General features: G+C 48.7%; 34 protein-coding genes across 34 annotated transcripts; 24 read left to right on the forward strand and 10 right to left on the reverse strand.

Moving 5' to 3' along the window:
* Positions 1 to 3,364: 3,364 nt before the first annotated feature.
* On the forward strand, positions 3,365 to 3,746 carry FPOAC1_004517 (uncharacterized protein; the record flags this gene model as incomplete). Its single annotated transcript, XM_044849062.1, has 3 exons — positions 3,365 to 3,404; positions 3,462 to 3,521; positions 3,574 to 3,746. The coding sequence occupies 3 exons, from the start codon at positions 3,365 to 3,367 to the stop codon at positions 3,744 to 3,746; spliced, it is 273 nt and encodes a 90-aa protein (XP_044707772.1).
* A 1,506-nt stretch (positions 3,747 to 5,252) lies between these two features.
* FPOAC1_004518 (uncharacterized protein) lies at positions 5,253 to 6,412 on the forward strand (the record flags this gene model as incomplete). Its single annotated transcript, XM_044849063.1, has 3 exons — positions 5,253 to 5,483; positions 5,543 to 5,905; positions 5,960 to 6,412. 3 exons carry the CDS (start codon positions 5,253 to 5,255, stop codon positions 6,410 to 6,412), a joined length of 1,047 nt encoding a protein of 348 aa, XP_044707773.1.
* Positions 6,413 to 8,777: 2,365 nt separating this feature from the next.
* Positions 8,778 to 10,951, forward strand: FPOAC1_004519 (uncharacterized protein; the record flags this gene model as incomplete). Its single annotated transcript, XM_044849064.1, has 3 exons — positions 8,778 to 9,819; positions 9,872 to 10,736; positions 10,786 to 10,951. 3 exons carry the CDS (start codon positions 8,778 to 8,780, stop codon positions 10,949 to 10,951), a joined length of 2,073 nt encoding a protein of 690 aa, XP_044707774.1.
* A 1,054-nt stretch (positions 10,952 to 12,005) lies between these two features.
* FPOAC1_004520 (uncharacterized protein) lies at positions 12,006 to 13,947 on the forward strand (the record flags this gene model as incomplete). Its single annotated transcript, XM_044849065.1, has 2 exons — positions 12,006 to 13,179; positions 13,232 to 13,947. 2 exons carry the CDS (start codon positions 12,006 to 12,008, stop codon positions 13,945 to 13,947), a joined length of 1,890 nt encoding a protein of 629 aa, XP_044707775.1.
* A 1,477-nt stretch (positions 13,948 to 15,424) lies between these two features.
* FPOAC1_004521 (uncharacterized protein) lies at positions 15,425 to 18,235 on the forward strand (the record flags this gene model as incomplete). Its single annotated transcript, XM_044849066.1, has 5 exons — positions 15,425 to 16,035; positions 16,088 to 16,374; positions 16,429 to 16,876; positions 16,928 to 17,643; positions 18,090 to 18,235. 5 exons carry the CDS (start codon positions 15,425 to 15,427, stop codon positions 18,233 to 18,235), a joined length of 2,208 nt encoding a protein of 735 aa, XP_044707776.1.
* Positions 18,236 to 18,427: 192 nt separating this feature from the next.
* Positions 18,428 to 20,749, reverse strand: PAB1_2 (Protein phosphatase PP2A regulatory subunit B; the record flags this gene model as incomplete). Its single annotated transcript, XM_044849067.1, has 2 exons — positions 18,428 to 18,554; positions 18,609 to 20,749. The coding sequence occupies 2 exons, from the start codon at positions 20,747 to 20,749 to the stop codon at positions 18,428 to 18,430; spliced, it is 2,268 nt and encodes a 755-aa protein (XP_044707777.1).
* Positions 20,750 to 23,106: 2,357 nt separating this feature from the next.
* Positions 23,107 to 26,662, forward strand: FPOAC1_004523 (uncharacterized protein; the record flags this gene model as incomplete). The annotated part of the gene is made up of 3 exons (XM_044849068.1): positions 23,107 to 23,606; positions 23,666 to 23,865; positions 23,913 to 26,662. The coding sequence occupies 3 exons, from the start codon at positions 23,107 to 23,109 to the stop codon at positions 26,660 to 26,662; spliced, it is 3,450 nt and encodes a 1,149-aa protein (XP_044707778.1).
* Positions 26,663 to 27,119: 457 nt separating this feature from the next.
* On the reverse strand, positions 27,120 to 28,705 carry FPOAC1_004524 (uncharacterized protein; the record flags this gene model as incomplete). The annotated part of the gene is made up of 4 exons (XM_044849069.1): positions 27,120 to 27,170; positions 27,221 to 27,240; positions 27,306 to 28,341; positions 28,400 to 28,705. 4 exons carry the CDS (start codon positions 28,703 to 28,705, stop codon positions 27,120 to 27,122), a joined length of 1,413 nt encoding a protein of 470 aa, XP_044707779.1.
* A 697-nt stretch (positions 28,706 to 29,402) lies between these two features.
* On the forward strand, positions 29,403 to 29,711 carry FPOAC1_004525 (uncharacterized protein; the record flags this gene model as incomplete). Its single annotated transcript, XM_044849070.1, has 1 exon — positions 29,403 to 29,711. One exon carries the CDS (start codon positions 29,403 to 29,405, stop codon positions 29,709 to 29,711), a length of 309 nt encoding a protein of 102 aa, XP_044707780.1.
* A 1,256-nt stretch (positions 29,712 to 30,967) lies between these two features.
* Positions 30,968 to 32,936, forward strand: FPOAC1_004526 (uncharacterized protein; the record flags this gene model as incomplete). The annotated part of the gene is made up of 2 exons (XM_044849071.1): positions 30,968 to 32,772; positions 32,837 to 32,936. The coding sequence occupies 2 exons, from the start codon at positions 30,968 to 30,970 to the stop codon at positions 32,934 to 32,936; spliced, it is 1,905 nt and encodes a 634-aa protein (XP_044707781.1).
* Positions 32,937 to 37,159: 4,223 nt separating this feature from the next.
* Positions 37,160 to 38,087, forward strand: FPOAC1_004527 (uncharacterized protein; the record flags this gene model as incomplete). The annotated part of the gene is made up of 4 exons (XM_044849072.1): positions 37,160 to 37,401; positions 37,462 to 37,549; positions 37,604 to 38,018; positions 38,071 to 38,087. 4 exons carry the CDS (start codon positions 37,160 to 37,162, stop codon positions 38,085 to 38,087), a joined length of 762 nt encoding a protein of 253 aa, XP_044707782.1.
* Positions 38,088 to 39,092: 1,005 nt separating this feature from the next.
* Positions 39,093 to 40,514, forward strand: FPOAC1_004528 (uncharacterized protein; the record flags this gene model as incomplete). The annotated part of the gene is made up of 1 exon (XM_044849073.1): positions 39,093 to 40,514. The coding sequence occupies one exon, from the start codon at positions 39,093 to 39,095 to the stop codon at positions 40,512 to 40,514; it is 1,422 nt and encodes a 473-aa protein (XP_044707783.1).
* A 1,068-nt stretch (positions 40,515 to 41,582) lies between these two features.
* FPOAC1_004529 (uncharacterized protein) lies at positions 41,583 to 42,389 on the forward strand (the record flags this gene model as incomplete). The annotated part of the gene is made up of 3 exons (XM_044849074.1): positions 41,583 to 41,757; positions 41,823 to 42,057; positions 42,122 to 42,389. 3 exons carry the CDS (start codon positions 41,583 to 41,585, stop codon positions 42,387 to 42,389), a joined length of 678 nt encoding a protein of 225 aa, XP_044707784.1.
* A 372-nt stretch (positions 42,390 to 42,761) lies between these two features.
* On the forward strand, positions 42,762 to 45,131 carry FPOAC1_004530 (uncharacterized protein; the record flags this gene model as incomplete). The annotated part of the gene is made up of 1 exon (XM_044849075.1): positions 42,762 to 45,131. The coding sequence occupies one exon, from the start codon at positions 42,762 to 42,764 to the stop codon at positions 45,129 to 45,131; it is 2,370 nt and encodes a 789-aa protein (XP_044707785.1).
* A 1,968-nt stretch (positions 45,132 to 47,099) lies between these two features.
* Positions 47,100 to 48,551, forward strand: FPOAC1_004531 (uncharacterized protein; the record flags this gene model as incomplete). The annotated part of the gene is made up of 1 exon (XM_044849076.1): positions 47,100 to 48,551. The coding sequence occupies one exon, from the start codon at positions 47,100 to 47,102 to the stop codon at positions 48,549 to 48,551; it is 1,452 nt and encodes a 483-aa protein (XP_044707786.1).
* A 519-nt stretch (positions 48,552 to 49,070) lies between these two features.
* On the forward strand, positions 49,071 to 50,180 carry FPOAC1_004532 (uncharacterized protein; the record flags this gene model as incomplete). Its single annotated transcript, XM_044849077.1, has 1 exon — positions 49,071 to 50,180. The coding sequence occupies one exon, from the start codon at positions 49,071 to 49,073 to the stop codon at positions 50,178 to 50,180; it is 1,110 nt and encodes a 369-aa protein (XP_044707787.1).
* A 401-nt stretch (positions 50,181 to 50,581) lies between these two features.
* On the forward strand, positions 50,582 to 51,379 carry EFM7 (Protein N-terminal and lysine N-methyltransferase efm7; the record flags this gene model as incomplete). Its single annotated transcript, XM_044849078.1, has 1 exon — positions 50,582 to 51,379. The coding sequence occupies one exon, from the start codon at positions 50,582 to 50,584 to the stop codon at positions 51,377 to 51,379; it is 798 nt and encodes a 265-aa protein (XP_044707788.1).
* A 573-nt stretch (positions 51,380 to 51,952) lies between these two features.
* On the forward strand, positions 51,953 to 52,828 carry FPOAC1_004534 (uncharacterized protein; the record flags this gene model as incomplete). Its single annotated transcript, XM_044849079.1, has 1 exon — positions 51,953 to 52,828. The coding sequence occupies one exon, from the start codon at positions 51,953 to 51,955 to the stop codon at positions 52,826 to 52,828; it is 876 nt and encodes a 291-aa protein (XP_044707789.1).
* Positions 52,829 to 58,985: 6,157 nt separating this feature from the next.
* FPOAC1_004535 (uncharacterized protein) lies at positions 58,986 to 62,116 on the forward strand (the record flags this gene model as incomplete). Its single annotated transcript, XM_044849080.1, has 5 exons — positions 58,986 to 59,125; positions 59,189 to 59,284; positions 59,501 to 60,682; positions 60,736 to 61,682; positions 61,737 to 62,116. The coding sequence occupies 5 exons, from the start codon at positions 58,986 to 58,988 to the stop codon at positions 62,114 to 62,116; spliced, it is 2,745 nt and encodes a 914-aa protein (XP_044707790.1).
* Positions 62,117 to 62,919: 803 nt separating this feature from the next.
* On the forward strand, positions 62,920 to 64,024 carry FPOAC1_004536 (uncharacterized protein; the record flags this gene model as incomplete). Its single annotated transcript, XM_044849081.1, has 3 exons — positions 62,920 to 62,962; positions 63,019 to 63,830; positions 63,887 to 64,024. The coding sequence occupies 3 exons, from the start codon at positions 62,920 to 62,922 to the stop codon at positions 64,022 to 64,024; spliced, it is 993 nt and encodes a 330-aa protein (XP_044707791.1).
* Positions 64,025 to 64,163: 139 nt separating this feature from the next.
* Positions 64,164 to 66,055, reverse strand: FPOAC1_004537 (uncharacterized protein; the record flags this gene model as incomplete). The annotated part of the gene is made up of 2 exons (XM_044849082.1): positions 64,164 to 64,899; positions 64,950 to 66,055. The coding sequence occupies 2 exons, from the start codon at positions 66,053 to 66,055 to the stop codon at positions 64,164 to 64,166; spliced, it is 1,842 nt and encodes a 613-aa protein (XP_044707792.1).
* Positions 66,056 to 66,689: 634 nt separating this feature from the next.
* Positions 66,690 to 67,730, reverse strand: FPOAC1_004538 (uncharacterized protein; the record flags this gene model as incomplete). The annotated part of the gene is made up of 1 exon (XM_044849083.1): positions 66,690 to 67,730. One exon carries the CDS (start codon positions 67,728 to 67,730, stop codon positions 66,690 to 66,692), a length of 1,041 nt encoding a protein of 346 aa, XP_044707793.1.
* A 1,135-nt stretch (positions 67,731 to 68,865) lies between these two features.
* FPOAC1_004539 (uncharacterized protein) lies at positions 68,866 to 70,104 on the forward strand (the record flags this gene model as incomplete). The annotated part of the gene is made up of 3 exons (XM_044849084.1): positions 68,866 to 68,939; positions 69,315 to 69,506; positions 69,558 to 70,104. 3 exons carry the CDS (start codon positions 68,866 to 68,868, stop codon positions 70,102 to 70,104), a joined length of 813 nt encoding a protein of 270 aa, XP_044707794.1.
* Positions 70,105 to 70,976: 872 nt separating this feature from the next.
* On the reverse strand, positions 70,977 to 75,655 carry FPOAC1_004540 (uncharacterized protein; the record flags this gene model as incomplete). The annotated part of the gene is made up of 2 exons (XM_044849085.1): positions 70,977 to 75,563; positions 75,617 to 75,655. 2 exons carry the CDS (start codon positions 75,653 to 75,655, stop codon positions 70,977 to 70,979), a joined length of 4,626 nt encoding a protein of 1,541 aa, XP_044707795.1.
* An 809-nt stretch (positions 75,656 to 76,464) lies between these two features.
* ENP2 (Small ribosomal subunit biogenesis) lies at positions 76,465 to 78,423 on the forward strand (the record flags this gene model as incomplete). The annotated part of the gene is made up of 1 exon (XM_044849086.1): positions 76,465 to 78,423. The coding sequence occupies one exon, from the start codon at positions 76,465 to 76,467 to the stop codon at positions 78,421 to 78,423; it is 1,959 nt and encodes a 652-aa protein (XP_044707796.1).
* A 258-nt stretch (positions 78,424 to 78,681) lies between these two features.
* On the reverse strand, positions 78,682 to 79,184 carry FPOAC1_004542 (uncharacterized protein; the record flags this gene model as incomplete). The annotated part of the gene is made up of 2 exons (XM_044849087.1): positions 78,682 to 78,956; positions 79,007 to 79,184. 2 exons carry the CDS (start codon positions 79,182 to 79,184, stop codon positions 78,682 to 78,684), a joined length of 453 nt encoding a protein of 150 aa, XP_044707797.1.
* Positions 79,185 to 81,089: 1,905 nt separating this feature from the next.
* FPOAC1_004543 (uncharacterized protein) lies at positions 81,090 to 84,693 on the forward strand (the record flags this gene model as incomplete). The annotated part of the gene is made up of 5 exons (XM_044849088.1): positions 81,090 to 81,909; positions 81,965 to 82,819; positions 82,868 to 83,096; positions 83,146 to 83,250; positions 83,298 to 84,693. The coding sequence occupies 5 exons, from the start codon at positions 81,090 to 81,092 to the stop codon at positions 84,691 to 84,693; spliced, it is 3,405 nt and encodes a 1,134-aa protein (XP_044707798.1).
* Positions 84,694 to 85,459: 766 nt separating this feature from the next.
* Positions 85,460 to 85,764, reverse strand: FPOAC1_004544 (uncharacterized protein; the record flags this gene model as incomplete). The annotated part of the gene is made up of 3 exons (XM_044849089.1): positions 85,460 to 85,503; positions 85,561 to 85,677; positions 85,752 to 85,764. 3 exons carry the CDS (start codon positions 85,762 to 85,764, stop codon positions 85,460 to 85,462), a joined length of 174 nt encoding a protein of 57 aa, XP_044707799.1.
* Positions 85,765 to 88,689: 2,925 nt separating this feature from the next.
* Positions 88,690 to 90,182, forward strand: FPOAC1_004545 (uncharacterized protein; the record flags this gene model as incomplete). Its single annotated transcript, XM_044849090.1, has 2 exons — positions 88,690 to 89,080; positions 89,131 to 90,182. 2 exons carry the CDS (start codon positions 88,690 to 88,692, stop codon positions 90,180 to 90,182), a joined length of 1,443 nt encoding a protein of 480 aa, XP_044707800.1.
* A 696-nt stretch (positions 90,183 to 90,878) lies between these two features.
* FPOAC1_004546 (uncharacterized protein) lies at positions 90,879 to 92,470 on the reverse strand (the record flags this gene model as incomplete). The annotated part of the gene is made up of 3 exons (XM_044849091.1): positions 90,879 to 91,077; positions 91,135 to 91,940; positions 92,024 to 92,470. 3 exons carry the CDS (start codon positions 92,468 to 92,470, stop codon positions 90,879 to 90,881), a joined length of 1,452 nt encoding a protein of 483 aa, XP_044707801.1.
* Positions 92,471 to 93,339: 869 nt separating this feature from the next.
* ABD1 (mRNA cap guanine-N7 methyltransferase) lies at positions 93,340 to 94,770 on the forward strand (the record flags this gene model as incomplete). The annotated part of the gene is made up of 1 exon (XM_044849092.1): positions 93,340 to 94,770. One exon carries the CDS (start codon positions 93,340 to 93,342, stop codon positions 94,768 to 94,770), a length of 1,431 nt encoding a protein of 476 aa, XP_044707802.1.
* Positions 94,771 to 95,042: 272 nt separating this feature from the next.
* Positions 95,043 to 97,020, reverse strand: GEM1 (ERMES complex Ca(2+)-binding regulatory GTPase gem1; the record flags this gene model as incomplete). Its single annotated transcript, XM_044849093.1, has 2 exons — positions 95,043 to 96,916; positions 97,011 to 97,020. The coding sequence occupies 2 exons, from the start codon at positions 97,018 to 97,020 to the stop codon at positions 95,043 to 95,045; spliced, it is 1,884 nt and encodes a 627-aa protein (XP_044707803.1).
* An 849-nt stretch (positions 97,021 to 97,869) lies between these two features.
* FPOAC1_004549 (uncharacterized protein) lies at positions 97,870 to 98,229 on the reverse strand (the record flags this gene model as incomplete). Its single annotated transcript, XM_044849094.1, has 2 exons — positions 97,870 to 97,937; positions 97,986 to 98,229. The coding sequence occupies 2 exons, from the start codon at positions 98,227 to 98,229 to the stop codon at positions 97,870 to 97,872; spliced, it is 312 nt and encodes a 103-aa protein (XP_044707804.1).
* Positions 98,230 to 99,172: 943 nt separating this feature from the next.
* FPOAC1_004550 (uncharacterized protein) lies at positions 99,173 to 101,675 on the forward strand (the record flags this gene model as incomplete). Its single annotated transcript, XM_044849095.1, has 9 exons — positions 99,173 to 99,177; positions 99,259 to 99,392; positions 99,449 to 100,020; positions 100,075 to 100,242; positions 100,301 to 100,686; positions 100,745 to 101,030; positions 101,195 to 101,326; positions 101,405 to 101,480; positions 101,593 to 101,675. 9 exons carry the CDS (start codon positions 99,173 to 99,175, stop codon positions 101,673 to 101,675), a joined length of 1,842 nt encoding a protein of 613 aa, XP_044707805.1.
* Between the last annotated feature and the right edge of the window lie 1,857 nt (positions 101,676 to 103,532).

Consider the following 103,532-nt stretch of genomic DNA (forward strand, 5'->3'; position numbering starts at 1 on the left):
CCCAACATCAGTATTCCGAGAAAATGGACGTAGTATGCTCGGCAGTAGTTGAACCCGAAACACTTAGAATGTAGCGAACACTTGACTTCCTGGCATGTTGAGCAACGGTATCGGAGCATCTCCAAGTCAATGCTGAGGATTCAGAAGACATAAACCCATATCATTACTTCAGCTGCCTGCTCCTCTTTCAGAGATCCTTGATGCTGGCTTCGGGCAACAAGTCTGTTTCGCATTGATGGTGATATGCGTGGCCATCTGAATCTTCGGACATAACATGCATGCTAAGTAAAAGTCGCCGAGAATACTTGTAGAGAATTAGAACAAAGTCTCTTCAAGTGTCTCGGACCAGGGTGAAGTCGGCTCTCAGGTATGCGATCCAGGATATGATGGAATGATTCAAGGTCCTTCTGATATCAGTCGCATCACGCGGCTAATTAGTATACTGACCCTGAAGATGCGAAGATCCATCATCAAGTCACTGCACATACCGCACATGTTCTGACAAGTCCATACCGTATTTGGCAGGGTCCACATGGGCTCCCTTGACATGTCGCCGAGGGTATTCGAGATTGAAGTACGATGATCGCGACGATGACAGCAAGATTAAATCGGTACCGATACAGCATGGATCAAGAAGGTTTGGGTCATGCATAGAGGCTTGACCCTGTTGCTGGTTCTGATAAAGGGATGACGAGTCTGAGTCTGGTCTCAGCGAGAATAAAGGACTGACAATGGCCCGAATACTGTTGTTGCTTTGTTTGAAGCTGGGGCTCGTCACCGGTAGATGTTATTCTATAGCGTCCCAATGGCACTAAATTAGCCTAAGGAAAGCACTCTAGCTGTGACTGCCTGCCAAACTGCCTTCGGCATGCGGCGGATGGCACTTTCCCCCACATGCTCCATCCAGATCCGGACAGGCACCTCTTCCCGGGATGTTTTTTTGCCGGGTAGATAGGTGCTGGAAGCTGAGCTGGGCACGCTGGAATAGGCTACTAGGCCAGGATTATAGACTGCCCGCTAAAGCTCTAGCGCTAATGCCACGCTATGACGGTGATCTTGGTCAACTCCATCCACATCGTGGCCTGCAATATCAGAAAAAGAAAAGAAAAACAAAAAACGTCAAATTTTTCGAACGGTCAAGGAGATGAGACATGCGCGAAGTAGGGGAACACGAAAAAAGCAAAGAAAAAGAAAAGAGATCCAGGAAAGGTCCACGCATCCATACCCCTACAAGTTCCCATCCTTCAATGACCTTGTCTTGTCTCGTCTCCTAGTCGAGTGAAGAGTCTTTACCCCCTTTTGTTTACCATGCATCCATCATCTGTCGATTTCCATCACAAAGGAAAGTTTTCATCTACACATGGATCTGACTGACCCTTGAGGATTTCGAATCCCAGCATGTTTTATTGGCCAGTCACTTTCTGTCGTCTCGTTTATGGCTCCCCTGGACTAGCCTGCCTCAGCTGGCCTTGCCCACTAAAAGCTCAAACTTGGGCTAATGTTTAGGCTCGAATCTTGTCTGGTCGTCCGTCTGAAAGTTATCTCATCGGCGATAAATGCAAGTCTTGTTTCCTCACCACCTCAAAGTGTCACTCTCCTTGGCCTCCTTGGATGGATATTATACCAACCCAACACGCATATAGGCCTGATCCTGTGCCTGCGTTTCAATGCTTGTGTGCAACATCATCTAAAGCATGACACCTCATTCTGCACATCATCGTTGTCCGGAATCCGCTGCATCGAATTCAACTGCTACCATCTTTCTTTCTCTGTCTTGTCGTCTCTTCTCTCCGTCCACCTCTTGCTTCTTCTCTAATTTCGTCATGGTCAGCCTCACCTTGTTTTTTATTTCTTCTCTTTTCTCCTCAAACTTCTATTTTTCCACTGCCTCGTACCTTAGCAATATTGGTATGCATCCACTATTGACTGCCTTGCTTGTTCTCTGGACTATTCCATGACAAGTCAACTTTGCTTTTTCTATCTGACCCAACGTACGTGCCAGTAACTTTCAGCCTTTTCCAAATCAAGTGCTTGTCGCACGGATGTTTGCGCGCGTGTACATCCGCCTGCTCATCCATCCCCTTGCACGTTTACGCCTGAGAAAGCTCCACGGCCACGAGCTACGGAGAATCTACTCTAACTAACTACTGCACCCTTATCAACGCCCTCGAATATGTCTTACTATTCACGCCCCCTCCCTTACTTTCTTTTCTTTCTTATTCTTTCTTCATCTCAGATGGGCCCCCCTGCTTCTCCCGATCGCACATTGACAGGTTTTCGCTTGTCTTGATCAAGGTCAGCCTCGTTAGGCCTCACATCGACCGAATCAGCTTCTATGTCAGCACATAGTCTATTCTAGTCCTACAGTAAGTCGCCTCTCTACCCGCTTCCGCTCCCGTTGCCGTCCGTCTTAGACTGACGGGTTACGGCACGGCCCATTTTGAGGTCAAAGCAGCTTAGTCCACACCCGTCGTGAACTTTGATCAAGAGGAGTATCCGTACCTCGTGTGCCAGATTCCACCCCAATGCCCCCAAGGGGCTAAGAAAAAGCAAACCCAACTTGGAGCCCCATCTACCAAGTTACAGGGCCCTAGTAGTGTGTAGTTTACGGATACCGATGGACGGTACGCTTGTTGCGTAGTTTGCCTGTCAGCAAAAACTATAGTCTTTCTTTTTCTGAGTATCTCGCTTGTAAATCCGTTCGAATGTAGTAAGTAGTCTAGTGGCTCGGATCTTCATAACTATTTATATATGTATCTCCTCCTCAACCCTTCACTTGCGACGCTTCTTTCCCCAGCCCTTCTTTGTGATCGCCTTGAACGCCCATATTCTTTGCCGTACAACACATCACCAGTGGCTTTACATCATTGACCAGCTGCAACTTAAACCTCACACAAGCTTCTTGTCTGCGTACAGCCCGCATTGCCGTCTTGGTCATCCTTTCCGCTTAACGGCATCTAATCCTCTTCTGCCACATCATCGTCCCGGCATCCTGGACCCAACTCGCCTGCTCGCCTTCGTCCTACCTTTCAGGCCTCGCAGATACATCATCGGTTGGGTTACTGTTCAGCATACGTATTGTCGCCATCTTGTTTGAGACCTGACGCCGCGTGTCCTGGCAGTCCCTTGCGTACGGCTTGTCTTAATTGTATATATAAACCCGTCTTCACCTCTCACTACTCTGGTCAAATTCATCAGCTTGAACACCGTGCTTTAAACAAGAACTCTTTCGATTCTAGCCATTGAAACCTCTTCTATCAATTATCTTGCCTTATATATATCACTCTCAACCTCAGAATCAAGCGTGGTATCAAGACATCAAATCTCGACTACATTTCCTTTACAAAACTCATCAGCAATGACAATGGACACCCAATCCACCACATGGCAGAACCAGCTTAAGAGTAGGTAGCCTCATCTCGTTTTTCGGCTCGAAGCTTTGATACTGACTATCACTATAGATGTTTGTGAACTCAATTCGATTACACATCCAGTATTTCAGGATTTCTCAGATCGCCGTGGTATGCTGATCTCATATTGTGTCTTTGTGATTTACTAAATTTGACTTTCTAGGTGGAAGAACTGCTTGGTCAAGCACAGTGACTGTCCACGGCCAGAAAGTCCCGGCTCGATTCTGGTATGACGGTAAAAACATCAACAATGCCAGAGAAGATGCCGCTGAATGTGCAGTCAAGTGGCTGACTGGTTCGGAATCCGGCTCTCCCACTCGAAGTCAGGGTTACTAGACTTCTTGCGCGGGTGTCACGTTTCTCATACAGCAGGCCTTCACCAGATTGAACTAATATGGTCACTAAAAAGGGAGGATTCATGTTTTGTATATTTGCAGTTCACCTCTTGTCTTTCCTTCTTTCACTTCATACAGCCGGAGTTTGGTAACCTCACCCCAGAAAAACAGGGAGGTTTAAGGGTCACCACGCAACTAGCGCTGTAACAACAGAGACCTTGGTTTGGGTTTGGGTTGTATTATACGTGACAGATAACGAGGTGAAGTCGAATTTTATTTTTGTACGACGTGGGAAATGGGAGGATATGTCGGTTAGGGATGAACGTTTTGGTTTGGTGTTTGACGGAATAGTTACACGACGGATTTGGGCCAATGGGTTTTCATTCAGGGTTTTTTAAAAGTATGTCTGACAAGAGAAGCATGGGCTTAGAACTTTTACACGGTTTGGTTCGAACTTTCTTAGAAGCTCCAAAAAAGATTGTTTACTTTCCATGATATAGTATAGCATGTTCTTTGTAAGTGAGTGTTCGCCACAACCCCCCTCCAGGGGGTGTTGAAGGGAGTGGTTGTTACAGGTCAATCTGACTTGATTGGATGGTACTCTGTATTTTGGATGAACCAACAGATCATTGCAGCGTCATATGCTCATACACTGGCTGACTGCTTATTTCTTGAAATGGAAGTTCATGCTCAATCGACGCTGTACCCCCACGTCGGTGCAGCCACGGTCGATCCGGGTGTAAGTTGGTGCAGCGTATCACATGAAACTGCATGTCTATAACGGTCTGTGGCTTGTTCTACTGAAGCAGTCCGATCTCGGTGCTTTGAGATATGGTTGAGCTTCGAGAGTGGTCGATGGTTTGTCATTTACAACAAATGCTATTGGAGTAGCACTTTGTGAATCAAGTGCTCACAGTCTTTGCCATGAGATACAAATAACATAAAGAAAGCTATTGGAATAAATAATGTACCTAGTTAAAGTCATGTAAAGAATAGTGCGAACGCCGTGTTAGACCAGTCGTCTGATTCCCATCCTCAGGGTATCAGAAAAATTGGCCGCTGGAAGCAGAAGAGACGAAATTAGTGGGCCACTTTATGCTCCTCAGCCTGTAGCTCTTAGACTAGTTATTTTTGTAACCTAAGACTTGGGAGGTCATTTTTTCTGCTACCTACTAGCCCATTAAGACAAAGATGTGGATGATGGATCTCCACCAAAGGTTTCGACATCACTGTAAAAACCTTTATAGTAATTTCGGGCAACAATCTCATTTATTCCATGCTGAATGCATTTTAATTCTTTTACACCTTTCTCCGTGTTCTTGACATTCTACCTTGATTGTGATACCATCGTTGTAGGAAGTTAAAGCGGGACCGCAGTAGTCGGAACATTATTTCCCCGCGCTACCTGAGTTTTGCATCGCGAATTTGTCCATCCGTCGATCACAAGAGTTACGAGGCTGCTGTAGAACTCGCTCCACGAACGCTGTAAGCACCGCGGAGCTCAGTCATGTCTCCGAGAACGAGTATATGGGGCGCATGCAGAGCTCTCGCAATTCGGTCGAGACCTGTCGCCCCCAGACCAGCCCCATTCGTCAACGCTCTCCCACGGAATCGATGGTACTCGAACGAGGGAAACGACCAACCTCCAAAGGCAATTGACAACACTCAAAAGGCCCAGGACTCCCAGGTTGGCTCGGGTGACGCCCCCGCGGCTTCGACAGGAAATGGGGACGCTGAGGTAGGATTTGGTCGTTCGAAAAGCTCCCATGTCTAGCAGCTAATGGGGCTGCCATATAGGTGACGTCTTCGCCAGCCTCTTCCGAGCAGATTATCGACGATGCGACACTCGAGCAAATGTTCTACGGCGGCCGCCCACAGTCGAGCTCGGTCGAGGGTGGTTTGACACCAGCGCAGGAGGATATTCTTTACCGCGAGGGTACCATTCCTTCGGCTGAGAAGGCCGAGGCTCTCGTTGCACAAGCAGAGAAGGCCGAGTTGGACTCGCCCGATAGTACTGAGATGCAAAACCCTGGACACAAGTTTGGTCTACCAAAGCGACCTTGGCCGGAAGGCTTCAACATGAAGAAGCGTTACCATCCTGTGTTGGAGCAAATTACTCGACTCCTCATGAAGGATGGTAAGCTCAGTGTTGCTCAACGAGTAAGTCTGGTTCTCGAGAAGGATTTTGGGGACATTGGTTAACAAATGACTTAGAATATGGCTATTGTCATGAACTACCTCCGAACCGCGCCACCTCCGATCTACAGTCCGAAATTCCCCCTCCTGCCGGGTACTCCCCCGGCCACACATCTCCCTCTCAACCCGATTCTATACATTACTGTCGCCATTGACTCGGTGGCTCCTCTCCTCAAGATCCGCAACGTGTCGGGTGCCGGCGGTGGTGGTCGAGCGCTAGAACTTCCCGTCCCTCTGGGTGTGAGGCAGCGACGACGAGTTGCCTTCCAATGGATTCTGGACGTTATCAACAAGAAGCCCTCCAAGGGCAGTGGACGTAAGCAATTCGCCTACCGAATCGCTGAGGAGATTGTTGCTGTCGTGGAAGGACGTTCGGGTGTGTGGGAGAAGCGCAAGATGGTTCACAAGCTGGGTACGGCCGCCCGAGCAAACATTGGGTCCAACAAACTCAAGGTCAAGAAGAAAATGTAGATTTAGATGGGACAAGGCCGGAGCTCATGCTCCGTTTTAGGTTGTACAGTAGATGTGCCAAATATGTAACTATATCCAGCCATTTGATGAAAAGAGGCATTCAAAAGTCACCAACATATTGAGGTTACCCTGTGCTCTGATATAAACGTTGTAAGGTGATATTAAATGTTTCACTTTGTTACTCGGCGGGGTAGTGATTTGTTTCCCAGGCCCATGGCATCTAGCATCCTCAGCATCAAGTACTAAATTTGTTTTGCGTCTTATCCTGACAGTCAAGTTTTCTACTGCCCCAGGACAGACGCAAGAATCATTCTGGATGGAGTTTGATGCACTGATTGGACCCCGCGTAAACGAGTGGGAACGAAATCGATGATATCGGACACAGCCACGGATGGTACCGAGAATCCGGGCCCGATGCGGGGGCAGCAATGCCGACGGTCCAAATTAGAACATGCTGGGGTGTAAGATGGAGGCCACAAGTTACTCATGGTGAGAAGTCAAGTATTGCCGATCGAAACTAGCATTTTTGCAGTTCAATTAAATGCCTACAAACACTCATCGAGTGCCAAATGATTGTTCCGATCTCTCTCATAAGCTTAGTTGTGTTCTGAAGACACCTCAGGGTATCAGAAAATTTGGTCGCTGGGAGCATAAGAGACGAAATTAATAGAACACTTTATGCTCTTTAGACTATGTTTCTTAGGCTACTTATTTTTGTACCCTAAAGACTTAGGAGGTCATTTCTTCTGCTACTCACTAGAGACAGTCTGAGTTCAAAGCAAGGACAGATTCATAAATAATCTGAGAACACAATATAAACTGTTATGAACTAACCAACTGGTTTCGTTTATTGCTCTTGGTGGCTCACTTCTTAATATCCTGACGGCCGACATTGGAAGAAGCCTGTGTTGTGTTTCTTCGAATACCAGAAGCAAATGATGGACGCATAATCCTTTTGAAACTCTTCTCTTTGTTTCCTTTTTCTATGTCGGGAAGCACTACGTATACTGTTTCGTTTCTGCCACCTCCGTTCGTCTAACTTTGAAGGTTTCATACACTGCTTCTGTTGAGTCAGAAGTCTACAGCATTTACTTCCCACATACGTGAAACAATGAAAATAAAACTCCTGGCCGTTTAGATATTAATTAATTTATCTGTTAGAAAGTCAAATTATGCTTACCTGACGTTCAAGATCAAAAACAACGTCCATATTCAAACACGGTACAATATCCAGATTAGATCATCAATAGATGAACACAGTTTTCAGAGATTATGCATCTTGATAATAGGAAATCGTTATTCGCATTGCGATCCTAGTTTAGGACCCAAACCGGTGAAGTCTATCATCCAATGACGAAACTTCGATTCAGAGACAGCAGAATGATGCTTTCACATGACGACACACAAACAATCCACAGCCCAACCAAATAAATAGATCTAGCTGGAGTTTAATCATTTGGTAATACTTCAACTATAACAACTGATCTGAATACGACTTATTTCTCTGCCATAATATTTTCGGATCTACAGGTTCGGCTTACGAGGAAATTAACCTCGTGCAGTAGTAGTATTGACGGTGCACCACTTTAAAAAATACCTTAACCGATGGCTTGTGCTGTCCATGCACATCGTTACCACAATAAGTTATCTTAGTGCCCAACCTCCAGGGCATTCCTAGCTGTTTCTACCCCACCACTCGGTGATCTACCACACATCTGTGGCCCAAATCGGGGGGCTTGTCTGGGCTGCGCCGCTCTCTGTTCTAGGCTCAAACTCCTCTAACATTTAGACTCCACGCCTTTACCTGTTCCTTCCCCAGAGCCTAGACCTGAATTCCACTACCGACATCAAACCTTCTCCTCTCCCCTCTTCTTCTCCTCCTCTTCCTTCCCTTCTTCAATCTCAACTCGTTCCTCGTCACACGACGAAGCACATACGACTATTTATCTAGCATTGTTGTAACCCCCCAGCATTAGTCTTGTAACGAATTGCGATATTACGAACCAAACATTACTACGCCGCCATTCAGCGCCGGCCAGCTTCACCGAGTTCCCTCTGACGTATCGACTCGAATTCGACCACGATAGCTTTTACTTCGACTTGACAACCATCGTCGCCAAGTATATTCAGAGATCTGTTCACTATCGAATCGAAAGGTGATAGCACTTGTATAGTACAGTTTCAGGCTCGCGCAATGCTATTTCGGCCTACATACTACACATTGAGCTCTGTCTAAAAGATCCCCGCCAAACTTATTGATTCGCCTGGCACAACGACTGAGTCCGCTTTATCCAGCTCTCGCTACACTCTCACCTTCACTACAAATACCCATCTTTATCAGTGCCGATTGTATCTGTCCGCCATCATGTCGCACAACCAACCCATGAGCATAGAGGCCATGCTCGACATGGAGCGCAAGGAGGTTCTGGCATTGCTTGAAAACAGACCCAAACCCAAACCTTCCATGCAAGGCGCCATGCGATCTGCCTCGCCTTATGCCACTCCTCGATCTCCCGTTCGAAGCATGTTGGATGTCGGCAATCAACCAGCACCCAGCTCTCCTCGCCAAGGTCCGGTGCGGAGTATGCTCGACACCACTTCTCCTCCTCCACCCAGAGTCCGAAGCATGCTGGATACCGACACACCTCTACCCGCCGCAAAACCTTCTGGCACTAGCACAACTCCCAACTCCCCAGTTATGACCAAAGCATCCCTTGCACCTGCCACTTCTGGGCACACTAGAAGCTTTTCCGACGCTGCGTCAAATCCAGTCGAATTTGGACCTCGAGCAGCTTCTCGGAATGACCCTACCGCAGGCTATCAATTTTCAGATATTGTCACTCGTAACACAGGCCAGCAACTCCCCAAGAGAAACACACAGGGCGGTAGAAAGCCATCTGGAAATGCCTTGAGCGAAGCACTTAGAAATTCGGACCTCAGTGGCCTTCAAATCCCAGGTGAAAGTGATCGCAAGCGTTCCTGGTTTGGTGGTGGCGGCAGTAGGAAATCCAAGTCACCGCACAACCGTCTAGCATCACGGTCTAGATCGCCCCATGTACCGCAAACACTAAGTCCCGGTACAGCTATGCTGGATGATGGCACTATCGTGGATTTAAGCAGCGCTTATCGTCGACTTTCCGACGCAAACTTGGCATATTCAATGGGTAGTTTATCGACGCTGCCCAAGAGCCAAACCAGCCAGAGTGGTCGCATGGTAAAAGACTATCTGGGTCCTGACGGCGAAGCACTAGGTTCCAGTGAGGAAGACGAGCCATACTCATCTGACGATGAAGATCGTGGTCGTAAGAAAGATCCTAGGTCACTCAATCCCGACGCGGTGGGCCAATCTAGTGACGATAAAGAACGCCGAAAATCACTGAGTCTTATGGCTGCTGCAGAAGAAGAGCGTACGTGAACCCCCATCCTTAAATCCAGCAAATCGCTAAACTTCTTTTCTAGGGGTGACTGTATCAAAGCAACAAGGATACCGTTCTCTATTTGATGAGCCAGAGATCAAGGTCACAACCCCTCTAGGTGAAAACACACGACTCAACAAAGGAAGCGGTGTGCATCCCAAGACAGCTTATGACCAAATGTCAGCAGTGGCTTCGGCGAACGATTCTGATGAGGAGCAAGATATGGACGACATCAAGAGAGCTCAAAATTTGACCTGCTCCATGTCAAACATCATCTCGAACAACGATTCTCACCGGGCTATTCGCATGATCTACCGTGGCGACTACGCCAAGATTGCCCAGCAGGCTGAAGACGAGCAACACCGATTGCGAAAGTATTTGGTTGCATCGGATCTGAGCGATGAGTCAACACATGCCCTGGAATGGGCTATCGGTACGGTCTTGCGAGACGGTGATACGTTGATGTGCATATACTGTGTGGATGAAGAGACGGGAATTGGTGGAGTCGACAATTCAGTTCCTGACGATCCAAAAGCCATGAAAGAGCAAGCGGCTGCGATCAACACGGTTGCGAACTCCAGATCTGTCGCACCGTCCATGTCTGCAGTGCCAGATTTTGTGCGAAACACCATTCGAGGTGATTCAAAGAATAATACTCCAAACACCTCTCCGGCGCCATCAAGCCGAGTTGGAGGTGAAAGGGGAAGGGCAGAGGACGAGCGACGTCATGCCGTTAAGCAAATCACCGATAAAGTGCTCCGCCTTTTACGAAAAACAACTCTTCAAGTGAGGGTCATTGTGGAAGTATTGCACTGCAAGAACCCAAAACACTTGATAACAGAAGTGATTGACCTTGTCAACCCAACTCTAGTTGTTATAGGAAGTCGTGGAAGAAGCGCACTAAAGGGGTAAGTTGCATTATTGTTTTTGTAAAGTTAGATAACTAACATGTGACAGTGTCATTTTGGGATCTTTCTCCAACTACCTGGTCACCAAGAGTTCTGTCCCTGTTATGGTAGCGCGAAAACGCCTCCGGAAGCAGGGTAAGTACAAAGGTGTGAAGCCGGTGAACAATCTCAGCAACCCAACAGCTCGAAGTCTGGCCAGTGCGAAGATAGACTAATTGAGAATGGGCATCATGAACGAGAGCTCTGTCTAGATATGTGGGGATGTCTGTTGAGATGCTTTACGAAGCTTGATGATTTGTTTTACTGGGTAAGAGCGGCGTCAGGTATTTTGTTAAACACCCGTAGAGTGGAATTGGTCCACGGAGAAGGAGAAAGCGCGATATTTGGCGACTGGACAGAAGATGAAGGGCTCGTTGTGTTATGGGTAGAAGTCTTTCTCTAATGTGAATACCATATGCTACTAAGCGATTGGTAAAGTGTTTAAAGAGTGTTTTCAGGAGTTGGCTAATTAATGCTTTGTCCTATTATCCGTAATGTTACCTAGGTTAGTACCCAGTAACTAGTAGTTTAATCCTTGTACTACCTGTTGGTTAGTAGTTAATTGTCGTTGCATCAAGTTAGGTACCTGGGAGAAAGTGGTTTTGTCTCAGGTATGTCACGTGCATCATCTATGCGAAGTTTGATTGTTTTGAGTGCGGAGGTCTGAGGTCTGAGCAGTTGCGCTTAAGTTAAGAGAAATAAGCTTTGCGCTTTGTCGCCGGCGCGTAAATTGGGGACACAACTATCGAAATTCTGACAGTGTTTTTAAATAAATTAAGCAACCCACTTGTAATAACTCTTGATGTCGGCCAACTGATCTATTCACCAGCTGTCAGCGAGATTTGCCATTTGCCACAGGGGGTTTTGACTCTTCTCATTGGCTTCTCAACCCCAACCCTAGATAGGTAGGTATCCGTATCCTGACTCGCTTGTCATATTATATGGTCCGCGTCTGGTTTTGCCTTGCCTTACCTTGCCTTGCCTTGCCTTGCCTTGGTTTTGCCTGACCTTGTCTCGTCTCGTCCCCGGACGGACCAACAACGAGGCTGAAACCGACAACGGACAGCATGAAAGTGCTCCGCCACTACAAATTGCACTGCACCCCTTAAACGCTACTGGATCTGATCTCATGAATTGAAAGTGTTTGGTTTGGTTTGGTTTGGTTTCATTTCATTTCATTTCATTTTCCATGTTTTCCTCCCTCTCTTGTCTCTTTTCCCATTCGCAACTATGAGACTCGTCAATACCAAGACGCTGCAGCTTGAGACCCTAGAGGAGGGGTCCGAAAAATACGCCATCTTGTCGCATACGTGGGGCAATGATGAGGTTCTCTTTGATGACATTCAGAGTTCCGCGCGCATGGACGAGATTCGAAAGAAGAATGGACCTGGGTATCGCAAGATAGCTCAGTCGTGTGAGAGGGCGCAGAGTCGCGAGCTCAATTACATATGGATCGACACGTGCTGCATCGACAAAACCAGCAGCGCAGAGCTTTCAGAGGCCATCAACTCCATGTTCCGCTGGTACAGCAATTCCGAAGTATGCTACGCCTATCTATCAGATGTCTTTATCCACGAAGTCGGGGTCGAATTGGTCGATAGCTTAAAGGGCAGCCGCTGGTTTACTCGTGGCTGGACACTACAAGAGCTGCTCGCCCCCAATGAGGTGGAATTCTTCGATCACAATTGGTCGCCTCTGGGCGAACGACATGCTCTAGCTTCAACAATTAGCGAAATCACAGGCATTGATGAGACATTCTTGCACAAGCCCGATATGAAAAAGGACCGAAGGATATCGACAAAGCTCCAGCGTGAAAACGTGGCCACGAGGATGGGCTGGATGGCCCAGAGAGAAACGACCCGTGTTGAGGATATAGCATACGCTTTGATGGGTATTTTCGGCATCAACATGGCGATTCTGTACGGTGAAGGCAGCAGAGCTTTCCTGCGACTACAAGAGGAGATTCTCAAAAAGTCGCCAGATCAGTCCATTCTCGTATGGAGATGGCCCTTGGCCCGCAAGCCTGAAACGAAAACGCAACGGATGCACTTTTTAGCTGATAGCCCAGCCAACTTCAACTTACGCACATACGCCGGACAGGAGGATTCTGAGAAATTCGGGGTCAGGTTAACAGATCAAGGACTTGTTGTTCGTGTCTGGAAGTGTCCTTGCAAATTAACGCGCTGGAACCATGACAAGACGGAGCTTATAGACGCTGGGGACAGGTGGCTGGCTGTTCTCGACTGCAGTTTATCGCCAGATACACTATCGCGACCAGCAATAATTCTCGGCGAGAGTCCTTATGCTGAAGGCGTGTTTCGACGAGATCCTACGAGTGTCATTATGGTGATAGAGCACGATCGCATGAAGTCGGGTTACTTGGATACCGGCGGCGATCGACATGGTGAGTACAAACTCCGAGCACAAACACAAGCGTTCATAACTGACCATTTTAGCGATACACTCTATTGAGTATAAGCCCGAATTCAAGACGGAGACAATTCTGCTCGAGTCAGATACAGTTGAACCAGAAATTCGTTTACGAGGAAGCTTTCCCTTCAAGGTGAATATGACCCTCAAAGACCGTGAGCTTAAGCAGCGCGCGGCCTATACAGGGTCTCAACGATACGTTGTCGCTGGTCAGCTGGGCATCAAGCCAACTCAAAATCCCATATACGGAGTCATATTCTTAGGAGACGATGAAACCGAAACCGAGCTCGTCGTTTGGTGGGGTCTGATAGAAGAAGGCTCAGCCATGTACGACGTGCACAACCGACACAATGGTCCTCGAGTCTGGAGTAACAGCGTCCCCGTGTGCTTTGCCCAATCATGGAAGAATCTCACAGGGTCGGACAAATGGGATGCTTCGCTCGCCGAGTCCTTGGCTGTGAACATGCTGTGCGAGGAGTTTCCCCTTCCATGGAAAGGAACTGAAAGACCTTCAGTGGTGGAAGTCGAGGATGGGTTGAACCTGCAGAATGCGATTGGCGATAGCAAACCCATGGCGACGGAGACGGTGATTGAGTTATTCACGCAGTGTTCTCAACCTATAATCGAGTGCGTTGGTTGGGGTATGAGACTCAAGGCATCTATGAGAAGAGTTGAGTTCTTGGGACGGTTGTGCTGTGAGTTGGACATTGAGGAAAAGAACCCCAACGTCGAGATTCCCTGATGCTGGCATCTATCTGTGCATAGAGTTTGGGGTGTTTTGCATTGAATCGGACCAGGATGCATGGGTTGTTGCATGTATTGGCGATGCCTTTATGGGCATGAGATTTGTACCAACATTCTGAAAAAGAGATGAGTGGTAGATGGACTAGATATACAATAGATGATATATACTGGTTCTACAAATTAAAAAAGAATGATTTTTAATATTATGCATCATCTTGTCACTGTAGTTACTTTGTCTTTCGCCTGGTCCGTGAGGTGAGACTATCTTTGGCCTTGGTTGTTTTCCAGACCCAGATCCACAATTCTTGGATTCGTTAGTCTTAGGTAGTCTGGGCATCAACAACAGAGTCCCCGCCAGCGTATCAAGAACGTGATCATTCGAGTCATAGTAGCGGTATTATTGGCTATGCGAGCTAAGAAATCATAACATGGTCACTCTGTAGACTAACTAAATGCCTAATCCTGAAAAAAAGAAAGAAAAAAATAATAACAAAACTAACGCGATTAATAGTTCGTCAGTGGTATTTTCGCGTAGTTGATCACATCATAAGAGAGTATCGAATAAGGAAAGATAAGGGAGATCTGAGACAACAATAAACAAAAGAACACCATGTGACCTCTTTACTTTCGCGTTTCAAGGTAGATTCAACGCGTAGAGTGGATGACGGACGGTTCTCACTCAAAGTGGACTAACGCGGGGTTCAGGAGCGGTCCTAGTTCTGCAAGGTTTAGCGGGTCTTGATTGGACGTTTATGCGTTGTCCGGGAGCAAGGGCACGCCCAACCTCGTCGATTTTGGGGTCTTTGGAGGGGAACCTTGACCTGAATGAGAGAGAGAGCGAGGAGGGGGGGGGGGGGGGGAGAAGCACGAAGGCAAAGGTGAAGAAGGAAAGGTAAGGGAAGAAGATCTCAGCGTCTGTGTCTGTCTCTCGTCTACTTGCCGGTACCTGGCAAGTGATGTGCATATGTACCTTATCTTAGTCAAATAACCGAATCAATACCTCTCCAGGTTGTGTTTCATATGGTTCGTCTTCCTTTCTTCCATTCTTATTTCCTATCTTTTCCTATTCTTTCCTTATTCATCCTTTCCCTCTTCCATTCCTTGGTACCTAAACCACTGGTGGTCAGTGAACGACCTCCATTATTAGGTTCCTAGGTGTCTCTTCCACACATCATCCTTGCATAACTGTACAGCCTGTACAGCCTGTACTGCTGTGCTGTACCTGCGCACTTGCACTTACCTGCTCGGGCCTTTCAATAATAGTTGGACACTCAATCAAGTCTTTAAGGCTCTATTACCCTCTTCCATTTCCTCCTCTACCACCTACTTACTTATCATTCATCAATATCAACGTCTCAATAAACTTTAAACCGTTTTTCACTACAATAACCTTACTCAACGTCCGCCAAAGACAAGCCAGAAACAAAATCAAAAATCGCTCTTGTGACTCAGTCAACCCCCCCTAAGTCGTCTCTATGAATTCCTTCTTCACGGTAAACAACAACGTCTCGCTTATCAGCATTACAATTGCACCGAGCACTTACCTCATCACTGTTGTTCTCCTTGTCTTTGCAATCATCTACCTACCCCGTCTTATCGCCTGCCGATTCCCCAGCCTCGGCATACCATTGCCATCTCTGGCGTCAATATTAAGACCAATATTTGGAGATCCAGCAGATCATCGCCCGCCAGCCAGATTTGAAAAGCCCCTCCCAGCACCACCCTTTGCAGCATCTGGGCTTGTATTCGAAGATCAGCAACAATTGGTCGTCTCCGGACAAGATATTGTCCTTGCGCAACGTCGCCATTACCTTCAACAGCAATTGGCCCAAGAGCAACACCTACTGCTTGAGCAGCAAAAACAACTTCAATTCCAAGAAATAGAGCGCCGTGTTCGTCGAGACTCTCGCCACTCCTCATCCCCTTCAAAACATAGCCGTGACCATGGATCCTCACGACATGCTGGACGCGTCCCTACAGGACTTCGATCTCCCACCAAGTCCATCGCTGCCCCACCACTCAGCCCATCGCAGCGAAGCAGCCATGACAGAAGGGGATCTCGAGGACTCGGAGACCGCGTCCGCGGGTGGGTACTCCCCTCCAGCCTGGAGAAGACTCGGAAACGGAAACCGGAGTAGTGGTTTCTGGAGAGGTCCTGAAGATCTTCCTTCCAATTATCCATCCCATTTTCCATCCCGAGGCATGAGCACGTTAATGGAAAGCACACCCGATTTGGACGATAGTGAAGACGATGGGGTTTTAGAAAGGGCAATTCGCACAAGGTTGCCCAAGGGAAGCCAGAGTCCGGAAAAGAGGAGAAGCGCCAGCCCTGGAACCTTTGACGATACCACAATACAATTTCAACTTCAAGAAAGGGCAACTCCTATAAAAGACCTGAGCTTACACGAACCACCAGCCGATAATTGTAAGTGACGATAGTGTGGCATGGTTTGCTCAATCTGTATCTAACACAGGTCAGATATCCGCTTCGCTGTTCGGGCCGAAGTTCAGCAGCGCACTGAGCCTATCGAGACAGCCATTAACTTTATACGTGATCATTTCAAGGCCGTGACTCGGACGTGGTCAACAACACTAAGCACCATTGTTGTTGGCTTTTTTGCCGTCTCTCTCTTCAAGTCACTTTTACAGCCTGCTGCCCCGCGTCCCGTAGGTGACCTTGTAAAGGTCGCAGGACTCGCTCGCTCATTTGAGCCCCTCATTTACTACTCAGAGCATGCTGTCTCTCAAGTACATGACCTTCAGGCCACTAGTGTGGCTGTCTGGGATCTTGGCGAAAGTGTGCGTAGCAGCGACATGCGAGATGCAACTAGCATTGTGTCAGATCTAGACGCCCTTAGTGAAACCATGAAAACACTGGCTTTAGAGATGACCAAGTTCTTTGCCAGAGTCGATGGTGATATCGATGGGTAAGTTGTTCATCAGATAGGATCTTCCATATCTCTAACATTCTCTCATAGTATTCTAAATGTTATGGACTGGGCAAAAATGCATTTAAATCGACTCAACTCAGCTCCCTCCCCGTCAACCATATCATCAGCCTATGACAATATCCACAACCTCCTATCACAAGCCCACATCCTCGAAGATGCTACTGGCTCGCCTACGACTCTTGGCCGCTTGACAAGCCACGTCTTCGGTCTATCGAACCCACAAAGGGAACAGCGCATGGTGCAGCTCCTGTTTACTGAATTCCTCACCGTCCTTGAAGATTCAATTCAAGCAGAGCTACAACATAGCGTCACATTGTTCGCCCTCTTCGAAGCTGTCGATCATCACTTCCTCAACCTCGCCCGTACGGTTGTCCGCGAATCATCTGCGCAGGAAGAACTTCACGCCGATATGCTCTCCAGTCTTTGGACACGACTCCTCGGCACAAGGGCTGCCGAACTACGCAAATTTGAGCAGAACCGTCTATTATTGCGTGATGTGCGTGAAAAGACGGTTCGCAACAAGGGTATTCTCGTTGATCACAACGGCAAACTCTTGACCTTGAAGGCGTCCCTCGAGACACTCCGCAGTAAACTTGTTTCTCCTCTCGTCCGTGGTGTCAACTCCACAACACTTACTCTTGAGGACCAAATCCAGGGCATAAGCGATGTTAGTCATTACCTCGGCGATGTGAGGAAACAACAAAAAGGCAAAGTTATGGAAACACTATTCGGCACCGTTCCGAGTAAGAAATATACAATTGCAGAAAGAGCCGATACTGTTGTCGTGAATCCCCTTTGAGAAAGTTGCCCAAGCGAACAAAACATTGCACTTTGTTGGATATCATCAGCTGGCATAGAATCATGATTGTTTTTGCATTTCTTTTGTTTTAGGATATGGTTCTTGTTTTCTCTGTACTAAGCAGGTGTTTGGTCACCGGCGTTCATTACGGCTACACCAGCTTGCGTTGATGCATGTACATCACAAATTACTCTTGGTTTTAGTTTAGAAATACCACCCACATGAATACACTTCACAAAGACGAATTCTTATTGATCACAATTGCAACATTTCACAGATCAATCATGGACGAGTGAATACTTTAACATATCTTTCATTAAAAACCCTAACCGCATAAAACCTCTGCGTTGATCGTGCCTGCAAACGAGAAACATTGGTAGGGGGGTATAGGCCAACAGCCAGAGTGTCAGAAAACCGTCAACGCCGTCCTGGTGGGTTCTCTCGAAAGCGCCAACGCCGTTGCCGTGAGCAAGCGAAGGTTCGCAACGAGAGCCAGCCACCTTAATGTCCCCAAACTTTTGAATCTCCCTTCCTGAGAAGAAATAGCAACCAAGTCTATCTGTACATAATGCGCCCCCTCAGATGGGTAACACAAGGTCGTAAAGCATGTTTCGTTGCTGATTGTTCCGTAAATTGCCTTGTAAAGGCGTCGTCATTCCAGTTGAGGGGGTTGCCCAGTCAGATAACCATAATAGAAAAAAGGAAATGATAGTCGAGTCGGAGCAGGCTTAAGCCTTGGTCTCCTCCTCCTTCTTGGCCTCACCACCCTCGGAGCTGCCCTGAGCCTTGACGTACTCGTCGTAGACAGCAAGAGCCTCATCGACCTTGGCCTTGAGAGCGGAGTCGTCCTCAATACTATAACACATGTTAGTTGCTGATTGTGAAATGATTCAAGTCGGGGAAACTTACAGGTTGACAAGCTCGGTGTTGTCCATCTCCAGAAGCATACCGGTGATCTTGCCGGCAAGCTCGGAGTTGATGGCCTGGATCTTGGGGAAGATCAGCTCACCCAGAATCTGCTTCTGCTGAGGAGGAGGGGCGGCAGCAAGCTGTTGCTGGAGGACGGAAGCTCCGGCAGCTTCGGCGCCACGGCCACCTTGAGGTCCGTTGCCGTTGCGGCCAGGACCACCTCGGCCACCCTGGCGGTTGTTGTTAGGAGGGAAGCCGGGCATGTTACCGCCAGCCATGGGAGGCATGCCCTGCATACCCTGAGGACCACCACGGCCGCCTTGAGGAGCGCCACGGCCACCGAGAGCAGCCTGCTGCTGAGCCATAGCAGCCATGAACTGAGGAGTGCCAGGCTGGCCGTATCCAGGAGGGAACTGACCAGGCATTCCGTACATGTTGGGGGGCATCTGCTGGGGAACACCACCACGTCCACCCTGCTGAGGGTAGGGGAATTGTCCAGGACGACCCTGAGGCATTCCCATGGCACCCTGAGGGAAAGGAACACCACGTCCACCCTGGGGCATGAAGCCGGGCTGCTGGCCAGGAGCGAAGTAGACAGGGGGCTGCATGTACTGCTGGGGCATACCGGCGGCAGCGGCGGCCTGCTGCATGCGGAGCTGATTGCGAGCCTGGATACTAGCCTCAAGCTGGCTCTTTCGGACATCCTTGCGCTGGGCCAGGGCGACGTACAGAGGCTTGCCGTTGAACATACGTTGGTTCATCTCAGCGACAGCCTTGGTAGCATCATCAGGGTTGCTGAAGCAGACGAAGCCGAAGCCCTTGCTCTTACCGAGCTTCTTGTCTGACTTCTTCTCGGCCTTCTTGTCCTCCTCGCCCTCCTTGGACTCCTCCTTGGACTCCTCCTTGGATTCCTCCTTAGCCTCCTCCTTGACCTCTTCCTTTGCTTCCTCTTGGTTCTCCTTGTCGCTCTCGTCCTTCTCCTTCTTGTCCTCGTCACCCTCAGTGGGGGTCTCACGCATCACCTTGGCGGAGGTGATGGAACCAAAGTCCTTGAACATCTCACGGAGCTTATCATCGTCGACGTCGTCGTCAAGGTTCTTGATGTACAGGTTAACGCCCTGGTACTTGTTGGCCTTCTCCAGGCGAGCAGCTTCATAAGACTTGCGGAGCTCCTCCTCACGCTCGTGCTTCTTCTGGGCCCGGCCAACATAGAGGTCCTGACCGTGGAAATCCTTGTTGTTGAGCTCATCAACAGCCTTGGAGGCACTCTCGTGAGTGGTGAAGTTGACGAAGCCGAAACCACGGCTCTTACCCTCCTGGTCACGAGCCAGAGAGGAAGAGGTGACATCGCCGTACCTCTCGAAGAGCTGGCGGAAATCATCCTCGGTAACGTCAGGGGCAATGTTCTTGACGTAGACGTTGGTGAAGTTGGCCTTCATCTCCTCGAACTTGCTCTGGCGGTCCTTCTTGGGAATGTGGTGACCGACGTAAACCTTCTTCTCGTTGAGAAGCATACCGTTAACGTGCTTGATGGCCTGGGAAGCGGCCTCATCGGTCTCGTAGTGAACGAAACCATAGCCCTTGGAAGCACCAGTCTCGTCCTGGGCGACCTTGCAGCTCAGGATGTTACCGAAAGCAGCAAAGGTGTCGTGGAGAGCCTTGTTGTCGATGGCGACATCGAGGTTCTTGATGAAAACGTTGCCCTGGCCAGTCTTGCGAAGAGCGGGATCACGCTGAGACCACATGATACGGCAGGGACGGCCCTTGATGATAGTGTAGTTGAGCTCCTCGAGAGCCTTCTCGCCATCAGGAGTGGCGTTGTAGTTGACGTAGGCATAGCCGAGAGAACGACGGGTGACGGCATCACGGCAGACACGGATAGAAGCAACAGCACCAATCTGAGAGAAAAGCTCGAAAAGCATAGCCTCGGTGACGGAGGGGTCAAGCTCGCCAACGTAGAGAGAGGCCGAGTTCTGGGGGTGAGGAGCAGCGGTGGTGGGGGTAGGAGCGGCAGCATCGTCAGCGGCAGCAGTGACACCAGTGTCGACAGCAGGGGCCTTGGCCTCAGAGCCGTTGAGAGAGGTGTTGTTGAGGTCGTTGGCGAGCTGGTCAACAGCGCCGGGAGCAGCGTTGGCGGCCATTGTGAATATCGGTTTCTAGGTTTGTATAAGAACCTACAAAGAAGAATTGTATCAGTAAACAGATCAAGAGGGACTGCTTGTATATAGGTCAAGAATAAAAGTGGGATTTTGAAGAAAAAATTGAGAGAGAAAAAAGTTGGATAACATGAGGGGGTCAATCAAAGCATACCTTTTTATGAAGCCGACAGCAGATCAAAGTTCGCGTGGTACTGGACCTTGAGCGAACAAAGAGAAGGGAGCAACGAACAAAGCGAAGCTACCAGAAGGATTTCAAAAGTCTTCGAGTATGGGAGGACTCAAAGACGTTTATGAAAGAATTCGTGAGAGGAAGAAAAGTCACTCGGGCGGTGTCGCGAGAGAGACAAAGAGGAAAGGATGGGAGGGTCGTGAGATGAGGGGGTGGTGGGTTGTGTATTTTGGGGTTTTTTCAAGTTTTTTTTGTGTTTTTCTTTCCGAGTGGAAATGAAGTGAGCAGAAACAGAGAACTAGTACGAATACTGTTCCTCCGGACTGACTCGACTTTATGGTTTTTTGGGTTGTTTGATAAGGTTGGTTTTGCGGTTGGAGAGGGAAGAAAGAGAAATTCAATGCCCGTGATGGAAATTATTTTTTTTGCTTGGCCGCACTTCCTGGCAGAACCTAGGTAACAATGGGGAGGCTAATAAAGGTACGTACTGGGTTTGGTCATGCCCGGTCATGGTCATGGTGGAGGGGGGAGGATTGGTGGAGTGAACCTGCCACTTACTTGTCTGGGTACCTTCCGTCACTGTCGACCAGAACTCGAGTAAGTGGGGTACTTGCCAGCTGGCTGTGATAAACAATCGGGTAGTGCAAATGTTGCTCACTAACAGATTTATGCCTGTGAACCACCTATTACTGCTAAGAGGCGGGGGCACGTGCCCTACTTGGACCATCTCGGCAGTGGCTAAGGTACTTGCGGCGCCGCCGTCTAAAAGATGGCAAACGTTGAAATTTTTGTCAATCTCCGAAAGAAGCTAGCAAATCCTACATAGAACACTAGTATGTGATGGTTGTTCTAGAGGAAACTGGACAAACTGTGCGAGAAAACTGTTTCTTTTTTTTTTTTTTGCCATTTAAGAATGAATTTGTAAGACGAGACTATGACGACTTTTCTACAACGGTACAGAGCAGAAACATTGTCCGTCATGCTCTAACTGGGGTGGTGAAAAAAAGCAATACCAAGCACTACAAACCCAGTCACCTTTTAAAGTCAAAATGCAATGCCACCATAATGCTTGAACTATCCATCTACACCGCCAAAGATGAACATATGTACATTGTGTTGCCGCGCATGAACGCAACAAGTGGCCTTTTGGTTCCAGATACACCTTGTGTCTGGCGTGGTGTCAACAAAGTCACAGGAAACTATTGGTACGTGGTGAGACGACTTTCAGTACGAGATCGAATTCTGAAAGGCACGGTTAATATAACTTATCCCCAATCAAGTCATTTTGGTGCTTACACGGTGACAATGAGAAATAGCTTCTGACGTGTCCTGGGCGTATTATGTTAGATATTTATTTCGTATATGTTTTTAATTCTAAACCTCAGCCTGCGCCTCCTCAGAATACTCAAAGTTACCCATGAGGTGTAAAGTGATCTGACCACACAGATCGAATGTTCAATTTATCATCACAGTAAAGCTCCTCCCACTATACAGGTTTCCCAACACATTGTCATTTCTTAATTTCGAATAATTTTCCGGTAACGGCGTATGTTAATCGAAGTACTGGCACTCTAAGACTACAGCCCAAGACGTCTGAAAAAGGTAAAGAATGCAAACCATGTTCGTATCTATAGGCATTCTATTGGAAAGCCATAGACTTTAAGAGATTCCGATGGAGAGTATATGTGTTATTAACCCTTAATGCAGGTTTCAAAGCAAATTTTTACATCACCTCATAAAGCGTATTCTCTAATAGAGATTTAAAAACAAAAAGATAGAAGCAATCCCGGAAATCCTGTCGTATTTTGCAGTGATCTTCAACCCGCATTCGCGTGTTGCGCAAATGCCCGCTTCTGCTCAAGGCTCAAGTTGACCCGCTCTTATCTTATCATCATCCCAGCTCGACAGTGACGTTCACCTCTCTCTACATCCCCACCATTACATATATCTCCAAACTCCGAGCGCGGCACCAGCAAAATATAATCTAGAACAGGCCCGTTCGTCGCTGACTGAGCTTCAGGCTGAATCTTCTAGAAGCTGAAGAAGTCACGCAACAAACTCGACACTACACGGTCTGCACCGTCATGACATTATCACGTCGTTAAAACCCAACGTTATCGTTTGATTTAATCCCAATCTCCCACCTCCGTCGCTCCCGCACACCGCAGCGATGTTCTCGACATTTACGGGCAACTCGCGGCGCCCTCGAAACGTCAACCTCAGTGGTTCTGTCGGGAACCCTTTTGCCAACACCTCGTGGTCGCCGTCTGCCGTTTCGAATGCCACAAAAACCGTGTCGAATGCCCAAGCCGAGCGTGAAAAGCGACAAATTGAACGAACGAAACTAAAGGCTGTTGGCAAGATACAACGAACATGGAGGGGCTACAAAACAAGAGAAGAATTGAGGGCATCCCAGAGACATGCTTTCGACGCTCTATACAAGCCCGGATCCAGTCAAACGCCATCCGAAAGACTTCCTGAAGCATTTCCCTTGCTTCTGTCTTTCTTCGCCTTGCGACGAGATGACGACATTCAAAGAGCTATCTGTTATGCGCACGATACCGAGTCTGTAGATCTCCGACAAATTGTACCACCGAACGTTCACCCTTCACGAATAGGACAACTTATTCGATTGCTTCTATCTGCAGTGGACAAATCGGCTTCAGCAAGGTACACGAAATACTGTTTGAGACGTTTGTATCTGGCTATTGTCTAACTGGTTTATACAGAAATCTTTCTGATGATACACTTCACATTTTTAAGCTTCTTATCCGCCTCGTAACGAGTTATCCCGACTTGGGCCTCCTTGTAATCGACAGTTACTACAAGGTGGTTGGCAAAGTGTGTCAAGCTCGAAGTCTTGGTGGGCAGTGGCAAGATATTGTGCTCCAGGCCATCACTAGCCCCTTCGAGGTTACTTCTTCAGAAGGTCAGTCTCAAATCCAGTGTCCTAGAATTCTGCTAACACTTCTCTAGCGATTGAACAAGTGTATCACGCCTTCGCGTTCTCGTTCTTGGTCACAGACAACCAATATTACTTCGAAGAGAACATTTCAGATGTATCCCTTACAATCCGCTTCTCTCATCTGACGAGGGCGATAGTGGCCGGTTTATCACCAACCGCGAACCCCCAATATTCACACGATGGTCAGCTCTGGCAGCTTGCTCATTTCATTGATCTGGCTCGCTTCAGCACCGATTCTAGCTCCGACACAGGGATCTTAGAAACACTCTACACTCAATTGTCAGCCCTCTCTTCTTCTATCAGCACTCGGCTATCAGCTTCGATTAGGGCAAATGAGGACGACGAGAATGATTCTGAAGAGCCACTCGCACCACCACTTGATCCATATGTTACTTCTCAATTGATGTCTCTGGTGGACAGCAAAGGAGTCGCACAGACCTTGAAAGACTTCTCTATTAATCTAGCGAGATCTTCGCGACAAGAGTACCAAAGTACAAGCTTTCTGGCAGGGTACATCTTAACCCTGCTTCGATGCTTTCCTTCAAAGGGTGACGATATCCGAATGCGCCTCTTCCTCGAAGAAATCCCTACATTAGCGGGCGATGTCCCAACCATAAAGTTTCTCTGGCAAATGATGGTAAAGACAACTGTCTTTAACAAGTTGAGGACAGAGTCGGAGCAGCCTCTCGATGTCTTACGCAGATATCTTGGTGCTACGGCTAGAAATGCGGATTCTTCTGAAGAGGAGCAAGACTGGCGAATCATCCTTTTGTTCCTTGAACTATACGTCTTCATCCTTCGTTTGAGCGATGACGAGGACTTCTTTTATGGCATTTACCCACCAGTCATACAGCAAGCCCCGTCCACTTCCCGCATTCGGTCCTGCAGTCTTTCACTGGAGCATGTTGAAATGCTAACATGCTTTCTTAAGAACACTGCTTTTACACTCCACTACAACACACAAGAACTTACCAAATCACTTCATGATCTGGAGGCAGCTTCCCAACATCGTGTGGGTGCTTATTTCAGTACCGGAGGACCAGCCGCGACGAACCAAAGGCAGGACGCACGATTGCACCAAAGTCCGACAAGTTTGGATATTGACAGCTTGCGGAACATAGTAACATCAGCAATGAAAATGCTGTACGAGCGAGACTCGAGAAAACAGTTCCTGCCTACAAACCACTGGCTCATGACATCAAGGCTTGATCAGGGAGATTTCATCGCTGCTGTTATTGCAGAAGAACGGCGGCAGATCGAGGAGGATTCTGATGATAGTGATGACGATATGGAAAACGAATATGCCAGTGTTCCAGGGTTCTATTCGACTATAGCTGGTCAGCGATTGTCACGACATGCAAGACTTGAGCGATTGAAGGCTCAGCAAGTACGAACTCAAAAAGAGCGTCGTCTAGCAGAGATGGGGCCGAAGCTGGAGATATTGAAACATATGCCCTATGCTGTCCCCTTCGAAACCCGTGTCATGATCTTCCGCCATTTCATTACTCTCGATCGGGCTCAGAGAGACGGTAATAACATGATGTCCTTTACGAGCCCTTTTGCCAAACACCATGCACAAATCTCACGGAAGCAACTCTTTGAAGATGCATACAAGCAATTCTACGAAATAGGGGAGGGTCTCAAGGACCCTATTCAAATCACATTCGTCGATCGGTTCGGTGCTCAGGAGGCTGGAATTGATGGCGGCGGCGTTACAAAGGAGTTCCTCATCAGCGTGACGACGGAAGCATTTGGTTCTGACCATGGCAAGGGCATGTTTACATCGAACGAGAAGGGGCTGCTCTTCCCTGATCCTATAGCGCTTGATGTTGTTCGTGAAAAACTCAAGATGAGCGGGTATTCGGAAACTGACAAGGAGTACCGAGATTGCATTGCAAATTTACTCAAGCGCATGGAATTCCTTGGCAGAATCGTGGGCAAATGCATGTACGAAGGTATCCTTGTCGACCTGGCATTTGCTGGCTTCTTCCTTCTCAAATGGGCGTCAACAGGTCCCAACGACGAGAAGAATTACAAAGGCAGCGTCAACGATCTTCGTGACATGGATGAGGAGCTTTACAATGGAATGCTGCGACTCAAGAATTATTCAGGAGACGTTTCAGAGCTAGGCATTGACTTTACGATTGCAGACCAGATCTCACCGCCAGGTGATCCAGTCAAGACCGTTACCAAGAAGCTCATAGCTAATGGCGATCAAACATACGTTACGAACGACAACCGACTACTGTACATCTCGTACGTTGCTCGCCATCGCTTGATCGTCCAGCCATCTCTACAGACCACAGCCTTTTTGCATGGCCTGCGCTCCATCATCCGACCCAACTGGCTATCCATGTTCAACCAGTCAGAGCTACAGCGTCTGGTGGGTGGTGACTCGTCTGAGATTGACATTGAAGATCTCCGTCAGAACACGGTTTACAGCGGTTTATACGAGGTTGGCGATGATGGAGAAGAGCACGACACTATCAAGATATTCTGGAAGGTTATGCGCAGCTTCACAGATGCTCAACGTCGGGATGTGCTCAAGTATGTCAGCTCTACACCACGAGCGCCTTTGCTAGGCTTCTCGCAATTGAAGCCAAAGTTTAGCATTCGTGATGGGGGTACAGATGAGGAGAGGCTGCCCAGCACGAGCACATGCGTGAATCTTCTCAAGCTGCCGAAATACACTTCGGAAGCAACGCTTCGGGAGAAGTTGCTCTACGCCGTACAGTCGGGAGCGGGTTTCGATTTGAGTTAAGCACTCATGGATGACTTTTTTTTTTTTTTTGGTGGAATATGATATAGGGAGTAGGACTTTGCATGTATAGGCGTCGGACATGGTAGTTTGGAACATAGCATTGTTGTTGTCGGCATATACGTCGTACACCACCAACACATGATAGATTAGGCATTTAGTAAACGTATCATGATAACCAAGCACTTTTCATTCAATGTTATTCTTCGCAGTGGTTGGTATGCCTGGTGGCTAATATAAAGGCCGGCTTTCAGGTTTTAGGATATAAAAATAAACAGCTTAACTCTGGTCCAAAAAGCATAAACCGACCTATTAGTTTCGTCTCCTATGCTTCCAGGGGCTATTTTTTTCTGATACCTTTAGGCAAGGCAACCAAGTTTTGCAGTACTCCAACATAAATGTATTCGTTCAAACATTTCCGACGTCCTGGTAGCTCCTGGCTATCAACGTTGGTTTTCTTTTATACAAATCCAAGATCATTTGTCCAAACAAGCCATTCGCCCATGAGAACCTACTTCCTGTCAGCACATTTCACTCATGACTTGAGTAAACATAACTTACCATGATCTTGTCCAATGCTTCTCATTGAAGCTGTTAACTGTCTCGTGTATGAGACCAAGCCCGCTCGTTGAACTCATCAACTGACGAATCCCATCAACAATCTCGTCGTCGTCATCGCTTGTCAGGAGCTGGACGATAAGTCCCATAGGCCATGCCATCCCAGGGCCGAGATGCGGTCCACCTGTGGCGTTGAGGACTGGCCCTCGTGCGTAGTAGGGGTTGGATGGACTAAGAACAAAAGCGCGGGTGTTATCGTAGACGTGCTGCGAAGCTGGCTTGTAACCCATGTGCGGAATACTAAGCAGAGAAGGCAGATTCGCGTCATCCATGAGACTGTGGGAACCAAATCCGTCAATCTCGTAGGCGTACATCTCTCCGTATACGGGATGCTGGATGATAGCATGCTGATTGATACCGTACTCAATACCACTCGCCATAGCTTCCATCTTCTTGGCCAATTCCTCATCCAGAGGCCGCATTATCTTGACGCATGAGGCGAGATACCTCGAAAACATCATGTTTGCGGGTATAAGGTACTGATAGATGCAGGAATCGTCAGATGGCCGGAAGAAGCTGCGAACAAGGCCAATGTGGCCTTTTATAGGAGCTCCGTGGCCATGGTTGGAGACTGTTTCTGAAGCACTATCCGCATTACGCAACCATGTGTAGGCTGGCTTCTGTACCATGCCTTGCTCGTCATATGTTCCCTCCTGCATGTGCTCAGCGACCTTAAGGATCTTCCTTACGGCCTCTACCCAGCCAAACTTTCCAAAGAAGTCACCGTCTTCCGTCTCTTCGTAGTAGTCCCATGATAGTTGGAGAAAGGCGGCGAGGGAGTCGAGCTCGTACTTGCACTCGAAGACGAATTCGGGGTCGTATTTCGGACTCACAGTATCTCGAGACTGAATGGATCGCTTTGCTCGAGGTAGCTTGGCTTCGGGTGGAGGGTGAAAGGCGTTGCAGAAGGGCGACTTTGTGAGGTATCGAGCTTGTAAATTGATTGCGCCTCTGAAAAGAGAGGCGATATCGTCAGAGGACAGAACTGATTTATATGACTGCAGCTGATTTGAGCTATCGCGAATCCATTGCGCATTTATGTCACCTGTGGTGATAAATGCTAACTGAAGTGTGTATGTCAGTCAATGGTATGATCTCAACTTCATGATGGTATCGCCAAACCTCTTCATCAGCGTTATCCGCTGACACACCCCTCCACTTCACAGTCGTGTCCAAAGTGTTGGGCCATGTATTCAAAAACAAACGATAAAGATCTGGATCACCAATCGCTTGATCCATTTCCTCGTAAATCACATGCTCAACCGCTGGCACTGAATAGGTGCGACAATCTTTGCTGGGGCGCTGAAGCGGGAACTCATAGCGCCCAGATGAGAGGGGCTCGTGCCGTTCACGGGCGAATTGCTCGTAATTGGGACAATTAGCAGATACAGCTGCTACGCCCAAAAAGAATGAAACAAGACGGTACATGTTGGATGTGTTTCCGTCATTTGACGTTGTTCAGCGTTGAAGAAGAAACATGTTGGTCAGTTGTTTTGTATGGTCTGAAACGAGGACCTCAGCTACCTGTCTCACTTTAGGGGGAGGATTCAGGGTCTGGACTAGAGGTGTTGGTGGAGATGAATGGTTAATCCTTGACCCCTGACTAGGACCAAGATGGGTTGAAGCTGGGGAAGTGGTGCAGATTGATGTGATGGGTGGTATCCGTACCTAGATCGGCTTCAAGGCTAAAATCCATGCTTAAGAGAACTGTATTTGTCTGTCATTTGATAGGTGACCTTTGTTGCATCACAGGTGTAGTTAAATAGGTAGTCTCATATATCTCTGTCCGTCCTTGATTAAGCCAACATAACGAGCTTAACATATGTCTCAGGACGCAGCCAGAGTGTTTCACATACGCCATCATTTCCTTTTTCCTAATCAGACTCATGAATACATAGGTACCTTCACCACTGCCATGGTAAGTTCGTGACAAAATGCATCGTTAATACTGTGATGCACAGAGTGGTCAGTTCTCTTACCTATGGTTGTATATGTGTATCCTGAAACATAAATACAATGCTCGTTCAGCCTGGACGACAATGGTCTCATCACCAGCTGAAACAAGATCATATGTATCACTACATCAAATCAGGCATCTCACTGAGCCTTGTTTCGTATAAACATCATGTCTGCATTCAACGGTCTCCCCACCAACTATCTCATGAGAGAAGACTGCATCAGGCTGGTAAATGATCACTACGATCTGTTCTTCGAGTTCCTGCCTTTTATAGAGGTGGGACCGAAGCCTACAGCTATCTTGACCGATCCGCAGGGTACTGTCGTCCTTTGGGCTCAGAACACTTTACCAAGGACGGAATGGGTTGACATGACTCACTTTGGTGTTCGTCGCACATTGTTTGAGCTGGCGGACAGTGGTGCATTCTGTGATGAATACCAAATGATCAGGTATCAGTTCATGCCACCATTCGTCTAAGTAGGACAAATTTCCAATGACTTGGGAATGGGTCCTGCCTCAGGATTGATAACAAATGTTTCCTTGAATATGGTACAGTCTGGAGAGTAATCAATCATTAATTGGTACTTCCTTTTGGTTTGCAATAAGCTGCTCTTCCAATAATTGGCGTTGGTAGAATCGATCTAGAATAATAACACAAAATTCTCTTCATTCGGCCACTATGCAAAGAAAACAATGTCATTTATAACATTGAAAAACTTTAACTGATTTAATAGCACTTGAACTATAGTTCTGAGTTATTGCGCCATCAAGTTGTCAAAATTATTCTCTGTGTACAGGGTAACTGAACTGTCAAAAAATCATGAGTGATACACGGTGAAATAAGCCACTATACCGAAGGAATCCGCTTATACCCCAGGACCCAATACCGCGGCAAAAGAGTGCATTAAGCCGAATAAAAGCATCGGGAACAAGCAACAGAATACCGAACGCTTGGGGCATCGAATTGACGTAATTGATCATGGACCCTTGCAAAACGGGCATTCATGAGAGTCTATCAATAGCCATAATTAATAAAGTCAAGTAAGTCACAGTGACGGATGGTGTTGAATATCGATTCCATAGGTAAGCATAACAAAGTCATCTTGCAGAACAGGAAGCGCATGTGACCTGTATGATGGCATTAGCTTGGACTTGCACATGCTAACCTTGGCCACGGCTACCCCAGGTTATCTGAGAACCAAATGCGATGCTGATCAGCCGAGTTTAAGACATTATGACTATGGATTGTGGCCTCGGTTATATAGAGCCGATTGCCGGTGACAGCCTCGAGTCGTTATAGAGAAGTTGGATGATTTTCGAGTAGATATGCTATAACAAAGCATAATATGTCTAATCTATAAGATAAATGATCTCAATCTATAGCTATATACTCAATTGAAAAGAACCTGGGTACCTATGTATGGATAGATCCGAGGATAATATAAAAGTGAAGCCGGAAAACAAAGCCCCAGGATCTATAACGACACCCACCAAAGAGCCAATAAGTGACGAGATAATTGTCAAAAAACGGCATCGCACACCCCCACTACCATCCTAAATAGGTAGACCATCGCACCAGGAAAGAAAGAAAGTCATCGGCGGAAAGTTGCTTTAGTCGCCGTTGGCCCCATGACATTTCTCTCCTACCTCGAGCTCTCTCTTTTTTCCTACTTCTTTCTTATAGTCATCTCCTTTTCTGGTGGTTGAACAACTCAATCAATCCTCTCGTCATAATGCCCGCCCCACGACCAGTTTCGCGATGCGTCCAGCGCAGCTCGCAAGTGCTTTCTCGAACTCAGTTGCGTCCCGCCAGATCAACCTTCTCACCCGCCACAATCGCTGCTAGATCCTCTCTCCCGAGGAGGACGAGTACGGCACTATGGTCAGCTGTAAAAGTGCCATTGGCCTCTCGTGCCTTTAGTACCACTTCGAGACTTGGAGACGACGACACAGATTTTGACCCCGCCACCGTCGAACGCGAGTCTGACGAGGTTGATGTCTGCATTGTAGGAGCCGGTCCTGCTGGTCTCAGTGCTGCCATTCGTCTTAAGCAGCTTGCCAATGAGGCTGGAAACGAGGACTTCCGTGTGCTTGTCCTGGAAAAGGCTGGCGATATCGGTGCTCACATCCTCTCTGGAGCCGTCATTCAGCCTACTGCCATTAACGAATTGTTCCCCGACTGGCTCGACGAGAACAACCCTAACCGATTCGAACATGCCACTCCCGCCGGCACCGATCGTATGCGATTCCTTACCAAGAACTCTGCTATTCCTATCCCCGCACCTCCTCAGATGACCAACCACGGAAACTATATTGTTAGCTTGAACCAATTCGTCAAGTGGCTCGGCGAGCGTGCTGAAGAGGCCGGTGTTGAGGTTTACCCCGGCTTCGCTGCGTCTGAGGTTGTTTACCATGCAGATGGCTCTGTCAAGGGTGTCGCCACCAACGATCTTGGTGTTGGTCGTGATGGTAAGCCCAAGGAAACATTCGAGCGAGGTATGGAGTTCCACGCCCGAGTCACCATGTTTGGAGAGGGTTGCCACGGAAGTTTGAGTAAGCAGGTTATCAACAAGTTCGACTTGCGAAGGGACAGCCAGCACCAGACTTACGGTCTTGGTGTTAAGGAGGTTTGGGAGATTGACCCCGCCAAGTTCGAAAAGGGTCTGGTTGTGCACTCCATGGGTTATCCATTGCCCAAGGACGTGTACGGTGGTTCGTTCATGTACCACTTTGGTGAAAACCTTGTTCAGATCGGTCTCGTTACCTCTCTTGACTACTCAAACCCTTGGATGTCGCCATACCAGGAGTTCCAGAAGCTCAAGAAGCACCCTCTTTTCCGCGATGTTCTTGAGGGTGGAAAGTGTATCTCATACGGTGCCCGTGCTCTGATCGAAGGTGGTTTCCAGTCCATCCCCAAGGTCGCTTTCCCTGGTGGTGCTCTCATTGGCGACTCTGCTGGTTTTGTCAACGTTCCTAAGGTCAAGGGCACACATAATGCTATGAAGTCAGGTATGCTGGCCGCTGAGGCAGCATGGACTGCTCTTAGCGAGAAGACCGACGAAGGCACAATCTTCCTGTACGACTACGAGAACAAGCTTCGGGAGTCTTCCATCTGGAAGGAGCTTCACGAGGTCCGTAACATGCGACCATCTTTCCATACCCCTCTCGGCCTTTACGGCGGTATCATGTACTCTGGCCTTGAAGCTTATGTCTTCAAGGGCCGAGTTCCTTGGACACTCAAGCACAAGACCCCTGACCACGAGGCTATTCTTCCCGCCGACAAGGTCCCCAAGATTGAGTACGAGAAGCCTGATGGCAAGCTCACCTTTGATATCTTGACAAGCGTTTCCCGCACTGGAACCAACCACGAGGAGGACCAGCCTGTTCACCTTCAAGTCAAGGATTGGGACGCTCACACTGAGTCAACGTACCCTCCCTACAAGGGTTTGGAGAACCGCTTCTGCCCAGCTGGCGTTTACGAATATGTTGAGGATGAGTCAAAGCCCCATGGCGTTCGATTCCAAATCAACGCACAAAAGTAAGTTGATTTATACTCATGCTTCGATTTTGAGTTGGAATCTTGATAACTAACATTTCGATAGCTGTATTCACTGCAAGACATGTGATATCAAGGCGCCTCACCAAGATATCAACTGGCAAGTGCCACAGGGAGGTGAGGGCCCCAAGTACTACATGACCTAAGAAAAGCATACACATGCCCTATCAAGAACACTCTTTTTTTATTGTTTATTATGTATGATACCTGATTTATATACCTGGATGCATACTCGGCGTGTTGGGGAAAGCAAATTCGGCAAAAGGCCACATGTAAAAGAAGGAAAGGATTTGTCATTGGGAGCACATTGGAGTAGAGGTCAAGCTGCCAACAAATATTACTTTGATTATATCAAATCCAAGACCTTCCAGCTCGGAAGTCAACCAAAAATGTGATAGGTAACGGAGATTTACCCTTTTTAGCCACCAGCAAGCGTAACACCTACTCTTGAGCCGCATGAAAGTGATGGGTCTTGGCCTTATCAGTGAGCGAGCCAACGGTCAAGCCCAAATCTAGAACCTCCGATCTGTGGAGAGCACTTGACTTGGCCCTTGCGGTTTCCGCGGGTATGAAAAAGGTTGATACCAAAGTTATCTGGCTAACTCAACAATATACTGCAGGCATAGTTTGACTTAAACATTAGGTCAAAGGTGAATCTGGGTCATTTTGAAAGGTAAAGACGAAAGATAAATGATGTTGATATAGCAATTAGAAAGTAAATATGATAATAATACTGCCACAGGCAAAAGTCGACTTTCATTTACATGTGAGCATGAAAAGCATAATCCTCGACAAAGGATAGAAAGCCATTCATGCATGGGTCAGTATTGCAATATAGAGTCAGTGAATCCAGCCAGATTGCCATGAGGCTTGCAACACATGATAGATCCTGGTAGAAGCCTAGAGAATCACAAATGAGGCTGGAGATGGTTAGGACCTTTGGAATAGAATGCTTTTGAGCACAGCGAAAGTGGAGTCAGCAATCCAGACCAAATCTTGAACCAGATTGGGAGAGTGTTGCGAAACAAGGAAATTGTTAGTGAGGTACTTCTCAAAGCAGCCCCCCAGCTCTTGGGCGCCTGCTCGTAAAAGGTAACAGTACTCGGCGATCCTTGACAATCAAAATTTTCGTGTCACCATTTGACTTCAAATTGCCCGCAGCATCCTGGAACGTGTCCTTAATGCGGACTGGGGTCTTCACGAACCACAAACTCAACTTTGATAGTCCTGGAGATTTGAGTCCACAAACAGTCGTCACCCATATAAAAGTTTGGATATCAAACCAAGAATTGAAGCAGAAGCCTACGCATGATGATGGGGAATGAATCAAGATCAACATCTGAACCATCATGACGATTGCAAATTTGGAGGCGACTGCCAGAAGGTCCATGTACTGAGTACATGATGCAAAATGCCAGCTAGTGGACGCACAGAGCCAGCCTCCCTAGCACTGCGAGGGGGGCAGATTGGGGTGTGGACTGATTCATGGTTGGCCAGAGTGGAATGACTCACTAAGTCAGCGGGCGGCTGGGGCTACAAAGAGAAAGGACACACCAAGGACGAGAAAAATGGAAAAACCCACAGCCTACCTTACCTGCTGGTTGCCGCCGTCTGGGCGAAAAATCTGCTTTGCGGTGTGTCCGGAAACCAGGCTTTGTGCGTCTGTAGAGCAGGTTGAATCATGCCGCGAGTGGTTTTCTGTAGCAGCTTCTGACCATGGCATAATGTTTCTGAAAAGATGAGACGCTTGCGAGACAACCATCGCTATCAGCGACATTCGACCACACAGGCCTCTGAGGCTGCCAGGGTGACGACGCGTCGCGATGGAGGGCGCGTGGGCTGAGGAAATTATTAGTGAAGGGGGCAGAGCGTGTTTCAGGGTCCCGTCATGTTGCTGGTGGTTGGCAAGAGTTGGTGGTTAGGTTAGGATAAGAGTCCCACGGGGCGACAAGAGGGTTTGACAGGACCGAGCATGGCTGGAACTTGAAGGAAGTGGGTGTCCGCTCCGACACCGACGGGGGTATACGGTTGTGATTGGATAAACGGGAGTGATCTTGGTTGCGCTAACGAGCGAGTGCAATCAGACTGAAGGTGAGAGGAGTCGCATCTGAAATGAGTGAGTGAAAAAGCCGAAAGGTAACCAACCACGCCGCGTCGGACTAGCCCCCCCGGTCCATAATTTCAACCCGTATCCGAGGTCCACAGGCATCTGAGGGCTCCATGGATAGGCGCTGTGACGCTTTTATCGCCTCCGGATTGCGTGCTGCTATCGTCGTAAATTCCGGCTTGAGTCAAGCCAGTCCAGGTCAAGTCAGGCTCTGCTCGCTGGGTCTCGGTGCCCGCCTTTTCCCACCTGAAGTGGTCGTTCCCGTCGCTGTTGGGCTTCGTTTTCGTCCATGGTCATTCGCTCGGTGCTGGTTCTCGTCGTTCGCTTTTACTATTGTGATAGTTTAATCTGATCCTGGCCGTGCAGTTGTCCTTGTGTAGTGCGTTGTCGCTTCTCAAATCGATCATCATACTCGAATGTCGGTGGCTGCTCCTTCAACCTGCAGATTGATGTGAGGTTTGTGGGTTGTTTGGGAGGAAGAGGAGGTGAGAGGCAAGGTGAGGTGACGGAGGGACAGAAAAGAAAGTCCAGGGGGAAGATGACGACAGGAAAAGAAACGAGAGGAGGCAGGCAGGTGGGCTGACCGCGCCAAACATCCTCGGTCGCGCTAGGGGCTACAGGAGGCATGCGTCCTCTGATTAATCAGGATAGAAACAGAAAAAAACAAGACAAGACAAAGAAAGAACTCGTAAGCATAGTCCAATACTTTCTCTGTCTGTACTTTTCTCTTTTTTTCTTCTCTCCCTTTCTCTTCCTGTTTACATCGGTAGCCAAGTTTTCTGTTGACGGACACATGCCGAATAGGCTATCACGCTTGGGCACGAACGATTTCTTCCTCATGATCTCTTGTTTCTCATTTAGAACAGGACATTACAGGCTGAGAGTGAGCCGCGGCCAAAGTCGGGCAGCAGGGCACATTGCCTACTTATTTGTAGTGGCGATCCAAAAGAGATTTTTTTTTTTCAGTGCAGGGCTACTCAGTGCATTGCAGGTGCTAAACCATGCACTGAAGAAGGCAACCTAAATCCGAGGTTCGTGTGGAAAAGTCACTTGTACATAGACTTTGAGTCTGTTATAGCGACACTTCAGGGGCTTAAGCCTTGGACTGGGGTGCGTGGGTGGGAAAAAAGGAGATAAAGTCAGCGTCGCAAGAGTGTTTGATTGGACCGACAGAGTTTAGTGCACAAACTAACGCACGCCAAGCCTGCCAGCGTCGCCGCCACAGGTTGTGTTGTTGCCTGGGGTGTCCTGCCTGAACAGCCTTTGCCCAAAATTATAAGTAGCCAGCCCTCCCCTCGCCCGCCTGTTTCGAAGGACCTGCGCGGAAGTCTCGACTGACGGCCCTACGTACCAACCACTTACGTCCGGCCTCTCTTTTTATTCTTGCTCCCCCCACGACGTCACACCCCACATCACACCTCCATTACCTAACCAACTTTCCTCACCTTTGACAATATTCACAGCCTCATATCTCTTTGGGATAAAAGGTCATTGTCACTTCTCTTTGTCTCTACGTCACGCTCTTGCTCTACTGCAAACGTGATCCCACTCTCTAGCACAGCAAGAAAAGACCTTGGTGCAGACACCCTAATCAACCAGGTCACAAGAAAGAACTGAAACACGTTTCTTTCCCTCTTCGCTCCTTGCGCGCAATCGATATCAACGACGACCGGAACGAAGCGATCACCGCCGACAACCGTCATCGTCACATTCGAATCGTTGCGCTGTTGTAGACAACAATAAAAGAAAACCAAAAAAAAAAAAAACAAGAAGCTGCTGTGAAGTGAAAGAAGCTCGTGGTCTTCCCATACCTAATTACTTGGCCGATATCTTGAGTATCGCCTACCAAAAAAAGAATCCGACCGCCTTCATTTCGTTTTCATACCGTTCTGCATCGAATCTATTCATTCGACGCTTTCCACGAACACTCTATTCAATTGCTGGGTCAGTTTCTTTGTAGGGGACACATTCACTTGTTTCTCTCCCGCTATTGGTATGTGCCCCATGAATCACTGCACTGCCCCACTCCGCCTATAAAAGGCCAGCTTCTTCTCCCTTTCCTTAACTTCCCTTTTGCATCATAACAACGGCGCTGCATTTTCTGTATCCCGTTGCATCAACCACATCGCGATCGCATCTCCCTCATAGGGTAGGATGCATGGTTTTTTTTTTTACTCGATACGCGATGCTAACCTAGTCTGCTCATAGATCTGTTCAGCGATTCTTCATAACCGTTGACACTTCTCGATACCGACTCCAATCATGGAAGGCATCCAGACTCACCCATCCAACGCGGCGCAAGCCAAGGCCTTTACTGCGCCTGGATCGCTGTCGTTCCCAGGAGCTACCAACGAGCTCACACCGCCGCCCGTCGGCAACGGCGATGCTCAGCAGCCCGCTACAAATGGCCAGCAGGCGGCAAATGGTAACGGGGTGGCACCCGCAACGCCTGTCGCGACGCCTGCTGCTACCCAAGGACCTAGTGGAATCACTCCCACTCTACAGTATGTATCCTCCTGAGTGACTTTTTTCTGCTCAGTGAGGCTTATCTCGCAAATTTAAAGGAACATCGTGGCTACAGTGAACCTTGACTGCCGCTTGGACCTCAAGACTATCGCTCTGCACGCGCGTAACGCAGAGTACAACCCCAAGGTACATCAGACTCTATGAGTATACTGAGCATAAACACGTTGCTAACATACCAAGCGTTTCGCTGCCGTCATCATGCGAATTCGTGAGCCCAAGACTACCGCCCTTATCTTCGCTTCCGGCAAGATGGTTGTCACCGGTGCCAAGTCTGAGGATGATTCGAAGCTCGCTTCCAGAAAGTATGCCCGTATCATCCAGAAGCTTGGCTTCAACGCCAAGTTCACCGACTTCAAGATTCAGAACATTGTCGGCTCTTGTGACATCAAGTTCCCTATCAGACTGGAGGGTTTGGCATCTCGCCATCACAATTTCAGTTCTTACGAACCTGAGTTGTTCCCTGGTCTTATCTACCGCATGATTAAGCCGAAGATCGTGCTACTCATCTTCGTCAGTGGAAAGATCGTCTTGACCGGTGCCAAAGTCCGTGAGGAAATCTACCAGGCGTTCGAGATGATATACCCTGTGTTGCAAGGTTTGTTTACTCGTGTCATTTTCTTGGAGTACATCATGCTAACTGTTCAAAGATTTCCGAAAGGTCTAAGGTGGCATATCATCTCTTACCCGACACATCACACTACTACTATCTTATCGACGTGTATGATTAGACAAACCGTCACGATACCACGATTGCTTTTTAATTCTCTGGTTTCCTTCTGGTCTTGATGTCCAGGCTGGAAACCAGGAATTTGCGTTTGTACCATTTTGAATCTTTTCTGCATTGCACTGGCGTTGGAAGGGCGGTTAGGCGGGGGATTATCACGAGGGATTTCGGTTCAGGGGGAAAAAGATAAGATACTCATCCCGCGACACATCTCATAGATTGCTCGCGCCGGTACTGCGGCGCACGCGCTCAGTTGATTTGAGCGCCTTAATATTTCAGGGATTCGTTGAGTTGAGAGGGGCTGATGAAACAAAGTCGAGGAGGGGTCGGTTGACATGAGCCCTTTTGATGGTTCAATGAAAGAAACACAAAGCTCGATGACGGGTTTGTGAGCGAGCACAATGGAGAGCAAGCCTCTGGCGACTGTTGTGGCAAGGCGACAAGCATATGATGGTGTCACCATAATGGCTTGAACCCAACACCTGCGAGAAATGTCTCCAGGTGAACAGTTTTTCTCAGTAGTGAGATAGAAACAAAGTTCAAGTTCTCTCCCAAATCTGTAGCCTTTTTGACGGTTTTTTCGAGTTCGTGAAATGTGCATGCTCGTGCGATAACGATAAGAACGCGGTTGTGCTCACCGCACATAGATCCACTCGCGTGCCGTCCAATAATAGCTTTCTTCAAGGTCAACCAGGAGACTAACCCCGATCGTCGGCAACCCCAACGCTAATCAGCCCATTCTTTAGTTCTGTTTAGTCTTTTTGACGACGCCTCCCCGGCCGGCCAGCGCCGGGATCGGTGTGGGAACGGGGAAAAAGTCTTTCGAATTCATCGGCTCATCTAGACTTGCTTTTGTTGATAGTCTCGTAGATAAGTGACTGTTCTCTCGCAGGTGTTCGTGATCTTCTTTCCATCCTGCAACTCCTTTCACATCTGTTTGTCGCAATGGCTGCCGCTCCCTCCTCCATCCTCATCGTTGGCTCTGGCGTCTTCGGCCTCGGTACTGCCTGGGCTTTGACCAAGCGACCCCATTACTCCAACACCAAGATCACCATCGTCGAAGAATGCGCTGGTCAGTTCCCTCCTGAGGATGGTGCCAGTGTAGACTCATCCCGAATCGTGCGAGCCGATTACTCAGACCCATACTACGCTGCGCTCGCCGCTGAGGCGCAGAAGGAATGGCGAAAGCAAGGTGACGAAGATGTCGGCGGTCAAGGACGGTACTCCGAGTCCGGCTTTGTCCTTTGCGCAAGCGAAACACCCAAGGACTTCAAGATGAAGAAGTCTGGCATGGACTATACCAAGGAGAGTGCGAAGAACGTCGAATTGATTGCTGCGCAAACCGGTCTACCCATGGACAAGATCCAGAAGCTTGAGAGCACCAAAGCACTACAAGAATTCCTCGGTACGGACGGATATCCTGGAGACTGGGGCTACCTTAACGGTAACTCTGGTTGGGCCGATGCTGGGGAGGGTATGAAGTGGCTCTACAAGCAGGCCAGTGCCACAGGACGTATCGAGTTCGTCAACGGCAAGGTCACAGAGCTCGTGACAGATGGTGATCGAGTTGTTGGCGCAAAGCTGAGTGATTCCAAGGTTCTCAAGGCCGAAGTGGTCATGGTTGCTGCGGGTGCTTGGTCGGGTTCGCTTGTTGACCTCCGAGGTAGAACAGAGGCTACTGGCCATGCCGTCACCTACATGGACATTACACCAGAGGAGCAGAAGCGTCTGGATAACTTCCCTGTGGTACTGAACCTAAGCACTGGCTTGTTCCTCATCCCCCCACGAAACAACGTCCTCAAGGTTGCCCGCCACACATTCGGATACATCAACCCTGTTAAGATTACCAACGCTCTTCCTCCATCGCCCAACGACAAGAGGGAGCCTTTCATCGCATCTCAACCCTACACCTCCCGCAACGATTCGGCAAATCCTCTCTCCGTTGAAGCCGATAAAGATCTCCGCCGTGCCCTCAAGGACTTGTGTCCTATCCGTGGCCTAGAAACCCGGCCATGGAAGGAGGCTCGAATTTGCTGGTACTCTGACACAAGAGACGGCGAGTGGCTCATCGATTACCACCCAGGATGGAAGGGACTCTTTGTCGCGACCGGAGACAGCGGACACGGATACAAGTTCCTCCCCAACCTCGGTGAGAAGATCGCCGATGTCTTGCAAGGTCAGGGCGGCGAGCTTGGTGAGAAGTGGCGCTGGAGGGAGATGAAGAACGATGGCGTCGGAAGAGAGACAAATGGCGTGTATAATGGTTTGATGACACAGGACGGAAGCAGAGGCGGACGTCCCCTGGTACTATGCGATGAGCTCGCAAAGGGTCGGGCGCCAGTTGGAGAGACCAAGGCCAAGCTATGATAGAACATCAGATGGTCCTGCCCGTCTCATTTTATTCCGCCCTGTACACATGTTTTCAGCGCACATTTTGAATCGATTATGGCTTTAGATGATAATAGTTGAAGCGTTTGTAGTAGCAAAGAAAAGATTGTTTGTTGAAAACCGAATGTGTTTGTAATTGGAACGTGATATGATGACATGACCAGAAGGGAAGGTGAGCCCAGAGTAACATCATTGGACTACATTCTGGCAGCATAGTCCTATAGCGGGGCGAGTGTAATAGGCAAGTGAAATAAGCCGAGAGAGGCGTCTCAGTTAACGCGGATATTCATATACATGAGTTCGTTAACCGGAAATGAATTGTCTGTAGTCGTGTGTGTCCAAGCTTGGAGCCGAGATTTCGACTCCAATGCAATCTATTTTAACATGGTAGCCAATGTATCAAGAATTGGTCCCTGAAAGCACAGGAGACGATAGTTAGTTAGTTCAGGCCATTTGAAAGTAGACTCTTCTGTTGTTTATTTGGTTAGGTACCCATGTAGTAAAGTTTACAGGCTGACGGTTTGTTTCTCTCGTGAAAGCAATCAATCTTTGGGTTTGGAATACCCTATAACCCAGAATTATTATATTGCCTTTCTAAAATATTCTTAAGCTTGGGGCATCACTGTCTAATTCCATACAAGTTCGCAATGCTATTTCTTATATACATACATAGCTGGGAAGAGAACATATCTCCCTAATGGAATCTCCCATGGGCGGATGAGTACAAAGGTAAATTCAGTACCCCAATCCATGTTTAAATTACAGCCCAATTATGGAAACAATGTGCCAACAACAAACCCTCCTTACTCAGCTGAGACACAAATAATAAATCACGGCATTGGCAAATAAGATTTCAACGTTAAAGATTTCAACGTAAAATGGATCCTCCATACATTTACTTGCTATTTGCAGGACGACTTTGTGTCTGCCGCTATCGGCATCACGTGATACCCTTTGGAGGGGAAAGTTTTGATGTTAGAGATTGATTGATACCCTGGAACTAGTAACTCACGCATATCGTTTTATTACTTCGCCAGGTTCTCCAAAATGTCCAGCCAGGATAACTCACCATGCCGGATTCTTGTCATGGCCTCAGGCTTTGGCTCTAATTTCCAAGCCATCATAGATGCGATTTCTTCAGGTTCTCTCCCAAACAGTCGTATCATTTCTCTCATCGTGAACCGCAAGAATGCACATGCGACTGTTCGGGCAGAGAAAGCAGGTAAGACATTTCTCATATGGTCTTAGAGATTACGTCTATTTGCACAATAACTAACTCATGACCAGGTATCCCATGGGAATACTTCAACCTGATCAGCGGCGGGTTCCTGAAGAAGGGAGAGACAGATGAGCAGAAAGTTGTCGAGGGCCGTCAAAAGTACGACGCCGCATTGGCAGAGAAGATCCTATCAGCAGAGGTGAAGCCTGAACTGATTGTTCTCGCTGGCTGGATGCATGTCTTCTCGACTGCTTTCCTTGATCCCATCAAGAAGGCGGGCATCAACATCATTAATCTTCACCCGTCAGTATTACCTATATGTATATGTACCTGGGAGCTTGTTTGGATGCTAACTCGGCTTTTTCAGTGCTCTTCCTGGAGAGTTTGACGGGGCTAGTGCCATTGAGCGAGCTTATGATGAATTCAAGGCCGGACGACTAACACGCTCGGGTATCATGGCCCACTACGTAATTGCTGAGGTTGACAGGGGTACTCCTATCCTGGTCAAAGAGATCGAGTGGAAGGGAGAGAGCCTAGAAGAGTATAAGGAAAAGGTGCACTCTCAAGAGCACGAGTTGATCGTGAACGCAACAACCAAGGTTGCGCAGGAGACAGTTCAAAAGAGAGCATCATAGCGTTGAGATCGCTTTTGAAGCCATGAGATAAAATGAAACAAAAAGAACACTGTACGAGCGTGGTACGACATATCCGTTATGAGAGACGAAAAGCAGCCTGTGCCTCGTTCGATAAGCATAAGCATTCCAATTATATGAGATATGGCGAGAGCGAGTTTACTGTTAGTGGTGTTGAAGGTTGCTTGGACCCACGTCTGGGTCTAGGTTAACTCGATGCGCCTCAAAGTTGCGACAGCCAAGCTCCGCTCAGCTCTAAACGACATCACCTTCGTTCTCTCGTAGTCGACATTTCACTTTCCACTTTCCACCACAAAACTACTCACGAGCACTAGAAATGTACCAATAAAAACCATTCGCGACACAAGACCGATCATGTCTTCCGGCAAGGGCGCCCCCGACTTTCCAAACCTAGAAGCCAAGCTTCAAAAATCATCTAAACAGTCTGCATTCGAGAAGCAGAAAGCAGAGGCCGAAGCCAAGCGATTACGAGAAGAAGCCGAAACTGCCGCCGTGTACAACGAATTTGTTAAGAGTTTCGACCGCGACGATGATTACGACGGCCACAGCGCGTCCGGCTTTTCAGCGCCCTCGCGCCCTCGACCAGGATTTGGAGGCCCGCCGCCTCCCTCGGGACCCGGTCGACGACACTTTGGTACCTCGGGACTGAAGAGTGGCCCGGGAAGCTTGGGACCGCCACCGTCCTCATTCGGGAAGAAGCGATCTTTCCAGGACTTTGCGAGGGCGCCTCGTGAGAAAGGAGTATTGGGTTATGACGAGGGCAGCGGCAGTGGAAGCGCACTTCCAGCATCCAGAGCTTTTAACACGAGTGATGATGAGGATATGGATGGCGCGTCAAATCGAGCCGAGGAGAGGGCGATTGCTAAGCCCACACTGCGACTGTCGAACATACCACCGGGAACCTCACCAGCTACAATCAAGGCACTGATTCCAGAGAACTTGGTAGTTGAGGATGTCAGAATGACATCTTCCACCGGCTCTGCGGGATCAGAACGAAAGCATGCGGTTTCGATTGTGATATTGTCCCAGGATACACCCGCAAACGACATCGAGGCAGCCGTCAACGCGCTGCAGAACCGGTATCTAGGCTATGGTTACTATTTATCTTTGCATCGACATCTTTCCTCAGCTGTTGCAAGTTCGGTAGCGTTGCCAGCCATTGGTTTCAACTCAGCATCCCATCCTTTTGGAGCGAAACCTGTTGAGCAGTCATCAGGACCACATAATGCACCCGCACAGCACGGCTTCCATAAAGGATTTGCGCCTCCCACCTCATACGGACCTCCAGGTGCCGGCGTCAACCGGTCTAACTTATTACACGTGCCAGTGAAACCGCCATCAGACGTTAAAACCATTCAATTGATCAGCAAGGTCATCGAAGGAGTTCTCGAGCACGGCCCAGAGTTCGAGGCATTGCTAATGTCACGGCCTGAGGTTCAGAGGGAAGAGAAGTGGGCGTGGATATGGGATGCAAGAAGTCAAGGTGGTATATGGTATCGATGGAGATTATGGGAGATCATTACAGGTTCACAACAATCACGACAGAAGGGCAAATACGTCCCCCTTTTCGACGGCTCACATGCGTGGAAGGCCCCGGAGAAGAACCTGAAATTCGAGTACACAACCAAACTTGATGAGTTCGTATCGGACTCAGAGTACAACTCATCCGACGACGAGGACTTTGATGACGAGAATAAGCGGGAAACCGCAGATCCCGAGTCCGAGAAAACATTCCTCAACCCGCTGGACAAGGCCAAGCTCACACATTTACTGGCGCGATTACCAACATCAATGTCGAGGCTGAGAAAGGGCGATGTTGCAAGGATCACAAGCTTTGCAATTGCTCATGCAAGCCGTGGAGTTGACGAGGTTGTAGGAATGATCACATTCAACGTCGAGAAGCCAATCGCTCTTACCGGCGCAAATCCTGAGAAGAAAGCAGACATTAAAGACGTACAACCGGGCGCGCAGGAAGAGGCATCGAGGGAGGAGGGCGTCGATATCAGTGCTGCTAGCCTAGTAGGCTTGTATGTCGTAAGTGACATATTGTCATCTTCATCGACAAGCGGCGTGCGGCATGCATGGCGATTTCGACAACTATTCGAGACATCGTTAAAGGACCGCAAGACCTTTGAAACACTAGGTCTTATGGCTGAGCGACTTAAATGGGGTCGTTTACGCGCCGAAAAATGGAAGCGTAGTATTCACCTTGTCCTTAATCTTTGGGAGGGATGGTGTGTCTTCCCAGCTGAGAGTCAAGAGTTATTTGTTCGAAGCTTTGAAACCCCGCCATCATCGACTACTACTGAAAAGGAGAGTAACGAAGAGAGGAAGGGCAAATGGAAGACGGTAGAAGATGCTCAAGCGCGGGTACTGCCAGTATCAACCGCGGTTGAAGAAGAGGATGACGTGCCGGGCGAAGCGATCGACGAAGACGATATTATAGGGGAGCCGGTGGAAGAGGACGACATCGAAGGCGAACCTATTGACGAGGATGATATCGAAGGCGAGCCGATTGAGGAAGATGATGTGGTTGGCGAACCAATGGACGAGGATGAGGCTGTAGGAAGTGAACCGCCACCAGCACCTTCAGAACAGCCCCCCACTGAGAGCGGAAACAATGACCTAGAACAGGCGTGCAGAGCCGGACCGCCTAGAAGGCGGATGCGAGCGGTGGATATGTTTGCGGATTCCGACGATTCGGATAAGGAAAAGGGCGCATAACGATAGGCGAGCTTGAGGATACCAGTTAATGAATTAAGCGTAACCGTTTCAATCTGCAAGATGGCGCAATACAACGGCGCAATACTAAAGCCAAGACCAAGACTGGACCAAGGAATCAGATGCGTCGTGAGTTGTTGTGTGACGCCAGGGTCTTTGAAGATCACACTGAAAAGATCCAATATCAAAGCCAGTTCTGGAGAGTCATGCTCGCTGGACAACTAGGGGAAGCCGTGGCAAGAAACTAGGCGAGGATCTCACGGGAGATGAGCCTAGAACAGAGAGACAATGTAACGCTATTATGAGAACATGGTTCTATGGGAATAAGTCTCGTAATCACAGTATCTTGGTTGGTTTAAGGCTTGTGATGTTTAGAGTCGCGCATGAGCTGAACCAGCGGGCCGTGCCTTTGACGATTTGTAAGTTATATGACTTGGTACTTGTGTCTACGTCACGGAGAACAACAATACGAATGGGATCATCTTTGTGTGCATGAAGCAAAGACAAGATGAGGAAGGCAGAAAAAAAAAGGACAAAAGACTTGTGCATGAGCTATGATGGTGTTGAAGTGGCCGGGGCCTGTGAGCCAATGGAAACTTGCTCACCGGCCAGGTTGGCTGATGGAGCGAGCATACGGTAGTGGAGAGGCAAGAGAGAAGCGGCAACAAGGTTAAAGAATTACGTGGGAGAGGTATTTTAAGTATTCAAGACTATCTGATGGTCTGTGAATTTTTTAATATATTTTTTATTGTATTGGTGTACAGTTGCTGAGTATCATACCGAGGCAGTATCGGCCGTCCAACGGAGGTAAATTGTCGGCATCGGCCGATCAAATGCAATGCTCCGTACCGGCGGCCGGAAAATGGATGGGTTCATTCGTTTCTGTAAGGAACGGGGCTGCGGGATGAATTCGGTCTTGGCTTTTTGAGGATGCTGTTGTCATGGAAATGAAGTCATGTTTTATTTCAGACGTTGAAGATTATCCGTCAGATATACTCTATATATGCACTCTATACAATTTGCACATCTCTGTTCCGTGAATACAATCGATTCCATTCATTCCGACATGACCTGACAAGACATCAAATGATAGATGCACCTCAAGTTCGGCTTGTCACTAGCGTAGCAATGATCTTGCTAATCAAGTGCCTCGCTAGGATCAGACACCCTTTGGGGCGCTTCCTACTAGCCTAGCTCGTCTGCTGCAGCGCTGCAGTCCCCGCATGGTGGGGGGTTGATGCACCTTTGCAGGTAGGAAACCCGCTGTTCGCTCTTGCTGCTGACAAGGTAGCGGCAGACGCAGACGCTGGGTCCCTGAATTACTTGATGGTTCTAGTCAACATCCATCGCACTTCCTCTGGCTGGTCTGTTCTGTTGGCTTTGTTTCACCTTCTACTTCCAACACAACACCAACCGAAACCATATTGGGCTTCAATCAGTCACTCCTACAAGCTCACATACACTCATAATTATTCCGTACACCATCGGGTTCAAGTACGACAGTATTATATCGAATATCGAACCCCCCACACCGAGATCGACGACTTGCGCTACAGCCGACGCAAACCTCATCTTTTGTAGCCCCTCGCTCATTGCGCAGACATTCCGAGCTTTGATTATCGCCAAATAATTTGCGTCGCTTCACACGGATCCTCACATTTCCATGTCAAAATCCGCGAGAATCGCGTTTTCGTCGTAGGCTCGCTCCCGTTGCGGCTTTGCGCCGGCCACAATCCTTACAACACATCCGTCTTGTTCCACCTCTGTCATCCGTTGTACATAATACTTATCGGGCTATCTCTTCACCATGCCTCTCATCAATGGAATAAAAATGGCCTGGTACGTTGCCGCTTGGCCTGGCCTGGTCGGTACCCGCAGGATTCGGTAGATTTGACTAACTCTTGAGCTTGTAGCGAGCCTTGCATCCGAGGCCATCGGTCTACTAAGTGTACACACGCCAACGAGCGACTAATGGTGCCCGTCAGGAAGCCGGGCAGACCTCTTAGTAGCTGTCCTCATCCGGCATCACGCCCATGCTCTTGCGGAAGGGTCACGGCTGCCATACCTAAGAAACAAGCCTGCCATTGTGGTCCTAGCAAAGGTGCTGAATCACCAACTCTTCACCCCGAGAATGGCGACAGTGCAAATAGCTCTGCACCCCAAAGTCCGACTAGCAAGACCCCGGGCTCAGGCTATCGAGTGCAGAAGACGAGTTCCAAGGGGAGCAACTCGAGTCGAAGAGAATCGGTTGATCCGACGGCTTTGCAGCGGATGGATCCCAAAATGCTCAACATCCTACCTTCTTTTGAGGACGCCACTCCAAAGTCTACTACACCTCTTGCTGATATAAACCCCTACGGGAGCATGGGCATGACCCCCGCGGAAAGCCCCTTTGGTCCTGTCATGTATCCAATGTTCCAACAAGTCCAAACCCCTATTCTGAGCCCGAATAGCTCGAAAACGACAATGGTCAACCACGCAGGTTCAATGACAGCCACGCAAATTCTGGAAGAACCAAGCCCGCCTGCACCCAAAGTAGGCTCCTGCTGCGGAGGAGGGAATGCCCAAAACGCGGCCTCTACTCCTATAACACTCGCGTCTGTACCGAGTCCTCCAAAACCCAAAAAGAGTTGCTGTTCATCGAAGAATGATTCACCCAAGTCTGACCAAAAGACTGACACTATACCACCTGGCGACTTACCTACGCCTAATAGTATGATGATACCTTTTCCGGCACCCGTCATGATGCCTAATGGCATGTATGCCTACTATCCTCAACCAACAGTATTCACCTACCCACCTCAGTATGGATCGTATTTGCAGCCTCTTCAACCGGAACAATGGAGACAAGTCATGGCTACCATGACGTTTGCTAGCCAAGGAGGCATGCCGTCACCCTATGGTATGCCTGGTGCAACGCCATTCCAAACTCCGCACCCCACCACGGGCACTTCTCATCAATGCAGTTGTGGTGCTTCGTGTGAGTGTGTAGGCTGTGCAGCTCACCCATATAACGAGGCGACGCAGAATTATGTGCGATCGGCCTGGCAGAGCATGATGGACACAGGTTACACCCATGTCAATGGGCACAGTAACGGGCACAGCAACGGGCATGTCAACGGTGGCGAGATACCAGCAACAAACGGCCACAGCATGAACGCAAACACTGCGGCTGCACCCTCTATCGGTTCGGCTGAGGGCACCGTGTCGCCAGTCGCCCCACAGACTCCTTCCGAAGCAGCTTCCGGTCTTAGTGAAGAGCAGGCATTGTCGGCTAATGACTTCTTCTTTGTCAGCTATCCATTTGGAGACTCGTGTGCAGGAGAGGAAGCGAGTTGCCCGTGCGGAGATGACTGCCAATGCTTGGGATGTGTCATTCATGGCAACATTGAAGCAGAGGTGGAAGCAGGGAGCCAGGCCTAGAAGGCATTTATACGGGAATCGGATAATTTCAGAGCTGGATTCCTCAACTGTCTGATGCTCTTAATACCTCAAATTAGCGAACAGAACGGAATGAAGGAAACTATAATGGCTTTGAGGAGCTTGTTAGATTGGAGGATGATATACCCTTTTGTGAGCATGAGCGGAATGATAAGGTCGCTGAGCGATCAAGAACATTATAGCGGAAAGTATGAAAAATACCATGGTAGAACACGTCCGTTATTAGAAAGTATAATGGAGTTTATTTCCCCTCTGCCTGTGTGTTTACGAGAACATTTGAAAATTGAATGCATAGGTAGATAAGACTTGAACAATGAAGCTAGGTACTGGTAGTGTAACGTTAGAGAAAAGCGGGGCGCACTGTGCCATCCCTTGACCTCAAAATCTCATTTCTTTAAGAGCTTTGAACTTGTTCTAACTGCATGTTTCGATATTGGTTCATCGAATTTGAATCGCATGTCTCAGTATCTAAATCAGTCGCAATTATCTGACAGAGTCAAAATGGGGAATAATGACAGAGTCCGCGAAAGGTCACCGCGACGGGACTATGGCTCTCATAACAGACGGAGCCACGATCGCAACACTCATAGAACCAACACGCGCTCACGCTCAAGATCACCAGCGCATGAACGATCAAAATTATCATCATCTCGACATGAAGGACGTTTATCTGAGCCAACTCATCGCCATTCATTATCCAAACATCATGATAACCGTCACCATCACCGCTCATCTCACAAACATCGGGATCATGCAAGTCGCAAACCGGAAGTCGCAGTCAAGCTTCCATTTGATGCCCGACCTTTATCAAAAGCAGATTTGACTGCCTTCGAATCACTTCTTGGCGAGTATCTCAGTGTCCAGAAGCAAAAGGACATGACCGCAATGGATGATCGCGAGGTCAAGGGACGATGGAAGAGTTTTGTTGGGAAATGGAATCGCAATGAACTTGCAGAGGGGTGGTACGACCCTGAAACTTATGCTCGTATCACCGCGGAAAATCCAGTTACAGCTCGACCAAGACACGCTTCTGTGCACAAGGAAGAAGAAGAGGAGCCCATAAAGGACACGACAAACCAAGGCAGCGAAGACGAGGATGATGATTACGGACCCCCTCCCCCAGGATCAGATCGTGCACGACGCTCCGGCCCAGGCATCCCCACGCTCCAAGATTTGTCTTTACGTGCTGAACTTGCCGAGGAAGATAAACAAGCTTCCATCGAAGACATCCGCAACGCACGCAAAGCCGACAGGGCTTTACAGAAAGAGCGGCTTGATGAACTGGTCCCCCGCGCCGAAGCTGGGACTCGCGAGCGCATGCTCGAAAAGAAAGCAGCCGTTGCAGACAAGATGCGCTCGTTCCGTGACAAGAGCCCCGGCGCTATGGAGGTTACCGACGAGAAGGAGCTCATGGGTGGCGGCGATTCACTAGATGAGTACAAAAAGGCCAAAGAGAGGGAACAGCGACGCAAGTCGGAAAGAGAGATTCGCAGAGAAGAGGTCGACAGAGCCAAGAGGGAGGAGATGGAGGAGAGGAAGAGGGCTTACATGGAGAGGGAGGAGGGTACTGTGAGTATGCTGAGGGAGTTGGCGCGACAGCGATTCGGATAGAGAATACTCTTGTTTTCTCTTATTGTCTCGGGAGTTGGAGGTTGTGGTAATGGGCGCATTTTTATTCTTGTATATTGCTATTGTTGGCATACCTATCGCATATAATGGTGTTAAAGAAAGAGGTGGACTTTTCACGCACTGTGAGCGCACATTTGGCCCACCACTCAGATCAAAACTCTTTTTTCCACGACATTCAACAATATCGACCGACGGCACTTTGTCTCCAGAGACTAAGTTTGTTAGGGAAAACACCAGAAAAAGAGGTCAGGGTCCCAAGGCCAAACTCATACAGCCTACGGAATATCTTAGCTATCTACACCGGATCACCGGGATCTTACTCCAAAACTCACATTTTTGGTCAACACTCACTCGCCATTAAACTACCACCATCGCTTACCACAATGTCTGGAGAAGTAGACTACGGCTTCGGCGACCTCATGGACGACCCAGAGGATTACTGCCCCCCTACGCCCCCGCCTACATCCCAGGTCTTCACCATGCAGAGCGGCAAGCCCATAACGTTGCATCTTGTCGGCGCCAGCCCTACCGAGGCTCATCATCTGTGGAACGGCGCAAAGATGATTTCTGATTTCTTCGAGGAGGATCCCTCACGGGTAAAGGACAAGACGGTTCTTGAACTCGGTGCTGCCGCTGGTCTTCCTAGTCTCGTCGCTGCTATCCTGGGTGCGCGCAAGGTTGTCGTGACGGATTATCCCGACCCTGATATCATCAGCACCATGCAGAAGAATGTTGACGAGTGTGACGAGACTGTCGAGCCTCGTGGTCGCATCGCCAACACCGTCGATGCCATGGGCTTCGTTTGGGGCGCTGACTCGATCCCACTGCTGGCTCGTCTGAACCCAACCGACGATTCTCACCAGGAACGTTTTGATGTTCTCATCCTAGCTGATCTCCTATTCCGGCACAGCGAGCACGGTAACATGGTCAAGACGATTAAGGAGACCCTGAAAGTCTCGCGTGAGAGCGTCGCCTACGTATTTTTCACCTCTTACCGGCCGTGGAAGAAGGAGCTCGACATGGGTTTCTTTGATATTGCGCGCGAGCAAGGCTTCGAGGTGGAGCAGATTGCTGAGCGAAGACTCGACAAGCCATTGTTTGAGAACGACCCTGGTGATTTGGATGTTCAAAAGACTGTCAAGGGATTTGCTGTGCGGTGGTCTGCCGAGGCGTGCAACTGAGGGATTATGATGAGGCAGATAGACAAAATGGCTTTGGGATAGTAAGACTTGGGAATCGGTATAATGAATGACGATTATGACAACAGCAGTTGATACTGGCGTGAAATCTCAATACACGCGAGGCGTCTGACTACGAATTGATATTCCCAACTGTTACGTTACTTGAACCGACATCGCAGATGCAACGAGCCGGCCGTAACAGTAGTAGGATTCTCCACATGCGTTTGATAAAGAGGGCTCGTAGCACGAAAGAAAGAAACACCTGCCTTATTACCTGCAACCGTTTAACAATACTGAAACCCTTTTCTGCACATATCCGCGCCAAGTCTCGCTTTGTCTCGAGATACCCCGAAGCATCTCCAACATCTGCTACACTGCTTACCCTTCTGGACGAAGAGTTGTCACAAGCGAGTCCCCCCCAGTGTGCTTGCTTAGCACAGGTAGCTCGAGAGAGGGGCTGCGGAATTCTGCCCTATTTTACCGGCGGTCCACCGGCTAGTTCATCGTTCCGCGCCGCACCGCACCACCGTAAGCCGCAATAGACGACGCCGGTGCAATATCACATCATATACCATGCCGACTTCGCAGTACCTCCAAGATCTTGACAGAGATGGATTTGTCATCATCAAGTCGATCGTGGATAGTGATAAGCTCGAAGCGTTGCGAGAGGTCAGCTCAAAGGCAACTCAGCTGGCCCGCGATGGACAATGGCCGTTCGTACGTACAGTCCCAAAGCAATTCCCCCCATGGGACGCGAGCCAAGCGCGCGAGCACGGAATATGGGGCGTGCAGCATCTCATGAACCCTGAACTTCCAGGTCACGAGCTTTTCACCGAGCTATACTTCTCTGAGACCATCTTGGGTATTGTGAAGCAGTTACTTCAGTGCCAAGATGAGCATCTCGCGATGGAGCTCTTCAATATGCTTGTTAGGCCAGAGAAAGACTTTGAGTTGAGATGGCATCGCGACGATATCCCCGCTGAGGCCAGTCAAGAGGAAGAGATGGAGCGTCTTGGCAAACACGCCTACCATGCTCAGTATAACTTTGCCTTATGGGAGGATGAGTCTCTCATCGTTGTGCCCGGTTCGCATAAGCGCGCGAGGACCTCGGCTGAGCGAGACGCTGACCCGTTTGCCGAGTATTTGCCTAACCAGCTCATTGTCAAGCTAGAGCCAGGTGACATTGTATTCTACAACAATAACATTCTGCATTGTGGCGCCTACAATAGCAGCAAGGAGCGAATGACGCTGCACGGCTCAGTCGGCCACATACAGGGCAACAGTCTCCGAGCGAGGAACGTCTTACAACACGGGGTTGGTAGCTGGGTCGACAAATGTGATTTTCAACCGCTCCTGGAAGATGATAGGCGAAGAGCCGAAGAAATGAGACAGCGTCTAATTCGCCTTGGCAGCGAAAGCGGTCAGGTTGGTTATTCGCTCCAAGGCTGAAGGCTGAGAAGAACGAGGTAAGACATCAGAGTTGCTTTGATGTCATACCTGGCTTTGGTGCTCACTCATTGAGGCGGGCCTCAAGTTATAAGAAGACGCGAGGGGCGTATTCGGCAAGGGGTGTCAAGTGGCTACGATCTGTACTTGGACACTGGCTCCGTGAGCAAAGACCTATGTAGGTAGCCAATGTATGTTTGACCAAAGCAGTCATTCTGACCAAGACATGGGCTGCGTGCCAGTAGCAGCCAATGTGATTATTGTTGGTGTCTTGGCTCAGTATCAGACATTCTCTGAATCTGTTCTTGTATTACGAGTATATCAAGCCTTGACATGATATGGGCTATCTTGGTGACCTCAGTGGCACTGTAGTATACCAGCAAGTGAACCAGACCGGAGTGGCCTTCAATCAAGGGGCACACGACAGAGGGAAATATGAGAATTCACGGGGAGATGGCCGACTTCCCGATGTCCATCTTTTGATGGTCCTTGATATATGTATAGGTATTCATGGGATTCTGAGCCGACCCCGCATCTCAATTACCCCGGATACAAAGGGTATATCGGATCATTTGGGGATTCCGAATTTCCAGCACGTAAAATGTTGAGTAGGCTGAACTTAATTATTGCCGGCCCAGGGCAAGATATTGTTGAGGGTGTAGCTGCCTGAGCTTCCCAACTCACAAGGAATTGCAGATGCGAGTCAGGCAGGCTGGCAGGTGTCTGTATAAGTTTTAACTTGATCAGGTCAACAAATGATACAACGTACCGTAGCTCGGAATCATCGACAAACTTTCTTCCATTGGACTCGGTAACATGCCGGTGGAAAGAAAAAAGGGTGGGCTCGGCTTACACGCGGTTTATGATAGAAAACCCCACGGGGAAATGAAGCCTCACGCGGGGGCAAATCCCGACGATTGAGTGCCATTATCCATAGCCCTTCATCTAGCGGTCTGCACCTTCAGGGGGCAGCGGGCAGAGTAAATACCTGCATAGTGGCGGCGGCATGGTGCAGTAGACAGGACAGGGTAAACATCCATGAGCTCATGTACCAATGCACAGCTCGGGAAAAGTCCAAGCAAGAGTCCATGTGTACCGTAGAGAGACGAGGTTCTTGTCTCAGTCGCGTCTGGATCAAGATCCTAAATCTAGACTACCCCACACGCACCGACCACCAGTCCCCCCGCACCTCCATTAGTCCCCAGAACTCGCTTGTCGTAAGCTAAACCCACTCACCAGGCCTAAGCATTGAAAGAATTAGCAAATACTAATAGCATCCTTCTATACAAATGTACTGTTGATACTGGACGTTTGTAAACCGTTCTTGGTAATTGTGGCCGGAATGGTTTCTGAAAGTGGCTAATCGTAAGCTCATCTGCGGAAACCTGGTTCATCGGTTCCCCAATTCGAGTGAATTCGTTGTTCCCCAGCTAGACGCGAGCCATTCAGGCTGGTATACTCTGTAGGACTGCTTGACAAAGACAAGGCTGGCTATTGTCGGCTGCCCAATGATAGTCTTGCCAGGAATCGATTGATTCAACAAAGTTGTGGGTAGACCCCCAACACGTCGCTCATGAGCAAGGACCCTGGACCTTGGTGCAGAAGCTGATCACCACCGTGATTTGTGATGGTGTTGTAGCTGCACGGGTGTGTTGCAGTTACGTGGAGGCGAGTACAGCGGTGGAGGGAGGAAAAGAAATAATGAGAATGGTGGCCACGGCTGTCAAGCCTTTGGCAAGATACGACGAGTGGACTGTAATTTGTGTAACTTGACACTCGGAAGGTATCACATTAGGCAAGCAGAGAACCAGATTTGCTCATCGTCTCCGATACATATCACAGCCCCCAAGCGCCTGTGTGATCTACCCGATCCCACCACTTGAGAGCACAGAGTTTGGGGGCAACTGAGTGATTGTTCCGGTCATCTCGTTGCTTTGTTGGAATCTCAGGTTTGCCTTGTCTATGTCTTGTCGTTTCGAAAGGATCAGCAGCATGCCGTGGTTGTAACATGACACAGGATGTTGGTGAGCATAGCATGGCATGGGTACGTGATATTACGCGACTGCGTCGTGGGGGAGAGGAAAAAAAGATAAACGAGGAACTATTCCTGGTGTCGCTCTCTTCCTTTGCTCCGCACCGGCCTCGTCTCCGCTTCACGCCCTAAAAGAGAAGCGATTTTCACTTTGGAAAAAGTTATTTCATGCGTTTTGATTCTCCAAGTGACGGCGCAAAAGGCGGCATGAGGAGGAAAAGAGGAGTAGCTTTGATTGGGTACGAAAAGGTTGTGATTTGTCGAGGATTGAACGAAAACTTATCACGTGTGTGTGAAAAAAGTGCAAGTGCAACTGAAGCAACTTCAAGGAAAACCTAAAAAGGCACTTTTTCAATAATGTGTGTTTCATCATTTGTACCTTCCGGTTGCGTACAACATGAGCGAAGTGAGGGCAACCGCAGACCAGCCTGTACAATTGACTAACACGGTATGATACCCGGAGATCGACCGACGATGATCCGGTCTCTAAATACCACTCGAAATATTGACCTGATATAAGAATTAGGAAACGAACATTTTCGCTAAATAAAACCACGCTGATTCCGTAAATGTTCAGCTCTCGTTGAACCACTAAAAATGCCAAGTGCGCACTCAATGTCGGCGAAAAGCGACACCTAACTTTGGTAACTGTAGACGACCGTTTACCTGCCGTAACCAGGTAGACCCGGGGGTTAAGATCCATGAAAGTTGTCGTGATTGGCTCGGAAAAGTATTTTCTGCTTGTAAGAGATGACAGACAAAGTGGATCAGTCTGGCCGCTCTAGCGGTCTCCAATCCCCATGGGGGGCAGTCTAGGCTCCCCCCGCATGTACTTGACGGTACTTGGGTCCTATCGCTCGGGTAGTAGCCGCGGAGGTTCGGTATCATTGGAATGCCCAGAAAGATGCTGGGAAAGAACTGGAAGGGAAACGGAATTTCTCCTACGAAAGGACTTCTGCTTGCAGGGTCCGTACATACTGTAAATAATTATATTATGTTGGCATTAGATCGATCACGATTGTAGCTTGAATGCCGAGATTGATCTGGACTGTTTGCAATTAACCGTCCCCCCCTTCCCACCAACTTGATTGCTTGTTGCTTTTAACATGTGCCTTGGCTATCAATAACCTATACTTGTTCGTTCAAGGTGGCTTACAAACAACAACCTGTCTCTTTTACCTCGCGACTCACTCTGACACATGCCCAGGGTGGCTTAGCAATTCTGAATGGGTGATAGTTTACTTGGCTGCCCGTGCAGAGCTGTTATGAAAGAGAGTTTTAGGGGGGATTCGTTCAGCGATGACGAAGGTTAAGTACCCAATAGTCTACGTTACAAGCCTCGACTGCTGCACGCCCCCCAAGACGTCGTGGCCTTGGCTGAGCTGGGCTTGCGTTGAGGTTATTTCAACTAACAAGAACAAGAACAAAGCTGTACCTTTTATTGACCCTACCATTCCATTCTCCCAAGCTGCCAGTACCAGTGCCTTGTTGCCTTGCGCTGACCCGTGCTGGCGCACAGTTCGGTAGAGTGTAGTACCTAGGTAGGGACGGCAAGAATTCCCGTCTGTTCCGTGTCCCTAGAATGGGATGTTTGAGTGCTAATCGTAGAGGCATGATAGGCTATATTCTGTCGTGTTTGTAACATTGATAATTGATCAAAATCTTGGGTATGCTACGTCTTTGTCGCATTTTTGGTTTTTTTTCCCTTTCTTTTTGCAGCTGTCCCTGTCGTTTTTCAATTCCGCTTTGTGGCTTGCTTGTTTTTGCGGAATCAGTGGCTCCCAGATATCCATTCCCCCAGATTGATGCAGTCGGGTTAGTTTGCCCACTCACACTCCCCACACTTTGTTCTCGCTTGAATAGTAGTGTCGAGATTTTATCACTTACGTACAAGATAACTTGGATCTGATGGGGAAGAAGGATTGAAACTATCTTCAGCACTACAATTCCGGATATTCTAACTGCTAGCATGTATGCATCTCGGTCAAATCTTCCCCATCTTATTCTAATCTGGTGATTCTGTCAACTAAGCTTGGCACCATCAGGAACACTAAGTTACGTTAAGGTAATGGAAGCACCGGGCATCCAAGCAAGTACCTCCTAGTACTGTAGCTTATCACCTCCAATTTCCCCGCCCTGGCCCTTGCGCCCGCGCTACGCCGTCATACCTTGTCCGACCTGTAATCCGGGCCAGTGTTTTCCATCTTCTCAGCAGTCTCCGAACGATTTTACAGCGAGTTTCTTAGGGGATTGACTGGCTGTACGGAAACCTTGCCACACCATTCCTGCTGGGCTTCCATGTCTCCTCTCTTCCCCTCTTTCCCTGGACTGGCTTGGCTGGACTCTTTCGCCACGTCTGTTTCTCTTTTTTTATACCTACACCCCTGTATCACCGTCTGTCTGGCTGGCTCGGCTGTTTCTGTCCCTCTCTCGACGTATCGACGTGGCATGCTCAAGCTATCCTACAGGCTACGCCTCGGTGTCCTCCGCCGACCGCCCACTGACAGAACTCTGCGGCGAGCCCTTTGATTGACCTGACATGAATCTAGACCTATTGGCGCCTGTTTATCACAGCAGACTTGGTCACTGAATAACCTATGATTCCAAGTCAGCGTGCACCGTACCTTATCTAAATCTCTCCTTTCAGTGCTGTGTTGCATTCTTACAGTGGGAATCATTATCTCGATACTTGAGATCTCACAGATTGCCCTATCGTCATAAATCCACACGCGTCTACTCCATCTTTTGTAGATCCGGTATCAGTGCCAGTCTCTCGGACGTTAAGCCGATGACTTAGACCGCAAATTCTGACACGCGCCAACCCATCTATTATGTTTTCCCCATTCTCTCCTCTCCTCTCCTCTCCTCCATCTCCGGGGCAAAACCCCTCCTTGCTGGTGCCTAGGTATGCGATTCCGCCCTCCCTCTCTGGGTACCTGCCTGTCTAGTTTTCTCCTCTTCCACAACCTCGTTTCTCATCCACCCATATTCGTCCACAGATTACACGGGCAAAACATGATATTTACCGGATGAATTGATAGACGATAAATAAAAGATCTGGACTTGATAGACCAAGGTCTTGGTTGGTATTTTTGAAAAGTCCAAATCGCCATATCCATATTCACGGTTCGGTTCGGCATCATACCGAAAACATCGTCCCTCCTCCATACGGCATTACAACTACAATTACAAGTTGACTTACAACAACCACAATCACCACCACCCAAAGTTTGACGAGGCTGGAGAGACGGTACGGCAGAGTACTCATCCAATAACGTGTTATACTCGGCCAATCCAGGTATTGTACCGTACCTTTTGATGTCGGCACGAGAGGGGAAAAGCCGAGATATCATACTGCAGCGTACCTACCGTAGGACACGAGAGGGGAAGCACTAAGAGGGCGTCTTCTGTTTTTGTGTCTGGTTTGGCTTGGTTTGGCTTGATTTTGAGGCTTACTGTCCGTCGTTGACCTTGTTGACCGTAACCTTGGCCTTGATCTCAACCTTGACCTTGTCCCCTCCATCTCATCCCATCCAGCTCCTTGGATTCATTCACTCTTCTTGGCTTAGGCTTAGGCTTGGTTGCTTGGCTGTGGTCTTTTTTTTCTCTCATACAGGACCTGGACCCTAGTCACTCCTCCTTCCTTTCAGGCTCTGCCCCCCGTTCTTCCCGTCCACCCCATCCCCATCTTTCCTTCCCCCATCCCCGTCTCGTCTTGTCTTGTCTCTCCCGCGGAAGGCAAATCCAAATCCAAGCCCAAGCCCAGGCCTCCACCTTCCCTTCCACCTTTCACCCTCCACACACTCCACCCTCCTTCTTTACGAAGCTTTGTATTGAATGTACCTGCTGCAACTGCATTGCGCTGCACTGTAGCTCACGGGCCACCGTCTATTTCCTCCTCCACATGCCATGCTTTACCCTTAACGCACCCCGCAATCTTCCTGCATCTATCTCCCCAGTTCCAGCTCCAAATCCCAAATCTGTGTTGCTCTACTCTGTTCTGCTCCTTCTTTTCTTCACTATCTCTTTTATCTCTCCTCGATATCTTTCACCCCACATCTCGATATCGAACATCAAACATAACTAGAAATCGACCGAGGACTTATTATCTGAGCCTGCGTATCCACGATGCTTGCTATTCAGTCCATGGAAGGCCCTCCTCGGCCTCTTCCTGGTCCTCCTCCTCCTCTTGTAGGCCCAGAGTCAACTGAAGTTCGCCAGCCAAAGCCCAAGACTCTTCCCTGCAAGTACTGTAGTAAACGATTCAGGTTCGTTATCTTTCTTCTTCGCCGACGATTCCATTGTAGGCTGACCAGACTTTCGCCATAAAGACGTGTCGAGCATGTGCAGCGTCATGAGCGAACACATACAAAAGAGAAGCCATTTTCATGTGGATGGGATCGCTGCGGAAAGACGTTCGGACGAAGGTACGTTTTCTTAGTTCCCCTATATTCCCCCGTCTCTCAGCCCGTCCCACCCGGTCACTCATATACTGTAACTGAGTCACCACTCACTCATCCACTCAATTCTTAACCTGTGACATTTCATGACCTCTGCCTCCTTTCCTGTCTTTACGTGCGCTATCCCAACCGGGACTTACACTTCACCTCAACTCTGTTAATACATACTTACATGGATATAAGGGATCTTCTTGTTAGACACGAGAAGCTCGTGCATCTCAACGAAGGTAGCAAAGACAACAGTCGACCCAGGAAGCTGTCGTCTAACACATCTTCAACCTCACATAAGAGCTCTATCTCTGAAGGCCAAACAAATACTGAGGCTATCGGACACCAACATACCAATGTTTCACGGCCCCCGCCACCTCAGCAACCTCTGCCACAGCCTCAAGCTTATCACCATGGGCCACCTCCAGGCCCTCAACAAAACCCTCACGATCACCGAGCACAGCCTCGATCAGCAGCTTGTAATCTTGATCTATTATCCGACGCAGCCCTTGCGAGCTCAGTGACACCTGTTCAGAGAAATGCTGCGCCAGCGCCTCTCCCACCACATTCTCCAGAATCCCGAAGAAAGAGTAGCTATGGAGAATCTATCGTCGCCTACACGACAGAACGCCCACGAGATGACCAACCTTTGGGATCTGGCTATGTACCTCAGCAACCACCTGGTTCTTACGACGATTACAACCCATTTCTTGACGAGTTTGCTTCTTCTTCTCACTTTCTACCCCCGAGCTTCGAAACCGAACAGCAAATGATGTACTCTCGAAGCCAAGGCGGGACCGCTCAACGACGCTTATCGAAATCTTCATTTCTTCCGGGCCGTTTCCCGCCCATGCAGACTGAAGCCCGAGATCCTGCAGATCCTGCCTCACGAGGCATTGATGAAGCAGCGCGGCAGTCCGCCCTTCGTATCTCTGTGGCCGATCATACCGTGATCAAGAACAGACTGGACGAATTTTCTGCCGTTCTACCCAACGATTTTGTGTTTCCTTCACGACATACTTTGACACGATTCTTGGAAGGCTATATCAGCGGGCTTCACGAGCATCTGCCTTTCCTTCATCTCCCGACTTTCTCACCTGCCGAAGCCGCGCCCGAGTTACTCCTTGCTATTCTCGCTGTAGGAGCACAATATCGCTTTGAGAAGAATAGAGGTTATGCTCTATGGTATGCTGCTAAGGCTGTAGCCATGGAACAGATCCGTCGAAGGCGTATTTCGGAGGTACATGCACTATTGCCGACTGCGGCTGCTTACAGTCCTCACTCGACACGCCCTTCACCAAGTGCCACATATCGTCACTCGTTTGCATCCGCGCAGTCTGAGCGGCCAGCAACACAGGATACTCACCGTGAGCCTTAGTAAGTTGCACCTTGATCTACTAGTAAGATCTTCCTTCTGACTGTGCATCTAGCTCTCCTAATACGCCTCAAGCTCGGATTGAGACTATCCAAGCCGTTTTGCTTCTATTCGCTATCGGCCTCTGGGGCGTGCCAACTATTCTCCATGAAGCATTATCCTTGCAGAGCAATCTCGCGATCTTGATTCGGGAAGAAGGCTTGGTTGCCGAGGTTAACCAAAGTGTGGTCAACGACTGGGAAACATGGATTCGACTCGAGACTGCGACACGGACCAAGCTTGTCGCCTACTGTTTTTTCAACCTCTGCAGCATTGCGTACAACATGCCACCATTGCTTTTGACGTCTGAGTTGAATCTGCTCTTGCCTCAAAGAGGCAAGCTCTGGAGGGCTGAGACAGCCTGGCAATGGCAAGAAATGCGACAGTCAACACCGATAATCGAGCTCACCTTACACGATGCCTTTTCACGACTATTCGGTCGGACAAACCAAGGCCTTCCGCAGCACCTGTCGTCCCTGGGAAGTTACGTTCTCATCCACGCGCTTATTCAACACATTTACTTGCTGAAGCAAACGTCTTTTGCGACTGGTCTTCCATACAATATTCACCGAACCATGAAGCCTGAGGATGTTGAGGAGGTTTCACAAGCATTGCGTGTATGGCAAACCAGCTTCGAGGATCAGCATCAGCTGAGGGCTGCGGAATCTGGTCACTACAGCATATCGGATTCAATTGAGGGCGGAACTCTGGATTACACGGCAACTGCCTTGTTGCGACAAGCGTACATCCGACTCTACACAGATGTGACCCCTTCGACCGCGCTCGAGACTCGGGATCCGCTTTTGGTGGCGTCCGCCTTGAGTAGGACTCCCTTACTAGTACGAAGTCTAAGACTGCACAGAGCAGTGTTTCAAGCAATCCATGCCCTGTCTATGCTAGTTAAGGCTGGTGTCAATTATGTAGCCAGGACCAAGTCCGCCGACTGGAGCATTCAGCACTCATGTAAGTACAATTTGAACGTTATTCTTCGACCCGATCACTAACTGGGTTCTACAGTGTGCAATTTTGAGTGTGCTATACTGGTATCCAAGTGGCTTTTGACAATTGGATCAATTGGACCGCATGAAGCGCCAGCTTCCCCCGAGGAAAAGAACCTGTTGGATATGGTGCGCCGGATGCTTGATGAAACTGAATTTGCGGTTCCGCCAATCGACCCATCGCTTTCAGGACAGAACGAAGCGCCTTCAAGCGACAGCGCCAAGCTACGACAACTCGCAGTCGCGGTTGTGCGACTCTGGGCGGAGACTTTCAAGGGAACACATATCTTCGAGATTGTCAAGGTCATGGGCCAGAGTCTCGACGCATATGCGGATTTGATCGAGAAGCCAAGAGACAGAAGTCCTCAAGTACGACTATTGGAGCCAAGCGTCAACTAAGAGACATGATAAAAGTTATTACTGGATATTCCCAGCTATGGGACTGCAACGAGAGATTATTGCAAATTTTGGGCGTCAGGGTTGAACATAGGGTTGGCACTCATCTTTCAGGAAGTGTACACCAGGGCCAGGAAAGCCAAGGTGGTTATGATGATTTATGATGTGGTATATTCTGTATATCAAGGTGTTTCAGGATGCGGTATAAGAGCCTTTGGTTTAAGCATGTTGCAAAATAAGGATGAAGTTTGAATTTGTTGAGCAAGGACAAGAGTCACTGGAGACAGAAGTCGAACAGGATAGTAATTCAATACCAGTTGAGATCTAGCTTATGATATGAGATTTCCTCTTTCGGTTTTTGATATCTAAAATACCTGCTTTGTGCACTTGTTGTTTCTGACAGCTGCCAATAAAGAAGTTGTTGTTCCCCGCAAAGTTGAATCTGGATGTACAATGGTAAGTTGCGGTACTCCTTCCCGCCTTCCGCATGTGAGAGTGGAGGACCGAGCCGAGTGTGGGGGAAGGAGTGGGTCTTTACTGGCATCATACCTCGGCACCTTTTTTAAGGTTGGTTACCGATGATCATGGAAATGGTCATGAGGGAGGTAGGGACTAACGTAGGTACTGAAACTTGATGGGTGTTGGTCCTGAAAATATCTAAACAACCTCGGGTCAAATCTTTCTCTTTATTCTTCTTTCTTATGTGAGACGGCTTTGATTACATAGACTTAGATATACAGGATCCCTCCCTCTCCCTATCTTTTGCATCTTTTGCACTTTGTTTCTACATCTAGACAATCATCACAATGCCTTTTGCGACTGAACTCACAAAGCGGCTGGGCATCAGAGGTTCGTATCACATTAACCTTATCCCCAACGACATCATACTGACTTTTACAAATCAGTGCCCGTTGTCCAAGGCGGCATGATGCACGTTGGCACCGCCGACCTCGCTTCAGCCGTTTCCAACGCTGGCGGCCTGGGCCTCATCACCGCCCTCATCTACCCGACCCCCGAAGAACTTCGCAAAGAGATCCAGCGCTGTCGCACCCTCACCAAGAACCCTTTCGGCGTCAACATCACTCTCCTTCCTTCCATGGTCCCTCCTAACTATGCCGCTTTCGCCCAGGCTATCATTGACGAGGGTATCAAGGTTGTCGAGACGGCTGGCAACTCGCCTGGTCCTGTCATTACACAGCTTAAGAAAGCCGGAATCATCGTTCTTCACAAGTGCACCACTATTCGTCACGCGCAGAGCGCCGTCAAGCTAGGCGTCGATTTCCTCAGCATAGACGGTTTCGAGTGCGCTGGTCACGTTGGAGAGAGCGACATTACCAATTTTATCCTTCTTAGCAAAGCGCGCCAAACTCTGGGTGTGCCCTTCATTGCGAGTGGTGGTTTCGCAGATGGTTATGGACTTGCCGCCGCTCTGTGCCTCGGTGCTTGTGGTGTCAACATGGGAACGCGATTCATGTGCACCGTCGAGGCGCCCGTGCACATCAAGGTCAAGGAGGAGATCGTTCGCGCACAAGAGACCGACACCACACTTCTTCTTCGACGATGGACAAACACCACTCGGTTGTACAAGAACAAGGTTGCGCTTGATGCGCTTGAAATCGAAAAGAAGAGTGAGTCGGGTGAATTCGCAGAGATTGCGCCTTATATGAGCGGTAAGCGAGGAAAGGAAGTGTTTATCACTGGAGATGTCGATTATGGCGTAAGTTTCTTGTCCTATCCGCTAGATTGTGAGACGAGCTTGCTAACTGATTATAGGTTTGGACAACAGGACAGGTTATGGGTTTGATCAACGATATTCCTACATGCGATGTGCTTGTTAGTAGAATTGAGAAGGAGGCTGAGACGGCCTTGAAAGAGAGACTTGCGCTATTGGTGCCAGAGTCCAAATTATAGAGCTAGATTATACTAGACGCGCGAGATTTTGTTTTTAGAGCATGTGCAAAGATCTATGTTTTGTTTTTGGTAGTAAATACAACTGATGAGCGATTCTAGAGCATAAACAATCTATGAATATAAACCTCTGTCTGTGCTTCTATGCTTGTACTTGTTCAAAATCTTGTGCTTTATGAAACGCATAGTCTAGTCGGTGCCGCTTCACCTGGTCTGATGATTCTGTCTGCTTCTGAGGTCGAGGTTGTTGAACGATGAGTTCTGGAACGCCACGGTTCTCGAGGGACCATTCCTTTGCCTGGCAAAGACTCACACCCGTCTCGATGAGGGAGATCTTGCCTCCGGGTCTTCCCATGGTCCAACCGGTCGGAACGGAACGTTGTCCTGGATCATACTTTGCGTCGTCGGTAAGATGGAGGTTCATTTCGAGGATGGCGCCGCGAAGACCGCAGTACACAGTATCCGACAAATCAGATGATTTAGCCAGACAGTAGATCCTATCGTATGTTGGGCCGCCGATATGCAGTGTAGCATCGGGACGCCAGTAATTCCGTCTAGATGTACCATGCCAGTTACACAACAGTCCGGCCTGGGGATCGCAACCCTGAGGTTGACAGTCTGGCGCCCAGCCTTGCCTCCACATTTTGTGATCGTCCTTTTGGCTGGGGAAAGGCCATTGTGTTGTGCATGGAAGAGCGCTTGTGTGGTGATATGGCTTGGGGTATCTAAAGTCAAAGAGACGGATATCCGGCGATGTGTTGCTACCAGCTACGAAACGCTCTGTTCCGTAGACGAGGAGAGAACTACCCGCTTCGTATGGCTGGAAGCGATCACGGTAGACTGCGTCTTGAGGTGAAGGGGTTCTGATATCCAAAAGTCTTAAGAGAGGTGAGTAGCTATTCCCAGTAGTCGCGGAAGAAAAACTCACCTGTATGTACCGTCGTCCCATGTACTCAAGAGGAGATTCTCATTTCCTCCCCTGACAGGCTCAATCGCCCGGACTGTTGTTTTCTCGCCCATCCTCACATCAGTCAACTTGGCAGCATCATCAAGCGGTCTCGGATTGTCAGCAGCATTGGTGAAGTGTATACCCGTTGGCGTGAGTTGACCCCAGCGCAGAGGGTTTCTACTTGCACCCAAAGCGCAGGCCACGACATCTTTGCTCATGAATTTGGTGCTTCGCAGAAACGATGCTTCATCACCAGGGCTTGTCTTTGAGAAGTCATAGGACTCTATAGGAGTCAATCCTGAGTCGCCTGATGCTGAGAGGTCGTAGAGCATGAGGGTAGAGCCTTTACCGCTTGCGAGGAGATTCGCCTCTGGTTGCCATTGTAAGGATGAGACTGCCGTTTGGCCTGGCGACTTCCTCATGTCAGAAAGATTATCTCGTAGTGGTCCATCTGTTCCCTTTAGTTGTCGTGAAATTGATGTAAAGTCGTCCCTGCCAGAGAGTATCTGGATGTCTCCGTTGGCTCTCCCGACGACAACTCCCGGTACCTCATTATCTTCTATGACCGATACTGCTGTGACGTCTCCGATGCCTCCTTTGTACCCATGAGCCTGACCCGGGATCTGATGCCAAGTATCAGGCTTCCCGTTAACGGGCTTCATTCTCACCATGAGGTTCTCACCCACACCGGCCGCGAGAACATCATTTTGTAGTGAAGATGAAAGCCGGGCATCAAGAACAGTGTGGAACAGAACCGACTGGCTTCCAGCCACCCTGCGGTGAAACCTCTCGGGCTGTTGCTTCTTCTCATGAAGGACATTAATCCAAAACCCACGCTTCTCCCAACAACGGTCGAGGTACGTCGCTCGATCCGCAATTGTACTCCATTGAGTATCACCATTCGTCGCTATTTCCAGTGAAGGAAATCTAGTTTTGACAAAAGTCCGCCACCCGTCCTGTCTAACAAGGGAGCGAAGATGTTTTGTCAAGGCCGAGACGTGCGCTACGTCGCGAGCCGTGTCGAGATGCTCGACGATATCGAGAACGAGGTCATCTGGAAGACTTGCTAGAGATACCTTATCCATGGTTTATTCTTGGTTGAGGTGGTGAATGTTGTTGTATCAAGGGCATTTCGCCGAGGAATTTTTAGATGGTTATGATGGCGTCTCTCTTTTTTTGACGCCGCTTTTCAATGGTTCGGTGACGTTTATTAAGGAGCAGAATTCGATCTTGGCGATTCCATGAATTGGGGAAAGTTTTGAGTATTCTCGTTTATCTATGAAGAAGAAAAGAATGGTTCAATAGGAAAGACAAAATCACAAGAACACTTTCCTAATGAATCAGGATTTGTTGCATTGCATTGCTTATTGCTTACTTGCTTCTTATTCTCACTACTGAGTTAGTTAGTGCCTGTCTGCCTAGAATTGCTATAAAACACGGCGTCATTGCGGGTCTGTCTTGCTTGTCTGATAATTGCATAGGCACATTAGATAACAACCTACTTGGCTGATATATCTTGCAAGAAAACCGCAGAAATAAAGAAAATAAAATATTAGTACTGGTAGCCTATCAATGACCATACAAAATGAATAAAATCTATAAAGCCTTATATATAACTACTAAGGTATCCCACAACCAACGCCAGCATATAACCGGACCTGCCCTTTGTGTTAAGCTTGCAATCATCAGCTGATTGAATGACTTACACTCGATTGAATGTTATTGAGGAAACGATTCGGTGAACCAATCTCTCTCATCCAGCCCGCCACGCCCTCTTCGGCGCCAGAGTTGCCTTTGACGATCCCAAATCCAAAAGCGATGGCCCGGGTGCGTTTCGAAATCGCTATGTTGACACTGGTGTACATCTTGTTCCCCCATTGCTCCAGAGTCTTTCTCTATAAAAGACCAATTGGAGATGGGAGAATACGACCGTAAAGTACAAGGCGCGGAACCAAGGGGTGATATTCCACTTCCACTACAACCTCCGTCATAATCCTTGTGTCTAGGTTCGGAGTGAGTTCGGTCCAGATGAGCAGCGGCGTTGTAGTAGGCACCGCATGTTTGATCAGGGGTATCCAAATAAGAGACTTGTGGTGAAGAAGCATCCTGTATACTATTACCAAAGTCCATGACCCAGCAGTCGGCGCCTGAGCCAGTGTTGCTGATGCTATCAAGTGTTGAGCTATGCAAAGACTCGGAGCTGACCTCTGATGGCCTTTGAATCTCTTCTGGCTCCGAGTCAGCAATGTTGGGGTCGGCGATGTTTGGTTGAGTCTTTGGGCTATAAAGGCTGATAAGGTATTTCAACTTAGCTCTGGACCGTTCGTTTACAGTCGAGATACCGTTTCTCTCAAAGTCTTCTCGAGAGTTGAGCTCGCGAGGCAATGGTTCTTCTGGGGGACTGATGTGAACACTTTGCCAGAGTTCGTCAGTATCGTCTCCTAGAACGAGGTCCTGCTGGAGTCCAGGAACGACGTGAACTTGACTGGTCTCGAGGTTCTCGTCAGATCCTTCGAACGTCCAAGAGATCCAGACAACAGGAGGGACTTTTGTGGGTTGTGTATCGTCGACGATTCGTAGTCTCTCGGCAAGTTTGTTGGATATGAGGCCATTCTTTCCTCTTCCGTATACGGCAGCATAGATGCGGACTGGGCCTTGGGATTCGCGCTGTTGCTTCGACAAAGATTGATCCGCAGCCAGTGGTTCCCAATGCGTTATTATGGCGAGGGTACTGTGGGTGCCAGTGAGTTCATATGGCATTTCTTCGGTGTTCTGCGTTAGGCTCGTCAATGCTGAGTTGGCGAGGGAGACAAGGAATGATTGAGGCTTACACGACTTTAGAGACGGAACTTGACATAAGGATAACTGAGGATTTTGAGAGACGGCTGTTAAAATGAGTGATTCAACAGTCCCAATGTGTGCGAGAATGAGGGTGGGATGGATACAGGACTTGTAGGCAAAGCCTGAAGTAGAATTTCTAGAGCCTCAAATAACGACACCATGATATTGAGGCATCGGGGAATGGAACTTTGTGGAACTGGAATTGAGGCGAATCTTATAATATTGAAAAGGATTGCAGAAAACCACTTCCAAAGGGGCATCGGCTGACCCTTTGGAGTGTTGCATACTTAGCCAGGAAGGTTGGTAGGAAAAGGAGTCTTTTTGCCGAGATAGATAGGGATGTATTGAATCAGGCTCTGAGTTCCAGATGGGGAAGTGTTGGTTGAGACAACCAACGCACCCTCTTCCTCCTACCGTATGTAGGATGACACCTCCATGTGAGGAGCTGAGTCGTCATATCATTTCTCATCACATCACATTGCATCGCATCGCATTAGCCTAGTATCTTTATGCAATATATGATTTTGGAAATTACAATTCAAAGACTCGAATCCCCCGAGTTTATTGTCTTTCTATTGTCAACTCCGAGTCGAATATCAGTTACTGCAATTACAACACCCTGGAAGACACGACTATGTCATGCTCAATCCATATCATCCCGTCTCCATTCCCTTTTGTTATTCCACTTATCGCTTCACCTACTCCTCAACTGCCCCAGGCCCCCTCTCTCTCTGAGGCCAATCCGGCCAACCACGATGATACATTAAATCCTAAACAAGATGACTGCATGATCGGACGGCGGAACTTGAGCTGAAGAGTAGGTCAGGTTGAAAATAATCATCTCTTTCTATAGGGAAGGGAGGGATCCGAGGGTAGGCTCCCGACGATGGCGTGTTAACAACCGAGTGGCAGCCGAATTTGTTGTTTTGTCAACCTACTATGGGTGCCCAATGTAAATTACCTACTACAGCATAAACATCTGGGCCGTCTACTTCCCATACGCCCCGTCTTAAGTGAGGCTCTGCAGAGTGAACGCAATACCCAGGCCTACTATATGCCCCCCTCCCCCCATATCCAATGGAAACCTGATGCAATTCTCTTGTCTAGCACTTCTTGGTCTGCTCAAAGGTGAACCTTGGGTAAGTAGGGCTTCCTCTTACTATCCCACCGCTCCGCCGCCGTTTCTCTTCTCCTCATATATCCTTTCTTGCACTTTCAAGCCTCTTTTTTTTTTTTTTTTTTTTTTTTTAAATAGCCAAGCACTTTTTCCAATGTGGTGGAGATGAGTTGGAATAGATCCTTCAACCCCAACAGAAAATCACGAAGAGAACTCGACAGGAACTTGCTCTATTCCACATTGATTGGAAATGTCACTCCCACAAAGGCATCAAGGAAAAAAGCAGAGCGTGGGAGAAACTCAGGCAATAGACGGCCACCTCATCGACTAGTACCACCACGCATACCGCGAATACCGGAGAGTAGTGATTCGACCACCAGTGCCAGGCTTTTGACCCCAGCATCTGGTCTATCTTCGGAAGAACATATCAACAACACTGCCCGACCAGAATCGCGGTTCAACAGCCAGGGCCCGAACTCGACCTTTGTTACCGAAGCGACCGATATAGGGATACCTGGTATCGATCAAGGAGATCTGGAAATAGAACCAAGGTCAACTATTTACGAAACAGACCCTATGTGAGTATTGCCTTCCAAACTACGTCCTTCGCTCCTCTAACATCTTCAAAGTATTCCATCGGCCTTCGAGAACATAAGTTTTAGTTCCTCTACAGACTTGTGGAACACCTTCGAGCCACAGGATATGAGTCCGGCTGAACTTGAGCGACACATGGAAGAGACAGACCGTGAGGTCCAAAGAAGGGCGGCACCACCGTCAGCCCTGGACCAAAGCCTAGACCAGGAAGGCTTCCCTGTCAGACTTACTTTTGAGAATGAACATACATCCCGAGAGAATGTTCTTTTCAACGAAGACTATGAGGTCAACTTCGTTTCCCAAGGGTACCTCAATAAACTCCGAATGACTTCTGGGAAAACGCCTTGCTTGGTTCCCGCTCCGCCAATTTATCGAGAGGTCCTCACTCCTGACGGAGTATTGGCTCCTGTTCAGTATCTCCTCTATGTCTACCTTGAATGGGAATCCCCTGATATTCCATTCCCGCCCCGCCAGCTGTGCTTCGTTCGCTATAGTGGAACTGGAGGTATACATGACGCGAAGCTGATTCTGGGTCAAAGTTGGTTCAAAGATACCGAGGATCAAGCATTCAGCCGGACCTAAGTGTGGGCTTGAAATGCCAAAGATGGCTATTATAACGCAGCATGAACTCTACAAGGCTGAAACATAAACAGCTTTGAACAGGACGCATGTGCTCGATTCCAATACGTTAGCAATACGACACGATGATTGAGGGCAGTTTTTTTTTTGGACGCATATTGGGCCATATGTACGCCTGATATACATAAACCCTGGATACCTTCGTCCTCAGGACTGCTTCTCGGTTGGCTGTGGTATTGCAATATTTTACCGCTCAGGGTTCCGGACTCCTTACGAATACTCTGAGCACAAGATAGTATCTTGACAGAACTTCATGCAAAGAAGGTCAGCGACAGATATGCGAGGATTTCCCAGCGTACATTGTTTGCTTTTGTTTTTTTATTATGACTTTACGAAACAGGTCATTTGTCAAAGGGCGGATGGATGGATGTTTTATACGCTCCTTGAGTTTCTGTTTAACCTTGTGGTACAGTGTTTTCCAACTGAAATGGCAGATTGGCTACTGTACGTAACTTAAGTAAACAAAGAAAAAAACACATTGTTTGTGCAAAACTCATTTACACGATGCTCATGATTAAGGAATAGGTAACCAAGCCCCAGGCTATTAGAAGGATTAACCGCTGGAAGCATAAGAGATGTGCTCCTTAGACTATAGCTCTTAGACTACTTATTTTTGTATCCCAAGACTTAGGAGGTTGATCTTTCTACTACTCACTAGAGACCGAGAACATCTTTCACAGATAACATAAAGTCAAGCTATATTCGCATGGTTGTCTGACTATCCAATCATAGTATATGCACACAAAGTAAAACGCCATGCACCAACAAATACACCCACCTCCTTCCAATGATGACGCCTTACAATGCCTATCCTATTATAACAAAAGATGCAGCGCTCGTACGCCCTTCTCAGCTACTGCAATATGCCAAGGTCGAACATCCGTCTCGCGATCTGTGACACCTCTAGCACGGGCCAAAGTACCAAGACCCCTGAAGTAACACAGCATCTCTCTGAGTAGAGGCTCGTACGCACGTGGGGTAGCCTCTGTATGGACAAGGTTGACTTCCATCACGACTGGAGGATCTTCGATTTTTATTCCTGTCCGTTTGATCAAGTAACCACTGGCAAGCGCAGGTCGCACTTCAAGAAGTGTAGTAGAGTTGCCAAATCGATGTGCAGCGATGGCACCCCATGTTTGATCAGTGGCATCGATCAAGAAAGAATCAGCATCTGGTTCCGTAACACTTTCGGCACCTGGGGTGGCAGCTAGGGTACTAGTTTCCCGCATAGGGGTTGCTGGAGTCGTTGTTTGCTCCGGCGAGACAATGTTAGCCTGCGGTGTGGACACGGGTGTTGAGTAGAACGCTGAAGTTGCCGCATGGGGAATCTTCACGACGGGCGGCACAAGTTGTAGGGACGGGCTAGTGTCAACCGACATCAAGATCATCGTAAAAGAATACTTGTCATCGAGTGTTGATGCTGCTTGCCACCACTCAACCTCTTTCTGGTCCATTGGTCCTGCTCTGGTAATGATTACGCGCCAGTGGACTTTCCATATCGATATCATGCTTAGTGTCGTCGCCCAGATTTCGGTTATGATGGCTGCTTTGTTTTGGGAAGCAGATCGATCAGGGGTTCTGCTCCGCGTGATCGAGTAAGATGCAGTGGCTTGTCGTTGCCCACGGTTATCGGTCCATGCAGCCGTAATCCATCGGCCATCGAGGCTTTCAGCGTAGCCCACATGAATACATGAGTTTTCATGCATGAGGGATTGAGAAGGCGAGATAGTTAATTTAAAGTCGATCATTCGAGGCGGAGGCTGTTCAAGCATGACCGCAGGCGCAGGGGTAGGGCCGCCATGTTCAGGAGCCAAAAACAGCGTGCATCTGTCGTAAGTTTCTACACAGAGCTTGATCATTTCTGCGGGAGTTGGAACGACTAGAGATGTCGTAGACGATATAAGATTCGATGACACAAGCTGCAAAACCAGCTCGTTCTGCGGTGATTCTCTGCGAGCTGCTAGGAGTTCACTGTACTCGTCAAAGCAGCGGTAGAAAGCGGTGCAAGCTTCGATGATAGAGGCGGGATTGTCAGGTGAGTAGACGAAGTAAATGACCAGATTCTTGTCCTTGGACTTCAATTCTGATAGAGAGCTTCGGAGCACTTCCATGCTCTCCACTAGAGAGGAGCCATGACCAGTAACAGTCGCGTCAGGTGAGGTTGAGATCCTATCGACCTCATATGGCAAAACGCCGTCGTCCCAGTCTCCAGACAAGGGCAGGTTGTTGAAGGTACCTAGTTTCAGCGATTCGTATACACTCTTCGAACGATCGAGAAAACTTCCGACGTGATCTGACATTCCCTTCCAGCCAGGAAATATGCAAAGAGCAGTGACATCCTTTGCGCCCCACGAAGGTGACAGCCCAAGACCTTCCCAGAATGAGATAGATGACGGAAGTACCGAGAGTTTTGTTTCTGATCTGCGGACCTCGAGATGGGGTACTGGGATCTGGTAGAGGTTGTTGGGCCGCAGTTGCTCGACATTGGTATCTCTGCCAGGTATCGGTCGGGGTTGCAGGCGATTTGGCCGCCCCACGAGTGGAAGGTCTAGTATCTCGAGCAATCCTTTCAATCGTACCGCCGTGGCGCTTCCTAAATTCGAGGGAATAATGTTTTGGAGAAGTTGAAGCGAACTACGGGCAACATTGAGCTCATGACCTTTCATTGTTGCAAGTGCAATAGACGACTCTTTCTTGTGATCAATACCGATATCAAGTCGGCCAGTGGCAGCTTGTTCGGTAATAATTTGTGCGACCTCGACAAACTCGAGGTTAGAAAGTCCCACTTCTGCATTGAGAGGCTCCGGATCCGAAAAGAAGCGATGGAGAGGCATTTCTGGGGACTCAGTCTTTGATAGTTTGGGCAGTTCGATTGCAAACTGCTCTTCGGTGGCATCATCTATCAGATCTGCCTCTCGTGATGTTGTGGCTTGCGAAAGTGCATCATCGTCCACAACTGTCCGTTTCACGCTGGACTTGATCGGCGACATAGGGCCACCGGAGATTGAACTTAGGTCATCTGCCTCTGAATCGGCATCACTATCTTCTGAGAAGGATGCATTGCCGTTCGATTTTTGGGCATTTGAATGATTAGCAGATCCATCTACGCCAGTCAAACTTCTGATTAAAGAGACACCAGAGAGGGTCTTGGAGTCCGGCTTGATCTTCCCCTGTCTTTCAAGATATTCATCTGTGGAAAGGCCTTCAGAATCGCGCTTCAATTCCACACTGCTCTGATCCTTTGAAAAGTCAAAGGCACCGCCGTGTTCGTACTTCTTGTTGATCAGGGGGATCTTAGGGTCAAATTCGACTTTCTCAAAAATGCTACTCTTGCGCCGAAGAGGGGCTTGAAAGGTGAAGTTCTCCTGTGTAGGACTAGTCAGAGAAGCCTTGACTCGCTTGAACACAGTATCTGGGTCAAAGGGGCTGGATCCTCGCTTGTTCGAATTCGATCGTTCAGTCTTGACCTTATGGTTGATCTCGTCATTGAGGGAGCTCCTGGCGTGTTTTAGTTCTGGCTTTGCAAAAACAGGCTCATGGGTCTTGGGCTTTGACCGGATCTTGGGCTGTGGCTGTGGCTCAATAACTTTCTGGAGTTGTGGTTGCGTGATCATCGGTGGGGGCATTACTTGAGTGAATATCGTCTGAGGGAGTATCGCTTGGGGAGGTATAGCTTGGGGGGGTGTCGTCTGATGTGGTATCGCTTGAGGGGGTGGTGGATGCGAAATTGGGTGTAAATCGGACATGTCGATATCCATGTCGTTGCCATCAGGTCCGTCAAAAAAGTTGAAGTCGTCTTCTGTCACATCATGATCACCAAATACATCTCCACCCATACCGTTCATGATATCATCAGTGTCGCCAAGCAAGTTGCTGTCGCTTCTCTCTCTCTTTTGTTCATGGCCGCCATCCCATGTATCATGGTCAGCATCAGCCATCGGTGTCACTGTTGGCATCGTGGCATCAGCGTCAACAACTGCAAGAGTTGGCGGGTGATTATTAGGGCTGGAGGTCGCCCCGTCTATAGAAGGAGTAACGCCAAGGTGCTGTTGGATGCCGTCGGGAGGAGTTGGATACATGACACCAGCAGTAGCCGTACTTGGACGCCGTACCGATAGTGGAGATTGGCCGTTGAGACTTTGAGCTTGGAGGTTAGCACCATTGACCTCTTTCGCAGCAGCATAGGCACGATCGGATTTGCGCCTGGAAACCCTCTCTTCCCTTTCAGAAGTACTAGCAAACCATCCACGGGCATCACCCAAAGGATCGTGGCATTCCTCATGGCCACTCAGGATAGTATCTCCTACACGGTGAGTCGTCGATACCTCCAATGATTTCTTGCGAAAGCAAAGAGCTCCCGGCCATGGAACGGTGGCACGCAGTCGCTTCTGCTCCCCATCTATATCCTGTGAAGTCGGCTTTGTGATGAGAAGATTGACCCATGGGCCCGCTTTGAAATTAGACGGATTAAGTCCACAATATTCAAGGGCTCTGAGGCACGAATGTTTCCACAATGAATCATGTGCTTCTGGGAAACTTCTAACGCTCAAAGCTTGTGTGTTCGGTGTCTGTGCAAGACTCCGGTCTGCATCTCCGCTGGAAAAGCCGGATTTCGCAGCAAAAACTCCATAAGGGGCAGCCAATATCGAACCACTCAGCGAAGGAGAATCTCCAGAAAGCACATCTTCCACCGTAGCCAGATTCTGGCAATAAGAGAAGTAAAGGCTGACCACAAGAGAGCCTGTCGTCGTAAGATAAGTTTTGAATGTACCGATAAGAGGATCGGCCTGCAAAGAATCCTTTTCGTGTTCGTTTCTATCGGCTTGCAATGGTGGGATTAATATTGTCCTGTAGTTGAGAGGAACCGCCGTAGATTGGCTACAAAACGCGAAGGTTATCGCGGAAATTACTGCAATGATGAATTGTTCGTATATAACCTTGGGTACTGGCTGTGTCGTCTTGGTGTCGACAGGCTGGGCCGGAGGTTGAACGCCTCCTTCTGCCTGAATTCCCGCGATTTGTGTAGGTGAAATTAGGGGGTTGCGCTGATACGGTTCAGCTGGAGATGTGGTCGCGGCCGTGCTTGTTGCAGCATTCTGTGTTGTGTTGCCGGGGATGCGGTTCTTCTGTAAAGCAGCAGGCTCGAGTGTACCCTCCTCGACCATTCCCAGCGTGTAGCCACAAGCTTCAAGACTGACACCCGAGCCAAAACTGACAGCCTTGTTTGCTCCATCTTTGTTGGTAATCTGAAAGATCCATATCGCTCCTCGGTCGGCGTCGTACGAAACTAACTTTCCTTGGTCACGAAGTGTACTTTGAATCTCGAGGGCGGAGGACTGGAAGCTATGCGATTGGTCTGTGGACGACTCGTAAATGCGAAAGGCTATCGACGCGATGTTGTTCTGCAGATTCAAATGTCAGATGGGGAATGAAAGGGGAGGTTTGTACCACTAACTATCGACAGAGTATTCGTTTCATATTCGCTGGTCTCCATTGCGACAGTTTCCTTGCCGCCCCGAAGTCGCAACCGTGAATGCGGCTTAAGGCACAACGGCTAGGCGCAAGCCTAGATGGGCCCGGTGTTTGTCGTTGTCACCTTAAAGGCAGTCGAAGCGTAGGTTAACACGGGGGTCCTCGAAATATGGTTGTTACGATTGTAGTTGTTGGGGCCGTCGATTCTCCGGACTCCATCTCAACGAACGAGACACTGGTGCCGAGCGAGCAGCTCGGAGATGGCGCTGCGGGGAGCTTAACAGGTACTCGGTCGGTAGATGAGCGTTCGAACTGTGAGAATTGAAATAGAGTTAAGCCATTAGAACTATGTTGTGCTGCCTTGCAATTAGTGATCGATGGGTTGATGTTATGTATTAAATCGATGTTTGATGATATATTTGACGTCTGTCGCGAGATAGAAATTCAGTGGAGTTCGCACGGGAGCCAGGGCCTCAGCTAGGATGGGGCACCAGAAAGTGAGTAAACAGGGACGTTTTAGGGGGTCCCTGATGGATGTTTGATGGAGGACGTCAGTTGTACTTAGGGGCCCTCCAAGCGGACTAGGTTATTACGGACATAGCCTATTGACATCCCGATAGTAGGTACTAAGGTAGATAGGAGCAAGTGGCCCGATGGCCGGGGAGGTCCCTTCACCGAAGCCCGGTCACCGAGCTCACCGAGCTTAGTGGGGCAAGCTTTTTCTTCACCTTGATTTTTTTCCAACTCTAGTCCAGTCGCATCCGCAAAACTTACTATCTGCAGTACAGCAAACAACCTTTGTTCTTGCGATTTACCAAGAACAACGTCGCAATGAAGTTGTCTAACCCGGGAACCGTGCCCGTATACACAATCTCGGGCGCATCTTCAGCCCGACCTCTTCCTGACTGGCTTGCGCGACGCAGAAAGCGAAGCTTGAAGGATGATGCCGAATACCAGAATCGTGTCGAGCTCCTACAGGATTTCGAATTCGAAGAGGCCAGCAACTGCATTCGAGTCAGTGATGATGGTGACTGGATTATGAGTACTGGTACATACAAGCCGCAAATTCATGTTCACAACTTGTCTCAGCTGTCGCTGTCTTTCGCCCGTCACACCAACGCCCTCAACCATTCCTTTCAACTTCTGTCGTCCGATTACTCCAAGTCTATACATCTACAAACCGATCGCCGCCTCGAATTCCATACTCCCATGGGCTGTCACTATGAAGTTCGTCTTCCCAGATACGGCCGAGACCTTGTCTACGACCGACAGTCCACCGAGGCTCTTGTACCATCCGTCGGCCTGGATAGTGATGGCAAGGGTGAAGTATTCCGCATGAACCTCGAGTTGGGACGTTTCATGAAGTCCTACCAGGTAGATGTCGGTGGCGACGATGAATTAACTGGTGGTGGCCTACAAGGAGGCATCGGAGTCGGTAGTGTCAACACTGCGGCCATTGCAGAAAACACACACAATTTGCTTGCTTTCGGAACTTCGATAGGAACCGTCGAGTTCTGGGACCCTAGGTCCAAGTCAAGAGTTGCCATGTTGGGCGGTCATGACGGTGAAGTTACAGCACTCGACTTCAGTCCTTCAGGCCTTTCTATTGTCACTGGCTCGTCGACAGGCATGATGCAGATTTTCGATCTTCGACGACCTGTGCCCCTCCTCAAGAAGGACCAAGGCTATGGATTTGCAGTAAAGAAGCTTATACACATGACAACGGCATCACAAGAAAAGAAGATCCTCTCAGCTGATAAGCGCATCATTAAGCTGTGGGATGAGCAGACAGGAGACCCATGGACGTCTGTGGAACCTATCGTGGACATCAACGACGTGGCTTGGTGTAAAGACACTGGCATGATCATGACAGCCAACGAAGGCAAGCAGCAGCACGCATTCTTCGTCCCTCAACTTGGTCCTGCGCCCAAGTGGTGCTCTTTCTTGGACAACATGGTCGAAGAGATGGCCGAGGAGGTGCGCACCGAAACATACGACAACTACAAGTTCTTGACACTTCCCGAACTGAAGCAACTGAGCTTGTCTCACCTTGTTGGAAAGACCAACTTGCTCCGACCATACATGCACGGTTACTTTGTGGCTTCCAAGCTGTACGAGCAGGCTAGGTTGATTGCCAACCCGTACGTCTGGGAGGAAGAGAGGACGAAGCGTATCAAGGATAAGGTTGAGAAGGAGCGCGCAAGCAGAATCAGAGGCACTAAGAAGGTCAAGGTTAACCAGAAATTGGTTGACAAGCTTCTCAAGAAGCAGGAGAACAGAGATGAAGTTGATACCAAGGCTGGTGTTCTTGGCGATGATCGTTTCAACAAGATGTTCGAGGATGAGGCCTTCCAGGTCGACGAGACAACAGGAGAGTTCCGCGCCCTCAACCCAAGCACAGCTGTTGAACAGGCCATGCAGCCTAAGGGCGCCACGCGCTACCAAGCCAAGGACTCCGATGACGATCAGTCCAGCGATGAGGATATGGATAAGCCTGTCGCCCCACCCAAGAAGAAGACCAAGGACGATGATGATGTTGTCATGCGTGTTACATCAACCAGTAACCAGGGACGAGCCGTCAGGGATACAGCGCTCGGCTCAAGACAACAGAAGTTCGGCCGCGTCAACAAGGGCCGTGGCGAAGTTGTCGGCGAGCGACAAGTTTCATTTGTCCCTGAGTCAAGGAGGAAACAGAAGGCGCGAGAGGAGGAGTTGCCCGCCGAGCCTCGAGATAAGCGAACTGGAGCTGCTCGACGAAGTGCCAGCGGTAATACATTTAGACGGATCTAAGAAGGAGAAAATAGGCGCTTGGAATTCATTATCAAAAATAGCAAAGGCGTTATCGTTCAGTTCGTGGAGAAAAGATGAGACAGCCCATGCGTGGAAGTTTACTATTTATACATGAATGATACCCGGATCCTGTCCGTTGGAAACACCAGTTTAAGGTCGCGACCATCGAATATTGTGTCAGACAACTTCCTGCGACCTTTCTCTGCCAGTGTGATTGCCAGCTGAGCCATTCTTGGCTGGCGCCCTCTAAGTCGCTATCTACTTTCTTGTCCACTTCTTCTCCTTTCGCTTTGCCTTGGCTTGTGCCAGTCCCTTTTCGAGATCTTCAGGTCGAATTCTTGGTGTTGGGGGGACATCGTCTTCAATCCGTGTACGATTGCGATGAGTTGGAATAGGCCCGTCCTTGACTGAAGATGGGAACTCTGTTCTTCGGGGTGTGAGAGCGGTGACAACCTTGCGGGCAGACTTTCTAAGCGTCTCTCGCATTGTCCATTCACGCTTCTTTGCAATAAAGAAAAGAGCAGCTGTAGAGACTATAATGAAGTTAGCATATGCAATGAGACAACACATTGATGACACATACTACCAACTAGACTGACAACAACAACAACAATAACGATGGCGATCATGCCGCCTTGTGAGATGGAGATGGAGTTTCCTGAACTGTCACCAGCAGCACCGGCATCGGTGCCAGTGTCTGCACTTGGGGCATCATTGTATACTTCCGATGCCAATGGGAAAGGGTCAGTTGTTTGAGACATTATGTTTGAATAAGAGCTCGTTGCTGGAATTTGTTGTTCGAGAATGTGCAAAAGAAGGCTCACAGAACCTTGGATAGTATGGAAGAAAGCAACAACACCATATAATTAAGATAGAAGGACCAGAATTTTCATAAGAATATAGCCATATTGAGAGGATGGGCATTGTATTTACATCCATGGATCTATTTTCTTTCATCCCCCACATAGGTTACACCCAGCCCAAGCACCCCTTGATACCGACTTGGCCCTCAACTCCCGAAGGTTCAAGACGAATCGTTATTGGATCCTCATTGCTGGGTCGAAACTCAAGCACAACACAGGAACCGCGATATAGGTACATGCTTGGTTGTGATTGGTGATCGTCGAGCTCGAAGCGCTGAGCGGCAAAGCCTCAGACAGGGGTCCAACCAATAAGACAAGCGTATACGCACTTGAACAACCGCATTGCTCGTTGCTCGTCACGCGCCAAAGGGTGATTAATGCAGGGCCGTTGCTTGTGCCCAAGGAATATTTTTCTTATGTTTCACAGTGATGAGCCGCTGGATTGGTCCTACAGAGTCTTAGTCTGGGGATTAAGTTGTAGTGCATGTGGATGTTGGAGATGGGTTTCATTCTGACATAGGTCGGTGATAGCAGCGGCTGGGATCAATATAGTGAGGGTGGCCCAAGCGTCTCTGACGTTCCATCATCTCTAAGTCTCATGCGAAGCGCCCAAGGTCAGAAATAGGTCTTGTATGCTTCTCTTGCCATTCTCTAACATTGTGTGGCCGACATTGAGGTTTCGTCTATTTCCTTAATTTGAAGATAACCGCCTCTGTACTGCCTTGCCTCTAAGCGAGCTGCTTGGCCATGTAGTACAGTTTGAACTTGAATAGATCACGACTGTCAGGTTTGGCGTTGCACAACAACTCAACGATATACTACTTTCCTTTGAGGCTGTATCTTTTACGAGGAGCAATCCCCTGTATGATCTACAAAAGTCCTTGCCGACAGGGTTTGTGAGGCCGTGTGTGATATCACTCGATAGTCATATTGGGGTTGTATTATCACAAGGAACTGTTTCCTCATTCCAAAGGTTCACACGCTCTTTGGAGCCGTCAAGTACTTGATTCGTGCGTATACCCAGATAAGCATACAAAACATATGTGAGAGGGTGCTCTCGTGAGAGGAAAGAAAACACCACACTCTAAACTCCCGGTACTGGGTACCTATTCAGGCAGAAAATGGCGAGAGGCGCCTTTAGGTACAGAAGCAGTAGTTGCTGAAAGCAACCGAGCTCAAGCAAGACCAGTTTATGTTGTTTTTGTCAGGTTTATCAGGCTGTTTATTGCTATACACCAAAGCTCAAATATTAACGTTTCTACTACCCATCAGACGCTCCAACGGTGATGGGAAAGCAGTGTAACAGAATTGGACCAGACAGGTAGGGAACAATTGTAACCATTGTACTAAGATAATTGTATATACACAAGTGCTTGTTGATTTAAACCTCTACATGTTAACCTAACTAGGTACATAGATGCCTGTTGTGAGGATAGTAGGAAATGATGAAAGGCAATGGTTGTTTTAATGCACCGGCTGCTCTTTCTATTAAAAAATGGTTACAGGACACTCGCTGGCCGTTCCTTCCTCTACGCATTCACCTTTTCCTCACCATGGTGGAATGGGAAGCTGCAGAGCGGAAACTTCCTCAACTTGCCAGGCAGAAGGTACAATGCTGTGGAAAAGGAAGGCTCAAAAAACCAGGCAGCATTCTCCTCTCATCTAAATGTCTTCTCCTTCAACAAATCGATTCATTAGAGAACTCTCTATTTTCATCATACTCTATCACGCCGGAGTTCTTCGTAATCAAACCTATTTTGTTGCTCTGCCTAGATCAAGGTCGGTTTGGCCTGCGATAAGACAATGTCTGCTTCGTCAGCATCAAGGTCTCAGAGCCTCAGCCAAGATACCAATCTAGCATCATTCGGCCATATAGAAGATGGCAGTGGTTTCGAGAAACTACCCTCTGTCGTCCCTGACTCCCAGGTTGCATCGAATGTATACACGAATCAGATTCCTGTCAAGCGCTTTTCCGTGTCAAAGGAGGACGTATCAATATCCGACATCGCTGAGGGTTTCTCCTTTGGTGCAAAGAAGCCACCTCGTCCTGGGCAGTTCTCTGAACGACCCAAAATTGATCAGTCTCAGTCAGGTGATAATTCCAAGTTCTTCAACTCGACGGGCGCTCTTCCACGGATGTCTCCTCCTGATCCACCACGTCCCCTCAACATACAGATCCCTCCTCCTAGTCCACCACGCATCCCTACGTTACAGATTCCTCCTTCCAACCCACCACGTCCTTCTAACATACCGATGCCCAAACCTCAACCCTTAGATCTACCCGAGATCGGACTGGTTGGGAGACAATCTTCCCCCCAGGATTCTCCTCCTCTATCACATCGAGAGATCTCAGTCTCTCCTGGGCAACAGGAGCAACACTCTCCAAAGTTTCCTCAACAGGGAACTCCTCAGAAGATTGACGCTGGCCCTGCGGCTTTGTGTGCTGAAAGCTCTGAGAATCACCGTAGGGATAGCGCTCCTTCTACTGGGCTACACGCGCCGCCCCCAAGAACCAAAGCATTCTCAAGCTCTCCACGACCTTCTAGGGTGGTTAATTCGGCCGGAACACCTCAGTATAGACAGGACAAGAATCGTCTCGAATCTTCCTCATCTAACGAACGTGGTAGGATGAAACCGACCATTTTTCAGGGGTTATTCATGCTAACACAGTCATCTAGCACGCAATTTTGAGCATCTGAAATTTCCACTTCCACACATTGTCCAGAATGGTCCAACTCATCATAGCGTTTCGTCTCCAAGTACTTGCGGTGATCTCGAAATGCCTGCTCCGCAATCTCCAAGGGCTGCGAGACGAAGTCGTACTTCAGGTGGTTACTGGTCCAAGCAGCCGACTACAAGATCTGATCACTACAGAGGGTCGGAGAAATATCACGAACGCCCGCAATCCAGAGAAAGTAATGTCTCCAGAAAACGCTCGTCGAGGCGAAAGGATCGGTCACGAACTACAGTAGATCCTGAGCGAAAGAAGCTTGCTATGCAGAATGTGGCTCAACACTGGAACGAATGTATCCAGATCTCTGAGGCGGAACGCATCGAGGCAGCCAGAGAGATTGCTCGCCTTGAGGATGAGGTCCACTGTGCAGAAGAAGCCTTGGAGATGTCAAGGCAGCTCATCTCTGAGAAAGACGCGGCAATTCAAGAACTAACAGATATTCACCAAAGTCAGAAAGAAGAAGGGTCTCTGGCCGAAAAGGAAAGTCAAAAACTTCTGAACGAGGTGGAATCTTTGCGTTCAGAGCTGGCCAAATCCCATGAAGACAAAGCAGCGATTCATGAAAGATATCGCAAGAATCGAGCCAAGCTTAATGAAGCCATCACTGAACAACAAGATCTTTTCAATCGATCCCGTGCCCGCTGCGAGGAAATTGCGGAATTGCAGAAAGACAAAGAGAAACATGATATAGATGTCAAAGCTGTCGAGTTAGCTCTTGAGGCTAGTCGAAAGAAACGTGAGGAGCTTAAGAGCTGTGTCGAGCAATATCGAGCTGAGACAGAACAAGAGGCTCAAAAGAGTAAGAATTCATTCCTTTGAGCAAACACACTGACTAATTGTGTCCAAGAAAACCACGCCATCGAGAAGCTTCGTCTTCAGCTTGAACACCAGCAACAAGAACTCATTCGTGAGAGGGCAGCAGCCAGTGAACTTCAGAGGCAGCTCAAAACAGAATCAGCTCTGACAGATATGGTCAAGAATATCCATTCTGATCTTTCTTCCCTGAAAGAAAATAATGATAGACACAACGAACGGAGCCAGAATCAAGACAGGATGACTAAATGCCTTTCAGAAAAGTAAGCTGCTGTTACACTTACCACCAGATAATCTGTTAACAGACCCCAGACTCGATCGTATAAGCGACCACCTGAATTCACACATCGAGGGGCAATTTACAAATGGAGATGTCAAATCATTGCTGGAGAATTTGGGAACCAACATCATTACTCGGTATGTATTCCTACATATGCTCCAGTTCTTCCACTAAGATATTATAGATTGGCGTCGGAAATACATAACGTCATCTCGTCGCAGACAAATGCAGCAAAGACTGCTGCATGTTTTCATGAAACTGTCCATGGCCACTTCGAAAAGCTGCATAACAACATGGCCGAACAACAAAGCACCCAATCTAAAACCCAGCAGTGGTTTGAAGAAAATCGACAGGTTTTCATCGATTATCTCGACGCCATATCCACCAAGACTGTCGAAACTCAAAGGGCTTGCGAAGAATTGAAGAACGGCTGGGCCGACTTTTCTGAGAGTAACTCCGCCTGGAGAGATAGCTTCAAGAACAGTTTGCACAACGAGATCACCCAACAACTTGGGAATCGAGAGTCAAAGATTGTTAAGCTTGAAGAGACAATACGCCAGGTTTCTCTTGAATGGTCTCGGAAGCTCGAAGGTATGAAATCATCTATGCTCGAAAATAACCAACAGGCCGAGCAAGGTTTGCAAGGAGCCATCCGTGAGGTCAAAGAAACTCTCGACAAACGGTTTCAGGAGCAGAGTGTTGCATCCCAGGGCGACATCTCCAAATCGGAAGCCATTCGCTCCACAATAGAAGTGCACCTTGAGCAGGTCCGGCAGCAACTGGAATCAGTTTCGTCAGGCGACCCCGAGTCCCAACTTCTACGCGAGGCGTTACTTGAAGAACGTAAAAAGACTTCTGGTCTACAAGAAGATCTTGTCAAGTTACAAAGCGATGCTGCCACCAGCAGCGAACTTTGTCGAAGAGAACGTGAGGACTTCAAGGCTATGGAGACACTCAAGAGTCAGCTGGAAGGCATGAGTGTACGAGTGCCTCGTGTGGAAAACCTGAACACCACATTCAACAAAATGATTGACCTCAATCAGATATTGCAATCGACGGCTTCCTACTTGAGCAAAGAACACAATTGGGTACAGGATGAGTTAGCTGCCAGACTGCCGACCATCGCTCCCAACGAGTCACAGGAAAGCGAAGCCGGAACTGAATGGGGTTACCTCCAGGGGCAGCGTTCCGAGGAGCCACGCCCTGGCCTCCAGGCACAGGACATTGGCGGAAAACGTTCCAGCGATATCAGTGATGTTTTGACACTCGATGTCCATGCTCAGGGAGAGAGATATCGCCGTAGGGTTGTCGTCGCCAGTCCTGCAATCGAAGAATCGTTGCCAGCCCCTCCGCTTTCAATTGCACAAGAGCAACAAAGGCGCCGAGAGCCCAGTGTTGCGCGGCCCATCTTACGGCCAGCAGCTGCATCAATGAAGGAGGCCGATCCTCTCGGGGTTGCCTTGAATCATGACCAATACAACCGGCCTGTAATGGCCAGGGCGAGCTCTACTGCGAGTGGCACCAACCCAGCTATGGTCGAACAAGTTCGCACAGGTTTGATGCCAAGAATGGGGAAATAGGATTTGCCCACCATAGAGGACTTTACTAACGAGTCTGTCTTGGGTGATACGGACGGAGCTAAACCAAGCAAAAAACGTCTCACACATACCGATGAAGGAAATGACACGACTCCCACTACAAAAAGGGTCAAATCAGAAAGTCAAGATGAATAGGGAGACGCCGACGGCACGTAAGCCACAGCTACTTCAAGCATACATATACCTCACGAAGCAATCCGACTCATATACTTAACACAGAAATAGACAGGGCAGGGGATGAGGAGTTAATGTTGCACGATTCTACCAATCTTCAGTCGATCGAAATTTTGAGCATTTTATATGGTTACCGACCACGGAAGAGAAACAGGCACATCTACGGAATGGCCAATGATGATTCAGTTTGGTGATTTGAAGGAGACAATTTGTGGACGATGGTGGGATGTGGTTTGATCCATGGTCTGTAATTAACCGGTAGACATAGCTCAAGTATACAGAATGCAGAATGCAGAATGCACAGAAGTATTGGGTTCTGATCGTTAAATTCAGTGGCATGTCAGTGCAGCCATGTCGTGAGGATATAGTTGTAATCTATGTTGTACATGATGAATCGCATCTGTAGAGCGAGGATCCCGGGGCCCAAACTCCAGCAATGCTCTTTAGTGTAGTGTTACATGGCGCGTAAGTGATGCGGCCGTCGAGAGAGCTGTTTCTAGCTCATGCAAGAGATGGAGGAGTCGAAATTCTTGTATCGATAAGGTATCGTCGAACGAAATTGGGCGGGCGGCGTTCACTTCCTCTTTTTGGTCTCGAGGAACAAGACCTTCTTGCGCACTATAATTGATTGCATTAGCTAGCTTTTCGGTGTATCATGTGTTCGTATGGTCGTACCGATGGGATCATATTTCAACATGCTCATCATGGGTGCGGTTCTAGGACGCTTGAAGGTGTAGAAGAAGCCAGTCATGGCCATGGAAACGAGGCGCGCATGCACCAAACGAGCCTTGGCTATAGAAATGAGTCAGTAAGAGTTTTTTCTGGTGAACAGATGCGCCATTGAAGCATCTGGAAATTATGCGTACCCTTCTTTGCCATGATGATTGACGATGATCTGATGGCTAGATCTTCCTATACCTCAGACGCTGTGAACGTACATAGGAAATTTACGGATCCAACGACGTTGGTCGGAACCCGGGAAAACATGACGCCGCTATAGGGTGACCCCTGTCCAGATCTCGGTGAGAAAGCTCGCTGGAATTCTCACCGAGAGGGATTGATTGACGCTTTGATCGACCAATTGGAAGCTGCATATTTACTACCTTATCTGCATGTTATTAGCAGTTATCGGTACATGATGCAGAGATCCAACACAATTTGAGCAAGGATACCTAAACATGTATAGATCCGAGACCGGTGCACTTTACTGCTGAACCCTAGTACGGTGTGTTACCAGGCACGATATCGGTCGCGTATTGTCTTTTCCTTTGCAAAGCGGTATAAAGAGCTAAACGAATGTATTCACCCTTCATATTTTCCAGGAGTTATTCGTAGATTGTACGACGCCATCAGTAGTTGTATGTTGATTTACCCGCCACAGCTGACATATCTAATCTCAGCTTCTACACCCCAACAAACACCATTTCCCCCTCATTAGGCTGGGCAATAATTTGCCTTGACTCCGCGCTCAGCACAACTGTGTTTCTTAAGCTGTTAATCGCCGTACGGCATCACTTGTTGTGTCGGGTGTCATTTGCGCAAATCTTCGAGTTCTCCTCAGTCACCAATTGCCTGACTTGGCCGCCGCAGGCATAAGCGAAGCGAAGCCTTGGAGATCCAATATTAGCCGTCAACTTTCCCATCTTAGTTGTCTCTTGGTTTGTCTGGTCATACAGCACAATAACTTTTGCTTCTCGAGGTAAGCTTTCAACTTTCCCTTTCTTCAAATTTTGTGGATATTTGTTCTTCGGAGTGAATTTCTGGCAGTGCTCACTTATACTCTTTCAACTGCCGGTTTCAGCGACTAACTCATCTCTGCGTTCCGCCTCTCAGATCTCTACGCCTCCACAGCTAGCTCCAACCGTGAAACAAGACAAGACAGGACAAGATCGATTATGTTATCACGTCGAACTCCCGGGGCATCAGTCCGCCTCGGACAAACGCTGCGATGCCAGCCGCTTCTAAACTTGTCGCGAGTGACTCTCAGTGCCGAGACAAATGAGTCTGTTATCAGTGGACAAAGCCCCGCTATCTCAGGTACGTTTCGTCACAAGAGAGCTTCCATTGTGGATGATGGAAGACTTTTCTGTGTGCATATATATTTTTTTTATTCCCTCAACCAACCAGGTGCTTTACTTTCAATCTGTACATCTGCAGGGCCGGTCCGGTCCCGTTGAAACATGTCCCCCGCTGAGCAAGATGCTCTTCGAGGCAAAGACAGAAAGTTTATCTGATACCAATTAACAAATCTGGCGCAAAGCGAGACGTTTTATTGGATCTCGTATAACCTTTTTTCTTTCTTATGTAAATGCAAGCGCTGTAGCCCATGTTCCTTTTTTCTTTTTCGAAATTCATTCTCAGCTGCCTTCTTGTGTTTTATACTCGAGCAAGAGCCGAAGACCGGTGCTGTAGCCCCGAGCTAAACTCCGGGATGATCTCGGAGGCTTCCAGTATCAGTCATGTTCTCGGGGTGCCCCGAAGGGTTTCTTTCGGACAAAGTGACCGAAGACGATGCCATTCACTACATCATGAATTTGATGTGGTTGCAGTCATATGAGCTATCAGCTTTCTATCATTATGCGGAATCAATATCTGCTGCTGAGTCTGAGTCTGAGTCTGAGTCTGAGCCTGAGACTCCGAGTCTGTGACTTCCGGGGTCCCGGCTCCGGCCCTTGGAATCCCCAAATCTGCCCCCCATTTTCCATTTGGAGGCATGGACCAAACCAACACACCCTGGCTGCATAGACTACCCACGCACTCTCTATCCCTCTCCACGTTCCCCCCCAAAGCGTCATCCGTCAGTTGACTGGGCTGAACTGAGCTGAGGCAAATACAATTTGTCCAGTCTTTTCGTCATGGACATTTTTCTGCGCCCCCCGGATTCTCGCCCGTTGAATGTCAGGCAATTTACAGGGCATCATGCGCTGATTTTGGGGAACCCCCGTCACTTTTCTGACCTACCTATCTACTCCATTACACTACGTACCTACATGTTGAGGCTTTTGTCAGTACAAGAGCACTGGAGTAGTAGGGATACATACACTACTGAGGCTATGACCATGACCATGACCCATGCATCCACCCCGGGTCTCCATCCGCCCCCCAGACGTGGACGTGTTTGCGATGTCGATGTGCTTGTCTGAGTGGGTAACGAAGGGTTTCGGCCTTCTCTAGCCTTTGATTTCCTCTTCTTTTTACCTTGGTACATGTGCCCGCATGAGTTTAGTCAATGGATGGTTGCTTTCTATCTGCCTTGCCTATATGGGGATTCCCATTAGTTTTTTCTCTTACTCTATCTTTCTGGCTCTAATATTTGTATCCGGCTCTGCCCTCGACTTTTTTTCTTTCCTCTTCAGTTCAAGATACCCTTCTGACACTTACACTTATACTTATACACAAGTGTTGTTTATCTTGGCGTAGTAGCCTTCTCCAGTGTATGCCTCTCTCTTTCTCATTCTCTTACACACACCGGGTTCACCATCCTTGTCTCATCCCTCTTTCCCCTTGACACAGGCTTCAGCTCAGGCCTAAAAGCATTGACGTTCTTTTCTTAATTTGGATACTGTCACAAAATGTACAGTAATACAGTACGACCAGTTCTTGCTAACATTTGCCTTTTTTTAAACATATATAGTTGGTCCCCGTACTTGGAGTAAATCTATTACTACCGCATCTACCCCACGACCCTTACTCGCCTCGACTTGTACCCCGCCAAAAAGTTCTACTGCTCGTCACCCCCACTACAACAATTATAACTACAACCTACACCTACAGACCTCATCTTTTTCGACATATTTTGCCAAAATGAGATTGACTACCGAGAATATCAACCAGCGCGTCGTCGCCGCCAAGTATGCCGTCCGTGGCGAACTTGCTGTCAAGTCCGAGGAGTACCGGGCCAAGATCGCGAAGGGCGATACCGGCGACCTTCCTTTCAAAGAGGTTATTTCTGCCAACATTGGCAACCCTCAGCAGCTCGACCAGAAGCCCATCACCTTCTTCCGACAGGTCGCCAGTCTTCTCGAGAACCCTATCCTGCTCGAGAACGAGGAGGCCCTTACCAAGCACTTTGGCTACAAGACCGATGTCATTGAGCGCGCCAAGTTTCTCCTGAGCAAGATTGGATCCGTCGGTGCCTACAGCGCCAGCACTGGTGTCCCTGCTATCCGTGATAGCATTGCGCAGTTTATTGAGCGTTAGTAATGCCGTCCTTGATGTACATACTGTTTTACTAACAACCCCCAGGTCGCGATGGCTTCCCTGCTGACCCCGAACACATTTACCTGTCCGCTGGTGCCTCTTCCGGTGTCAACACTCTCCTTAACGTTATCTGCGCCTCTCCTAAGACCGGTATCCTTATCCCTATTCCTCAGTACCCTCTTTACACCGCCACTCTGTCTCTCCTTGACGCAACCGCTGTTCCCTACCTGCTCGACGAGTCAAGGAACTGGGGTACTGATGTCGATACTATCCGCGCTTCTTACGAGAAGGCCAAGGCCGACGGCGTTGATGTTCGATGCATCGTCATCATCAACCCCGGTAACCCCACTGGTGCTTCCCTCCCTGAGGAGGACATCCGCGCCGTCCTCGAGTTTGCCAACCAGGAGAACCTAGTCGTTATGGCTGATGAGGTTTACCAGACAAACGTCTTTGTCGGCAAGTTCCACAGCTTCAAGCAGGTCCTCTGCAAGCTCCAGAAGGAGAACCCTGGCAAGTTTGACGGTCTTGAGCTCGCCTCTCTGCACAGTGTCTCCAAGGGTATGGTTGGTGAGTGTGGTCACCGTGGTGGTTACTTCGAGCTTGTCAACTTTGATGCCGATGTCGAGGCCAACATCTACAAGTTCATCTCCATCATGCTCTGCGCTCCCGTCATCGGCCAGTGCCTCGTCGAGTTGATGGTCAACCCTCCCAAGCAGGGTCAGCCTTCATACGAGCTTTACAAGAAGGAGTACGACGGTATCTTCTCTGGTCTTCAAGAGCGTGCTACCGCCTTGCACAAGGCTTTCTCCCAGATGGAGGGAGTCGAGTGCGCCGAGCCTCAAGGTTCCATGTACCTTTTCCCTACCATCAACCTTCCCGAGAAGGCCGCCGAGGCTGCCAAGGCAGAGGGCCGAACCCCCGATGAGTTCTACTGCATGCGTCTCCTCGAGGCCACCGGTATCTGTGTCGTCCCTGGTTCCGGTTTCGGTCAGAAGGAGAACACCCTCCACTTCCGAACAACCTTCCTCGCTCCCGGTACCGAGTGGGTTGGCAGCATCGTCAAGTTCCACAAGGAGTTCCTCGACAAGTACCGATGAAGCAGAAACAACGATCGAAAGGAGTTGTGATCTCACAAATAGGCCCCACTGCATCTATCGCGGGCCCGATCCCGTGGCGGGGTCCCCAGAGGGGTTTCGATGGTGCGGAGCCGAAGATTCAGCACTGCGCTGCGACATGAGACCCACGGTGTGCGGATGAGAAAGAAAGAAAATCAGGCCTCGTTCGACGAGAAATTACATTGCATTGTTCAGCGTACTAGTCAGTATTGGGTAGACAGAAGTTCACCAATCTAGCATTTTTATGATATGTAAAACTGGTACCAATTCGGAAAGTGTGAGCGTATCAGAACTCAATCCTGGGGTATAGACACACCATGCTGTCATGTTGCTGATCTTTCGATGTCTGTCACCCTTGTCTGCATGCGCAGGTACAAAAGAGCAATAGCTGGGGTAATCCGATTCTCGTTTCTATAACATCATCCAACACACATGCAACTAACTCCACAGTTGTCACCTCGGTGTGGATGGGGGTAAAACATCAGACCACTTTTTGGTGCCTCACCAGGACCCAGCCAAGTCTATTACCGCAATGGCCTGTCTAATTTATATCATACAGTCAAGCAAATAGGTAAAGGCATGGGATTCGTCTTCTTCTAACCCATTTTCCTCCCCCACTGCGTTGTCTTTCTTGGCATGACATTACCAAATACCAGCTTCCTCATCCGTCTCGCATCTCTATGCTCTCTCGCTACCCCTCAGCCGCACAGCCTGGCCGTACTTTTGTAGCTTTGTAATGAGCTGATCGCCCTGTCGCACAACGTCTTGGTACTGCTTGTTCTTGTCATCGGGGCGGTTGGTCTCGATAACACCCTTGCCTGTCACGCGGTCGATGGTGCAAGGAATGCGGCCAGCAGCAATGAAGCGGGCGAGATCACTAGATCGGTAGAATTAGCTTGTGTTTGTGCATGTGATAGTGGGACGGATAACATACCGGTCGAGGAAGTCAACAGTGACACCAAAGTCGTTGGCCATGCTCTCAAGGCCGACAACACGGTAACTTTGCAGGAGCTGCTGGTAAGCGCGAAGTCGCATCTCTCGGATGAACCAGTTCTTGTGCTCGTGAAGGTAGCGATCCTGGTTCAGGAACGCCTCCTCAACATTGGCCAGAGACGTAAAGAAGGCCTTGTAGTCGCCCTTGTACAGGCTGCTGACGAGCAAGGCCAAGGGGCTGAAGTCAATAGCCATCTCAGCTTCGGGCTGATCGGTGCTTGAGCCCAGCGTGGTCAGGTTGACAGCAGCGGTGGCCGTCTTGGGTGCCTTCACGCCGGTAGTGTCATCAGCGCCTGGGCCGGCACTGATAGCACCGCTAAGAGCTAGCAGTTTGTCTTCACCATCGCCAAGAATAGCCTTGATCTCTGGTGCATCAACAACCTTTGACTTGAAATCGACTCGCTTGAGGGAGACTGAACCAGCGAGAACGGAATACACAACGAGGTTGGAGTAAGTGCAGAGCTCGTAACTGGTGAAGGTGGAAAGAGAGTCGAGGAGCAGCGGCGCAGCGAGGTTGTAGGATCGAACGGTGAGCAGGTGCAGGCCCTCGTAGGCCTTGAGGCGGTTGCGACGGTCCCAGTCACCGCCTGTATCGACAAGTCCCCTGGCGCGCTCAACATGCTTCTTCACGAGAGGCTTGTCACCATAAAATAAGCCCATACGTATTATAGCAAGAACGAGGTCGATCTTGGTACCGAGGATACCCGTCTTTTCGAAGAGGCTCTCGTAGGCGGCGATAGCCTTATCCTGTAAGGGTATTAGCATGGAGAGCTCGAATTGCTACTAGGCCGTAAACATCTGGGCGAAAATAGACATGCCTTATCTCCCACTCGGGCCCAGAACTCTGCTCGCTTGCCCTGGGCGGCCATGACCTCAGTATCACCAGCTTGCTCCACAGCGTCATCCTCCTCTTTCTGGATCTCTTGTAGCTCACGGTCATTGTCCTCTGTCAGCTGATTGTAAAGACCCTCATCCCAAGGGAGACTGATGTTGGCAGCAGCAGACTTGGTGGCGATCATTCCAACGAGGCTCGACTTCCTGCTAAGAGGTCGGCCTGGGGCAGTAGCGCCGCCCTCGCCAACGGTGTTGAGAACGCCATCGAGAGGGTGAGCGAGATATCGGTAAAGGGGAGCCATCTTGTCCTGAGTGATGGCATCTTGGAGAGCCTTGACAGCGGCTTGTTGCGCATTCTTAGTGGCGTAGCCGTTTGTGAGGGTAAAGACATGCTGCGAAAGAGGCAGCAATGGCCATTTGGCGTACTGGGGGTCGGAACCCATGATGACGGTGGTGGGTGGTCGTCGAGTATGTGTCTGGTTTTAATGCGCAGAATGCGATATCGGGGAAAGCTTTGTGGCTCGTTGGGTGTGACGGTATTTACTGCTGATTGTTGGTGATGTTGTTGTGTTTGGAGATGGATGACGAGAGAAGCTCAGAGATAGGTCGGTAGAGCTTGGTGTTGTATGGCATGGGCAATGGCAGGCAATTGGATCCAATGGCAAGGCGACTGTGGAGTGAGTGGCCCGGGCGGTTGTTGCAAGGCTCCAGCGGGACACGCACTGATTGATGTTAGTAGCTTGACTGGTACGTACCGAGTTTAAAAGCTGTATAGCAAATCACTCGCTGAATATCATGAAATATTCATACCAATTGGATTTGACAGTTCCATAGCCTTACTAGAATTACCTAGTCAAGTTACACAATATTATGATGTCAATTTGTAACTTAATTGTTTGATGCAACCTCCCTTCAATGTCCAGGGTTCCTGTTGGTGATTCAAAGTTAGTACTTAGTACCTTGTACTGGCATGCTTTACTACAACAAAACACACCCTGTTGGCACCAGTTAGAAAAAGAAGAGTGACATGTTGAATATGAAAGAAAACCAGTGAATTTCCTATCAAATACTTGCCAAGACCGCATAGGCATTGAAACTCACCCATCTTATTCGACAATCGCCAAGCCGAATCAGTGCAGGGTAGATGCATGGCCCAAGCGTCTGCAGATACACTTGAGATTATCTAGATATGGAAGTAAGTTCTCGAGGACTTCATCATCTCACGCTCTAATCCAAACTTCAACTTTACCTTCGGAATTGCAATACCGAGAGTTTGACATTGACAAAACTCTCGTCGGAACAAACCTCCAAAATGGTTAGAGATTCGGATCGCGCCCAAGACGATGAGCGCAGCGGTCGTAAACGCCGTGCCAATGACGAACCGCAAGACGATCTTCCCCAGCCATACAATGCCAATTCGCTTCAACCAGCAAAGCGACGCGCCCTCTCTCCTTCCGAACAGCCCCGGAAGTTGAAGCGTCCTGGTGCGCGCGCGCGTATCTCGGAATCCGAACGAGAAGCCATCCGACAGCGCCAGCTTGAAAGAGAACGAGAGGCTGCAGCGGACGAAGCTGCCGACGCTGAACAGGAGAGGATTCGAAACAACAGCGATCTCGTGCGACAACACTACAACAATGTACCGGAGCGCGGTCGCGACTGGAGAACGAGGGACAGCAAGATCAAGGGGCTGCGCGTTTTCAACAATTGGATCAAGAGCTGCATCATTCAACGATATTCACCTGATGAAGATCATACCCCTGGCTCGCGCGAGGCTGGACGCTCTAGCGGAAAGGACCTTCTTGTGCTCGATATGGGATGTGGAAAGGGCGGCGACCTGAATAAATGGCAACAGGCTCCTCAACCCATTCAGCTCTACGTTGGTCTGGACCCGGCTGACGTGAGTATCGAACAAGCTCGCGATCGCTACAGAACTCTAGGCAGTCGTGGAGGACGTGGAGGACGAGGCGGTCACCGACGACCGCCACCTCGCCTGTTTGATGCTCGTTTCCACGTCAAGGATTGTTTTGGCGACACTATTGAAGATCTTGACATCATTCAACAAGTCGGCTTCGATGTTTCACTGAACCGCCGAGGCTTCGACGTTGTCAGCATGATGTTTTCTATGCACTACGCTTTTGAGTCCGAGAGGAACGCGCGCAACATGCTCCGCAACGTTGCTGGAGCACTCAAGAAAGGAGGGCGATTCATTGGCTGCATCCCAAACTCTGATGTTCTGGGAGAGCGAGTCCGCAAATTCAATGAGGAGGCTGCTGCTAAGCGCGCAGCCAAGCAAGAAACAGAGAAGAACGGCGACGGCTCAACAACCCCGCAACAGACAGAGCCTGAGGATGGCGAACTGGAAGAGGGTGAGGAGGAGCCAACTGCTGAATGGGGCAACTCCATCTATCGAGTTCGCTTCCCTGACAAGACACCAGATGATGGTGTATTCCGACCTGCATACGGTTGGAAATACAACTTCTTCCTCGACGAGGCTGTGGAAGAAGTGCCTGAGTATGTCGTACCGTGGGAGGCTTTCCGTGCTCTTGCTGAAGAATTCAATCTCGAACTTCAGTTCCACCGCACGTTCCCCGAGATCTGGGAGGCTGAGAAGGATGACCGAGAGTTGGGCCCTCTGAGCGAGCGTATGGGTGTACGTGAGCGTGGCGGTGGCCCCCTGCTCGTGTCTGACGAGGAAATGGAAGCTGCTAGCTTTTACGTCGGCTTTTGTTTCTACAAGGTCTAATCTCTTGTACTGGTATAGGAAACAGGATTATGGATTTGGCGTTGGGGAGCATGATGTGTAACATATATATAGGGGTCGCTATTGCATTAAGAGCTTAGTAAAAGAAGAAAAGATGATGTTATTATATTTATTTGAGACTAAGCTTATCATTGGAATTGGGTATCATTTTCTTTGTAAATGGGTAATGGAACTCCTTCTTATGCAATTATATGTAACCTTCATCGAACTATGACCCAAATCCATTCGACTGTATCCAAGCTTTGCTGAGGCAATTAGAAAGCGTTGGTTGCGCGCCGCCAGATTGTCAATGCAGCAACACCCGCACAAGCTGTGGCTCCAAGTGCGATGTACAGGCTCGTTCTATCGGGCCCTTCTTCGCTGCTCTTAGGGAACGCAGTGCTGGGGTTCGTAGCAGCATCTGCATAGGCCACAAAAAGCTCACTGATACTGCCCCAAGTGACACTGACATGCAGTGGGAGGCTCATGTTAAGCGAAGAGGTGTACTGGTCAGGCTGGAGTTCACAGCGTTGGTTGGTTTTGTCCTTGTCGGCCTTGAGTGCGGTGTAGATAGAAGGAAGCTCATCGAGATACGGATACTTCTTTCGCAAATCAACGATATGAGAGAACGAGTCAGGGTCCGACGAGTCGTATGCGTAGCAAATGAGATCGCAGGCGTCCAACTTGGCCCGGTTCTCGAGAATTGCAGGTTCAAGCTCACCAAGCTCCTCCAGGATAAGATACACTTGCTTTCCACCAGGCAACTCGACACTGTTTACTGCCCGGCGGGGTTTGATAGTCGGATGATATAGACCATAAAAGGGTCGGTTGAGAAACGAGTCCAGGAGAGCAGATTTTCCTGCGCCTGATGCACCAAGAACGTAGCATAGCACTACGTTTCGCTCGACTCGGCCAAGACGACTTCTTCGCTTGCGAGGCTTTGTGATCTTGAGTGCAGCGGTGATAGAGTCCTTGGGATTCGAAGGCTCAAAGCCTAGATAGGCAAGATATTCGATTGTAGTCTTGGGTTCAATGAAAGTTGTCATGCTCCACTGAGCAAGCCAGCCCTGCAGAGTAACGTGGCCAGCCTCATTTCTCACGGTCGAGGATGGGAACGACGAATCGGTCCAGGAACTAGGCGGTCCCGGAGCCGGGGCAAATAGAGCCTCCAGCTCCTCATCATTCAAACCGCCATCGTTGTCCTTGTCAAAGGTCAGGAACAGGTCTACAAAGAACCTATAACCAGCGGGACTCAGTTCAGCAGACGAGTATTCCGGGACCTCAAACTTTGGCCGAATGAACTTGTCTTCAAGGCTCAGACTGTCGGTATAGTGAAACTTTCGAAGAATAATCCAGATAGTCTCATGGCGTCCCTTCTCAGCATAAAGCTTGTTCAGCTGCAGAAATCCTGGCAGATCAATTCCCTTCTCCATATCAGAAGCGGGCAATGATTTTGAGATGCTGAGCTTGATGTTGTCCAGATCGTCAGTCGTCAGCGGTTTATCGAAACAACGGGCTTGGAAGTCACGCATTTCTTGCTCGTTGAGATAGCCGTCTTGGTCTTTGTCGCAGAGGTAGAAGATACGCTTTAAAGCGTTGATGCACAAGGGCTTGAGATGACCCTCCTTGTAATCGAATAGAGGAGCGATTGGGTGTGTGACGGCCTTTTGGCAAAGGAAGAATACTTCGTTCACGTTTCGGTGGTCGCGGGCGCTGGTACGGATACAGGAGTCGACCTCGCGAAACTCGGCCATGACAGGTAATAGTTCCTCTTCAACTACCTGTGGTGTAGTACCCTGACCGACCAGATCGGATTTGTTGGCGCATAACACGACGGGAACGTTGACACCTAACGATCGGAAATATGGCATCCAAAACAGTGCCACCCTTTCATAGCTATAGTGGTCGGCGTAGACAAGAAGGATGACATTGCACTTTCGAATCTCTTTTCGTAACGTCGTCCGGTCTTGTGGGCGAGCTGAGGTATCGACGATGGTGGTCGAGACATTTTCAGGCGTACCAATGCTCGGTGGAATGGTAATTTGAGGAAGGACAGGCTGGATCTTGTTGTTGACAAATTGATCTTTGACAAGAGAGGCGATGAGGCTAGATTTACCAGTACTCTCGTCGCCGCAGACACAGATTCTAACTGCACAAGGAAGGTTAGTCATTTGTTTAGGGTTATTGTAGTAGTGATTTGGCAAGGGTCGAGGTATACGATGATGATTATAGGGCGTTCGTACCAGTGGCCATGATGGAGATATTATTGGAGTTTTTGGTCCGAGTATGTCGTCATTAAGGTTCCATACCACAAGAGGGGACTATGGTCTGCTGATATCGTGGGTTCGGTCGTCGATCGTGGGGAATGAATCGTAGTGGCAGTAGCAGTGGCAGCGGCGTTGGGGTAGTGGTGGAGGGAAAAGTGTTGAGGAACAATGGCGATTGTTTAAAGATATTAAAGAGAAGAAGAACTTGATAGAGGGAAGATGGCGGAAGAGGATTGATTGTCAGGTGCAGATCTATCAGACCATGTTCCAGTTAATAGGTAGATAGAGCACAGAACAGCAAAGCAGTGTAATGCAATGCAAGACAAGGAGGCCAAGAACACAGTAGACGCAGCTAACTCAGGACAGGCACAAAGCTAGGATGGTTATGGTTGATGGCAGAAAAGAAGTAATGCGGCGAGCAAGGATTGGGCGGTTTCGGGGACGATCAATTAAAGATGCGTCCCTGCCCGCCTTCTATCTGAGAGTTTGGTGTGTTGTCATGTGTGGAACCACTGTCGCTTCACCTCAACTCACCGCACGAGCCTGAATCTACAGGGAATAAAACACTCCACAGTCATCTTTCTGGTATGGAATATCTATGGATGGATGGATCTGTAATTTGAAGTCGGGCGCTTATTCGAATTATTACATGACTTGATTTTATATTTAGCCTGTATATTTTACTAGAAATTATAGTTAGTTGAGAGGCTTGGACTCGGATTTATTACAGAGTAGAGTAGAGTACAATAATTAATGTTTCACCTATAGTCATTCGCACCAACACGATGGCTTCATTTAGTGATCTGAAGGTTGCTGCGGCCATGAGAACGTCATACTAAGTCCACCACCACTTCTGCTGGGTTGATTTCTGCTCTAGCTGCTCTAGCCTCCGATCTACCCGCTCTTCTTAAGAGTCAGCTGTGCAATACTTTGAAGGGTAGGATACCTTACTCGTGATTAGGTATATTGCTCGTATGTATGCGTCGTTGATTGTTTTGGGTTGCCTAAGACTTGGCGTTTGCTTAAGAAGATCTTCTATTGCCTTCTCCGCCTTTTCGATTTCAGCATTTATTTCTTCATACTCGGCCTGTCTTTGTTCAGATGTAGGCGGAAGAGCAGGGACGCGAACCGTCCCATCTAGCGGCGGTTTTGCCCAGGATCGGAACTCTTTTGAACACTGTCGAACGATGTTCATCGTGAAGTTCTTGGAGTAACGGGTTATAGATGGTGTATTATCAAACCTTGGGCAAATTGACTGACATAGATGCTTGGTCTTTTTGTGCTCAATGGATTGATGAGGTCTTGTCTTTGTGTTAAAGGAAGAATAAGTGGTTGCATAGCAGGCCTGGCAGTGCTTTCGTATGTGAGAATAATGTTGCTCTAATAGCCCTATTTTTCGTGACGAGGCTGCATATTTCGATCATTAAGCTTCGAGGAACACCCACATCAATGTCCAAATATAGATCTAGGGTTTGTAGACTTGTTAGTTACTCCAGGATCAGAAGAGAAATTGGTGCTATCTGTATAGTTCAAGAAGCGTTTTTATCATATCATAGAGTTCAGGCAGCTGCTTTACAATTCACATTTGTGCGAAACTATATGATCTCTTTTCTTTTTTTCTTTTTTATTGAACAATTTGTGCAGATATATAATGAAGAAGGCCTACCTACTAAGGTAAAAGCGAAAGGTTACTAAAAATTATATATAAGTTGATGCAAGGTTGCATAGAGTGGGTTGGTAGGGTGTGACAGCGCTTTCCCCGGTTCTTACCCCACACTATCGTCTGCGCCTTCCTGCGCGCATAGTCCCATCCAGGTCCAACAGTCCTCGGCTGTTTCCTCCCAGCCTCATACTACAAGGTTGAGCCTGACAAGTCAATTCACCACCAGTCTGGTATCTCGTTAGAAGTATTTATCCCAGGAGCTTCTCTTCCCACCTTCGTGACGTACAGCACCTTCCAATTTCGACTCGGATCTGCTGTGCCTCTCAACCGTTCAGCCCCCTCTACCTCTGGGTATCCGACCTCTTCGCCGAACAACTAAATATCGCGATATCTTCATTCAACCATTACCGGCTCCACCCGAACTTAATTGGCAATAGACCCCATTTGAAATAGGAACAGTGCATATACTCTCATCATGTTGTACGTACAATATCCCGACTGCGCACGCATGCTCTTGCGACCACTTTGCGCCTGACACAAACTGACGCCATGGGATTCCAGTGTTCTACCTCCACCGCCGCGGTATCCCACCATGGGGCCTTATGGCGCCGGAATACACCCTGTACCTATGATAGAGACAAACAATACTTTGTCAAACCCAACTGGCCCCGAGTGGCAGTTTTTAGTCGGAGAGGGTAACATTTCTGCTTGGCGCCGGGTCATCTGGACAGACATTGACAGAGAACAACAGGAACATATACACTGAAAGAAGACTTACATCTTGCGACGCCTCCCCCTCATCCTTCCGAAGCTACCGTCCCGAACCCGAACCCTCTATCGACCCTTCCCCAGCCTGCCAGCGCTGGTACCTCAGTTTCCCTCATCGCTCTCGAAAGTCGACCGGCCCCAAACTTCTTCTACAAAGGCCTCTCATCCACTACCCTTGCTTTGAGTGGTGCTCCGTCGAGTATTCAGGAGCACCCAAGCGAGGGGCGCTACTCTGCCGAGGGAGGCGTGGCTAGCGAGGATGGTCGAACTGGCTCAACTAGTGATGCTGCCGCTGCCTCTGCTTCTATAACCATAGGATCGGCACCTGCTTTTGGCGAAGGCAACGCTTTACTTACCCAGGCACCTACAAAGGATGTAAATAAGAAGAGGAAGCCCAAGAACAACATGACGAAGAGCAATTCCTCTTTTATTTCACGCGTCATTGTTAACGAGAGCCTGTCCAAGAAGCTTACAGAGCGACCAAACGATGGTATTTTTGCATTTGCCAATATTAACCGTGCCTTTCAATGGCTTGATATGTCATCTTCTTCTAAAGTGCGTTCAAATGCGATCCAGTTAGTCTCAAACACCCACTGATATCCTGAGCAGCAAGACTATCTTACCAAAATTCTTTTCACAAAAGCGCACTGTTTATGCCATGACGTAAATGTCCACACCAAGAGCGTTTCGCACCTGGATGTCATCATGGGCTTCTCTACCGGCGAAGTCATTTGGTGGGAGCCAATCTCACAACGCTATACTCGACTAAACAAGAACGTGAGAAAGCATTCAGTATTCCGAGATATAACTTATAAACTGCTAACACCAATGATAGGGGGCTATCAACGGCACGCCAGTGGCAGCAATCCGATGGATCCCTGGTTCTGAAAACCTCTTCTTGGCTGCTCACATGGATGGGTCGCTCGTGGTTTATGACAAGGAGAAAGAAGATGCCCAGTTCAATCCAGAAGAGGAGGCAGTGAACGGGATGGCGAATGGGGCCAGTGGCGAGTCACTAGACGCCAGCAACACTGGAACTCATCACAACACCATCCGTATCAACAAGTCCGTCCACTCCAAAAACCAAAAGGTCAACCCAGTTGCCGCTTGGAAATTATCCAACCATAGAATCAATGCTTTCTCGTTCTCACCAGATAACCGACACCTGGCGGTTGTCTCAGAGGATGGTACGCTAAGGATCATTGATTATCTGAAGGAGGAGTACGAATCCTGATGTCTTATACACGTAGCTTGAAAAGCTTATCTGACTGGTTCACAGGCTCCTTGACGTTTTCTACTCCTATTATGGCGGGCTCACATGCGTTTGCTGGTCTCCAGATGGCCAATACGTGCTGACTGGTGGTCAAGATGACTTGATATCTATCTGGTCACTATCTGAATCAGCGCTAGTAGCCAGATGCCAGGGACACCAGTCTTGGGTGTCAGCCGTTGCCTTTGACCCTTGGAGATGTGACGAACGAAACTACCGGTTTGGCAGTGTAGGAGAAGATGGGCGCCTGTGTCTGTGGGACTTTAGTGTTGGCATGCTTCACCGACCCAAAGCGGTATGTGCCACTATCCCCAACAATCGTGAAGGGAAGCGTGTTATTACACTGCCACTTTACGATAAGTGCAATGCCTCGAGAGAAGCTGTAAGCTGACAATACACCTCATGTAGCAATCTGTGAGACACCGCGGATCGATTTCGTCACGTTATACGGCGTTGCAGCGGGCTGAGACGGCCACCACAACTAACTCGCGCCTACGATCTAATTCCAACCTTGATACCGAAGATGAAGAGATGGCCATCGCACACCCTGTTGAGCCACGAGCCAGAATTCCAATGCTTCCCCCCGTTCTCGTAAGTATTGATAGGACTAGTCAACATGTGATGGGATTTGGCTCGGGGATCTTGCAAGCTAACTGTGAGATAAAACAGAACAAATCAATCGACACGCACCCAGTGTGTTGGTTGGACTTTACAGAAGATGCTATCATCACAAGCTGCAAGTCCGGTGAGTAACTACCAAGACACTATTCTTATCGATCTGCCAGGCCGGCTGCACTATCGGTGACCAACGATCGCTTGTTCCTGACATGCGCTGACATGTGAAATTCTGAAAATAGGACATATGAGAACGTGGTTGCGACCTGGATCGGAGCTTGCGGCACAGACCAAGGGAGCAGAAGCCCCGGAAGCAGCGTCATGACGAGCGGGTCCGTAACGAGCGATAAACACTCTCATGAAATTTGATTGAGATGGAGGCGATGACGAATTGGAGTTCACGGCGACATTTTCATATTTGACAGCAACAAGCTCGTATAAGAGCAATTGTTTTTGGAGGCAGGGGGTGTCCGTTATCGTTTCAATCATTGGTCGCTTTCAGGTTACGTATTAAGTTTGACGTTGAAATCGTACATATCCGTATTAGGAACAGAAATAGGAAACCCACTTCAAGTCTTGGCTACTTGACAAGTTTTCAGCCCTGGTCGTCAACAAATTGTGTCTCCAAGGCAGCTAACAAATTTGCTCAGGCGCGGCTGGGATAGTGGAAGAGTCATATAGGTCTCGGGAATCCGTTTTTGGACACCCAGGAAAAAGATCAAGTCGGTCCTATCGACCAAACGTCTCCGTTGAGCCCACATGGCGACCGGAGGCTCTTCGGTGAGCAACAAGCTGCCGTGTTTGAGGTCCACTATAGCTGCAGGACCCTGATTTTAAGCGTTTGGTTTTTTCTGTTCCTAGAGATATCAGTGGATAACAGCTAGCGCACGTAACGATTACATACATCCAATTGCGGCATGCTTTGAGATAAGAAAGGAATGGATGGGCAAAGAGGCTGAATCTACCACGAGCATGTACTAGAGATGTCAAACCTATGCCAGTATGACGAGAGAGGACTCCGAATCTACGATCTGTCGTTGATCGTATACTAAGTACATGCAAGACGCGTAAACATCTGCGCAAATAATGATACTCCATGATTTTGTTTATCCAATCGTATGGTTTAGCCAATGAAGTAGATTCTACATACTACGACGAACAAGAAATCGATGCCCTGTCCAACTTGTGTATCGTGCACTTCACACTTGGCTAGACTAATGCGAGCTTATACGCCCGTTGCGACCGGATGTCATCTACCGAATCGACGCGCGCCTGTGCGTCAAGCAAGGATCAGGCCTCAAGAAAGCCTAGGAGGCTGAAAGTGTTGTTGGAGCCTCAGAGCCTCTTCAGACACGAGAAATCCCGATATCAGATTGCATGTGGCTGGCTGGCTCAGAGCCAGTCGTTGCTTGTGATCCTTGCAAATCGGGAAAAGGAGAGAGGGGCCACTCAGTCCACTAACACGGCCGATACCGAACCAGACGTGATAGACAGGGGCAGGATAGACCATCAGACGGTGGCTCGTCTGATGGCGTGTGCTGAATGTTGGACACCGCCTGTAGCAGGATGTGTCGATATAACCCGATAGGGTAGAGCTTGAGGAACAAAGAGATGGAGGCGCCATTGGCGAGTAAATCAGATGTAAATATTGTGCATGATAATCGCGAACTCAGATAGATGTTCATCATGAAGTCTGGCCTCACAATATGGTACCTGCTAGTCGTCTCGTAAGTGAATCACAAATATCGGGGAATTGTCTTTGAGTACAACCCGGTATTGAGATTGATTGTATCAATTGTCTTTGGCATAGAGGCTCAAATGACTGGAGGTCTCAACCAACCAACCAAGAACATGATCCAAATTTCGTGCGTTGATAATAGGCGATTGTATCACACAGGGCTGACTGTCAACAATGGGTCCTGGCGTCTAAGTTTCCGATCGAACGGCCCGGTTTTCGAGAATGAAAGCCCTCAACAAAAGATCGGTGGATTCGTTTGTTTCTAGTCAAGTTTGAAGTAGTTAAGCGAGTGAAGGTTGTCTCACAGTTGTAATTTCAGAAAACGTCGTACGTATACGGATACATGGCAACCCGAATCCCTTTTTGGAACGGTCTCTTCGTATGTCGGTGTAGAGATGGTGTATCTCCGGCCAATTTCTTCATATAGTAATACCTAGGTATATG

This window comes from Fusarium poae, chromosome 2, assembly GCF_019609905.1.
Source record: "Fusarium poae strain DAOMC 252244 chromosome 2, whole genome shotgun sequence".
Taxonomy (NCBI): domain Eukaryota; kingdom Fungi; phylum Ascomycota; class Sordariomycetes; order Hypocreales; family Nectriaceae; genus Fusarium; species Fusarium poae.